At 40.6% G+C, this 144,179-nt stretch overlaps 1 long non-coding RNA gene across 1 annotated transcript; it reads left to right on the top strand.

Moving 5' to 3' along the window:
- Positions 1-76,669: 76,669 nt before the first annotated feature.
- Positions 76,670-135,540, top strand: LOC103659500. The gene is made up of 4 exons (XR_567494.2): positions 76,670-77,400; positions 95,565-95,627; positions 133,272-133,411; positions 134,752-135,540. It is a non-coding gene; the product is annotated as an uncharacterized LOC103659500 (long non-coding RNA).
- Positions 135,541-144,179: the final 8,639 nt, after the last annotated feature.

Raw genomic sequence — 144,179 nt, 5'->3', positions numbered from 1 at the left:
TTTAGTCCTCTTTCACTCTCTTTACCATTAAAAACTGGGCTCATTAATACCCTATTTTACTTCCTTCTCCCTTTTAAACATCCAACACGTGAATGAATCACCATTGAGTTAGAAATCGTGCTTGAAAGAAAAGTTAAAACCTACAAATACAGCTGTTGCAAGGTGCTGGCAGTAAAGTTTCAGACTGACTCTGTGCAACGGACAGAATTCACTTTCCTTTTCTTCTTCTCGCAGTATGTCTCTGTAGAGCCCGGCAGAGATGTTTAACAGAACAGAACAAAACTTTCTTTTCTCCTTGTACCGGCGCGATGCTGTCAGCCCGAGCATCTTTCGGAATGCCCTGGTGCACTCAGGCTGGGCTCTGTGAGCTCACAGGAGGCAGGAACAGCAGCCTGCAGACTGCTGAAGGGGCAGTGCTGCAAACCTGGAGCCGCAGCAGCCCTGCTGGGAAGGAAGCCTGTCCGTTTATCAAATTGACAGCAAGGCGGCAAAGGGAGCAGCCGAAGCATCCTTTGCCAAGGACAGGCATAATGCAGAAAAATACGTCATTGCTGCTAGTGACTAAATATATCTCTGGTTCAATTGTTGGACCGTATCCCTAGTCATCTAAAGTAATGGGCAGTAAAGAATGGCCAAGAGTTACATCTTCCAAACAAAGCTGAAAATAGGTTTATCTAAAGTGAGTTATTGAGTTGGAGTCAGACTCGCTGGCCTCATAAATAAATAAATAAATAAATAAATAAATAAATAAATAAATAAACCACTGACTAGTATGTCACCCCCATTCCAGAACCTATGAAAGGTCACACCCTAAAACGCACCCAAAATACCACGGCCTTTTGCGGATCATGAGTCCTGTCTGCCCAGCTTTAGATTCAAACCTCCTCTTTTCCATGTGGTTCAAGCTACATGCAAGAAGCTATCACTGTCTAGACAGATCTCAACCATTACAGCCTTTGGTACACAAGACATAACCGAAACATATTTGTTGAAAGAATATTTAACAGGATCGTTTTCAATGATTTCATATTAGTTTACTCATGCTCAGGCTGAGAAGTGAATAATCCATAAAGGAACTAAGAATTTAGGCGCTAGCCTCGAGAGGTTTACAGCCAGGCTCCTTCTAGGTAACCGGGAACCACTCAGCACCCACACACCCCGCCCCAGCATTCCCGCCTATTTCTTTCCCTGTTGCATTTATCCGTCCTGGCATACTATATTGTCACTTTCGGTGGGGTTTTGTTTCTGTTTGTTTTTACTGTCTCCCTCATTAGAATATCAACTCCAGGAGCAGGAATTTTTCATCTGTTTTGGTCATGGATGTTGCCCCCACGCCTGACAATTATACTAATTGATCATTTCTCTTCCTCTGAAATACTTCTGGATTTCTGATCTGGCCACCTTTTCTCTCCCACTTTTATCTCCTATCTCCCTCGCTCCATTCCAGTCCCATGGACCTTGTCGTTGTTCCTCAAATAGGTCAGGCAGCTCCCGCCTTGGAGTCTTTGTACTTGGCCGTCCCTTCTCATCAGGAAGCTTTCCCACTACTTACCCACCTCCCCACTCCCCCCACCCCTACCCTCTCCCTTGCCTCCTGCAGACCTTTGTTTCAAAGTTACCCTGGTGGCAGAATCTCTCCCCATACCCTTATTTAAATTTGAACCCCTCCCCTCTTCCCTACAACACACACACATACTCTTGGAATTTGCCATCTTCCTGCTCTGCTTTTTCCCCATACCACTCATTACAGTCTAATATACAATATTAGTATTTGCTGTCTGTTTCCCTTCCTCCTCACCCCCAGACACACGAGAATTCCAAGCTCCATGAAGGCAGACGTGATCCGCCCCTCTGCTCACTGATATAGCCCCAATATCTAGAAATCTGTGTTACACTTGGCACTCAATAAATATTTGTAGAATAGAAGAATTACTGTAAAAGCAATTTTTATACATGAAATACCAGATTTTAGAATGTTCCACTTTAGTTCAGAAAGCATGCACATGATTATAATAAGTTTCTTGAATTTCAAATAAGAAGTTGAATATGAAATAAAAAATATAATAAGAAGCAGGTGGCTTGGAAAGGTTAAGTAATACAAGTCATACATCTTTGCTTTTTGATGAATACACTGCTAGAGTTTAGGTTGTTGATAAATCTTGGCTTGAAAATCTCTAAGCCTTTGTTTGCTATCATATACTATTTTTGAAGGCAGCAATCAAAACACACAAACACACACATACACGCACACACCAGTCTTTATGTACAAGACTGCCTCTGGTGTCCAGGGAAAATGAGAGGAAATGACTTTTAAATGGCTAAGAAAAGTATTCATGATTTATTAGTTCAGTGAAACAGAGCAGAACAGAGCAGGCACCCACTTAACAAAGCAGGCAGAACCAACCTTAACCAGGTAGATGTTAACGTGGAGATTCACGGACCAAAAGCCACCAGTTACAGCTGCGTGATTCTGAATGAACCTGAGAATCAGAAACTTCATAATACCACTGCAAGACCTTCCTCTTCTCTTTTCCCCCTTAGTCTGGAGACAGGAAATTTGCAGAGAAGAATCGTCTCCATGTGAAATCCAATTCAAACTATACATTCTACCTTCCATCCAGGGACTCCCGAGTAGGATCTGGAAGGGAAGAAGTGGTTGTTTGCTCTTTTTGTAATAGCACCGAATCGCATCACTTCAGAGCACAGAGACTCTCATAATCACGCTCTCCTATCACAGCATTTTATAAAGGAAAAAACTGAACTAAGCCAAAAGTTCCCCAGCTAACTTGGAGGAAACACCGAAACAGCCTTAAGACTTCTGAAGCTGGTACCAGAGTCCTCACCCAACACGACAGTGTCATTGTTGGTGTCTTAGTTGCTTCTCCAACGCAAGCACTCATTTCAGCCCAAAATACTGCATGCATTCAAATCTCTATATGTATACACAGGTGGAGAGATAGAGGGGCGGATATAAATACAGACCTGCTATATATAGAAAGTCAATATCCTAGACTTCATTCGTCTTGCTTGTTTTTTAATAAAGAGAAGAATGAGGGAGAAAATAGAAAGTTTCCCATAATCTCATAGACCTGATAACACCTGTTGATATTTACACCCTTCTATTTTTCAATGCTTTTATGTCTTCCATCTTAATACTATAGAGTCACCATTTCCTGATCAGTTAACCATGTACCAGGTCCTGTTCTAGTTGATTTATTTCCTCAAATCTCACAACAACCCAATGGCATGGATATTATTAGCTCCATTTAATAGGGGAAGGGATGGAAGTTCAAAAAGTTTATACACAAGGTAACTTGGCCAAAGCCAAACAGCCCAGGTGCAGCTGAGTCCATCCTCAAAACCAAACCAGTTAATCTTCAAGGCCATTGCTGTTCATAATACCCTGTACTGCATCCTCATCCTCCCCCTGAGAAAAGAAATCCACCCCATTTCCTTCCTCATCCAAGATAGATACTTAAACCCTGTACTTATGAGGACAGCTAACAATATCCCAATTACAGTCACTCTATTTAGATAAAGATGAGGTAACATCGTTAACATTTAAATCACAAACTTGATTGCAGTTTTTAAGCCATTCAAGATGATTTTATTTTTCAACCACATATTTGATAATGAACCTGAGCAAAGCCCTTTGGGCAGAGAGCTGTGCTTCTCCTTCTGCCAGTTGAAGAGTTTAGTCTCATGCAGAGAAGCAAGCACCACAGTGATTTTTCTCATCCATTGCCTGCCTAGAATGCCTTCCTCCCAGCAGAACAGATTTGTAGATTTGTACAAGGGGAACGTTGGCTGAACCAGGCACTACACAGTGGCTCCTTCTGGAATAACAGGCAGAGCTGGGAGGAGTCTAGGTTGTGTTCTTCCACAGAGGTCGTGCAGGTGAATCACCAGGGCTTGACCCAAAAATGCAGCTGAGATTCCAAGCACAGCACCTCTCAAGAAAGGGACATGAGACAGGCAGAAATGTTCATGCTCCTTTACGTCATTCATCCCTTGCTCCTTTACCCTGTCCCCAGGTCAAGGAAAGATTTCCTGTCAAGATCTTTAACAGCCAAATCATATGACTTAAAGGGGTTCCCTGAGTCTTTCCAGAAATAGCCAGAGGGCCAGAGTGGGGCTGCCAGTCAACCTCCTGGGATTCAAACTCTGAAAGAGTGGGAGATAACTTTCCCGAGCTCCAGCCTCCCAGCTCTGAGCCATTTCTGCATTTTCCTCTCTGGGGAACCTCACAGGGTGGAGGTTCAGAAGAGGGAAGGAAATCTTTGGGTCTGCTCTTTATCCATTGTCCCATCATTCTGGCGACTGCTAGTCTTTATTTTTTTTTTTAAACATTAAACACATAAATAACATTGCTTTATTTTTCTTTACAGGAGATAACACTCTATTATGAAGAAAAAAATTTGTTGCTTCCGAAGGAAACATGATGTTTAGTTTTGACTTCAAACTGAGAGGTTTCGGAATGCACAAAATAAGTTCTCTTTTCTTAAGTGATCCTGTTTTTCATTTTCCCATTTTCCCACTGACAGAGAAAGCAATTATTGCCACCCTTTTTTGACTAGCTAGCTGGTTCTTTCTTATGAAAATGTGAACCATAAGTTGAAGAGACTACTTGGCACGTCTGTCTATGGAGAGCTGTTCCATGCCATGGGTCACGAAATGCTCTTGGTAAGATTTCCTTGTAATTTTTCTGTTGTATTGTTCTCAGAAGCCACAGTCTATTCAATTGCTTCTACGGGACTACACAGCATAATTCATTCCAGGAGACTTCCTTTTTTTTTAGTAGTTTTCACTTCAAACCATCTTATTTCTATAGTTACAGTCAAATGTGTGTGTATACCACTCACTGGTGGTTCCCAGCAGTCATGAACCTTCAGGGGTGCCCCCACATCTACATTTATACACACACGTGCACACATACACACAGATCTGCTGAAGTTAGTGCGCACCGTTATCTGGCATCAGTGATTTCTGCTTTGAAGAATTCAGAATGATATTTTTAGACTGTTTTAATAAGTGGAAACATAGATGACAGTTATTCTGTAGAACACAAATGTTATCCCTGTATTAACTGGAGAACAATATGGATGCTAATAGATACAGTTCACTGAAGTTCAGCATTATTGATATTCTTTTCCTTTTTCTTTCTTTTTCTTATTATTATTATTTTTTTTTTTTGGTCCAGTCTCTTCCCCAAATTAAAATGCTTGCTAAGTATGGTCTTGTTTATCAACTTCTTTCTCAGTCATTTAGAATGTGGGTGTATGTTCCTGTTTCCTACTTACTGAATTCCATCACAGGAATTTAAACATGTATAGAAGCTAAGGGAGAAAATAATACCTCTTAGTATTCTTTTTTTTTTTTTAAAGATTTTATTTATTTATTCGACAGAGATAGACACAGCCAGCGAGAGAGGGAACACAAGCAGGGGGAGTGGGAGAGGAAGAAGCAGGCTCATAGCGGAGGAGCCTGATGTGGGGCTCGATCCCATAACGCCGGGATCACGCCCTGAGCCGAAAGCAGACGCTTAACCGCTGTGCCACCCAGGCGCCCCAACCTCTTAGTATTCTTAAACACACAGTCCTTCTAGAATCTATTTCATCACCAAATACTACTTAGAGCTTTTTGGAACAGAAAGACCCTCCTTACACAGAAAATGAATCACAAAGAACTCAAGCATGTTGTTACACTGTCATTGATAAGATAAAGAGAACTCAAAAGTCCTATGACTGTTGTATGTTTTCTTCATTGCTATGAAGATGGAAAGCTGTAGCAAACTTGGGTCAAAAATGTGAACTTTCAGGGACAATAATTTTTAAGATGTAAAAGCCTACCTCTGATACTTTGTTCAGTAAACCACTGTGCTTAATGCTAAGAAGAAACAAAATGTTCCTTTATGTAGATATATCCTATTTCATTCTAAATAATTCATGCTCCTTAAGACACATGTGGACCAAGATCTAACTTTCCTTATAAAGTACACAGTGTTCCCAAAGCAAGTTGCTTGGCTTTGTGAGGCCAAGAAAGCTTCTGGAAGATTTCATCTGTGACACCTGCATGCTATACTTAGCCATATGGCAGCATACTATTGCCAATGAAGACATTTGGAAAAGTAATTGTTCCACAGGCTCCCAAGCTCTGCCCTGCATAACTCACTTCTGCTGGACCACTAGTGTGAAGAGAAGAGACGATGCCAGAATTCTAAAGGAAATCACAGAATCTCTAGATTGAGAAAGACGTTAAATTTCATCCAGTCCCACTACCGGTCCCAGGTTATGAACTAACCTGCAAGCATCCTTGAAAAGCATTTTCGAGTAAGATAATATCACAAAGGATAGGATAGGAAGGATAATGGCAGATACACCATCACGGCAACTATAGGTAAAATGTTTTACGTACACCAAAGGGAATGTGGAACTCAGAAAAAGCACACCAAAAAGTTTTTGTTCTTCTAAATTTGAGAAATAACAATTCCTTCAAAGCTTTCTGGTATTTCTATAATTCAAGAACAGGTGTTACATATTTTGCATTGCTTCTTTGTCCCTCATTTATACAATAATATTTATGTAATGCCTAGTATGTGAAAGATAATCTACCAAAGTTAAGATTAAAACTTTCAACCACTATTGAAGTAATTTCTGTTCCCAAAAGACTCCTCACTCAAACTTTTTTACCATGTTTAACATAGATGACCACAGATCAGAGACCACTTTTCAGAAGAGAAAAAATATTCCATAATAATGAAGACTAAAGGAAAATCTCCAAAAAAATGATAATACATTTTAGAAATCCTTAATGACTCACTAGTTACTGTTACTAGAGTAAATCTGTAAATATCTAAGTTCAGATATAAAATACCAAAGCGTTGGTTAGTATGAATAAAGAGAAGTGAGAATAAATAAATGAAATCATGAAAAAATGTTAAAGTTGGTACTGAAGAAAGATTCAATTATCGATCTATAGGAAGGGCATTATAACAGGGCAGAGAGTTGAGAGAGGGAATTTTGTGAAGAGGTTTCCTCCGGCACAAGCTGATCCTTGCATCCCTAGACCCCTTTCCTTCCCCAACAGAAGGGATCGCAGATACTTCTCTCCAGGACTGGAGGCAGGGAGAGGGGAGGCTTCAAGAGGACTTCTCAGAGATGTATGTTTCCTGAATTTGAAAGGCTTGGTAGACTAGAACCAGACTCACCTGATAAATGTCAAGCAACCCATGGCAGCACAGAGAGGGCTGCAGCTGGGATGTAAATGCACTTCTCTCCAATGTCTAGTCAAAGAGGCATATCGTAGGGACCAGCTGTAGAGCCCATAATAGAAATGCCAGGCGGAGAGCATGCGCAATGGAATTCTGCCTAGGAGAGCAGACTGCCAATGTGCAGGGACCACAGGAGTAGAAGCGAGAGTAGAACATGGAGGTGTCATGAGTGTTCTCAGCAAGTAAATGTATCCTGAGTCTTAAACCTTTATCATAAATTCTCCATGACTCTAACTTGCAAACATTAGAGTCAAGACCATCCTGTCAGATTGGCACTTCCAGAGACTGTGGGGTGTAGCAGTAATGAGACCATTGAGAATGTCAATAAATATGGCAGACTGAACTGACAGAGAATGACTCTCCCTCATGGAAAAATTAAACTCCAAAGAAACAAAATTTAGATACAGAGGCAAATTTCAAATGCAGAGTGTGAAATCCCTGAGTGTGAAAATGGAGCCAAGGTCAGAGAAGTGAATAGGAGCTTAAACCAAAGTAGCTCACAGTTTATACCTTTAATGGTTGTAAAACTTAATGGGGGCTTTGGAGCCATGACCAACAGAGGAGCTCAAAATGTCATTCCCTGTGTGAAGAGAGACAAAATGGACTGACAGAAAATGTCCCATCCATTGGTAACAAAAGACGCCAGAATGCAATGGAGTAAATTTTCAAAGTGGTAAAGCGAAGTTACTATCTACCAATTAAATTATGTCAAGAGAAGGTAAATAAATACAGAGACTGAAAGGGTTTACTCTCATAGCAGTTTACTGAAAAAATTACTAAATAACATTATTCAGCAAGACTAATGGTAAATCTGGAAGAAAAGAGTGGATGCCAGAAATAATGAGATAAAGAAGCTGGTAAGCATGTTGGTAGACCTAAATGAACTTTGGATGCAAAATAATGATAACATAAACTAATTTGGTGTCTTAGATGAAAGAAAAAACTAAAATAGTACATGATAATTTGGAATAGAGGAGGGAATAAATGTTCTCAGTTCTTATATTGTTCAGGAGGGAGATAGAGGATTTGGTTAATTTCACAATTTGTTAAGTCAGAAGGAAAACCAGTAAAAGGAATAAAAATCAAAGTATAATTACCAAATGACTTGAAAGGCTGTGAAGAGAATAAAGAACACTTGGTCAATTTAATTTAAAAAACCCAGAAAAAATTATAAAACACAAAAACATAAAACCAGATAGTACAAATAGGCATTAATGTGTCAGTAATCATATTAAATAAAAAAAAATTAAATCACCTCAAATTGAATTTTCTAAAAAAAGATTAACATTCAGTTATTTTATTTCTTTTAAGAGATATACACAAAACATAACGATATAGAAAGAGATGGACAAATATGAGCCAGGGAAATACTGATCAAGAGATGGTCGGTGTTACCATATTCCAATCAAACAACATAGAATTTTAAGCCAAGAGGCATTGTAGAACCATAAATACGTATAATAAAAAGACCAACTCAACAAGAAAATAAAATAGTCATGAAGTTTAATGTACCTAACAATATAACCTCAAAATACATAAACTAATGAGAGAATTATAAGGAGGAATTAGCAAATCTATAATCATAGTAGGAAATTTTCACATACCTCTCGCAGTAACCAATACATGAGACAGGCAGAAAAAGTATTAAGGATTTATACTTATAATTTTATAATCCTTGTAATTTAAGGATTTATAATTAGATTTGAACAACACAAAGAGCTAATCTAGAAGCTTTACTGTATGTGGAATCCTGCACATAATGAATAAAAAATATAAAAAACACATGCCTTTCAAGTACAAATGGAATGGTCAGAAAAACTGACTACATAGCAAGTCACAAAGGAAATTTCAAGAAATGCCAAAGAATCTATATCACATATCTGTATCATAAAATAACCCAGTAGTCAAAGAGGGAACCATATGAGGCTATTATAAAAAAAATTTTTAACTATACAGCAATGAAAGTGTTACATGCCAAAATTTAGGGATGTTTCTAAAGCAATACTTTAGCCTTAAATTAATTTACCGAGAAAAAAGAAAGACTAAAAATAAATGAGCTACAGATTCCATTGAAGTTTGAGGGGAAAAAAGAATACCCACAGAAAATAGAAGAAAGGTTGAAATAAAGAACAGAAATTAATGAACTTGGAAACAAACAAACGAAAAATTGGGAGATGATGAGGCCATCAAAACACTCCATTTGGCTCATAAACAGTCCCTCATTATCCATGATGAGGAACAAAGCTCTCTCATTCCTCGCTGCCTTTAGTGTGCGGTACCTACCAGAACTGCCTGAGAGACATACAATGTAAACCACATATGTAATTCAAATTTTATGGTAGCCACATTTTAAAAAGTAACAAGAAATAGGTGAAATTAATGCTAATAATAAATTTTATTTAAACCAACATAACAAAATATTACTGTAACATATAATCGATATTCAAAAATTATTGAGATGGTTTACATTCTGTTTCCAGACTAAATCTTTAAATCTAGTTCTTATTTTATACCCGCAGCTCATCTCAATTCACACTAGCTCCATTTCAGTCGCTCAGTAGCCACGCACTACTGTCCAGTGGATATTGAATTGGACAGAACAAACCTGTGCTGAAATGGCATACCACGTAACATCAGAATCCTTTGGCCCTTGCAGGCACTATTTTATCATATTTCTTTCTTAATTTGGTCTTTGGGACAGGATAAGGACTTGTACAAACGCTGTCATGTAGTCTACTATTTTGGTCCTGCAAGATGATGGTAGAGCTTCAGTGACCTTGCTGCTAATTTTTGAGTAAGTCTTTTCTAGTCAGAGGTAGTGACATCAGTTTAGCCACCTAAGTTCAGATGACCACATAGCTGATAGCATCTCAAAGAATTACCTACTTACTTTCCGTATGAGTATTTGCACAACAGAGATTCTCTACAGTCATCTCCATTCCCCAAGAGTTTCATGTTGAAATAACAAAATGGCCTAGATCCACCTGAAGATAAATTGCTTTAATTATTGGGCAGAGTGTGAAACTCACCGTTTCAAATAGCAGGTCAGTGCAATGCCCAACATCAGCAGTGGTTTCGCTGTGATATTTCTCCAGGTGGTACTATTGCGCATTCATAGCAATGAAATGCCTCCATTTAGGACTAGCTTTACCTGTGGGATTTGTTCACTTCTTCACCAGGAAAAAAAAAAATAAGTGATCTCAGTTACTGTGGAAGGAGCCCATTATTTTCCAGCATTGCAATATTTGCTATTTGACATTTTAGTCTAATTGTCAGCACTGTTGTTAATACGTATGGAAACCTCACAGGATAATTATTTTTTAGGTCTTAGAATTGATAAAATGAAGCTATATTGATACTTACCGACTCTTGTGTTTTTAACACTTTATGTGGGATTATGGAAGGAAAATTAGTGGTTACAACTAACAGCATCAAAACAAAACAAAACAAAACAAAAGACTAACAGCATATACACTAAAGCCAGACTACCTGGGTTTGAAGCCCAGCTTTATTACCTACCAGCTGTATATCTGAACCGCCTTGGCTGGGAAAGTATGGGAAAATATCAAAGTTGCAAAGAGGATTACACAGGGTAAGGTGCTTAACACAGTGCCCAAAACTCAGAAGTATTTCATAAATATTAGCTAGGTCAACATGGGTTCCTAATTCCTCCAAACAAACTTTGGAGCTTTGAAAAAAGTGACCGTCTTACAATGTTTGTAAAGCTCTGAAGACCATTCTTTCCGAAGGAAATTCCAGTTGACCTGCTTCTCTCTAAAACCTGCGTCAGAAAGATTTGCCTAAATGCAATGACATTGACTTCCATTCTAGATATTTACTATGCAACTGTGCTAACATTTTGGTCTGGAAACTCCCCACTCAGATCCTATTATCAAGAACCAAGTCAGATTAGAGCGCTCTAAACATAATTGGCATCAGCTGGTGGAGTGACCCAGTTCTGATATGCCACTTTCCCTAATCTTGTCATTCCGAATTGGAAGGAAGCATTGCGAGGCCAAAGATTTTTTAATTTCCTTTTTCCTAACTACATGGTTTTTTTAAAGATTTTATTTCTTTATTTCAGAGACAGAGAGAGAGAGAGAGCCAACAGGGGGAGGAGCAGAGGGACAAGCAGACTCCTCACTGAGTGTGGAGCCAAACACGGGCTCAATCTCAGGACTCTGAGATCACGACCTGAGCTGAAACCAAGAGGTAGACACTTAACCAAATGAGCCACGCAGGTGCCCCACTATATGATTTTTTATAACACTTCCGCTCAGGGTAAGGGAGGCCAAGTCTGCACTGAGCAAATGTAATAACAGGGTTTATGTAAGCAAGATACATAGATAGGAGTCCCAGCCCAAGGATTTCCTCCCCCTCCCTTCTCTGGGAGAGTATTGTTCACCTTTAGACATTCACCTGTCTGGGTGGACAATTCTCCTCTGTCTTCAGAGTCTGACCTATACCTGCTCTTTTTGAGGTTCACGTTCATTAAAACTATAAATTTCATGCCCACACTGTCCATCAGCTGAAGCTTTTGTATTCTGGAGCTAAAATTGCACTTTCAGAAACTTGTCAATTAATTAAGAGTGTGGTAGAAAACTAGACAAATTTTTACAATTTTTCCCGTAAATCTACTTTAATATTAAAATATTTTTAAATATTGATTAATAGTTAATACAATGATTAGTATGTGCCAGGCACCATTCTATTTTGTTTTACATTTAAAAAATACTATTAATCCACACAATAACCCTATAAGGCAGATACTAATTAGCATTATTGCCACTTCATGGATAAGCAAAGCAAGATATAAAGAGGTTAAGAACTTGCCTACAGTCTCAGAGTTGCCAAATGGTGAAATCAGGATTCAAATGCAGCTCTCATTCCAGAGCTGATGCCTGGAACCACAACGATATATTCTGCCCCTCGCAGAAAATCATTATAGCACACCAAAATGAAATCGAAGACTTTGTGCATTAAAAAGCAAATCTGTCACATTTTAACATATCTTTAGAAACAAAAACATTTAAATAACTTAGCCTTAATTTATACATGTCTCAGAAACCATATGCCTTATAAAACCACCAGGGACACAGGCAAGGATGTCAAATAATTATGAAAATTAACCAAAAGGTCAGTGTAGCTTCCACCATGGTTACTTTGTTACTTTGGTCATCTTATTTGTAAATGAGGGAGTATCTTTCTTCCTCTCCCCACATTCCCAAGTTGTAAAAAGGTAAAGAAAAGATGTTGTGCTTTGGATGATGTTTACTTTTTTTTTTTCCAGTTGAGCAGGAAATCATTATCCAAGCCCAGCCGCAAATATGTGCTACAAAACAATTTATCTACCAAGAGTTCATGGGCAGCTGGATTGGGAAAAAACACATTAATTATCATTCAAGTGGAAATGCCCCCATAGACATACCATTTAATTAACAGAGAGGCCAGCATTGGAAATGAATAATTTGAGGCGAGGCAGAGAGATGTGCGAGTAAACCCTTAGGTGATTTAAGGCTATTATCTGTGGATAAACATACAAAAATACATGAAATAGGTTTCTATCTTATAAACTCCTTTCAAAAATAAAAAAGACACCTTAGAAAAAAGACCCTTCTGGGCCTTTTCCTTGCCTGTATTAAAAGTCATCACCTGTGAGCGGGAAGCTAGTTGACTTCTGTAGAAACATCAATTCCTTTAAAGGCTGCAAGATCCCACTCCCTTGAATTCAAGCTCTGAAAAGATGAGAGCTAGAATCACTTCATGTAACAGAGTTCCTCTGTCTCCGAAAACCCTTGAAATTTGTAGCTCTGCCAAGATTATAAATAGAAGTGATATGGCAGCGGCGGATTGATCATTCAGCTAAATGCGCTCATCGCGTTTGGGATGGTTTTATGAAGCATGGCGGCAGCTGGGGCAGGGGTGGCGGCTGCCGCCGCTGCTCCTGCTCCGGCTGCAAAAATGTCTTTCTATTTTTTTTTTATTTCTTTACGGAGAAAAGCCAAAACAGATTTTCCTAAAACATAAAAAAAATAAAATAACATTATAGCCCAAAGTCTGTTTTCTAGAATAGTCTGGGAAACGAGTCTGAATTGAAATCACATACACCCATGGACTCCCTGAAAATAAGCCAAAAATCAGAACTCTGGGACCCAGTTTGGCGCATATGTGGGCTGCATTGGTATGTTGAGACACCTTCAGATTTGTGTTATGATTCCCGAAAATATCACTCTTAATAAGTCAAATGCCATGCATAACCAGCTGGGGGAGGGGAGGTTTTCATTTCTGACCTTGGTACCTTAAAACCATCTGGAAAGAAAGACAAGTTCATCTTCCATGATCTTTCTTTTTTTGTATTCTCCCCTCAACTTTCAGCATCTCTTTTCTTTAACAGCACCAAAGTCCTTAATTCACTTTAGAGAAGTGTTTATTAAGCACCCACCGAGCACCCAGTACTTTTACTAGAGATTTGAAGAAGAGAAGGCACTTCAAAGAAAAATAAAAAGCATCTTTATAAAAAACTCCCTTTAGCACTTGGATAAGAAATTGGGGAGAAGGAGTTTGGTGACCTGATTACTGCCCGCCCCCCTCAGGTTTTACCTTTGTCTTAGAGGCCTCTCCCTCTGGTTTTCTCCATCACTCCCATGGTCACCTCTGGGAGTGACGGCCATGTGAGCAAGAACTTCTCCCGTAGAGCAGCTGAGATATTTTCAACCAAGGTTTGTGAAATCCTAAGAATCAACAAAGGGAAAGGAACATTGAGAATGCAGTAATCAAAATAATCTAGACTGTAAGGAAGGTGGAGCTCTTTTCCCTAAAATTTTTGCAGCAGGAAATCCTATATTTTGAGCCGAATCTTACACAAAGCCCTAAGAGATAAAACAGAGACCCCTCGAGCTGCTCTAGTAAGTGTCAGAGGAGGGACGGTCCTCCCAGCTCTTACTATAGACCCGCAGTACTAGTGACTAGAGGCTCTTCTATGGAACCCTAGGGAGTCTCTGAGCATCATTCAAAAACAACCTGAAGTAGAGACTTCCATGTGACAGATCCCATTCTTAACACACCTGTGACCACAGCCTCCCCTTCAACACACACACACATTTCTGACATCCCCACCCCTCCTTCAATGTCAAGACCAAGATAGCAGCCCACTGTTCTCCTGCACTATCAGTGCTGGCTACTACATGCTCCTTCCACAAGTGACAGACACTGGCCATAATCCTACTTTTCAGCTGCATCTGGGTCCCTGGTGTGGGTGTGACTGGAACCAAGTATAGGTAAAATGCCATCTTCATAGAAAATAATAACCTCAGCATTCACGTCATAGTGAAATGATACAGAGGAAGTAGTTTCCTCACAAACAGAAGTGGTTCCCATCTCCTGCAAGATGATGTTTTAGAGGAGGCAAAAAAGTGTCTACAAGTAAAGTAATCCGACTTGAAACAGAAAATCAAACAAGGCGGTAGGAAAGAGGTTTCTAAACTGCAAGTGAACAAATTATTAAACATGTAAGTGATGAGGTGGGAAGAAAGAGGAGTGATCGGTATCGGCTGGACTGATGAGTGAATATTTGCAAAGGTAGTTTAGACTTTGGACGGGCCGTTTAGGAGGGACTTGGAGAGACAGGTGGAAAGAAAGGGAAAGGTATTCCTGGCAAGCTCCTGGCAAGCTAAGGCGCACTCAGGAGGTGTTTTCATTCTAAGGAAGCAATGCCCAAATGGATCTAAGCTTTACTCATAAAAATCAACTTCTAAGAAGAAATTAGGTTACACTAGATCTCTCATAGAGGAGATACTTTCCCACTGAAAGGATATAGTTGGAGCTTCTCAAACCACCTTCAGCAACCCGGAGCTACCTCTAATCCCTGTGTGGTCAGATTCCTGCCTAAGACATTTGGGAAGAAATATGGAAAACCTAGCAGTTTGCATTCCAGTTTTGTTGCCATGATAACTCTGGAACTCTAATACATTCCCCTTCCTACTTTGACCTCTCCTAACCTTCCATCCCAGCCGTCTCAAGCTCATTGCCTTAGAAAGAGAATATAGGGGCGCCTGGGTGGCACAGCGGTTAAGCGTCTGCCTTCGGCTCAGGGCGTGATCCCAGCGTTATGGGATCGAGCCCCACATCAGGCTCCTCTGCTATGAGCCTGCTTCTTCCTCTCCCACTCCCCCTGCTTGTGTTCCCTCTCTCGCTGGCTGTCTCTATCTCTATCAAATAAATAAATAAAATCTTTAAAAAAAAAAAAAAGAAAGAGAATATAATCACAGAAAGTAGGAAAAAGGAGCTTTTTCCTGGCTTTTGGCTGTCAAAAGCCTAAATGCAAGATTTGGAGGAAATAGGGATGACTCCTAGGAGGTTGTCCTCATCCATACCTCCATCTCCCATCCCACATCCTCTCAAAGCTAGAAAAGAATTCCCGGGGCTTGGGGGAGGAGTGGGAGAATAGAGGGAAATGATGTGAGAGAAAAGTCCTGGAAGGGAGCATTCAATCCAGTGAGACCTCAAGGGCAGCCAGCCCACCCTAGGGCTCTGCTGCCTTTCCTTCCCACAGCAGCTAACAAGGACTCCCCTTCCATAGCACTCAGCAGCGTGGCCAATGACTCATGGGGAGTTCCATCTCTCGCTTCCAAATCACATGTAGATAACAGCATAGTCTAGTGGTTTTCAAACAATGTGCATCAGAATCACCTGGAAGACTTGTCAAAACAATGGTTGGGCTCCACCCCCAGAGTTTCTGATTCAGTAGGTCTGGGGACCTGAGAATTTGTATTTCTAGCAAGTTGCCAATTGATGCTGATGCCACCGGTCTGGACACCACACTCTGAGAATCACTGCCCTAGGCAGTATGGTAAGACATTCATAAGCAAAGACAAGGGAAATGAGATTCTATATGTCTTTGTTTTAGTGACAAAGATGGAAGAGAAGTCCCCACATTCAAATATGAGGAATTAAACAGATTCAGTTTGAGATATTCTCTGAGTTTGGGCAGTGGTACAATACACTGGAAAAACAGTATGAACATTTGGGCGTGTTTCATCCCTAGGTATCCAAAACTACAGTCCCAAATGGGTATCCTTAGGGTCCATAGCTTCATTAGCAAATCTTAGCCCCAGAAAGGGGCTGTGATCTCCAAGGAGATCCCAGTGGAGAAAGACATCGACATCTTAGGTGACTTCTTTGTGCTGTTCCATGTGGAACTCCCCAGCCCATATGACATACGTGGTCACTGTGGGCTTGGCTTCTTTATAGCTCCATAGCACTTTGCAGAAGGAAAATACTGGGATCTAGTTCTCCCGGTCTCCGTTATTCTTACATGGGTACCAAATATATCTGATTCCAACTTGAGAGCTTGATATCTATGCTAGTTCATCTGTGAATCAAAACACAAAGAAGCAACTGATTGAGCAGGCTGCCAGGCTTGACTTAGAATCTCAACAATCGTACTTACGAGTTGCATGATCTTAGGCACATTTCCTAACTTCTCTGCCCCTCAGTTTCCTTATGTTAAAAAAGAGGGGGGTGGGTATAGTGCCTACCTCACCCAGATCTGGCGAAGATTAAATGAAATGTTGCTGACGCATTTGGCAAGGGGGTGGCTCATGGCACATAAATAGTGCTGGAGATTATTTATAACAGTGCTTGATAGAATGCCTTTCACATAATTAAGTCTTCAATAAATGTTTTCTGGCTAGTTGAATTGTCACCAAGTGTTGACAGTCTCAAAAATCAAGTGTGTGTATCGACACCCCCCATCTCCGCTCTGTTTCCCTGCCTACACCTTAGCAATGACAGGACCAAGAAATTGTCCTGGTGTTATACTGCACAGGGCTTGAGCCGGTGTCACTTTAAACCCACTGTTCCAGACCCTGCTAAAGAAATTGAAAGAATGTCAGGCAGCAGGCCTCTGTTGTTAAGGAAAGGAAACCAAGAGATGTGGTCCCAGTAGGCATTCAAAACCTCTAGTATTCTTAGCTCCACTTATCTTGGGTTGAGCCTTTGTGAGGAATTTTTTTTTTTTTTTTTTAAGCCAAGCAGTCTTGTGAAAACCAGCTTCTTGGTAAACTATATAGGCACTTCCTGGTTACCCATGATATGAGAATAACCTTTAAACTATTTCCATTTCTGACCCCAGCTGGAAACAGGAAACGCATGGGGTACAGCTTTAAACAAAAACAAAAGAACCAAAAGATAAACCAAATTGTTCCAGGGTTCAGAAGAGGTTTATGCTAAGTGTTAGAAGGTTCACATTTAGCGAATCCTCTCCCAGTTTCTGCCATTCCAGAAATTCCTTTCGCGGGGGTGGGGGGCCAAGTGGAGGAAGGGTTCTACTAACTTGCACAGCACTGCCATCTTCAGGACCAGTGGGGAAAATTTTCTCCGGGTCAGTCAGATAAATCATCATCCTAAACACTTCATTTAAATATAATCAGATGGTTAAAAATTTGACAGCAGACAGACTGGAACAGATTTTTCTACTGTTTCCAATGTTTGAAAAGTCAGTAGACACAGCTTTTTTGTAGTGTGTGCACATTTAAAAAAATATTTGCTGATTGAAAAGCCATTTACAATAAATAGGAAAGTTTAAATAGCTCATACTGCATTGCCAAATGATGGGAGTAACACAGACACAAACATATTGTTCTGAAAAAAAAAAATTCCTTAAAAAGAAAAGTATGAATCAAATGATTTAGAAGTGCTGTTTGAGCAGATGGTGTGATTAACAACTAGCATGTTAGCCATCTCAGGAGCTTACAGAGAAGTAAACAAGTGCAAGGGGAAAATCACTTTATTCCCCCGAAGAGTATTTAGTTCATTTCATTAGGAAAATTTGAAAGTCTGCATTTTGAAAGTTGGATATCCTTAGGGGATATCGGGAATAAAGAGTGAGGGGAGTCTTTTTGGAGAAAGACCACATCAGGACGAGTACTGATGCTCCATGCCTAGGCTAGGATGAGAAACGAGAAGTTGACATTGACGTTGTTATCCAAAATGCTGGAGGCAGGTGGCGGCAGTGAACACACCCGCCGCGGAGTCAGAGGGCGGGGTTCTCATCCGGGCTCCAGCACCAGCTGCCTTGGGCTTCGAGGCATCCTCGTTCTCTCTCAACCTCAGTTTCTTTGTTTAGAAAATAAGAGTGAGAGCCAGATGACTGTACAGCTGTGCTTCGAAAACTTTCATGTGCACCTGGGGATCTCATTAGAATGCAGATTCTAACTCACAGGCCTGGGGTAGGGTCGGAGAGTGAACTTCTTACAGACCCCCTAGTAATGCCAATGGTGCTGATCCACAGACCACAGGTTTACCACCAGGACTGTAATATCCCTTCGAGGGATGACACTCTATCACCTTCTCATATGCCAGGTACAGCTCAGAATAAGGTAAAAAAGGACAACTGTTTACCTCCCAGGGGTATATGACTCAAATATGTGTATGGAACATAGCATGCCAAATGTTCAATTGATTTTAAAAGCAAATTAAGTATTTATTTACGGGGCGCCTGGGTTGTTCAGTCAGTTAAGTGTACAGCTCTTGGTTTCAACTCAGGTTGTGACCTCAGGGTCATGAGGTTGAGTCCAGGGTTGGGCTCAGCCCGGAGTCGGCTTGAGGTTCTCTCTCCATCTCCCTCTGCCCCTGCCCACCCCGTGCTCTCCCTCTCTCTCTCTCTGAAGTAAATAAATAAATCTTTCTTAAGAAGTATTTACATGATATTACACAGGCATAACATATATAATTGAATTGGGTTTTGTCAGCAGGTGTGGTGAGGGGAAAGTCCTCAGAACTGGACACGGAGACCAAATATATGGGGATTAGATAAGAGGGACGTTCGGAGATTGACTAATCAATCAGCATTCAGATAGTCAAGACTGATCCTGAGACTTCATCAGGATAAAAATCTTTTTCTCTATGAAAGACACTGTGAAGAGAATGAAAAGACAAGTTAAAGACTGGGAGAAAATATTTGCTAACCGTATATATGACAAAGGACTTGTATCCAGAATATATAAAGAATTCTCAAAACTCAGTGGTAGAAAAAAACAGAAAAACAAAAAACAATTTTAAAGCACACAAAAGACTTGTAACAGATACTTATCCAGAGAGGAGATACGGATGGCAAATAAGCAAACAAAAAATGCTCAACATTAGCCTCTAGGGAAATGCAGATTTAATCCATGATACCACCACACACCTGTGACAATGGCTAAAATCAAAATATTGACAACTCCAAGTGCTGTCAAGGATGTGAAGAAACTGGATCACTCATATATTGCTGGTAAAAATGTAAAAATGATACAGACACTTCAGAAAACAGTTTTGAACAGTTTCTTATAAAGTTGAACATACATTTAGCACAGGCCCTGGCAATTCCGCCTCTATATATTTACCCTAGAGAAACAAAAATGTATATCCACACAATAATCTGTACGAGAGTGTTTATAGAGCAACTCTATTCGTGATTGCCAAAAATTAGAAACAGCCCAAATATCTTTCAACAAGTGAGTAAACAACAGATGTATGATACATCCATACTATGAGATTCACTCAGAAATAAAAAGGAGCGACCTACTGATACATACAACAATTGGGATGAATCTCAAGGACGTTATCCTGAGTGAAAGAAGCCAGTCTCCAAAATGTCATACTGTATGATTGCATTTATATGGCACTTTAAAAAGACAAAATTAAAGTGACAGAAAACAAATCAGTAGTGGCCAGGGGGTGAGTACAAGGGGTTAGTGTAAAGGAGTTTGGTGGGTAGATATGACTGTTCCACATTCTGATTGTGGTGGTAGTTATACAAATCTACCCATGTATTAAAATTCATAGAATTACACACCCAAAAAAGTCAATATTACTGTGTGCTAAATATTTTTCTTAAAACACTAATCCTTAAAACATTAAATGGTTAATTTATTTTTTTTTAAAGATTTTATTTATTTATTCGACAGAGATAGAGACAGCCAGCGAGAGAGGGAACACAAGCAGGGGGAGTGGGAGAGGAAGAAGCAGGCTCATAGCGGAAGAGCCTGATGTGGGGCTCGATCCCAGAACGCCAGGATCACGCCCTGAGCCGAAGGCAGACGCTTAACCGCTGTGCCACCCAGGCACCCCAATGGTTAATTTATTTTTAAACTGAGCATAGAAGTGAAAAGTTTTTGAAAGTCTGATTATAAAGTAAATGTTTCCCAGCCACACTATATTTTACCAGTGAACGATCATGGTTAGCTTCCACTTTCCTATCTCTGTGCACAGCAAGATATTCCTATACTTGAGTCCCAATAGTTTATCATTTTAAGTCTATAGTACCCTCTCCTCTTCAGATAATTTATAAGATGTCAAAAAAGTGTTTTCCAATTCTTCACACAAGTCAGTAGTAAATCCAAGAGGCCAACTCATTACTGACAAGGCCTTGCCCTCCAAAAACTTAGTACTTTTACAAAAATAAACCAAGTCAATTGATTCTCCCATTGTTTGTACTGCATAATACTCACCAAGAAATTTCACAGAAAGAATATATATAAACAATTTCTTTTAAGAAAGAAAAAGACTGACAGCAATATGCAAAAAAAAAAAAAAAAGGAAAGAAAAGAAACTAGGCCACTATCTTACACTATACACAAAAATTAACTCAAAATGGATTAAAGAATTGAATGTAAGATCTAAAACCATAAAACTCCAAGAAGAAAAGAGGCAGTAAAATTCTCAACATAGGCCTTGCAACGACTTTTTTAATAGAGCACTAAAAATAAAAGCAACAAAAGCAAAAATCAACAAATGGGACTACGTCAAACTAAAAGCCTCTGCACAGCAAAGGAAATCATTAACAAAATGAAAAGGCAGCCTATTGTATGGGAGAAAATACTTGCAAATATCTGATAAGGGGCTAATATCCAAAATATATAAAGAACTCATACAACTCAATAACAAAGAAGCAGACAATCCAACTAAGAAATGAGCAGAAGACCTGAACAGACATTTTTCCAGAGAAGACAGACAGATGGCCAACAGGCACATGAAAAGACGTGCAACATCATTCATCATCAGGGAACACAAATCAAAGCCAAAATGAGATATCACCTCACACCTGTTAAAATGGCTGTTATTAAAAAACTAGAAATAACAAGTGTTGGCCAGCATGTAGAGAAAAGGTAATGCACTTGTGGTGAGAATGCAGATTGGTGCAGCCACTACAGAAAACAGTATGGAGGTTCCTCAAAAAATTAAAAATACAACTACCATATGATCCACCAATTCCACTTCTGGGTATTTATCTGAAGAAAATGAAAACACTAATTTGAAAAGACATCTGCAACCCATGTTCCTTACAACATTATTTACAACAGTCAAGATATGGAAACAACCTCAGTGTCCATCAGTGGGTGAATGGACAAAGAAGACATCACACACACACACACACACACACACACACACACACACACTGGAATATTATTAAGCCATAAAAAAGAAGGATAACCTGCCATTTGCAAAAACATGAAATAACCTTGAGGGCATTCTGCTATCTGAAATAAATCAGACAAAGGAGACAAATTCCATATGATCTCTCTCATACATGCAATCTGAGTTCATAGATGCAGAGAACAGATTAGCAGAAAGTGGGCAGGAAGTGAGGGATAGGGGAAATGGGTGAATTGCATTTGTCTTAGTTTAAATAAATTGAATAAAAAAATTAATAAAAATGTAAAGAGGAAAAAGGGACAAAACATATAGCTGTAACTGCAAATTAGAGTGCAATACCATTTTTTTAAACTATCAGCTTTGTAAAGAATGATGATATTTCTCGTGGAGGAAGTATTCGGAAACGGGGCATGAGGGTAAATTGATTTACCTTTCAAGAGGTCAGTTTAATGGTATGTAGCAAAAGCCTTAAAAATGAGCATCACCTCTGGGACGGCAATTCAACTTCTTGGAATTTATCCTAAGAAATAATCGAGCAAGGATGTTCAGCTTAGCATTGTGTTAATAGTGAAATATTGAGTGCCAGAGTTCTAAAATCCCTTCCAGTGAATGGGTAGAGAGACTTTGTCGTTCTCTGTGCTAGATGCTGCACAGAGTATAATGTTACAGTCTGAGCGTACGGCACGATCAGAAATGCATATGGACTAATGTGCATAAAGAATATACTGAGAGCCAAATATTGAACTGATTTTTAAGATTTTATTTATTTATTTGAGAGAGGGCACAAGCTGGGTGAGGGCAGAGAGAGAAGCAGACTCCCGCCGAGCAGAAAGCCAGATGTGGAACTTGAGCCAAGGACTCTGAGATCATGACCAGAGCCAAACTGGTTCAACTGACTGAGCCACCTGGGGGCCCCTACTGAACTGATTTTAAAAGTAAATAAAATATGTACTTAAATTACATAACTTATAATCTATATATCAAAAAGGTAGAAAATTAAACTACATAATGTCCAGACATTAAAAATAATATGTATCTATATTTATTGACATAAAAAGATTTGCATTTCATACATTTCTAAGTAAAAAAATGCAGACTACAAAATAGTACTATCTCATTTTATACAAAATTTACAAAAAGACAGAAAACATACATATGGCAGAAAATCTGCAAAATGTATTTTAAGATGTTATCGTAGGTTTTTCTGAGTGTGGGATGGTAATTGATTTCTATTTTCTCCTTTATGGTTTTCTGTATTTTCTAGGCCCTTTTTTTCCTGTGAAAGTATACGACTTAAATGATTGAAAAAAATCCGATAAAACTAATTCTAGAAACAACCAGCAGATTAATCAGAGACAGTTTTCTTTATATTAATAGTTGTCTTTCTCCTCAAGAAGGCTATGCCCCTTAGCTGTTTAGAATCCAGCCTTTCTTCTCAGACTCCACTGGCTTGTGGGGGGAGGGGTGGGTTCCATCCATTGCCCCAGGGCATTTAGAGTCACAGGGGCAATCTCCCAGCTCAGTTAACAGCTGATAATATATCTTAAGCAACATCCATACTTGTAGTCCATTCAAAGACTTTGGGTGGGGATCAGCCACTATCAATGATCCTGTTGCACCCTGACTTTTTTCTTTGTAGCTCTCCATTATCTGCTTCCAAAGTTAATTTGGAAGTGAATTCAGCCTTAACATCTTTCCATAATATCTCCTTTGAAATAAAAAAAAAAAAAAGCTACAGAACTTTTTTCAAGCAGTTTTCCTTAAAACTGGGTTTCATTTAAAATTTAGAATTTCTAATTTTTCCAGGTAATAAAAAGTCAGACAGCAAAGGAAGAAATTTTTGTCTTTCCTAAATTAATTGGTTTTTTTTTCTTTTTTAGATGCTGTTCACATTTCTATTCAGGAAAAAAGAATAAATGAATTTGCTGGATTATATTATTTCCTTTTCATCCACGTGTATAACTTTTCCATATCTACACAGCTTGCTGATCTGATGCATTTAAAAGCAATCTTGTTATTACTAATTTCAAAAAATTTTGCAATGTGCTTCTGGATTTAGTCACTTAATTTCTAGTTCACCCCTAATACCTGGACATTTTGATTTATCTGTGGCAAACAGTTTTCATGTGTTTACAGTAATGTTTTTAGTTAGCCTTCAGGTTTTTTTAAAACATTATTTTAAAAATCTATTTTGGCCAAGTTTTTTAATTAGTGTTTGAACTTTATCTAAATGTGTGTTCTTGGCTTTACCCCACCTGATAAAATGTCGGGCTTGATCGCGCTATGATTATCCAAGAGATCACTCAGAAACACCTTACTAAACCAGTTTTTGCTCACTCCTACAAACACTCTATGCCACTTGGGGTTATTCTACTTTGCTAGAATTTGTCATTTGCCTCATCCTAAAATCTCATCTCTGCATTTCATCCTGAATTAGGCAGCTTGACAACTGACAGGTAGATAATTGAAATTTTTAATTTCTTACCTGACCTACCATTTCAACTTCCCCAGTTTCATTGGGAAAATGATTGTTAGCACCCTGATCAGGCACTTTCTTTCTATTTTTATTATTTTTAAAAAAAATTTTATAATTATAGAAGTTATGCTGGCAGAGATTTCAGAAAGAATACTTACATAAAAAAAATTTTGATGTCATTTCTAAGGGTATTTTCCCTCACAAAGAATGATAGAATTCCCTGAACTCCGGCCTAAATACACCATTTGTTACCCATCTTTCTCCAATTATCTCAAGACCACTTATTTCACACTGTCCCCTCCCCCACATATCACCAAGCGTTCCATTTCATCCAGTTAATGGTTTCTGCATTTTTATATTTTGACCTGACTTTTCTCCCATTTCCCACAAATGCCAAATAGCTTTCTACTGATAAATCGGATACCATTTTCCTCAAATAAATCATTGACTTCCCTTCAGTGACGTAGCATCAAATTCCTTTCAATGACTCTAGCTACTTTCCATGTGCTTTTCTTAACTTGCTGGTCTCTCTGTAATTTAGAAACAGCTCTATCTACTCAAAAAATTCTAAACCAGCTTCCTGATACTCTTCCTTCCTCATCTAGTCTCCACAGCCCCCAAAGTCTTCTAATTAACAATAATAGCAATTATTTATCAACCACAATGTACCAACTGCTTTTGAGATATCATATCTTATCCTCACAGTGGGGGGGGGGGGATTGTTATTCCAGTTTCACAGATGAGGAAACTGAAGCTTCGAGATTCAAGCAATGTGCCCAGGCAAGCTCAGCAAGTGACGGCTGGAGTTGGGATCCAGGTCTCTCTGATGCCAGTGCAACTTCTATCTTGATACCATGATGTCATTCCCGCCCGGGCACCCATGCCTGACCATTTTATCTGGGTCATGAACCACTGCTCCAGGAGAGCCCATGACTCAGCTTCCTGCCTGCAGTCCTAACTTACGCAAAATGGGACTGGTATGGGACTCACCAGACACAAGTTTCTCTCAAATTCCTCGTATGTGGCCTTCTCTCAGGTGCTTAAAGCTCCTCCCAAATGCATGACTTTTTTCTCTCAAAAACTTAATTCCTTTTCTAAAGTCTTCAGTGGTTCCTCCAGCGCACACTACTTTTTCCTGCTTTCGCAACAAAACTGGTTATTGATTTATTACTTTTTTAGTGTGGCAGCAAATCAATACACCAGGAAGCAGTTTGTCAGATGATCCCAAGATTGCAGAACAATTATTTTCTTGGGGGAAATGAACACCAGGGCTTCCTGTTTGAGAATTGTGGCTGATCCCATCTTCCCAGCCCTTCTTTTGTTCTAAAGCAGAAAAAACCTGGTCTGGTGATTACTCACATCACATTTCCAGCTTTGCCATTCCCTTGGGCACTAACTTATTTTCTGGCATTTGGAAAGATTACTCCCTCAGGGTTTAATTGCAATTAGAGGAACAGGTTGGAGAGAACATCAAATTGCATTCTGGGAAAAAAAATTTTTTTAATGTGAAGGAAAGGAGCTGGGTGGTAAGAAAAGTTATTCATTTCCAAAATACATTTTACAGAAACACAAAGCTAATAACTTATACTTAGTGTTCCTTCTATTTTTGTTATTTGGCTCTTGACAGGCAATTTTATTTACCACTTTCTAAATTAATTATGAAATCAAACTGCGGCTTGGCATGTCCGCTTCTTCCGCAAATCATCTCGGCTGCCTCCGGCTGACAGTTGTGACATGCGCACATAGCCCCCTGTGACCTGCTCACCTACACTGAGACGTTGACAGCCCCTCTCTGACCCTTTAGGGGTACTGTTAACCCTTCTGCAAAACAAATCACTGCTGTCTTAGCCACCTAAACTTTCTACGGGGTCTCTTCAGCCTTTTCGGTTTTCTGTGTTTTGAAGAAATAGCTTTTAAGAAATCAGTATTCTTTTTAAAGCATTTTTGACTAAGAATCTTCTTTTTTGTCTGGTAAAATAAAAAGGAACTCCTTTAAGCAAACCAAACTTGAGGTTAAATTCATTGATCAAGCACCTAAAAATTAGATTCAATCATCGATTGCATTTTTGCTTACTCTTCAGAACCCTAAATTATCAACTCCTACATGCTGGAGTCCTGGCTCCCTGGAGTGATGCCCCTCACTTTCTGTGCGTCTCATGTTACATCGTTATTCTTTAAGAATTTTATTCTGCTATATTGTTTTTTATATCAGGAAGCCACTTTAAATTTTCTTTGGAACAAAGTGGGATATATATAAATAAATTAAAAGTCTGGAAAGGATCCTAGACCCAGGAATTAAGATTTGCCATTATTAGCTATGGGATCCAGAACAGGTCACTTAAAATTTCTGTGTGTCCGTTTCCTCCTCGACAAAAGTATAGGGTTAGCATGTGATGATCTGTAAGGGTTTTTCTCTTATTCCGATCTTGGGGTGATAGAACTGCCAGTCAATGGAACAGATAAAAATCGAGGGAATATCTAAACTCCCCCTGGGCTGAATATACTCCGTTGGCACTTAACATTCATTCCCACTTCCTTCCAGTGTGCTTTTCTGTACTGCAGAGGCTGCAAAGCTAAAAATTACATTACCCAGTCTCCCAGCTAGGGTCCTGGGTACGAATGAGGATAACGAAATGCATTTGCATGAGATTTTGAAAGTGGAAATGAAATAGGAACTCTCTTGGTGCTTTTCGTTGCTGTTGGGAAACAATGTCACGGAGATGCTAGTGTCCAGTCTCCAGCTTCACGGGGGGCCGGGAGTAAGGGTGGCAGATGTCACACTCCATGTTCTAGACCCGATCACTGCATTCCACCAGGGGTTGTCAAGAAACATTTGTGATAGTAGTGTTTGTGGCTTCCCATGCCTGGCTTTCTTAGCATGCATCTTATATTTTGTGATGAGATTACAGCACCTTGAGAGGGTCATGTCTGCAGTGTTCCAGAATTCATTGCTTGTCTCCTGTTACAGCCTGATCCTCTCTTCTTCTTTTGATTTTGTGAGTATCTAGCTCCCTGTTTTAAATTTGTTTTTCCTTAAACTGCTAAAGGGGATCAGGATATTCCACCCCAAAATATTCTGTTTGCATAAGAATTATTTTGAACTAAAGGCAATTGAGAAAGAGCCGACACAGAAAAACTGTCTCCTTTCCCCCTTTATGCCTAAAGGCAGGGTATGAATTTCCCTTGGTGAAGGTGTCTCCTCTCTCCTCTCCAGTACCAGAAAGAGACAACTCTTATCCCCAGAGACAGCACCGACTTGAACCTACACAAATAAACCTTACTGAAGTAACCTTAACCTTCCATTAGTTTCCCCTCATATAATCACTTTCCCACAATTTACCACCTGTAGAAACGCAAGCACTTTCTTGATGTCACTTCTCCACAGATTAATCACTTTTTGTTAAAATGCTATGTAAACTCTTAGGCCTCACCACCTCTTTGGGTTTTCACTTCCTTTTCTGTGAGACCCCACATACACATAAAAATTAAAATATTCACATAAAATAACATGTATATGCCTTTTCTCCTGTCTTTTGTCAGTTTAATTTGCAGGACCTCAGTCCATGAACTTAAGAGATAAAGGAAAAAAGTGTTTTTGTTTTGTTTTTTATCCTATAATACCTGGAGTAGTTTTTGATCTCTTTCTTCTAGCCTAATTTATTTTCAAGTTCTAGTTTCTTCCTCCTTGGTTCTTGCTAATTTTTTTTTCCAAATATAATTTGTTTACATAATGCAAACCTGGTTGACAAGTGAAAAATGTAATCAAATTGGTCCTATGAGAGCTTTTTTAATATCCATTTCAGCTCAACCCTTTTTTTCCCTTTGATTCAAGCCAAATGTTCTTCCAAATTTATTCAGCACTCAGTGTGATTATGTCCTGAGTGCTCTTTTGTGCCGTGGCATGCATGAACTCAGGATTTTCTTTGGAAACTATTTATACTATTTCGTTCTGTATTTCTTCGCCACTGGTTTGATCTGCTATTTTGAGTTTAGGCTTTTCTCCTTCGAATATCAGAATTAACATATACATAAGATCCTGAAATACATTATCCCCTATAGTTTTCTAACTTTTTACCTTGAAATAATTGTAGGTTCACAAGAAGTAGCAAAGACAGTACTGAGAGGTGCAGGGTACCCTATAATTTAACAAACACTTTTTATCATCACTAAAATTTTAGCTACTAACTCTCTTACTTTCCTAACACTCTTCATGCCACATTATTTCCCTCCTCAAAAATCTGAAGTAAGAAGTGACATCACTGAAAACGGCAGAGAAGGAAATTCTATGGCTCCATCCCTTCATAAAAGCAATTAATAGGGGTGTCTGGGTGGCTCAGTCGGTCAAGTGTCTGACTCTTGATTTTGGCTAAGATCGTGATCTCAGGGTGGTGAGATTGAGCCCAGCGTCAGGCTCAATATGGAGTCTCCCTCTCCCTCTGCCTCCTCCCAACTTACGCTCTATCTCAAATAAATAAATAAAGTCTTTTTTAAAAAATCAATTAATAGTAGTGACGGTTGCACAAAAGATGGTGGTGATGATTGCACAATAATGTGGATGTAATTAATATCACCATACACTTAAAAATAGTTAAAATGGCTAATTTTATGTATGTATATATACATATACTATAATAAAAAATACTAAGAATACATGAGAAAAAAAGCAACTTAACAAGTTAGCAAAATATCAATCAACTTTTGCAGAACTCTGGAAACTAGTCAAAAATTAACAATCAGGGGGGCGCCTGGGTAGCGCAGTCATTAAGCGTCTGCCCTTGGCTCAGGGCGTGATCCCGGAGTTCCGGGATCGAGTCCCACAGTTCCGGGATCGAGTCCCACATCGGGCTCCTCCGCTGGGAGCCTGCTTCTTCCTCTCCCACTCCCCTGCTGTGTTCCTTCTCTCGCTGGCTGTCTCTCTGTCACATAAATTAAAAAAAAAAAATTAACAATCAGGGAAAACTTAATGATAACAAAAGCTGCCACACGGTAGTAAGAGCAGTGTGACAATTCAGACTGCCCATCCACCATTCCCCACCCCCAGAGCAGTGCCCATGACGACAGTGGTATGCATTACTGGTGTAGGTTGCCAGTGCCCAAGGGAGAAATGTGGATATTAGTCTCAAAACACTGTGGTTGTGTGTTTCAACTTCTTTGGTAGCTACATAAAGGACCAGCACAAGGGCCTGTCCTTGTTTTGCTTACTTAGAGCATTCTCAGGGCTGGGGTGACTTCCCAGGGAGCATTTGCCAAAAGCATTTAAAAGCAGAAATAGGCGCGCCTGGGTGGCACAGCGGTTAAGCGTCTGCCTTCGGCTCAGGGCGTGATCCCAGCGATCTGGGATCGAGCCCCACATCAGGCTCTTCTGCTATGGGCCTGCTTCTTCCTCTCCCACTCCCCCTGCTTGTGTTCCCTCTCTCGCTGGCTGTCTCTATCTCTGTCGAATAAATAAATAAAATCTTTAAAAAAAATAAAATAAAATAAAAGCAGAAATATTGGCCGTGGGAGCCTGGGGCAAGGGATAGCAGTCAGGACAAGCAACAGACAAAGTAGAAAACCTGGGGAAAAGAAGTAGGGAAAGGTGATACATGGAGGAGAGGGCTTTTAAAAGCTCCTACACATCATAAAGAATTGATAAGACCACACACATTCCCAGAGCTGGTTATACTCTCAAAAAAGTCCTAAAAAGACCTGAAGCTTTTACCTTTGACTGACCTTCAGGCTCTGAGCAAGCAGGAAAAGGCAGAGTTGTAAATAGCTCAGCTAACTGTTCAAAAAATATCCCCACTCAGAGCCAATTTTCAAACTTGGAAGAGTGTTTTTCGTTTTTCTTTTTTGCCTTTAGGCATTTAAGGAAATTCTGTAAAAATACTAGATGACCACTAAGTTAATAGAACACAGATTTCTGTAGCCACACGCAACACAGAATACAGGTTTTATTAAAATAGTTTAGAAAGGCCACTAAGGAAGCAAACAGCAACAGTCCAGAACCAGACTCATTAACAAAACCCAGGGAGTGGAGAGAATCTGATTTTCAAAGTTGTCACATTATAATATTAAAAATGTTCAGCTTTCAACAAAAATATTGTGAGTCATACTAAGAAACAAGAAAGTATGGCTCATTAACAGGAGGAAAAAGAGCAATTAATAGAAAATGTCCCTGAGGAAACACAGTCATTGGATTTACTAGACAAAGACTTTATATCAACCATCTTAAAGATGCTGAAAGAGATTAAGGACACCATAGACAGAACCAAAGGAAACCAAGAGAACAGTATCTCATAAAAATGACCTGCATATTCAATGCAATTCTTATAAAAATCCCAACACTATATTTTTGCAGACAGGGAAAAGCTGATCCTAAAATCCATAGATTTGCAATAGCCAAATCATCTTGAAAAAGGAAAACAAAGTTGGAGGACTGACCCTTCCCACTTTCAAAACTACAACAAAGCTACAGCAATCAAAACAGTGTAGTACTGGCATAAGGAGAGACATACAATCAATGGACTAGAATTCAGAGGGAAGAATAAACCCATACATATATGGTCAACTAATTTCCAACAGGGACGCAAAGATCATTCGGTGGAGAAAGAGTAGTCTCTTCAACATATGATGCTGGCAGAACTGGATGTCCCCTTGCAGAACAATGAAGTTAGACCCTTACTTCTCACCACAAAAATTAACTCAAAATGGATCTAAGACCAAAATGTAATAGCTAAACCTATAAAATTCTTAGAAGTATACATAGTGGAAAATCTCTGGATTTGTTCACGGATCTTAGATATGACACCAAAAACACAAAGAACTACAACAATAAAAAAGAGAAATTGGACCTTATCAAAATTAAAAATGTTTATGCGTCAGAGGACACTGTCAAAATAGTGAAAAGATAACCACAGTATGGGAGAAGATACTTGCAAATTATATCTCTGGTAAGAGTCTAGCATCCAGAATATAGAAAGAACTCCTACACCTCAACAACAGGAAGACAATAAAATAAAATGGGTAAAGGACTTAAACAGACATTCCTCCAAAGGAGATTTATGAAAGGCCAACAAGCACATGAAAATATGCTCAATATCACTAATCATCAGGGAAATGCAAATCAAAACCACAAGAGATTCCACTTCACACCCACTAGGATGGTTATAATTTTTTTAAATGAAAATAAGAAGTGTTGGTGTGACTGTAGAAAAATTGGAATTCACATACTTTGCTAGCGGGGAATATAAAATAGCACAGTCATTGTGGAGAACAGTTTGACAGTTTCTCAAAAAATTAAGTATAGAATTACCATATGGCCCAGCAATTCCAATCTTAATTATATATGCAAAGAATTGAAAACAGGTACTCAAACAAAATCCTCTACATAAATGTTCATCACAGCACTATTCACATGGGCCAAAAGGTAGAAATAAGCCAAATGTCCATGAAGTCATGAACGGATAAACATGTTGGTATATCCATACAATAGAATATTACTCAGCCATAAGCAGGAAGGGCTGATACATGCTACAACATGAACGAGCATCAAAATCATCAGACTAAGTGAAAAATGCCAGACACATAAGGTCACGGATTATATGATTCCATTTAAATGAGATATCCAGAATAGATGTAAATCCTTAGAGACCAACAGTAGATTAGTGGCTGCCAGGGACTAGCGGGGAACAGAGTAGAGAGTGGCTGCCTCATGAGCACAGGGGTTCTTTTTAGGTGATGAAATCCTTTGGAACCGGCTAGACGGATGGTTGCACAGTATTGTAAACATCACTGAAGTGTTCACTTTAAAATTGTTAATTTTATGCTGTATAAATTTTACCTCAATTAAAAAAAACCAAACCTTTTATGTTCTCACCCACCTCAACACCTTTCCACCTGAAATGTCCTTTCTTTCTCTTTCCTACTTTGCTTGAGTAACTCCTACTTCTTCAAGGTTCTGCTCAGGTTTACCCTCTCCGGAGAGAGCGTTTCCCTCCCCTAATCTTATTCCTTCGCTCCAGCTGGAGTATAGATTTAACCATAGGTTCCCACAACACCCTTTGCACACTGCATTTGTCACACTGTCTTCTAATTATCTCTCCCTCCAAACTGTGAGATTCTCAAGAGCAGAAATTGTGCCAGAAATATCTCCTGGCAGTGGTCCTGGCACACAACACATGCTCACAAAGTGTTGAATTGATAAACTTTCTCCGGCATGATTTTTGCACCAAACTCCTTCTGTTTCTTTACTTCAGCCTAATACACTCAAGTTTCCTCATCATTGTGGACCACTGGTCACCAGAAGCCCCAGGAGAGCATGGATCCTCATAGACACATCCCCGCTGGAGAAACAGCTCAGCATTCATGCCCTTTTTCTGGTGGGTCAGGAATGCCATCTTTCTTCAATGAATGTAAGGGGAAGAACAGGGGGGCCTTGGAGTCAAAGGAATAAAATTCAAGTTCCTGTTGCCCCATTCTCTTGTGCAACCTTGGCCAAGCCAACTATGCCCTATGAGATTCATTTTCCTCATCTGTAAAATGGGGATAAAAATAACTGCCCTCTCTTACTCCCAGAATCACTTGAGGATTAAAATGAAATCAATGTATTCACATAGACTGCATGTTTAAAATTTTATAGACCTCAAAGCTTTTCAAATCCATGCATAAGAGAAATTCAGAGTCAACCAAATCTGACCACCTTCCCAGTCATAGTCAGCCATCTTTTTACAGAACACATAGGATTAAGTAAAAATTCTAACACGGTAAAGAAATATGAATGATAATGAATTCATCTTCATCAACTCCCTAAAATAGAATGATTGAAACTTATTCTTAGAAATAGCAATGTTCTGGGGAGTTTCTGTCCCACATACATGAGTAACTGAGGCAACAGGAACAATCTGGAGGATCTGGCTAATCCTTCCATCCTGGTGTCTGATCTGTGACTGCATGTTAGGAAATGGGGTGCTGTGGGGTAATTATACCCATGCTCATGACACAATGAAAGCTGTTTAAACTCCTACCCAGATCTCATGGTATAACAAAAATCCACAATAAATCACTTCCTAGCTTGAGATTGGAGTAAACACTCTTTAGAGTATGGAGTTGATTTTGCTATATTGAGGAATATTGCTTCATACTTCTCCAATGAGCCATGTTTTTAAAAATGTCATTCTTGCACTGAAAAATACATGACCCCATTTCCTGACTCCCACTAGTGATGATCTAAGGATCACTTTAACCTCTCCATCCATCATAAAAACCTAGAGTCAATTAAGATTGACCACCTTTCGTAGCCATGGTTTACAATTTTTTTCTTCTCTGCTAATGGCTAGCCCATAAAAATAGTAAAATGGATAAATAAAGGTAATTATTAAGCAGGTATTTTAGGCTCCTTTCATATTTGCTTGCTATGAAATAAAAAACAAATCCAATGTAAATAAAGTTATTCTTGTCAGAACCTATCATAGGAGCATGAAATGGTCTAAGAAAAAGTTTCAGGCCATGTGGGTCACAAGAGCTTGATAAAGTGAAGGGATGGCCACTTCTTAAAATAGCAGAAATATTGTCTTTTACTTTCAGGTTTGAAATAGTCTGAAAGCTGTTCTCTTTTCCATCAAAATTAAGAGCTTCTTATATTGGTTCCTTCTTTCTTCAGCCTGTCCATACTGACAAAGCAAAGCATACTAGAGAGAGGAAAGTGAAAAACACACAGATACTAATTTTTCCTGGGCAACAGCAGCTTACAAGTTGCACAGAACATTCTGAAGTAAAGCCGAGTTTCTTAAATTCTAGATGCTTGAATCTGTGCAAGTAAATTAGTGACGGCGATAGCCTGAGCAAGGGACAGATGATGCATGAAGGCTAACCAAGTCTAAGTTTAGATCCAACTCTAAATATTGATCAATTACCAACTGTCTACAAAATTAATACTAAATTCTTATGCAACCTGGCACAGAGCAGGGAAGAACAGTGGAGTAGAAAGGCCAAAGAAGATGAAAGATGTTTATTTCCTGAATGAGGAGAGATTGGAAGTTAACATCAAAACTGCATCACGTATCATGTTTAAATGAAGTGTTTAAAAAAAAACTCCAAAATATGACAGTTAAGGAAGGCTTTTTCCAATGGGTGCAAAATATTTCATTTCTGACCTTGTCTTCTAGTCCCCTACCCCAACTAGTTACAGCCACACTGGCCCAAAACATTATCTTTACTCAGGTCATATCCTTAGCAAATACCGACTCTTTCTTCACGACCCAGTTCACTTATCATCTCTTCTGTGAATCCCTCTTTGATTCCCCCGATGTTCCACTGCATGGCATCATAGGGCTTTGTTCATCTCCCTATTAAAACACTTACCACACTAAATTGCAAAACCTTGAAGTACTTGCCTGTTCCCCATGTCTTATATCTTTGTTCTCCTTGGACTTAGCAAATTGTCCAGCAGAGGCTCATAAATGTTTGTCGAACAGTTAGTGAATCTCCCATTCCTCCTCTCATCAGCCAGCTATCTACCTCCACAACGGCCTTGACATCCCAGTTCCTACTTCCTACATGAAGTCCGAGATGATAATCCTCTTTGAGATACTAACACAAGGAACCAGTCAGTAAGTTTTGGCTGGGAGATCTTAACAGCATCATTAACTGTGGTCATGGGGAGCATGCTAGCTGCCTAGCAAAGGCCAGAGTGTGGGGCCTTACAGTCTTGGTTACCAAGTGAATTTATATCAAAGAAGAGCAGAAGGTAGACCGGAAAGTCTACAGATAAGTTCACGGATGCTCTGCTCTACTTGAGTGGTAGAAGAAAGGTAAACCAACTGGACGAAATAAAATACTACCCTGCATGCTGTAAGACTCTTCAGCAGACTTTCTAGTGAAGATGTATTGTGAGGATTAATAGAGAAGGGAGGGAATAAATATCTGATTTGTTATCAGTTTGGGTTTATAATAGCATATAGACACTGCACTCTTCTAGCGTGCTCTGTTGTGCTGGAAGCGTGGCTGTGTTGCTTAGTTTTTTCCTTGCTGCTCCTCATCCATCCCCTGCCCAACTCGGCCTTGCTCTGTGCCCTAGGAGGCTGCCTGGGATTGATGCACCATCAGCAGCCTTGCCTTCTGGGAGTCAACAGCCAAGGTCATAAGGTTGAGAGACTGCTGTCTATTTCCCCTGCCCCTACCCCACTAAGGCTTCCACAACAGCCCCTCTTCCCCACGCCTCCAGCTCTCCCTAGACTTGTAATCCTTTTCCTGGTGGGGGTGCCTTCTGTTTCCTGGAAAGAGCCTGACTGATCAAATAGTCACCTGCCCACAACTGGAAAGATATGTGTATAAGCCCACTGATTTTTACCCATTGCAGAAAGATCACAAGCTTTGGTGGAACAATAGATAGTTCCTCCTGGCGATTGTTTTGAACACTGATAATTTGACCCCTCAGAGACAAATGTCTGAGGCTGCACCTCTCCTTCCTGCCACAACTGACCTCTTCAGACCAGAGCTGTGCAGCCATGGCCCACTTCCTTTCAGTTCAATAAACCTGCTCTAAGCATCTTTACTGGTTCACTGGTGTCATTTTAACAAAAAGAGTGAATATCTAGGGAGGCTTGTACGGCTATGTGTTATCTGTGTCAGATTTTACTTGTGTTCTTTTGTTTAAAACACTGTGGATTCCCTTGGGATTATTACTGATGCAGAACCACATTTTCAAAAAGATTCTTTCATTCTTGGCAGAAAAGCAGCTCACCTGGTCTCTGCTCATTTTTCAAAATGGTTTGAGTTTCTTCATTATTTGCACCTTCCCATCCCTCCCTTTCCAGGTGCTGAATGCTCATAGCAGATCCCAGAGGCACAAGGATGGTGTTGTCTGTCACTTCTAAGTGATGCTTCTAAGTGCCTTTCTCTAGGAAGGCAGATTCTTCTGGGAGTTAAAGATGATGAAAGCCAAAAATTGTTTTTCAGGTATTTGGGGTTTAGCGAAACACGGGATGTGTGTGCTGCCAGGTAGCACCAATGTTCATCTTTAAGCTTTCCATATGTTACCATATATTTGCCCAAAATACTATCTTACGTTACTCTGCCTTTCTGTTTGCCTACATTTCTGGGCAATACTCCTAAGACTCCAGATATTTTAAAGCCGTCTTAAAAATAGCCATCACCAAAAATAAATAAATAAATAAATAAATAATTAAAGCCCTTAGGCAATTGCATTCAGGTAGGAACAAAGGATTTAATTTGAGGTTCAAAAGTAATGAGGCTTACAGGAATTCGAAACATGGCCTGGTACTAGATGTCTGAAAATTCCTTTGTACAAGTGTTCTTCTCATTATTTTAAAATCACAGTTTCATATATAAATAATACCTATAACATCAGTTGTATTCAGAGACACATACACTGGTGTGATTGAGGTGAATTGCTATTCTCAGCTCTGGATCCCTGAAAACTTGATCTTTTGGAGTCTGATGGCTTTGAGTTAGCAGGTAGCTACCCTGGATGCTATGGTCCCCCACCTGCCTCAGAGGGTCAGAAGACAATATTTGTTTATCCCTTGTTCTGTCTAGGGTTTGCCATTAACAACTCGTTAGTGTAACAAGAGGGAAGGAAGAAGTAGCACTACCCCTGCCCTTGGGGACGTCTAAGAAGCTAAGAGTACACCAGGCAAGTAAGCCCACTACAATGAAGTCCATATGAAGAGAACGCTCCGCAACACCATTAGAATGGCCAAACAGGAATGCGGCCTAAAGGGGTTTATTTTGATCCTTTTATTTTACGTCTAGAAGAAGAGCTGATCGAAGTGAATTTGAGTTCACTTTACCTCAAAGCCCTTTTACATCGCCATGGCTAGAAGCATGCCCATTACAGTCAGGAAGTCCACTGGAGTCCATGGTATTGCCTTTCGAACACATTATATTACAGGCCAAGTAAGCAGTTACTGAAACTATAAAACTGTATCTCTAGAGCGCTCTACTAGATATCAGGGTAGAGGAATCCAGGGAAATAATCGAATATGGTTTCTGACCTTAAGCTTACTACCTGGCTGGGAAAAGCAATCATAATCAGATAACATGGTTGGGGGGGATAAATAAGTTCATGTCCAAAATACAAAGTAACAGAGTACAGGTTGACGCCTTTGGAGCTAAGGTAGACGACCACTTAGAATGGGATTGAAATGGGGCGCCCGGGTGGCTCAGTCAGTGAGGTGTCTGCCTTTTGCTCAGGTCATGGTCCCACGGTCCTGGGGATCGAGCCCCACATGGGGGTCCCTGCTCAGTGGGGAGCCTGCGTCTCCCTCTCCCTCTGCTGCTGCTCGGCCTACTTGTGCTCTCTCTGTCTGTGTCAAATAATAGATAAACTCTTAAAAAAAAAAAAAAAGAAAATGGGATTGAAATGATCAAAATGCTTCCTGTCATCTAATTGTTTGATAGTATAATTTGCGTCTCTCAAGGAAAACCCAGCCCTCCTACCAGGTCCTTCCGGAGTTGCAATTTTACTCCTTTTCTTCAGGAAAAACTAAGGTGTCTGGGATGCTTAGTTTAGGTAAATGGTTTATGGAGCTGTAAGATGGACATGATTTCTGTTTTTTAAAAAAAAAAAATAATTCTACTTTACTTGGAACCCAATGCAAGTTTCTCCAGACCTAAGGAAATAGTTTTCAAAGTGTATTTTAAGGGCCTTCTACATCAAAATCAACTGAGTGACCAAGACCTACTAAACTAAACTGGTGGAAGAGCTCAAGAATCTTAATTTTAATAAGTATCCCAGGTTACTATGCTTCTACCACCAATAGCTTGAGAACAACTGGTTAAGGGCCTATGCTGATTTGGGGGGCATATTCTAACCTTATTCTTACCAATGAAATCTGTAATAAGAATCAACCCAGTTAAAAAAAAAAAAAAAGAATCATCCCTGCTTATTATGCTCTTCCATTTATTTATTTATTTATTTATTTATTTATTGAGAGAGAGCAAGCAGGGAGAGGGGTTGAGGGGGAAGGAGAGGGAATCTCAAACAGACACCCACTAAGCACGGAGCCCACCCAGGCTTCATCTCACGACCCTGGGATCATGCCCTAAGCTGAAACGAAGATTCGCATGCTTAACTTACTGAGCCACCCAGGCACCCTGAGTTATACTCTTTTCTATGCCGCAGGAATTATTAACCCCCCAGGCCCTTGGATTTCTACAAAATCCCTGGATGGGCTTCAAAACAAAAACCCCTGAATGTTTGTGCAAAATTGTGTGCAGGCATATGCTTTTTTCAGGGGTAAGCTTCCACAGATAACTTCAGATTATCGAAGGAGCTCAAAGACATAAAATAACCCACTGCTTTATGGAACTGATTATATGTAAACTCTAGTTCCCAATTGTTGAAATTTCCCTCTGGAGTCAGTACACGCATAGATACTAAGCGACCTAAGCAACAGAATTCTCAAGGCAGTAAAATGAATCGACGTTTACAGAGCATCATGGGCGACTATGGTGCAGTGAACACATATTCATTTCCCACAACCCCTCTTCAGCTCCTATGAGCAGAGAACAGCACCATTGCTATTTATGTCTCTAATAACAATAATTTATTGAGCACTTACTCTTTGCCAAGTTTAAACTAAGCACCCGGCATATAAGAGCTCATTTAAATCTTCTAACACCTCTCTATAAAAGGGGTTCTACTATTCCCTCCATTGTATAGATGAGGACACTGAGACTTTATTTGAAGTCCTCTTCCCTCATCTCTGCATCCTTAGTAATAATAGCAACAACAACAACAACAACAACAACAACAACAACAATAATAATAGCTAACTTTCATTGAATTCTTATGTGCCAGGTATTATTCAAAGCACTTGTTTTATAGAAGAGGAAGCCAAGGCACAAAGAAGGTAAATAGCCTTCCCAAAGTCATCCAGCCAGCAAGCAATCGGCCAAGCCAGGATTCAAACTCCAGTCTGGCCAGAGAGCCCACTCCCAGCCATGCTTTCTATTGTCACAAGTTCTGACCTCTGCCTTACCCAGGAATTACTGATTTGGAGGGCCTGAGTTTCCTTCCGTGGATGCCCACCTCTAGTCCAGTGGATTTCTTTTCTTTCCTCTTTTTAAAGCTCTGTTCACATTACAGGCAGCTGGGAGTAGCCCCAAGTCTCCCCAAGCATCCCTATGGCCACCTCGTGTTGCAGATGGGTCCCAGGTGACAGAGCGCCCAGCCGCCCTTGGCTCTACCCCGGTTCCCAGACCACACAGGTCACACCAGTTGCTCGGAGATGTCGGAGCTCTCAGTTACAATCACAGACACAATAGGACCCGACAGCCCTGCTGGCTCGCAGGAGAACGGGGCAATATCACATTTCAAATATTGCCTCTGACTCCTGCTTTGAGACCATTCAGAGCCCGGTTAAGAAAACACAGTCACGACTCTCCTCGGGGCCGGGGCTGTTGATTTTGTTAGGTGAGATCACTTGAGGAATATAAAACGCAAGAGAAAGAGTGGCAAAGAGGAAAAACAATAGGTGGGTAGATAGGGTCACACAGAAGTCACCGAGCCGCGGAGGAACAGCCCAGCCTCAGCGTTCGGGTCAGTTTAAACCTAGGGTTTAAGAGCCTAAGGAATTAATCAATTCCTACTTGTTTTAATCCCTTCCTGGCTGTACAATGTTTACTTGCACGGTGCTTTTAATTCATCGTGTGTGTGTGTGTGTGTGTGTGTGTGTGTGTGTGTGTGTGTGTATAAAAGAGGCTGAACTATGACTCAAAAAAATCTTGACAGTAGCCCACCTTCCGGGGACCCAGCACACGCGCTGCAAAGGTTTTGTGTTCAAAGAGCACATTTGTATGGCTGACCATCTAGTGATGCTGGGCTTTTAATGTTATGCAAGGCTTTTTCCTTCCTTTACTCACCACTTAGCGACCGTGCTGATTCAACATTTTATAGATGCATAAATTTTCCTTTAGAAGCTGTGCGGAGAACGTGTGCCTCCCTGGGCCAGTTTCTTATTGAAATCAGATGAGGCAGACAGGAACCGCTCACATTTCAGTGAGAGGCTGCCCCCTAGTGAAAATTTTCGGCTACACACGCCACCTACGAATTTATTATTGCAAACGCGGCAGAGGTTTCTTGCCACAAAGGAGAAATGTCCTTCGGTTGCCAGGGATGTGACAGCATTGTGTAATTTAACCATCAATCAGACGTTGCTCTCCTTTCAACTTCCCCAGCCTATTTTTGGTACGTTTCAGTGTTCTGTAAAGTTTTCTTTGATATTTCAATATGTCTCTGGTTTTTAAATATACATAAAAAATAAATATGAAAATATAATATAAATAAAATGTAGTAAAATATAAATAAAAATATTTTCATGAAACTAAGTGAAAGATGATGACCAATGCCCTTTCCTTGTTGTTTTGACAGTAAGCTGTATGTGTATTTCCATTTCTACTTATCTCATTTGGCTATTTCATGGTATTCTTTCCTATCTAGGGCAGCTATGTGAAGTAAATGATTTTTGCTTTTAGAAGGTGACTATATCCACATTCAAAATATTTTAGTTTTCAATGCCTCTATTTTTAATTGCAGCCTAGCATTTGTCCTCATGCCGGTCTTGAAACAATTCGGATGAGGCATTTTTGCATCGTGCCTTACAAGCCTTAACTCTTTACTACTATTATTGCAAAAGTCTCTATTTTAGACAAAAATTACTTTGAATGTTAAACAAAAATACAGTTAGTGTTTTGTTTACAGTTTATTTCTACATTGTTGTACAAAGATGAAATCATTTTCGTGACAAACTTAAACATAGTCTCTCCATTAAAAGCTAGTATCTGGAAACTTGAAAACAGTAGCAAATATGTCCTTCTTTGTTATTCTAGTCCTCCATCTCCCAGCCCTCCCATCTATCTACCATCAGTAGAAGGGATACTATGCTGTCCGAATTAACCTTTTTGAAACTTTAAAGACTTAAAGGTAAAAAAATCAATGACTGTGAACAATTGTTGTAATATCTGGGTGTTTGGAAGCTCACTCTTCACTCCTCTGCTGTCTAATTTCATATAGATGCCATCCAAGATTAGAATCCAAGGTGGTTCTTCATTTTATTTTGGTGATTCTTCCATGGATTTTTAGCTCTCTAGAATCAAAATTCTTTTAGTTTCTCCTACTCATGTACACTGATGAGTATCCTCCATTTTGTAGGTGCCTAAGGACTAATTTGTGTGAAACTCACAGCAACGCTGTGAGAGAGGTATTAGCATGCTGTCTTTAGAAATAATGAGACTTGGCTCAGAGAAGTTGGGTCACTTTCCCAAGGACACACAGCTCATTAATAGCCATCAGAATGCAAACACTGGCCAATGGAGGCTAAGCCTTGTGCTCTTTCTCATCAAGGTTGCTCCACACCCTGCCTTGGCTTGTTGTTCACTAAATCTTAAAGGCATAGGCCATATTGTCCTTATTTTAAGAGAGAAAATTACATCCAGAAAGAACAAAAAGCCGGGAAGTACACATAAACATCAGCATTTCTCCATTGAGATATTCTAAATTAAGGGAAGCAACTCTCAGTCTTTGGGAAGAGTGAATGAGAGCTGTCCCTACGCTGTCCCTAAGGCAGTGAGGAGCACTGGTAATGCCTCTCTGTGGTGATTCTCACCAAGGCTGCACCCTTTTCCCTAGCAATGAATAAGTTAGGACGGCGAAATTTCTCTGCTTACATAATGACGTTATCATAATGGAAAAGAAGGGGACTTCAGATAGACGTTGCTAAGAGCAGATGGTATTATCTGAAACAACAAACAAACAAACTGTCCCTTGTGGGATTATGGCATCATGGGAGATCAAAAAGCTACTCGAACAATAATATCCATAAACAGTGATTCAGAATTGGATTTGAAATTTCACGGCTGACGGAACATTGGCAACATTTTTTCCTTCAGTTATTAAACTGAGTGGGTTTTTTTTAATTTTTATTTTTTATTTTTTGTTTTGTTTTGTTTTGGTCCATCAGCTACACTCTCAGGATGAACAACAACAAAGAACCCTTGCTTCGAGAAGTTTCTGAAGCTTACTAGAAAGCTTAACCTGCCTTTTAAGAAATCATAGCAAGGTAATCTATAGTTTTTTTCTTTTTAAAAATATGAATTCGGTTTAAAAAAAACCAGACTGTGGTCAAGTAAGTAATCATTCAGCAAATATTCACTTGCTGTCTTTGGGAGGAATATACCTACTTCCCTTCCCAGTTGTTTTCCTTGCCCGTGTGATTTGCTGTGGCCAGAAGAAGGTGGTGGGAGTAAGAGTATGCCAAGTTCAGGTCCAAGCTATGGGAGGCATCACGTGTCTGTGCTCAATCCTCTTGTCCTCCTATCTGTGCACTGACACCTGCACACTTGTTCATAGGACAGAGTCTCACTAAAAGACTATTTACTATTATCCTAACAGGCTTTGTTCTCTCATTTCCCAGCCACTTTACAGTAGGCAGGGCGAAATTGCTAGAAGTAAACTTGCTGGTAACAAGGCAAAATGTAACTGCATCAGGGAAGGAAGAGACAGAAATGCCATAAAAAGGTAACACACAAGGTTTCAAAATCATAGGAATCTAAGACAAATTAATGGGAAGATAATATCCCTAAATGGGTCATTTTCCTAATTGGTAGCAAATAAAATAGGGAAGTTAGATCATTTCCAGAAAATTTACTTCAAAAATCGCTTAAAATGGTAGTGCTTAGGGTTTTGGGGGAGTGTAGTCCATTTTGAAAAACGTCTAAAAAATATGGATGCTCTCTTTGGAAGAATTGTTGTGAGGAAACCCCACAAAATCTTCCATAGACTTTCAGGTCGTTGGGCCCCTAGAACTGATTCATGAATCCTGGGTTTTAAACCACTATTTTAAATAAAAAAGAGCTTTACTTCCAAGAGAGGTATAATTGAATTATCAGAATTTTTTTTATTCCTGTGAAACATAATTCCAGATAAATGAGGCATCCTGGAATTCATAAAGCCATGAGAGGCCTTTGCCAGTCACCACCCTATTACTGGCTAGACTGGCCCTGGAAGAGATTAATGGTTTTACATCTCCCAGGACCTCATGTGATACATCGCCACATCTCTCAACTTCGTTTTTATGAACTTCAAGTTTACAAGAGCTTAATAATTAGATCATTGTTCTATACCCTTGTAATCCAAGCTTCCTTGTCACTGGTCCATTGCTTGTTAGAAAAATAGAAAGGCACTGGATCCATTTTATTCTTTTTTGGTAATACAATAAGGGATTTTGTTCCACATCTGCCCCTTAACTTTAATTCCTTCTGTGAAATATGAGGCATCCATCTTGCTTTCGCTTATGGAAACCCCTACGTTATGAGTCGATATTAAGTTTTCCATCTCAGATCCTTGAACATTTATTTCTACAACCCCCTATTCTCTCATCCAAAAAGAAAAGAAAAAAAAGAGCCCCAAACTGACAGTTATTGTTATAGATATCACAACAGTCCACCATTCTGCAGCTGCAACTGGTAGTTTTTCAGATCAAATTTACAGACTTTAAAAACCAAGGTGGATAGGTAGTAAGGAGGGCACGTATTGCATGGTGCACTGGGTGTTATACGCAAATAATGAATCATGGAACATTGCATCAAAAACTGGGGCTGTACTGTATGGTCACTAATATAACAAAATGAAAATGATTAAAAAACTAAAAATAAAAAATAAAAAAAATAAAAACCAAGGTGGGAGGACAGCAATGACTCTTAATAAGATTACTGGTCTCGTAGCGCCATTATGACTAATAAAACCTTAATATTATTACATATTCAAAACACATTTATATTTTATTTCAATTATGACATTTTCCAAAAAGGGAAGAGAAGTAACATTTGTTGCATGCCTACTATGCACGAGCACTGAATTGATTCCTTCAACACTTATCTCATTAAATCCCCGTAGCACCTTCTAAAATTTGAATTATCACTGCCATTTTACAGATGATGAACCTGAAATCAAAGAAATGAAGTAACTTGTCCAAGGTCACATTTCATAAGTGACAGTGCAAACGCTTACACCCAGGTCTGTTTCGGTCCCATTATATCATTGTTGGAGAAGAGAAATGACAGGGAGGTTTTGATACCCTTTTTGAAAGAAATCAAAAGGATTCTCATGTAGAAAAGAGAATGGGGTTGTTCTTTGTAAATTCAAAAGATGGGATTTAGACCAATGTGTGACTACAAGAAGAGGCAGACTTGGGTTCAATATTAGAATGTTGATGAGTGTCCCTGAGAGTATATTGTGCCCACCAAGTTCTGAAATTGATAAAAAAGAAAAAAACTGAAATTGATTTTTAAAAAAAACCACTCAAATACAAAGCTGGGGGTCTGAGAGCAGGTAGAACTGGCTTTTGCCCACTTACCTTCACAGAGTCCCTGTACTGCAATAGCACCAAAGAAACAGAGATGACACTGCGAGGGGCCTGAGGCAGCCTTACAGACTTCTCGTGACCCCTCAAAACATGGGGAACAAACCAACACCTTCCCTTCAGGCCAAGTGTTTGAACACAGCTCAGTGAGGGCCTGAAAGAAAACTAGCGGAGCCTCACAGTTAGAGTGAAGAAACTCCCTGCTCAGAGTTTGTGTGTCAAAGTGGCCCACAGATTCCTGGAAGTCACTGAGACCGTCTCTGGGCATCCATGAGGTTAAAACTATTTTCATAATACTAGGAAGATATCGTTTGCCTTTTTTACTGTGTTGACATTTGCGCTAATGATGAAAAAACAATTGTGAGTTGAGCTGCTGGTGCCTTAGCACAAATCGAGGTAGGGCCACCGAACTGTCCTAGTTGTCTTTGTATTCTTCACCACCATACACGCAAAGTTTTGTTTAAAGACCAATTTCACTGAAGAACGTCCTCAATGGGGGCACCTGGGTGGGTCAGTCAGTTAAGCGTCCAACTTCGGCTCAGGTCGTGATCTCAGGGTCCTGGGCTGGAGCCCCAGGTGGGGTTCCCCACTCAGCGGAGAGTCTGCTTGTCCCTCTCCCTCCCCACTCCCCCCACTTGTTCTCTAGCTCTAAAATAAATAAACAAAATCTTTTTTTTAAATGTCCTTGATGATACAGTGTTGTTAAATTTATTAAATCTGGTCCCTTGAGTCTAAGTATTTTTAATATTCTATGTAGTGTAATGGAAAGTGGCCATAAAGCACTTCTGCGTTCAAAGCACGATGATGGCGTTGAGTATCAGCACAGGTGCTACTGAGTTGCAAGCTGAACTCGCTGCCTTTTTCATGGAATATCGTTTTTATCCCAATAGACTGAAAGATAGATTATGATTATTCAGACTTAAATATTTGACAGATGAGTATTTTCTAGAAAATGAGCCAACCGAGCCTGCTACATCCAAAAAAAAACACAAACATTGAAAAAATGTGTTGCCCACACAATTCAAGCTTTCAAGCAAAAATTAGAATTTTGGAAAACTTGTATCCAATACGGTGATCTTGGTATCTTCCCAATATTAAAGATTTTTCTCAACATTTGGAATATCTGCAGAACTCGGTGAGTCAATTTTCCAAATGACTACTGCACATGGTGAAATCAGGCACAGGTAGAAGACCCAGTCAGAGTGCAAAACAGACCAACAGATTTTAATGTAACTGAATATAGAAGGTTTATTCCTATAGTTTCAGATTCCACGTTGCAACTAACATTTAAGAAACTACCTCTTATTGAGTTCTGATATAGAATTAAAGAAAAATACGGGCAGTTATCTGAAAAAGCTATTAAATATTCCTTTCTTTTCCAACTCCATATCTGCACGAGGCCAGATTATCTTTATATGTCTTATTCAAACAGCATATCAAAACAGATTGAATGCAGAAACAGATGAGAATCCAGTTATCTTCCATTAAGTCAGACATTAAAGAGATTTACAGACATGTTTTTTAAAGCTATTCTCACCGATTTTTTTTATTTTGCCCAATACAGTTATTTTCACAAACAGTATGTCATTTAATTAACATGTGATCATTTTTTAGTTTTTAAGTGAATACATACTTCAAAATCCCCTCTTTTTTTTTTTTTTAGGATTTATTTATTTATTTATCTGACAGAGATAGAGACAGCCAGCGAGAGAGGGAACACAAGCAGGGGGAGTGGGAGAGGAAGAAGAAGGCTCATAGCGGAGGAGCCTGATGTGGGGCTCGATCCCATAACGCCGGGATCACGCCCTGAGCTGAAGGCAGACGCTTAACCACTGTGCCACCCAGGCGCCCCTCAAAATCCCCTCTTGTAATAACCAATATAGCAAATATTGGTAGGCATAATTCACAAAAACAAAATTACCGGGCTTTCAATAATTTTTAAGTATGTAAATGGCACCTGTTTGAAAACTACTGGTTCAGGTCAATAATTTGAGATAAATGGGGACTTGGGCATTGTACTGGGTACTGACGTGAAAAGAGGCTATTCCCAGGAGCCAGGAAGGACTGGATATCGCAGGGAGTGTCGAAGTATGACATTCTCCAAGACCAGATGCCTCTCGGATACCCTGATACTATGTAAACATGCATGGTATTAAAACCTGCCACCAGAGAGATGGATTTGACTGAACTGCTGAGTTTACAACCTGAAATAATTAAAAACCCTGGAACCAACTAGATTAATTTTTCTGTCATTAGGTACAATGGCAACTTAAGAGAGACACTCCTGTTCAATCATTGAGAAACAAAGAAAGCTATATTGTTTATAGACATACTTATATGGCTTTGAAACATCCCGGCTCCTGGAATCAATAATAGTCTCCAGATAGAAGCCAAATGATCACTGGGTAGGGATGATGTTGGGGCTTCTGCTCAAGGGGAAATTAAGACTATGGCTGCTCAAAGGCCTTTCCCAAATCTTCAGTATTCTACATGTTTTCATATGCGATGTTACAAAAAACCCTGTTAAATAGATAAGATGTTGTAACTCCCTTACAGAAAGAGACCAAGCCCCAGGAGGCACAAGTGTCCCAGGGGTGGTCAGGGTAGTAGATCGACCAAAGGCTCCATTAATTAAACAGAAAATGTGTGATCAGCTGGGGGGCTGCGAAGTCTGTGAAATAACTTAATTCCCTCTGACTTTGACTGAACAGATGTTCACTCCATACTTATCAAGAACAGAGAGAACATTAAGATGGACCAGGCCGGTCTCCACTCTCGAGGGACTCTCAGTTCAGGTTGGACGGAAGGTATGCTCCACTAAAAGTAGAATAATTTGTTCTAGAAAGAAGAGCAAAGAGGAATTTATTCTGATACTAAGAATTAATGGTAACATTTCCAACCCTCAGTTCTAGGTCAAATAGAAACATTCAATCACTTCTCCATAATCCTCTTTCCCGTGGAGAGTCTGGCCACTGGGTTGATTTGAAGACACACACCAGATCTGATGAAATTTAGCAGAACACAGATCTTTCTACTCCACATCCCTGGGGGGCCCTCCACGGGACTTCACTACAACCCATCATTCACAGCCCATAATGACATTCGTGCCCAAAGTAATTGTGCAAGTGGTTATTTTTCTTTACATGCTCATGAGAATTGGCAGGAAGGCAATGTATTTTGCATGAGGAAATAGCAGTCTGTTAAACCAATTGCCCCAGCAGTAGTCTCTTTTTCCTCTTTTCCAGGATTCCTGACTTTGTGACTTTGGCTGGTGAGTGGGGTGCATTCTTTTCCTAGGATGACTTACTATTTCTCAACTCCATGCCCCTACATGCATCAAGGGTAGCCAGCAGCTTTGTATTCTGAAAATACACTTCCTGGATGCTCTATCTCATCCAAAGTTTGCTATTCTGCTGCTTTTCCAAGTGCAATTAATATTAAAGCCATGGGTGCTGTAGATGACTGATTGTAGTAAGCTTTATGTTTGGGTCCTAGACACAGTAAATAAATCACAAATTTTTCTTTTGTTCACTAAGGCATAATTTGTGTTAGGAACTTCAGTCAATCATCTAAAAATACATATATATTTTGCAATAGCTGTTATATTTGATTATCCCCACCAACCCAACCCTCCCCTCCCTTGGAAGAAAAATAAGACACTGTGTGTCAGTAACAGAGTAAAATGAAAAACAGATGTCCATGGTTAATGGTATACCAAAAGAGAACTATGTACATCTGAACAGAAAGGAAGAAAAAAGATAACACAAGCCTTAGTATTTGGCTTCACATGAATATTTGATTCCCCAAAGGTGTGAACTATGGTTTAACAAATGGAAAGAAAGAACTTCTGGGAATGGTGCCCTCTTTCTCCTTCAGATGTGTGAGAATCTAAATGGTTTATTTATACAGAGTGCTATGTATTGATTACATTATGTTGAGTAATATGTGATACAGTAAACCTTTAAATGCATTCTGATTTCTTCTGGTTCTCTTCGGTTCTAAAATAACCTCTCAATTTTCAGACTGTGATGAAGCAATGTTATCAAAATTGAATTATGTAGTTGAGCTATAATTGAATATTTAGTTCCAACCCAGAAAGAAGTAGTCTAGAAAGACTATGCTAAGTGACAATTGTGTGTGAGTGAAGAGAAATTCGGGATCTTCCTCTAGGCTGAGGTATACCACACTAACACCCTCTCAGGGCATCACTGAGCCAAATGTCAGAGGTAGAGAACTCCCTTGAGAGGACCCGAAAGTATTATTTCTATAGGGGAATGGGCGCTCCAGGACTGTGGAGACCATGTTTGTGTTGTTCATCATTTTATCCCCGGAGCCCACCATAATAGTCTATAGGAGTTGCTCAATAGTTGTCTGTTAAATTAATGAATGAAAGGAAGAATTTATTTTTTTAATGTTTTTTTATTATATTATGTTAGTCACCATACAGTACATCCCCGGTTTGAAAGGAAGAATTTAAATGGCAGGGCAACAAACCACAGTAGATCATGGACTCTGGTGGTTCCAGAATGGCTGGAGGTAAAGCAGGCAAGACGCTGCCGAGCCCTGAGTGACAGGGACAGACCAGTGGCAGACTAGAGTTGGCTCCCACGAGCTCTCATGAGCCACATGTGTGCGCCTTTTCCCAACTCTGCATTCAGTGACTTGAAGGTGGCAGTTTGAAATTGGCCATGGTGGAAGGGAAACCAGCACAAATCGGCCTTTTTTCCTTTTTCTTAAGAGAGCCAGTTTACCGTCAGTGGTAACTGCCATAGCTACTAAACTCTGTTACCTCAGAATTCAAATACTAGAAACGCCTCCAAACCCTGACCAAAACAAGGAGTAAAAAAGAAGGGAACTGGGCCAGAGAAGATAATGAAGGGGTTTTCAACCCTCCTTGCAAGTGATGAAAAGTCTTCGGATTTATAATTGGAAAAGTTAAAATCCCATGAGAAGGTCTTTAATACCTCAGGAATCCTATTTTTCTTTTCCTTTGAGTCCATGAGTGCTCATCATTTCAAATGTTGAATTGGGAACCCAGCTTCCCTTCTGGCCTAAATTTAGTGACTTACTTTTTAATTGAACAAATATTTGTTGAGTTCTCACCACATGTGAGGCAAGAGGTTAAAAATGATGGTATATCAATTGCAAAAGAACCCAAATTCTCCACTCCTCCTATATCCAAACCCTTTGTAATTTGACTTTCCAGCCTCCCTATAAAGGGGTACATTTTATTTCCCACCCCTTGAATCTGACCTAGTCTTGAAATTTGCTTTGACCAACTGAGTACAGAGGAAATGAGTGTGTTAAATCTGAACTCAGCTCTCAAGAGGTCTTGCTCCCCTCACCCCTACCTTTGCCTTGAGATACAGGGAGCACAGTCAAGGCATCCGAGCCAAACTTACTCTAGATCACCCAACCCCCAATCAACCCCACAGTTAACTGAAGACATGTGAATGAGCCCATCTGAGATCAATTACTTCACCTAGACCAACAGATCTGAGTCTAGCCAACCATGTAGATTCTTGTAAAATAACAAATGATTAATGTTTCTTTCAATAATTTATTGAGGTGAAATTTACATAACATAAAGTAACTGTTTTAAAATGAACACTTCAGTAGTATTTAGAACATTCACAATGTGCACAGCCACCACCTCCATCTAGCTCCAAAGCATTTTTGTCACCCAAAAGGAAGATCGGCATCTATTGAGCAATTTCTCCCCCAACTTCCCCCTCCCTGCAGCCCCTGGGAACCAGTACTCTGCACTTCATCTCTGTGGATTTACCTGTTCTGGGTATTTCACATAGACGGGATCATACAGTCTGTGCCAAGTTGTATCTGGCTTCTTTCACTTAGCATGTTTTTGAGGCTCGTCCACGTTGTAGCATGTATTAGTACTTCACTCTTGTTTGTGGCTCAATATTATTCTAGTCTACACATATAACACAATTTTTTTATCCATTCATCTGTTGGACATTTGGGCTGTTTCCACCTTTTGGCCATGGTGAATAGTGCTGCTGTGACCATGCATATACATGTAATTGTTTGTGCCTGTTTCAGTTACTTGGGGCATATTCCTAGGATTGGAATTGTAGGGTCATATATATTCTATGCTTAACTTCTTGAGGAGATATCAATCTGTTTCCCACAGCAGCTGAACTGTTTTACATTCCCACAAATGTACAAATGTTCTAGTTTTTCACATGCTTACAGATACCTGTTATCCTTTTTTTAAATTATGATTATAGCCATGCTAATGGGTGTGAAGTGATATTTCATTGTGATCTTGACTTTTATCTCACTAATGGCTAATGATGTTGAACATCTTTTCATGTGATGGTGAAATTTTAGGGTGGTGTATTGTGTAGCATTACCCAACTAATGGAGGGGAAAAAGGTACGCCAAACCAGAATGCCCTGCCCTCATGAAGCAAACAGTTTAGTAGTAGTGACAAACTATGATCTAATAATTGTACAAATAAAGGTACAGTTAGAACTGTGGTTAGTACTACAAAGGGGAGGTCCTCAGCACTGTGAGAGCACGGAGGAGCCCTAGAGTGGCGTGTCATAGAAGGCTCTTCTGAAGAAATGACCACTGGACTAAAAGCTAAAGAATGAGTAGGACTTAAGCAGATCAAGAAAGAAGTGAAAGGAACATGTAAAAATGCCTATAATGGGAGGGAGCATAGGCAAAAAGGAATGGTTGAATGAGGGCCAGTGTGACCCAAAGAAGAGAAAGCTAATGAAACCAAAGATACGGGTACAATATGAGGCAGAAAATATAGGTAAAGGTGAGACCATGTACAGCCTTGAAGGTCCAGTGAAGAGCAATGGGATGCCATAAAGATCTTTAAACAGTGTGGTGACACAAAACAAATGTATGCTTTACAAAGATGATTATCATTACGGGGTTGAAAATAGAGTGAAGGAGGGAAAGAGTGTAAGTTGGAGAATCATTCAGGAGATTACTTTAATGGAGCAAAAGCTTTGATTTGGATAGATGAAAAGATTCAAAAAATATTACCATAAATTCAACTGGCCGTAGAGATGGATTGAATAACTGGGAAAATAAGGTACCACAGATAACACCTGGGTTTCTAACTTGAATAAGTGGATGTAAGATGGTGCTTCTCAGGGGCACCTGGGTGGCTCAGTTGGTTAAGTGTTCACCTTTGGCTCAGGTCATGATCCCAGGATCTGGGATTGAGCCCCACATCCGGCTCTCTGCTCAGTGAGGAGCCTGCTTCTCCCTCTGCCTGCTGCTCCCCCTGCTTGTGTGCTCTCTCTCTCTCTCTCTCTGCCAAACAAAATAAATAAAATCTTTTTAAAGAAATTTTTAAAAATTTAAAAGATGGTGCTTCTCCATCGAGATTGGAAACACGGATTGAGGACAATGTTTGGGACCAAAGATCTAGAGTCTGGTTTTAGACATGTTGAGTTTGAAGTGTCATCTAAGTAGAGCTGTTAGGGAACAATTATACAAAAAAGTCTGATGCTTAAGTGAAAAGTTAGGCTGGGGATACAAACAAATAGTCATGTACATGGTGGGGATAATTGAAGCCTTTGATGAGATTTTGTAGGAAGAGAATGGAGAATGCCAACAGAGGAAGGCCAGGACTTGAGGGTCCAGTTGTCTGTGTGGAGGAAGATGAACTTGCAAAAGAGACTGAAACAAGAGGCATGGCAAGGCGGATGTAAAGCTGGAGTCACAGAAGGCTGGAGAAGGAAGTGTTTGAGATAGGCAGCCGCGGTCTGCATTGAAATGCTAATGAGAATTCAAGTCAAACAAGGACAAAAATGCATCAGTGGATTTGTGACAATCATGTATGGATGACTTGAGCAAGAGCTGTGTCTGTGGAAGGGGTAGGAGCTAGTTAGGGTGGGTCGAGAAACGAGTGGAAGGTGACTAACTCTCTAGAAGTACTGTGACAGTTACAGCATCATCTCCCTGAGCTTATCACATCCAACCACTCCCAAGCCAACCAGTCAGGGTCCATTCTGAGACTTCCTGCCAGCAGCTCATTCTGGGATCAGCCTAGTTTAGACCTGCTTGGAGGCTAATGGAGACTCCCATCCAAATCTCACTGAGCAAGACTGTCGTTCTCTTGGAGAGGGAGTAATTTTAATGTATTAGAGGATGAAGTGACATTTGCTCCAAACAATAATTTAGTCTAAATAGAATCTGGCTAGAGGGGCGCCTGGGTGGCACAGTTACTCAAGTTCAAGAGGTAAATTACTTTTTCAGCATAGCTGGTCACAGGACTTAGTTGATGTTATCAGGAATCTCTTTTCAACTCCCAACCTAACTCCCGTTGGCTTGGATCTTATGCCATTCCCTGAACTAATCCCTAATACTACGATTAGCCGGTCCTGGGTCACATGGCCACTTTTGGTTCCACTGAATTTAGTGAAATCCACCCAAACCATGTGTAGTAAGATTGGGACAGGAAAAAATGGTACGTGTTTACTCCACCATGCAAAGGGCTTTAAACTTTATCCTAAGGACAAGGGCAGTCACCAAAGGATTGCAAGCAGGACAGTGGAAATGATGGTTTTCGTTTGAGAAAACTCTATGTAGCACTATAAAGCAAATGGGTCAGAGGAATTCAGACTCAAGGCAATTAGAACTCCTGTAGTTGTCCAAGGGGTAGTGGTTAGACCTGAGCAATGGCCAGGAGGACAGGAAATCATCTTTCTCCCATCATGGGGTCATTAAAAAACCCATCGGCCAGCCACAGTGAAATGGGTCTTTTTTCCAGTTTCCACCTAGGCTTAAGGCAGCAGGAGTCTAAGAAATCAGAAACACTAAGTCAGAAATTGTTCTTTGCTGGCAGACAGCTCTAAAGGAATAGACCATATTTTAAATCTGTCAGGTCCCATGACTCTATGACTCTATGTGCCCTCAGGACAATTCACCACACGTGCTTGTGCTTCCTGTTACCAGTATGAGGGTCCTTGATACTTAAGAGCACAGTGTGCTTCTCTACATGCATTCGAAGAGTTTTCTTCCAATCTAGTCAAGTGGAAATAGAAATTGGAGCAACAAAGAGTCATTGCCTGTCCCTGATTTCAGTGTGGGGCATCAGCCCACATAATGCTGCCTTCGATTCATGGAAAAGTTCTGCAATGACGATGTTAAATATGTACAGCGTCTTCAGCTTACAAAGGCACTTTTATATGTTAACTCATTGACTCCTTCTAGCAACTCTATGAGATAGGCAGTAGCACCCCTATTTATAAAGAATCAGAAGCTCAGAGAGGGGAAGTGAATTGGCCTACATTATATGCTAAATAGTGGCCAGGCGGGGGAGGAGGGCAGGTCTTTGGGCTAGAGTCCTATATTTTCTGTGAAATCTTACTTTGCATAATGGTTGTGAGCAAAGACTCTAGAACTAAATTGCCAAGTTTGAAATCTTAGCTTGCTACTGACTAGCTAAATGCTTTAAGCAACATATTATGGTATATCACTGGCCCTTGGACTCGTTAACTGTAAATAGAAACTCAAAAAGAAAAATCTGTTTGAGAGGGATGTTGTGAGGATGAAATGAGTAAATAAAAATCAATAAGGTGATTCATTGTCAAAAATAAAATTCTTCTGCGTGATCTCAGGGTCGTGAGATCAAGCACCCCGTAGGGCTCCGTGCTCAGTGTAGAGTCAGCTTGGGATTCTCTCTCCTTCTCCCCCGGCTCTACCTGCTTGCTCTCTCTCTCTTTCTCAAATAAATAAATCCTTAAAAAATAAATAAGTACAAAATAAAATACTTCTGAAAGTGAGAAGCAGCACTAAAAATAAGTAAAATACATATTATTTTTGAAATATTTATTTACTGATCAATATTTTTTATTTATTGGTGGACCTATAAAATAGTTCTATTGAAAAACTATTTCAGAAATAAATTTTTTCAAAGAAAATAAAATACTACATATCCATATTCATTAAAGTCAAAAAAATTTTTTGAACTTTATATTGACTTTCTGAACATTGGGAATAACAGTATAAGCAGAATAATCATTCTTGGTCATATTCACATAATTTAACCAGTTTCTCAACCATATTGTCCCCAATACCTGTCCTATAGGCTCTGTCTCACAGGCCTTGGTATGTCTGCCCACTCACCAAAGGCCAGCAGGAACGACAAATGCAATCCTCTTCCCTAACTCCACCCAACCTGGAAGGAGTTAGCTGTCCTAGTGGCTCCTGCCTGGGAGCACTTCACTGTAACCGTGAGCATTCTAAATGCAGACCATGAAAAGTGTCACTTATGTTGTGTCCAGAAGGGGTTGGAAAAAAGAGAAGGGTTATCATTGGTTGATTCTATCGCAGGTTAGGCAAAGCAATGATAGAAAGTTATTTTGACTTATTGTAATGCACCTATTGATAAAAAGACTGTTAAAGAAAGGAAAAACCCAAGGTCAATGCTAAACTGAACAGGATACCCCCAGGGCTCACCGCAGGCAAACTGGCCATACAGTCACCTAAGAAGAGAGCACTAGAACTGGGTCTGGCTCACGGGAAGCACTGAGTAAGTACCGGCTATTTTTTATTGTTTTAGCCTTTGTTGTTGTTATCACTATGGTACCGCTTTTATCCATTTACCATAAATAATGCACTGTGCTTTATCAACATCATCTTGTCTCATTTTTCCCAAACCTCCACCTTTTGCATCTGTTTACTTTATCTGCATGGCCCTAAAAGTCATTTCAGTTGGAGATTCCTGAATCTAGTCTGGAGCCTGAACCATTACACTAGACTTTCTCTTCCCATTCTCTATTCCTGTAGTATTTTTTAGTAGGAAGCACAATGTATTGGACGAAACTATGCACTCAATTATGCATTCCAGATGTTTCGTGTATGTTAGTCACCTCCAATCCAAGACTATAAATTCCAGAGGGCGTGGCCAATGGATCAATCACAGTTCTCAGATGCAACAGGAACCAACACTGACGAATTAAGCAGAAAAAGGAATTTATTGGGTAGGGGAATGGGATAGGCCGGTGATGGGTAGTAAGGAGGGCACGTATTGCATGGAGCACTGGGTGTTATACGCAAGTAATGAATCATGGAACTTTACATCAAAAACTAGGGATGTACTGTATGGTGACTAACATAATATAATAAAAAATTATTATTAAAAAAAAAAGAATAAAATCCCAATGGTGATCTTCTAAGTCAGGAAAAAAAAGAAAAAGGAATTTATTAAAATGTATTACGTAGGTCACAGAATCTCCAGGAGGTCTGACAAATCAGGCTTAGAGGCTATACAGCCAAAAGTGAGGCTCCGGATCCCACCACGGACCTGGGTGGCCCTGCGAAGACAACTTGCCAGCATCACTGGACACAGCCCTCCCAGGGTACACCACCAACAGCTCCACCACAGGACAGCAGACACCACAAAGAGAACTGTTGCCAGAAACCTCTGCGTGGCTGCTGCTGTGACCACCACTCTTCCTAGGAGAGAATTCAAGTGTTCTAAGTTTCTTTGTTTCATCGGCTTCCAAAAAAGGGGTGGCCGCACCCAGATGGTAGAATCTAGATATCTTTGTCTCCTCTGGCTGCTCTTGGAAACTACCATAGGTTGGGTGGCTTGTATAAACATCAGGCATTTATTTCTCACAGTTCTGGAAGGAGGGAAGTCTAAGATTGGGGTTTAGGGCTTCAATATACGAATATATGAATTTTGGAGAGACATAGTTGTTCGGTCCATAGCACCAAGTCATATGTCCATGTTGGGGCTGCAAAAAATGCCAGGAAAGCAAGCATTTGGCATTTTCAGATTCTTTGATGATAGGAAGACATTGTCTCATAAGATGAAAACTCCCCAAACGTAGGTAGGGTGTTCGAGCACTGGAGAGTCAAAAATCATGACAAATGTCTATCTACTATAGCCATGGCTTACATTTCTTTAATATCCTTCTCGGAACCGAGCACCATCAAACCCTGAGGAGTTGCTGACATCATAAATTATCACTGACATTATAAATTATGACTGTGATGCCATGAGAACTTATTCAATTAATTAATTAATTGCCTCTGGTAATGCAGAGGTTCAAAGTAGTCTACAAATTTCCTGATAAACTTAGAAAAAAGGAGATAACTATACCTACTGTAAATTGCTTTCATCTCTACTTTAAAGCAAAGTAGGAAAAAAGTAATAGAAGGGAAAATGTGTGTCTGTATCCATTAATCAAATGACCGCTTCCCAGAGAACACTTGACACCTTAATAGTCATTGTTCAATTAAAGCTCACACATTTCCTACCAGATCCTCCTGTCTTCAAGACCCTGAGGTTACAGGAGTCAGGGTATGGCATCTTTGGCATCATAATGCTGGGCAAAAAATCCAAGAGAAATGATAATAAAAAATCCCAAGGACCATAATCCAAAGAAGAGCTAGGAACACAAAACATACAAGTTGACCTTGAACAACTTGAACTGAAAGATTTCAACTCTCACTCACCATACCAGCTAAGTCTGTAATATGAACTGAGACAGGTGACTTTCTATGGGGCTGGGAATCATTCCCAGACACCAGGCACCTGCCTTGAGGGAGACACTGTTGGCCTTTCATGGTTCCCATGCTAGACTCTAAGAACTCACCAAACATTTACATGCCAGGCACTTTGCTTGGTACTTTGATGAAAAATCAAGGTGAATAAAATGCCACCCCAAATACTCCCAAATGTAAAATCTATAGGAAACAAGACATCAAGAATTCAAACTGCTTGGGAAGCCTGGATGGCTCAGTCGGTTGAGCATCTGCCTTCGGCTCAGGTCATGATCCCAGGGTCTTGGAATTGAGCCCCACATCGGACTCTCTGCTCAGCAGGGAGCCTGCTTCTCCCTCTCCCTCTGCCTGCCTCTCTGCCTACTTGTGCCCTCTCTCTCTCTCTGACAAATAAATAAATAAAATCTTTTAAAAAAAGAATTCAAACAGCTGTAAGATAGAACATAATAAATGCCCTAAGGGCTGCACCAAGTGCAGGACTGGATGGAAGGAAAGGGTAAGAACTCAAGAAAGGCAAATGGCAGGAAAGAACACAATTCTGAAAGCTCCTTCATGACTGCAAGTCATTTTCACAGGTTAGTGAAGAGAGTTAAGAACGGATCTCACCACTTGTCCAGGACTCTTTTTGGCACTTAAATGAAGAGGAAGTGAGGCTTTCCACTAAGAGAGTGGCAGTGCCAGAAACTAGAAGGCAGACTTCCTGACTCCAAAATCTGTGTGAATCCTCTATAATCATGAGACATTTAGGGAGAAGAAAATTTTCCTGTCCTTTCCTGTCCCCTAAACACCACTTATGTCCTTAAACCCTAAATATGGAGAAAAGCCATTTGATCTTGTCACTTGGTGGTGTGGCACTGAGGTGCACGTGTTGGAGGAGGAGGGTGGCCACAGGGACTCTGAGGGACTGACCTGGTATCCCGCAGAGACAACTGCTTAGCTTAGCTGAGACCCAGACAGACCCACCGTTCTATAAAAGCCCCTCAGCACCCAGGTGTCTGGGACAGTTGGGAAGGGCGCCGGGATTGCCAACATCTCATCCAGGGGACTGAGGCTCTGAACTGAGAATTGAAAATTCAATCTGAGGGGCGCCTGGGTGGTTCAGTCGGTTGAGCGTTGGCCTTCGGCTCAGGTCATGATCCCAGGGTTCTGGGATCGAGCCCTGCATCGGTCTCCTTGCTCAGTGGGGAGCCTGCTTCTCTGCCTGCTGCTCCTCTTGCTTGTGCCCTCTCTTGCTCACTCTCTCTCTCTCACATAAATAAATAAAATCGAAAGAAAGAAAGAAAGAAAGAAAGAAAGAAAGAAAGAAAGAAAGAAAGAAAGAAAGAAAGAAAGAAAGAAAGAAAGAAAATTAATTCTGAAATTGAGCTGGTTTGGCTATAGCCCCGCCTGAGCAGGTATGAGCTCTGTCTCAGGTTCAGGAAGTTGTCCAGTGACGCCCAAGGACACAGTGTGGGGTAAGCTTGGCAGCAGCATGGAAAAACATGAGAACACCACACACCTTGTCCACAGCCAAGAAATCAGAGTCACAGAGGCTTAATTGGACTTTGAAATGAGTACTTCACGAAGGGGGGAGGTTGACTCCCCCTTGGTTCTGTTCTCCCCAATTCTGGCAGAAGATTCTACCTAGTAATTAGTTGGTAATATTCCACATCATTTCCTTCCTAGGAAGCTTCCGAGTTTCATATACCCTTGATACACTCATGCTAATTTTTCTTTTTTTCCTACTTTCTGGGCACGGCATTTTTCTTGGGTTTTTTTTGTTCGTTTGTTTTTTGTGTGTTTTTTGTCCCTAAAGGAATTAATTGGCCTCATTCACTAATCTAATAGATTCCTCTCTTGATTTTCAGCTGTTTTCTTTCCTTTGATGTCAAGACCATGAACCAGCGATTAGCAAGCACACTGACCCCGGGCTGGAGTTCCTAGGTCTTCACGGTGTCACTAAGCTACTTGTTGGAATGTAGTAGACATAGAAATGCCCATGTTGTCACCCTGTTGGCATCAGGGCTTTCGTGTGGGAAGCTATTTCCTACAAATAATGGGCCCACTGAAGGTAGCTGTGACTGGTTTGGTCTTGGTCCTACTAGCATTTTGCTGCCACCAAACACAAAAGGATTCTCAAGACTTAATAACTTGCTCCAATCGTCCCATCTGTGAGTTCCCACATCCTTAACGGTTATAAACTTTCTGAATATGACTATAATAATCTCCATCACGTTCTGAAGTCTGCATAGCGTGTCTTTTCTATGGAAGAGTTCCTTAAGTAGGCTCACTCAGGCTTCCTTTCATATCGACGACACTAAGTGCAAGAGAGAAGGGAAAAGCAGACTCTATCGGAAGCCCAAACATTCCTGAGTTGTGATGGCTGGTGGTGGAGAGACAGTAATCTCTAAGCTAAGAATCAGTCATCATGGCACTTTCTAGATGTCAGTACTATGCTGGGTGCCTTGGGAGCACCACGCAGACTTGGTTTTGCCCCTCAATCCTTTGTCCTGGCACCTCAGCAGCAACTGGGAAGTAAACTGGTTGGTGTGACTTGGGAAGAGGAAGCCACGGAGACTCCTGGGTCCGTGTCTGACAAGCGGACTGTGACTCAGTTTCTTCCGTCGCCTCCTCACAGATCAAATAGACTGGAGAAGATCTTACCTCAGAAAGTTTACAACGTCTACAGATGCAAGAATACTTTACACAGGACATTTCTCTTTTAGTCATGGCAACGAGGGCACTTCCTCATCACTGGGATTTGCCCTTCTGGTGAGGAGTGTCAGCAGGGTGCAGAATCAAGACAGAATCCTCCCTACTCCAGCCCGGCTGGCAAGAGAAAGTGCACCAACGAGGCGCCACTCTCTGCTCGCACTTTATGGCTCTCGGGCTCTCAGTCCCCACATCTAGGCCTTTGTTGGGGGGGGGGGTTGCTGATCAGCATGAGAATCAGCTTTTTTCACATGTTACAGAATAAATTAAAACAGGAGAGATTGGGGTAAGATAACAAGTTAGGGTAAGGAGGAATTCCCTAACTGGGAGTTCGAACACGAAAACATTGGCAGACTATCCCTCTGGACTCCTTTAAAATTAAAATTAATAGTATCGCGTCATGTGCCATGAAACCAGATAATAGAAGAAAAAGAAACTCACATTTTTTGTTGAGTTGTTCCAATGTGTCACACATTTATACACTCAGCATCGTGAGGGAGGTATTAATATACCCATTTTACAGATGAGGGAACAATGAATGACTTTCTCAAACTCACAGATTTTAAAATAGAAAGTCAAAATTCTACCTAGATATCAAAGTCCATGATTTCTTCACTATAACAATTTGCCCGAACAGAGCCATGTTACCATCTCATTATGTACCAGATTTTACAGTTCCTTAAGTCCCTGGTCTATCACCATCAGACCTTCTAATTCTTTGCCGATAACCAATATTTGCCTTGCTGGAAAACAGTAGAGGTCTTTAAATATCTTGGGAAATAAAAGCACCATAAAAAAACAAAAGGCAAAAAATAAAATAAAATAAAAGAATTGACCAAGTAAAATCTTTGATGGGACAATATGCGATGGCCTAACAAGAGTGACAGGCCATGGGGAGAGTCTCCTGAAAGCTGTCTCAGCCCCAGATGCTAGGGCTGTCTGAGGAGAGTGGGGAAGAAATGAAGAATCGAACAGGGATGTGGAGCCCTGACAGATGTAACAGTCCTCTACTCTACACACTAGAAGGAATGGTGGCAAATTCTCAGAAACCCTGTCTTGCCAACAGAGATCTTGGGAGCTCAGACATCAAGTTCACATAAACTAGTGCGGGTTCTTCTGATCAGCTTGTCCCACGATGGCTCCCTTGATGGCTAGGATTTGGAATAAACAGGCGTGGTTCAGTTTAAGAAGCTTCCAAGTCCATGTTGGTATGAGCATGATTTTCTCATGTCATCTCAAAACAAGGTACTCTTCTGAAAGTTGGGTAACCTGGCATTTAAGAGCTCTGTGAAAGGACTGGCCCTCACTGATTGCCCATGTCGCCCTAACCCATCCTTGACTGGTTTTCAGAGGTGGCTGGCCGATGGGGCTCTCTCCAGGGCAAATATGTGGCCACTCACTGCTCCCTCCCACTCCCTCACCCTGGCACACATCATTAATGGAAGGGAGTGCTCTTTCCTGTGGGGGCCAGATGCAGCCTCAGAATCCTCAGCACAGCTTCGGGCATCCAAAAGGACATCCATTTTGCCAAATTGTCCTCAGGACTGCTGAATAGTGTTTCCAACTTCCCGTCAGATGTTTGGGTGTGCTCATCCTCCCAGAATCTGAGTCATATTCAAAGAAATACTCGATAGAGGGTGAAAGAAGAGCTTTGTTCATTACTACCTCAAGAAAAAAGACTTGAAAATAATTTAATTGAGCATTCAACAACAACAGCAAAATACGTTGTGTGTTTCTATATGCCAGGCACTGTACTATTCTTCAGAAAGAGTGAGACATACTTCTTATTCTCAATATGCTCACAGTCTAAGAAGAGATGGAGACAAGTACACCATGCTGCATTTTGATAGCCACGCCTCCATCAGCACAGCCTTATCTACGGACAGATACGCACGTGCAGACACACTCACATGTCCACCCATTCTCATCTGACCGCCTGAGGCACCGCATCCCTCCTCCTTGTGTCCCAACAAGGGAAGCTACCAGCTAACTCAACAACAGGTCTCCAGGGTCTCTGGCTGCCTACAATATATAGAAACTAGGGGAAGTGTGCTCCTCCGATTAACACATGAGTTGGCAAAGAGTTCCACTTGGCTCTTCAGTTTCCAGATTTTTCTCCTGGACGTCTTAAAACTTCACTAAGGAAAATTGTTTTCTCAGTCCAAGTATGTTAATTTCAGCATCGTTCCTTGGGACTAATTACAAGAGGACTCATCTCAACCTTTACGGAGCGTTAAGAATCACCTGGGGGTTTGTCCAAATGCAGATTTGTATTCATAAGGTCTGGGATTTATTCCATCTCTATCTCTTTATGGTACATTTTGAGAAATGTTGTGAGTTAATATTATAGTGCAGTGGTCAAATACAAGGGTTCTTCCTGAATTCAAAATCGCTTGTGTGACTTTTGCCAAATCACTCATCCTTTCTTTGCCTTAGTTTCTGAATCAGTAAAATGGGGATATATATGGTTCTTGTAAGGATGAAATGAGATACTGTGTTAACTGCTTGAATAATGCTTGGCACACAGCGCTCATTAAATATTAGATAATTTTTAGTATTTCTTCAAGTCAATTTTATGCCTCACTAATTCACTCTTCCATTATGTCCAGTCCATTATGTTTAGTTTTGTTATTTCAACAACCTTATTTTTCATTCACTGGTTCTCTTCTATGATATCCTTGATTTATAACATCTTATTTCATAAGCTCTGTTCTTGTTTTATAGATATTTTCATTCTTTTATCTTTTTGATGCTGTTAAATTATATTCACATTTTTTATCATGTAAAACTGCTACATTTTCTTTACTTGCTCAAATGTAAGCTATGAACTCATTATGGTTAGGAGATTTTTCAAGGCTCTGTGCTGAATTATGATTTCCTTACACCAAGTTTGAGCAGCACATAGTGGTGGTGATGACTTGATAATTGGAAGACAGGCAGGCAGGTACAAGCCCCCTCCCCCCAAGAGGAAACCTACCTTAAAAGGATTTTACCAGCCCTGCGAGGAGCACTCCACCCTTTCCCATAGGACAGACAGGTGACAAAAACCTGATTGGATGACAGGCACAGGGAGGGTTAATCAGATTAAAACAGCCCTCCAATAAGCCCATAAAAACCCTTAGACTTAGAAACTCTGGTGGCAAGCCTCCCTGGTCCCCTTCCTCCTTGGGAGCTTTGTACTATCCCTTTGCTATTGCTCAGTAAACCTTGCTTTGCTGCCCACCACTCTATCTTCATTCTTTGAAGCAGGGTGACCAAGAACCATGGACACCAACGGAGAAAAAAATCCTGTAACACTGGTACGTAGCTCAGATAGCTGTGTAGAGAAGATCCTGCCAGGAAGGATTGTTCTAGAACTTGTCCCTGCAGGAACAACACAGTTCTAGGTCTTAGGCTTAATACAGGTGTCACTGCTCTGACGCTGGGTTTGTGCTGGGCTGCTCAGCTCCAACTTTGGGAGGTTTCCATTTGTAGGCTAGCAGGACAGCTCCACACCCGGCCAGCCTCTGGCCTCATGCAGGCCCGTCTTCTTGGAGCCTCTTACAGCTTCCAGGCTCAGCCATTTATTCAACTGCTCTGAGCCCTTTCTGGGACTTTTCTCTTCCCTTTCATTCTCAGGCTCTTATGCTTTTTATCTTTTCCCATCCTCATTTGTTCCACATGTTCCCCTTTAACTCTCTCCTCAACATTACTATTACATTTAATGACAAAAGATACTTGTTGACAGAAATACTTAGGGAGAAGTTTGTTTTCCCTTCCCTTCCTCCAGAGCCCCAAGTTGCAGAGGCTTTCAAACTTGCCACACCATACTCTCAAAAATCTTCAATCCCTCCACGCCTCTCATTTCCCCTCTTCAGTAATCCTTGCAAGAGACACCCCTACCGGAAGCTATCTAGGCTTGGGCAACACCAATCACCTGGCATGACAGTGGGTCTTGAATTCCAGAAGTGGGGGTGGGGGTCAATATAAGCCCCAGGAAGTAAAAGAGATTGCCACATTCAAAGAGATCTCAGCCCTCTGCAAGCCCTCCCCTTGCTCTATGGTTTTCTGTTTATAATTACTAAAAAATTCCTCTACAGGACAGAGTTTAGATATATCACTGCAGAACTCATTGAACATCATGACACATTATGGTAGACACCCTTCTCCTCTCTCATATCATAGGCTGGACTTAGTGACTTTTTCTTCCTCCAATCATGTATAAATGAAAAAAGTTAACTTGTGCGTGTGCACATATGTGTGTGTACACACACACACACACACACACGCACATGCACACACACTTCTCAAGATGAAATAAATAAATCGTATGGTAATACTGGCTACCTTCTTCCATGATTCATTTCCCTCTTTTCCATATGCTCTCTGCCTACATAAATACCTTTAGCCTGTTCATTAATTCCCTAGTAAATGTATTCCATTCTTCCCTCTGTTCCTTTTTTCCAACACTCCAGTTGCTTTTTAGAAGTTTTAGCTCTAACCTTATGCTCTCTGTCTCTCTAGCCCTGCAGTGATTGTCACTATCTTTCTGTGTTTCTCTTTCCTCAAAGTCTTGTAAAATATAACATACTGCAAAACAGTGGTGTTCCTGGGATTTAGCATTTGGGGTGGCAGATGGGGTGGTAATGAATCTGCTTGTGGGGGCTGGGTACATCCCCCAGCACTCCCAACCCGTTGCAGACATTTTGAATTAAAAATATTAAAGATAATGGAATTAGAAGCACATTGATGTGCCATTTAATCTATTCAGGAGTAGATAAGAAAACTTTTTACGGACACGACTAACATATAGCTAAACAAAATCCCCTTGATAGTAAAGACCCCTGAGAGCTTTAGTTTTGTGCGCTCACTACAACTTAACCATTGGTGAAGAAGGCATTGCCGAAGGCGGAGCTCCAGTTCCAGAAGCTGAGCGTGGCTGCCAACCATGTTTCATTAGATTCTCCTGTTGAACCCTCGTTACCACATGGTCTTCATCCCAACTATCCTCAGGCCATTTTGTCATAAGCCAGGACAGCTGTTGCTTAAACTTAGTATTATAATTATTCCCTTGTACTTCTCCCCCATCTAGAGTATAAACTCTCTTGAGGATAAGGACTATGGTAACTCCCCGCAATGGGATGCATGGTGTGCACAGTTGGTGGAAAGCGAGTGGTATTTGTAGAGAAAGACACTGTACAGGCATTTCTCCTACATATTCTCATGTATTCATCATAGCAACCTATGTCCATAGGTGTCAACTGGAAATCATAAAGGTGGATAATCTTACCGAGATCGCAACGCTGGTGAGAGGGTCTGTATGAAAATCCCAATATTCTTGACTTGAAGACATAGTCTTTATACCACGTGATGCCACTTAATGCTGAACAAATGCGTGATGAGTGATGAATGAATGAATCAATCAGTCCTGGACCCAAGGCACTTCCATTCTGCCAGCTCAACTCTGTTTGCAAAATAAAGGGTGATCACTACCACAGATGTGAAAAATGGGAGAGTTCTGGAAAAAGAACATTGGTTCTAAGTGAAAATTTCCAGCACTTAGATATGAAAACCACTGCACAGCAACAATTCTCCTTACAAGGCTAGAAGGCCTAGCAGTTTATTAGCCCATCTGACAACAGACTGGGTAGAAACAGAGAGACTGACGAGGCCAATGTCATATGCGCTGTTGTTGTCGATCTAGAATTAGAACCAAGAGCCTTTGAAAGCTGCATCCTCTGCTCAGCGATCCAGTATTTTTTCAAATACTAACGTACAGTTCTTCACCCCAAGCACTGATGAAAATTGTGCACCAGGAGGAAACCTTGATTATAAATTACTCAATATCAAATACCTCTCTAGGATAGACACCGAACAGGTGCTTTTGGGTTTTCTAGAGTAGAAAAACAGACTCCAGTTCTATCCTCCTTTGTGATGTAACCATAGTGAAGTTAGAGGGTTGCATCAAGCACTGCAGTTGGTGTAGAATATCCTAATTATAATTCTAAATTGAGCTAAATGCTTTTCTAAAGAGCAAAAGCCCCAGATAAATTAATTTGAAGGGACATATAAAATTGCAGTCATAGGGAGATAAATATTTCATTAGCAAATCTTTCCATTTTGACTGACCACTTCTAAGTAACTTTTAGATTACTGAGGAGACACACACACACACACACACACACACACACACACACACTTCTGTGGCTTATGAAAGAAGAAAAAACATTTCCATTATGTTCTGTTTCTTTTGAAGAATTCCCTGAGGAATTCTTCTAAAGTTGAGGCAAATCAGCATACACAAATACGTGCACTTACAATCTCCTTGGAAACTAGAACTGCTGGCCAACTCAGGCAGCAAGCAACAAAATGTTTTCCCCAGGTTTACTTGAAGGGAGAAAAATATTGTGAATATGCAAAGGAAGGTATATGTTGAGTTTCAGGATTTGATGTGCTATCCTCCAGGGGCCTATATTTCCATGCACCAGAAAGACTGCTGCCTTATGCCAAGTCTGCTTGCTGTGCCATCAAAATGAAATAAGCCAAAGAAAAAGGATCATCATAAAAATGACAACCATCTATAGAGCACTTAGCAGGTGCGGAGCCCACCCTCGGCGCTTCACCTATCTGATCTCGTGTAATTCTCACAAGCACGCTAGGAAGTAGGCATCCGCTCCCTCGTTTTACAGAACAGGAAATGGGCGCTCAGTGATGTCAAGGAGCTCACCTAGGGTCACACAGCCCACGAGTCACGAGGCTGGGTGGACATGACCGCGGTTCTGTCCGTCCTCTGACTCCAAAGCCATGCAGCGGTGCCCGCGCTCCGAGCCCAGCGCTCCGTTCCCGCGGGCACGGTTCTGCGGTCAGTAAGACCGCCTTGGCTGTCCCGCGGCGGTTCAGGGATGTAGTTAATTCCGAGTTCAGGTGGGATTTTCCACCGAAAATGCTTAAAAGCCACCGCCGGTTTTCGGCGGAAACACAGACCCACTAAAATAAAGATGAAGGAGCCGCAAGCACGGATCACACGGCCACCTACTCACCTGTTCTTCATGACTCACTCCTGCCCCAATCTATACTGTAAGGAAAAATCCACAACGAGGAGAATAAGTGATTTGTGCTCTACCCCTAGATGGACAAAAAGATTAAGAGGCGTACTGACACACTCACGCACACACAAATGGAAAACACAGATTTGTTTTGACAACCTATTATACTACAAAAATATTTATGAATGTAAGCTGCAGCAAAGTGCGTCCATCTTCCAAGAGCACACACACCCCGCCAGCGACTGCTTCCATGTGGGGAAGGTGAGAATACCCCTCCAAATTACCTGCCCTCGGGCTAAGGGGGGAAGGGGGGGCACAAGCGGGAAGCCTCCGGTTTTCCATTATCAGGACTCCTCATAATGTCGTTCTTTTCACAGAACACTCTTATTTTTCACATCCCCTGTTAAGTGACCACCCTTTATTTTGCAATCGGAGAGTCGAGCTGGCAGACCCGAAGTGGCTTGGCGGCTGCAGAAATGAAACTCAACTGAACAAACAGATTCTTAAGTGATGCTTAGATGGAAGAACTTGGACAGGGTTCAGATTTTTTTTAAATTCATTTAAATGTGTGATTGAATCCTGCTCATTACCCTCTCAGCAGAATATTATATATTCAGCTCTTTATTGTATAATAATGTCGAGGATGGAAAATAAGAAAGGTACAATATTACCAACTCTTCTTATTATAGAAGAAGAGCAGCTTTGTTTATGTCATAAACAATAGTCAATAAATGCATATAACAAGTTAATTTTTCGCAGCAATCCATACCCAGAACTTGAAATATGTTATTTTGTTCCTTGGTCCAAATTTCTTGAGACAAATAAATCCTTCTGTACAGGAATCACACTAAAATCTTGGAGCAAGCAGTGTATTAAGAGCTCACACGCCCAATTTCAGAACGTTGCTTAGGGCAGGTCGGTGACTTTATGTCAGCACTGTTGACAGGTCTCTGACCCCTCTCTCACTCCCACTGCTCCAGCCGGGCAGACCCTCTTACTTCCCATGAATGTTCCAAGTACGTGCCCTCATGCGTGGCCTCGGGGTCATTGCACTTGCTCTGCCCTCTGCCTGCAACACTCTTATCCCAGATCGCCACCTGACTTAACTCTTGACCTCTTCTGAGCATCTGCCCAAATGCTACCTTATATCTTCACACATCATCCTCTAGCCTCCTAACCCACTTAATGATTTTCGACATATTGGAGTCTTCGGATATATATTTATTTGAACCTTGATCTCCTCTCCTACTCAAAGGTAAGCTACATGGACAGAAGGGCTCTGTTCACTGCAGCAACCCCCGCACAGAAAATGGTAGTCACATAAAGCAGGCACTCATGAGTGAATAAATGAATGACTATCCCCAGAACCAGGTTAGGGCTGGGAGCCCTGATGCGGTGGCTGTCCAAGGTATCAGTCTAGAAAAGGGGGCGCAAGCATCATTGGAAAGGTAATGAGATGGAGGGAGTTTATTTTAGAACTCTCAAGAGAAATCTTTTAAACGTTTAGAAGGAATACTTTGATGAAGCTCATGGGGTTGGGGAGGGATGCGCCTCCCCACGTGGAGGTGTCAGATGAGCTACCTTCTAAGGGGGTAAGTACAATTAGCTTTTCTTTTCTTCTACTGAGCAGAGTTCACAAGTTTGGGTCAAAGCAGAATTGCCTGAGTCTAACTAGGGCCCATAACAGCCACCAGTGGTCCTCCCTTCCTTCCCTTCCCTATGTCCTGCAGCCTCTCTTCTGAATCAACGTTGCATGAATAGTTAAATAATACTGGTTTGAAGTAGTGCGGTCACCTCAGGGTCCTAAGTTCAAGCCCCACATGGGATGTAGAGATTACTTACAAAAATAAAATCTTTGTGCGCCTGGGTGGCTCAGTCAGTTAAGTGTCTGCCTTCAGCTCAGGTCATGATCACAGGGTCCTGGGGTCAAACCCTGCCTTGGGCTCCCTGCTCAGCAGGGGGTCTGCTTCTCCTTCTGCCCATCCCACCCCACCCCTACTCCATGCTCATGCGTGCACATGCACACTTGCACTCTCTCCCTCAAACAAAATCTCCTAAAAAATAATAAAAGAAAAGAAAAGAAAATCTTTAGGAGCCCCTGCCTGGCTCAGTCAGTAGAGCGTGCAACTCTTGATCTCAGGGAGAAGTAGTGCTGTCATCAGTCTTCCCTGTGTAACCACATACGTCTCCCCTGTTCAAGGACCTACAGAGTTTCTCAGTTACCTTTTGGATCCCATTCAAACTCCTCAGCTTTGGCACTTAATCCCTAGAACCCAAATATATTACTTGACATGGCACAAGGGACTTTGCATATAGAATTAAGATTACAGAGAGTTTAGGAGATTCTTCATTTGGGCCCAATGTAGTCACATGGATCCTTGAAAGTAGCAGAGAAAAGCAGAAGAATGAGAGAGATACGGCAGAAGAGGGAAACACAGGAGTGATTCAAGGTGTAAGAAAGAGTCAAACTGTCATGGTTAGCTTTGAAGATGGAGGAAGGGACCAGAAGCAAAGAACGTAGGCCACCTCTAGAAGCTGAGAACTACCACCCCCCAACAGCCAGCGAGGAGACAGGGACCTCAGTCCTATAACCACGTGGAAGTCAACTCTTCCAACAACCCGAACGAGCCCAGAAGAGGGTTCTACCCCAGAGGCCAGCTGTACCAGCAACCTAACCCTGACCCTATGAACTTGCAGCAGAAAAACCAGTCGAGCCCACTGGATTTCTGACCTACAGAACTGTAAGATAATAACTTTGTGTGGTTTAAACTGCTGACGTTGTGGTAATTTGTCATGGCAACAATAGGAAGCTAATTCAAGACCTTTAGCAAACTGGATCCCATTTATATGCCCGAAACATCTCATTGCTCTGAACCGTGAATCTACCCACTGCTCCAGTCAACCTGGTCTCCTTTCAGCCCATAAACATGCTCGCTTGTTATTAATTCCACACTGTGTCTCCATTCAAGCTGTTCTCTTACCACACCAACTCATCCCGTCCTTCAAGGCTGAGTCAGACCCACACCCCACCTCTTTAGCCTTCTAATCTGGTTGCCCAACAGGACTTTCCACTTAAGGACTTCCAAGTGTCACACTGTGCTTCATATAATTATGTGTTTTTGTCAAGTGTCTTACCATTTTCTTTCCCAACAAAACTCTGAGGCTTTCATCAGCTGAAGTCACGTATCTCCTTTGTGCCTGGCACAAAAGCACAAAACAATGGATGCACAGTAAACATTTCCTAGAAACTCGCTCCCTTCACTTTAACGGGCCCACTTGGAGATCTTTACATGTAGGGCATTCTCTAACCCGTTCACAGGACAGAATTAGAAAGTATGTTTTGCCGCATAGTTGGTTTCACCTTGTATCACACATCAAATATGCAGCATCCGAACAGAATCAATCCAGCGACAGGAAGCACTTAATTCCATTTATTTCTCTCAGCTGGATATTCCTTGCCAGGACAGAGTTCTCGCCTGATGCCGACTTTTCCACTCCATCCTGCTTCCAAGGAATTTAGCGCTAACAGCATGAGAGCCATAATCAGACCATGTGGGGACAGTTCCTCTACTTCAGTGAGAGCAACGGTGTTGTGTCTCCTTGCCCAAGCAACCTTTCCCACCCTCACTGCAGTACAGAGGCCACAGAAGCAATGACACCGCCTTTCCTCTCAAGAATAAATCCTCACTTTTCATAATAAAATGAACTGGAAGGCTTTGTCTTGATACAAAGAGGTTTTTAATTAGTATACATACAGTGAACAGACTTGCGCTATAGACTTCATAAAAGCAATCCTGAAAGGTAGCAAGTTGTAAAATATTTATTATACTGTCCTGGGTTTAAAAACATGTGTCTGTAGGGGCTCCTGGGTGGCACAGCGGGTAAGCGTCTGCCTTTGGCTCAGGGCGTGATCCCGGCGTTCTGGGATCGAGCCCCACATCAGGCTCCTCCGCTATGAGCCTGCTTCTTCCTCTCCCACTCCCCCTGCTTGTGTTCCCTCTCTCGCTGGCTGTCTCTGTCTCTGTCAAATAAATAAATAAAATCTTTATTAAAAAAAAACAAAAAAAAACATGTGTCTGTAAATTTTATCTACCTCACATATAGTGTTGTCCCGTCTCACAGATGATAACCAACAGGTTCAGACATTCATTCAGTCAGAAAACATTATCTTTTTTCACAGCAACACTAACAGCTCTTCTTCTTTTTTTTTTTTGCTTTGCTTTTTTTTTTTTTAATGCTAATAGTTTTTATTATAAGTTGTGTCCATTTTAACACAAAGTCATTCAGGGAACACCTACTGATACCTACTATGTGGCTAAAACCTCCCACCCACTATGTGTGGTTAGCTGAGGGATTAAAACGATTTGCTTTTCCCTACATTTTAGCATATGAAGTGTTCTTTGATCTGCTTCCTCCCTAACTTTCCAGCTTGGGTTCCCACTATTCCCTGATCCCAGTGTCTCCAACAGCTCTGGTGATCCTCACGCATGAATATCTGTCGTGAAGTCTGGCCTTTGTGACCTTGTTCGTGCTGTCCCCTTTGCCTAAATTTGTTTTCTCTCTTAAACCCCCAGTCAAGTTAACCCCAATTTAAACTTTAGAATTCAGTTTACATGTCACCATCTCCAGGAAGTCTTTCTTACCCCTCTTTTCACTTTGATTTTCTTACCTCCCAAAAGACTATGCCTTTCTTGAGACAGGAATGGGATCCTAATCATTTTTGTAGCCTTGAAACCGAAAACAATACCTGACACATAGTAGAATTTCAATAACTATTAAATGAAAAAGTTTCAAGCCAGTGGTTGTTAACAACTCCTCCGGCAGCTCATAAGAAGGCCAAACATGGATGCAAATATTAAATGTCAGAATAAGAATAGGATGGGATAGGTATATTAGCTTTCGAGAGCTGCCATAAAAATGACCACAAATGTGGTGGCTTAAAACAGAAATTTATTCTCTCACAGTTCTGGAAACCAGAAGTCCAAAATCCAGGCACTAGGCCACACTCCCTCTCGGGGCTCTGGATTAGAATTCTTTCCATGCGTCTCTCCTGGCTTCTGACGGCTCCTGGAAATCCTTAGTGCTCCTTGGCTTATAGCCACAGCACTCCAATCTCTGCCTGCATATTCACATTGTCTCCCCTCTGACTATGTCTTCTCTGTGTGTTTGTCTTATGAGGATATATGTGATTGAATTTAGGACCTACCAGGATAATCCAGGACAAGCTCCTGTCTCAAAATCCTTAACTTAATCATATTTTTGCCATATAAGGTAATATGTACTTTATCATATAGTGTAATATTCACAGGCTTCAGGTTTTAGGATGTGGAGATGTGTTTTTGGAACCACCATTCAAATACAACAGGTGTACGTTAGTGGGGTATCATCCAAGGAGAGTCATAAAATTTCAGAGGAAAGAGTGCACAATGGGTTAGAGTGATGGCCACACAGCCTTAACCCTTTAAAATGTCAAGGAAATTTGCTATTGTCACCATGGTTCCTCTGAGGTAACACAGTGATGCTGATCCATTAAAGAAGAAACTAAGGGATGGAAAAGATATGTGGGTATTACAGAAAGGTCAAGATCAATATTTAACTATCCTCAAGTCTTCATTTATTGTCTATACTCTGTTACCATTCAAAATGAATTTCAGAGGGATTCGGTGACAGACGCACCACGGAGCTTCTGCCATTATTTAAGAGATAGGTTTTCATTTCGCCTTGTTTTATTCCAGCGGAAGTCCTCCCAGCGCAGATGCTAACGCTATACATTGGACAACAGGAGTGCAGCAAGGGAAGCTGGGTACTGCCATCGTCAACAAATACCAACTCAGCATCTGCCCGGAGTGAAATACTTTGAGGAATACTGAAGATGAATGAAGCGTGCGTTCAACTCAGGGAGCTACCATGTCATAGAAGACACTTGATCAGGTGACAAGCACGGGCAACGCGTAGGCCAGATAGAACGCTGTGGAAGTGTAAAGCAAGAGAGATCATTCCTGGCTGAAGCCAGCGGGGGAGACTCCAGGGAGCAAATGCCCTGGAACAGGGCATTGAAAAGAAATACCTCACTCAGTAAAACGGGAGCTGGAGAAGGAGTTAGAGTGCGCGAGGGCAAGGGAGAATATATACAAGCATGGAAGTAAAAGATTCTGAAATGTATTGGAAAACAACAAGAAATTAAGGGTATATGCAGGAGGCAAAACAAGAGGAGAGAAAAATGAAAGGAAAACTTGTTATAGATGACCCTTGACTGTCAAGCGAATGATATGGACTTTATTAAATAGGCATGGAGCTGTCATTAGAGATATTTTGAATAAGGAAAAGACATAATCAGACACAATCGGAGTTGTTTGGGGAGATTACTCTGGCTGTGGTGTGAAGGACATGGTAGAAGGCGAGGGAGGCGAGATGCTCAAAGATATTTGCAATAGTACAGCCAAGAGCTAAATAAGGGTCTTAATTAAGAAAGCAGCCATGTGAAAGGAACAGAAGAAGTGAGAGCAATTTCAAAGGAAAACTCAGTAGGATATAATGACTTACTAGGAACACGGGTTTGGAGATATAGCAGGCATCGAGTTTGAGACTGAACTATGGTCATGCAAAATGGTGATGCCATTAGAAGAATTTGAAAAGTCAGGAGGAGGAACAAATTTCACAGCAAAAATGATTAACTGAGCTTACAAGTGTTAAATTTCAAGAACTGGCAGGTCCTAAGGTAAAGATGCCAAGATATGACGTGATTGGAATATAAATGCAAGAATCATTTGAAAACAATGGAAGTCATAGAAATTTATAACACTACAATGGGAGAAAGAAGATATCCTAAAGCTTAAAGAACATCCATAATTAAAGAATGGTAGATGGGCAGAAGCTAGGCAAGAAGGAGAAGACCAAAAAGAAATGATTCCACCAAAAAAAGTAATGAGAGTCCAAATGCTGAGGAGAAAAGAATTCAAGGTAGGAGAGAATTTCATGGATGGGTCATCAATCTCAAACACCGCAAATTTAAAAAATGTATCATCAAGGCACAGACATTGCATCTGTGTTTAGGATGTCTTTTCTTCAGTGGACAGAGAGGCCAAATCACAAGAGAATAAGGCTAATTGGTAGCAAATAAAAGATTATAGATAAATTTTTCAAGAAGTTTAAAGATAAAAAACCAGAAGCCAATATCAGAGGAAAAAGTAAAGTCAAAAGAAAGTTGACACATTTAGATGTTTGGGGGTTTTTTTTAGAATAAATGCTTATATTCCAATCGATGTTTATCTAGTGCCTACCTTGTGCCATTGAGCTAGTGGTGAGCTCTAGAGATGATTAGAACGTGATCCTTACTCTCAAACAGTAAACTCTTGGATAAAATAGAAATTTAAATGCCTTGCTCAACATGGTGTGGTGAGGACTGCAAGTAAGGTAGGCAGGAGGCAGTGGGGACACCAAAAAGGGGCATCAGGCTGGCCTGGGGCAAGGAAAGCTGAGGACAAGGGTGCGGGGCTGATGCTGCCCTTGAATCTTACAGGACAAGACGCTAGTTGGATTGGCGTATTTAATAAAGTGCAGGGGAGAGAAGGACTGCGTATGTTTTCTTCAAAGACAAAGAGTTTTACAGGCGGGAAAAACAGAAGTTGATGAGAAAGAGAGAAGGTAAATAATGACAGCTTGGTTCTGCATGAGGCAGGAAAGGATGCGAGTGGGCACGCCAGTGAAGGCATTTGCCTTTTTCCAGGAGGAGACAAAAGGAAGGAGACAGAAACTGATGAAGAAATGGGGCCAAGGAAGGCGGTAAGGAAAGGGACTGAGGGAGCCAGGGGTTCTGCCTTGTTCCTTTCTGTGCAATGAAGGTCAACCACCTGCCAAGAGCAGGTGGGACTGGGAAGGACAGAGGAGCGATGATTACTAGATCAATAGTCTTTCGTTCTTTTTAAATTAAAACATTTATTTGCATTGAAGATGGCTTGGGGCTGTCTCTTCCTAATGCATCTCGTGTGAGAAGCAATTCAGCGTGAAGGTGCAGGGCTTACACTCTGGAGCCAGACTGTCCGTGTGTGTCTTGTCCGGTCCTCATATCAGCAGCGTGATGCACGTGGCTTGATAATATAAATAATCTCTCTGTGCCTAGTTTTGCTCCTGTATAAATGGGACAACTAATAGTACCTAGCTCACAGGTTTGTGGTGAGGAATAAAACAATGAACACCTGTAAAGTGCTGAGACCAGTGCCGGGCACACAACACGTACTCAGAAATCTTAGCTCTTATTATTACTAAACCAGTGCTATCTCCTGGAACCTTCTGAGGTGATGGAAACGTCTACCGTGCTGCCCAACACGGTAGTCCCGAGCCGCATTTGGCTACGGAGCACTGCAACTATGGCTTTAAATCTGTGCTCATTTAACGTAAGAAGCCACATATGGCTCGCAGAGGACCGAGCAACCATTCGAAACAGGGTTGCGCTGGCACAAAAAAGGGATGCTGAGTTCTATCCCCCAAGGACTCTGGTCCAGAAATACTGTAGAATAAGCCCCGCCGATTAAAGATACGGTGGCCGCTCCTAAGAGTCAGCTTTATTCTGCTGCTGATGATCGAAGGGCGTATGGAGAACGGATGTGCTCACAGCCCCTGTAATTTGGAAGGAGGCTGTAGTATCTGCCAGGGTATTTGTAAGATGTAAACAAGAGGCAAGCGGCGTATCTCCAAGTGGACAGCACAGAGGTTCTCCAGCTCTCCGCGTAAGTGGGTCAGTTGAAAGCCATTAAGAATGACAGCCGGAGTTCTGACAGAAACCAAGAGCTTCTACCCGGATGTAGTCTTGAGCCCTGTTCATATCTGATGACAATGGAGTAATTTCACATCAGAGCCACCAAAAGAGCCACTATCGCAGTCTGGGCGACAACACGGAACTCGGTCTACACGATTGATAACACACAAAAGGAGGAGAAAGGTTATCAATGAATAATGCATTTCCTTTTGTGGAAGCAGGAGGAAAAGAAACAAATGGATCATTAATGGGCTTAATGCGATTAGGGTCCACGGTAGGCAGTAGATGGGGGGAGGTGGGGCAGCCCCGGCTCCTGCCAGCAAGGCCACCAGCAGGAAAGACTGCTGTGGAGTGGAAGGGGAGGGGCTCGTGGGGGTGTTAGTTTGGACTGTTGCTTCCACTTCCCAGGGTTTCAAAGTCTCTTCTTGAATCCCAAATCGGTTGTGTTATCTCTTTCTAGAACAAAATGGCATAGTGGTAAAAACAGTGTATTCCTGAGAACTCATGAAAAGGTATTATCACATTTGAAAAGCTTAATTAAGATGGTAGTGTGAGAGAACACACTGTTACTATTACGGCTTTAAAAAGACTTTTTAGAGGAGGTAATGTTTTTTAAAAGATTATATTTTCCTGGGGCGCCTGGCTGGCTCAGTCCATGGAGCGTGCAACTCTGGATCTCAGGGTTGTGAGTTCAAGCCCCATGTTGGGTGTAGAGATTACTTAAAAATTTTTTTTAAAAAATTTTTTTAAAGATTATATTTTATTTGTTCTATTTTTTACATTCCCCGTTTCTTTGCGGAAATCCAAGTTCTTAGCCTATATAAGATTCCATGGACCTGAGGAATCTTATTTAACTTTTTGGTGAAGTAGGTCCTCTGGCAATAAATTCTCTTTTTTCGTTTGCCTAAAAAAATTTTTTTAATTGTTTTAAAATGGTAATGTGAGGAAATGAAGAATAAAGCAATTCAAATAAAAGGACAGGAAATAATTAAGTGAAGAAAAAATATTCTTGAGCATTGCTAAGAAATCAGACACAAAAGTTGCCGGCTGTAGCTGCTGACTTTATGCAATAGGGCACTTTGCCTGTAGGGCAGCATACCTTGCTCTTTTCAAAGGGGGATGTTTGATTTCACTGTTTTGGAAAATTCTGTGTCTAATATACATGTACATGGGGGAAAAAAACCTTTTTGGTGTAAATGATACTACCTAATGAAGATCTCGTTGCAGGCATTTCTCCTCCTGTGTATAGAGAAGTTACTGGTTTGGGGAAGCCAACAGACCCGGGTTCAGACCAAGGTCCCCTTTTTCTTGTCTATGTGATCTTGGGTGAGTTGTTCCACCTCATGGAGCTTCCATTTCCTTAGCGGGAAAATGGTGACGATAAAACATCTTCATGGAATGTTGTAGAATTGAAGATAATGAGGCAGCCTATGTAAAACACCTAGGAATGCCTGGATCCTAGTCACGGCTTAACAAGCTCTCGCTGCTCTTTCAGGAAGGGGTCAGGGTGTGCATTCTCCCGAGAGGCACCCGACTCCACACGAGCTTGACACAGCTAAGAGCTGACTTGACCCCTATTTAGACACAGAAATCAAGAACTGTTGGCTTTAGGGGATTCCTTCTCCCAGGAAAACACACTTGTCCTGATGACTCTATTAGGCCTTCAGGATCAGTCAGAGAAGACTGGGTAAGGATGGGGGAAGGGGGCAGGAAGAAAGGACAGCTGCTCCTGCAGGCTCCAGATAAAGCCCTAACTCCTAGCAATTCCGCCTGAGACTGTTAGGACTCTTGTTCTCTCTGACCAGTGTCAACATGGAACTGTGCCCCATACGGACTCCATCTACCATCCCATCCTCCAGCACCAGGCGACTGGGGTGTGCCTGGAATTCTCAACCGGTCAGGTAAGCTTATGGCTCCCATCTAGAACACGGAGCACTATCTAGCCCATCAGATTTTAGGTTTCTATTTTAGAGTATTATACTTCCTAATATTGAATAATGTGCGTTTTTACTATAGCAAAAGAACTAGAAACATGTTTTAGGGAAGCAAATCGCTAGCCTTGCCCGAGGCAGGCAATGGAGGTGGACAATAACCAAGGCTGGCTATGAGTGCAATAGGGGGTTAGTGTAGGTCAGAAAAAGTGGGACACGGTTTGGGACAAGCAGTTGCCCTGGAGTTCATCAGTCCAAGCAGGACATGGATTAACGTGGTCTGACTGCAGAGCAGACAGAGACCAGAACTTAGCTGCTGGCTATCAGGCAGGGAGGGCTCCAGGCAGACACAGTCCTGTCCGTATTCTAGGTTTTTGTTGGAGAAAGTAACCTGGAAGCTTCATGAGCTCAGATTCCTCCTGGAACTCTCTAGAGTGTTCTAGAGTCTTTGTATTCAAGGTCTAGTCCCTATGACAATGGAAAACATCTTCATGCCCCCACCAGTCTCCGGTTCCCCTAGGTAGAGAAAACAATCTAGCCTTACTAAATCCTCCAAAAAAGAACTGTATCTTCATGGAAATAGACTCTTCCCATCCTTAGAAACTTTATGAGTAATCACATTTTCCACAGTCTCTCCTCTCCCTGGGGGAGGAACTTAATGTCAGGCTAGAATAGCAAAGTCCTTAGAAAATACATGGTGGAAGTACTCTAAAAAACTGGCTTATTGAAGCAAAGCAATTGGCAGGATAAATATGGGGAATGTTTGGAAAAGATACAGAAAGTAGAGCCCTCTTGAATATACAAGAGGCCTTCAACACATGCGTGTGCCCAGGAGCTGTAACACGATGGCCTGTCCTCATCTGTGGGGCAGATCCATGGGGGGACGTCCATTGGCCTGACCCTCGAGGATGAAGTCTAGTGTTTATCGGAGTTCCATTAAGGATAGCTCTTTGTAGAATGACTCACTTTTAGGCCTTGGAATTCACTTAGAGATTTAAAAAAAAATGCATTTAAAATCATCTAGGGCCTGTATGCCATTTCTATCCGGTGCCTCTGTATTCGTCATAAGCATCCAAGAGAACCGTCACCTCCCCCACGAAATACACAAACAAGATGCTAAACAGTCTAAGCTCCCTCCCACTCCCCACCTCCCATCTAGAAACCTAACAAGATTTTGAGTTTTAGGGTGATCCAACAATGTGGTTATATGATCTGGAAAAACACGCCCATTTCCCTTTTTCTCCCAGGCCTCTTGGAAAATGCATATCATGTCCCAGATGGCTTATCCTCGTCAAGAAGGTCTAGAATTTCTAAAACTCTTGAGTTCCTTGTTAGAAAGCCCATATAGAAAACCCACATTCCTGTGAAATACAAGTGACTACAGAGAAATGCCCTGAACTCAAATTTGTTTCCATTTCAAGGGAACTGGAACAAAGGGTCCCTTTGAAATGTAAGAGCAAGATAAGAAAAACAAATAGCAGCCCAGATGTTCCCTTTCCTTCTGAATGCTCACGGTGGCGGTGGCAGGTCCCCCCCTCCCCCCCCCCACCCCCGTGCTGACTGCAGGTGAGGGCTGCGTCCTGCTAACGGAAAGCACCTGTTGAGGCGAACCACCTGTGCTCTACCTCGCAGGCACTCCAGCCCCAAGTGGGCCTTTATCACCGAAGCCCTGGTTCTTCCCCGTCGCTAACAGAACAGCATCATGAACAGATGTGGTCAGAATGACCTCCAAAAACGGCTTTAAAATCAAAGCCTCTGGACCATTCCAAGGGTGTCTTTGTCTCCTCACCGCCTCTGTGCCCTACTAATCTCTCCTTTCCACTTCTTCCAATCCGTGTATCCTTTCCCCCCTACTTTGCTCTAGGAATTAAAGTGGGACATGTGGTGAGAGGGGGACACGGCTTGTATTTCAAGGGCTCTGAGCCGGCAGAACACACCAGCTGCTTTCCACCCAACTTTTCCCCAACAAAGCCCATCTCTTTCTATCTATATCTCAATCCCTGTTTATTATATGTATTATCAGTGATGTACTTCATATGCTATCTGCAGTAGAATCCCCTACGAACTATTCCTTCTCATTCTTTATTTTACAAAACATGTCTAGAGCTTTTATTATGCCAAATCAATACATTACAATGTTTCCTTCCACATACGGTTTTGTAGAATGCAGTCGCAAATATGCAAGACGCACTCTCTGAATATGACTCACCTCTGGGCTATAAGAACTCAGAACAGCCCCAGGGGCAACCACCGATTCCTTGTGCACAAGCTTACCTGCAAAGCCTTTTTGTTCTAGAAATGAAACAGGGCAATCGAGCCAGCCATTATCTCTGCAATGAATTATGTGCCTCTTACCGAAGCTTGGCCCAATATCCCCCTTCTTACGCTGCTTGGCTTTGTGTTGGGGTTTTGTTTTTTTTTTTCCTGTTTTCTTTTCTTCTTGAAAATTATAGACATGGTAATTCACTTGCAACGCACTGAGAATCTTCATCTGGCACCAGCTTTGCTGGTAAATTGCTTCCTTTTAGCAGGAGCTGGGGCAGCCGCACTTGCTGCCGCGGATCAAACAGCCATCTTCATGCCTATCCACGATCACAAGCACAAGCGCACATTCTTAAATGTAACAACCATGTTGCTTTCTCAGAATAACAAATGAAAAGCACAATGGCTTATTTTCGAGCTGGAGGAGAGTGAATCCCCACCCCCAAACCACCAAAGAAAAGCACCGGAGCGGGCGTGGGTATTCGTGCAGATCTGGGGAGAGGGGAGCACAGACAAGAAATCATTTCCTGTTTATTATCTCCCTATCAAATTATACGGGTTCACTAGCTGCAGGCAAGAACCCTGAATTCTAATTGACCTCAGACGCGAGGCAGCGAAGGCTGGCCAGCGCTGCCGTCCGTCCACGTGTCAGGAGAATTTGCCATAATTTGTTGTACAGATTTGCTCTCCTTTTCCCGTTTTTTAGTTTTCTAATAAGAATACCTCTGGTTGAGCAACTTCGTCAGGTCACTTCATGTTCTCCCGGAGGGGGCTGGGCTACTGCCGTGTTTCCTCCACGACTGAAAATTTGATGATAGAAGCCGGCCCTAGAAGGGAGGACTCCCCTTGTTCTGCACCCACTTGCTGTGTGGCCTCGCAAAAGGAACTGAGCAGCACGGTGTCTCTCTCGTTTTAGAGCAAACTTCCTGAGACAAGTGAAGGACAAGCCTGCTGTTAATCAGGCCCCCCTAAAGAGACTAACAGCTGTGCAAATACAAAAGAAAATGGGTTTTGCATCACAGGCCTAATGTGAGGGCCTCTGTAACATTTATGCAAAGGAACCCACTGCCAGTAGATACTGCATTTTTCGCAAGGCACTGGGGAGTTCAGATAGGAATGTGCCATGCAGCGGGCAAACGCAGGGCGTCTCTTACGACATCCCGAGCTGTGTTCCAAGCGGCTGATGCTTTCTATTGTGTGAAAGATAGACCTTCAACCCTTTCTGCTTGTCATTTTTGATGTTTTGGCTCTGGCTATCAAATCAGCAATTAGGCCACCGGAGACGGACCTGCTATTGCGGTGGTCCCTCTTCCTTCTGGCTCACCTGTTCTCAACGTTACAAACTCCAGGTTGCCAGAGAAAAAACTGCTGGGGTCTCCTCTAAGCTAGACAATGACCTAACGTGCAATCACCGCCCCCCTCCTCACATACTGTGTTTATTGCTCGCATACAATGTTGATTGCTGCCCCGCCGGCACACCCCAGCCTGCTTCTACCATTACTTACTCTGAAAACCATTCGGAATCTTCCCATTTCCAAGAGAAATGCCCCCTCTTGTGGTCACTGCTGAATACAGCAGGCCTCGCTTCCAGAGGGAGCGCTGTAAAAATACCCTAGAACTCCAGTCGCTCAGCGTGGCAAGCTTTAAGCTTTTGCTGTGAGAGCTGAATCCTCTCTAACTGCAGCAGGCTTTCAGAAAAAGATTGAACCATATGAACTGTGGATAGTCAACGGTTTTTGACCTGTAAAACGACAATTTCATACAGTCCAAAGTAATACATCAAGATAAGCCAGGCAGGCAAACTGCTACCAGCCCCTGTGGTATAAGCTGAGCCCTATGAATACCAGCCAAGAATGGAAATCTTTTCTATTCTAGTATGGAAATCTTTCTTATTCTAGTAACCACAGTGAGGAGTTTTAAACACAATGACTAAATAGTTTTCATTCCCCTAAATGCTAGGTACTACGCAAAGCCCAGAACATAACCTTCTCGTTTCTTGTCAACTGGAAGCGGTTATAAAGAGCAGGCTTAGAAAGTTGGACTTTCCTAGATCTGTCATTTATTTGTTCCAGAGCATTTGCCAAATAAGTGACAGAGCTACCTCTACCCCCAGCACAAGTAGCTGGTACTCTGAACAGGCAAAGCAAATAGCGTAGTGATAAATAGGGTGTTGGAGTTATCTCATAGGTGTGATTATTTTTGTAAGTGCTACCATTTTTGTTTCTTAGTATGAGAAAGTAAATAGTGTGTGATAAATTATGCTACACAGTCTTTTCCAATAATGTTAACTCACCATGCTAACAAAATTTTAAAATTTTAGGTTTAATTATTCAATATAAAAATCATTGATGTCAAATGGGAATAAGCATCTGTGTCTTCACATGAGAGAGTTTCTGTACTAAATAACTCCTAGAAATCAATAAGAAAAAATCGGCAATTCAGTGTAACAAAGAATGTGATCAGACAACTTACACATTTTTAAAAAATGGTTAAACACGTGTAAAGAAGCTCAACCTCACTCAAACTTAGAGCAATGAAAATTAAACCTACATTGAGATATCACTGTCACCTCTCTGATGGGCAAAAATAAAAACTTGATTAATGCATTCGTGACAAGGATATGAAGAAACAGGCAGTCTTCAACATTTCTGGTATAAATATAAATTGGGGCACTGTTTCTAGACACGGGAATTTAGCAAAAACCATCAGCATCACAAATATATATACTCTAGGCCCTGGAAAATTTCATGCCTGGTAGCATAGACTATAGATATGCTTGCATACATATAACATGATGTATATAAAAGGTTATTTTATTTTATTTTATTTTATTTTATTTTTAAAGATTTTATTTATTTATTTGACAGAGATAGAGACAGCCAGCGAGAGAGGAACACAAGCAGGGGGAGTGGGAGAGGAAGAAGCAGGCTCATAGCGGAGGAGCCTGATGTGGGGCTCGATCCCAGAACGCCGGGATCACGCCCTGAGCCGAAGGCAGACGCTTAAACTCTGTGCCACCCAGGCACCCCTATAAAAGGTTATTTTAAAAAAAAGATTGTATTTATTCATTTATTTGAGAGAGAGAGCATGAGCAGAGGGAGGAGCAGAGGGAGAGGGAAGAGCAGATTCCACACTGAGCACGCAGCCCCCTGCGGGGCTTGATCCCACAACGCTGAGATCATGACCCGAGCCAAACTTAAGAGGTGGACGCTTAACTGACTGAGCCATCAGGCGCCCCCATAAGAGATTATCAATAGCAGAATTACTTGCAATAGCACGAAACTACAAACAACCTAAAAGTCAACTAAGAAGAACACAGTTACATCGCTAGTCATCAGGGAAATGCAAATCAAAACCACAGATACCACCTCACACTTGTTACGACGGCTATTATCAAAAAGACAAGAAATAAATGTTGACGAAGATGTGGAGAAAAGGGAGCCCTTGCACACTGTTGGTGGGAATGTAAACTGGTGCAGCCAGTATGGAAACGCCTCAAAAAAATAAAAATACAACTACCACATGATCTAGCAATTCCACTTCTGGGTATTTATTTGAAGAAAACAAAAACAGTAGCTTGAAAATATATCTGTACCCCATGTTCCCTGCACTGTTACTTTACAATAGCCAAGATATGGAAACAACTAAGGTGGTGAATGGATAAAGGTGTGATGATATGGGGCGCCCGACTGGCTCAGTTGGTGGAGCATGCGACTCTTGATCTCGGGGTTGTGAGTTTGAGCCCCATGTTGGGTGTAAAGATTACTTAAAAATAAAATCTTTAAAAGAAAAATGTGTCCCAGTCAGTTAAGTGTTGGACTCTTGGTTTCTGCTCAGGTCATGGTCTCAGGGTCATGAGATCAAGCCCCTGTCAGGCTCCACGCTCAGCATGGAGTCTACTTGTCCCTCTCCCTCTGCTCCTCCCTCTGCTCTCTCTTTCTCAAAAAAATAAATATATCTTTTAAAAAATAAAAAAGTAAAAAGTAAAAAAAAATGCAATTGTGTGTGTGTGTGTATACACACACACACATATATATAAACTAAAAAAAAAGAATACAGCTAAATAAACAAAATACATCCATATAAGGGACTGGAGTATTATGCGGCTACTAAGAAAAAAGGTAGGAAGCTCTCTACATAGCAATATAAAGCAATCTCTGAAATGAATTATTTGGGGGGGGGAAGGTGCAGAAGTGTGCTTAATATGCCATTTTATAGTTACAGAAAAGTATTTTTTTGTTTTTGTTTTATAAATATAAGGAAACTCTAAAGAATACACAAAAAAGTAATAGCATTGAATAATGGATAAGGCAGATTGTGGGAAGAAAACATCTCATTGTATCCATATGGGCAGGTGTGGTATATATGAAAGTATCACATATACAAAAATTAAGTGCGATAGAATCATTCATGTCAAGAAGTTAGAAAAACGATCCCTCCTTTATCTTCAACAACATTAATGAGCTGTGTGTTGATGTGTGGGAAGAGTGTACATAAAACTGTTTAAGGGCCACATAACCCTTATTCCTGCCTCATACATCAACCCTCCTGGTTCTCAGAACTTCAACATCAGACTGAATTACATTACTAACTTTCCTATTTCTCCAGCTTATAGACAATAGATTGTAGCACTTGACCTTCATAACTGTATGAGCCAATTCTTGTAAAAAATCTTTTTATAATATCTATTTATCCATCCATCCATCCAAACATCCGTCCTATTGGTTCTGCTTCTGTAGAGAACGCTGACTAACACAACCCCCAAGAGCCAATTTTTGCCACCACTGAGAATAAATGAACTATATTCCCAAGGATGATTGACAGGTTTCCTTCTAGTTTTAAAACTGATGGAGTGGTGCCTGCTTGGGGCAAATGCAAACGCCTGGGCATAGATGGGTTTGAGTCAAATCCTGACACTTCTGCCACTTGCTTATCACATGGCTTTGAATAAGTTATTTAACTCAGACTCACGTGTAAAACAGGTGTAATGACACCTCTCATGAGCTTGTCAGCTACGGCCACCAACATCCACAAAGTGGGTAAAGTGGGTAAAGCCTCTGGCAATGCGGCTGGCACGTCATTAGCGAGCAATAATTGGCTCCTTTTCATTTGCGTAATTTAAAGCAAATCTAAACCTTACCTCTGTGTATCTAAAAAAACGAAACATTGATCACAGTAAAATTCGCAATTATCATATGATGACTCAGTGACCTCTCATTTGTGCCTGGAATGCCGTCGTCTACCTCAAATGCTAGTTCTTATCGTGACTTCAAAATTCTACCCGACTGCGACACCAAGATCAAACGTCACCACCTGCTTCAAAGAAACCTTCCCCCAGTTTCACCAAATGTCAGTCTTCCCATTCTTTCAACTCCCATAGTATGCTTGTTTACAACACCATTGGGGTGTCGACCACCCTCTCCTCTATGATATATATGAAGTTCCTTAACGAGAGGAATTCTGTTTTATTCCTCTATGCCACGCACACTCACACACACTCAACATAATAGATTTTCAGGAAATATTTGTTTGATAAATGAACTAATGCTGCAAACTTGGATCCTGAAGATTAAATGTAACATTAGCGCTGAAAAAGCAAAAAGAAATGGGTAGTCTCAAATTAATATCTATATTAACAACATGCCCTAGAAAACTAACTAAATTATAGATAGAATTGAGTTTGTTTTTGTCATTAATTATTCCTAAAATCCTAAACATGAATCCCAAGTAAAAAACTCATCTTTTCCTGTTGTAGAGATCGGTGAAAAGTCCTTCTGGAAATTGTCCGTTTGTGAGGCACATGAATTTTTTAAAAGAGGCTCTTCCAGGGAGGGTTAGGCTGCTTTCTAATATGTGTCAAACTTGAGTTCTATTAAAAGTGTACCGAGTATCTGTGTAACAGTCAGAACAGCTTTCTGGATCTCTTATTCTATCGCTGTTATCAATGATAGTTCGTGGTGGCCTCCTGCTTCGACTAGGGGAATTTCTGTGATAAAAGAAACACATACGTCAAATGTAATAGCAGAAAGCTAAGAGGAGCCAGAAAGAGAGAGTGACTATGTGAAGCATTTGTTTTTTAGACCCTATGATGTTTTAAGCATATACCTAATGGTTTTTACACATGCTGAATAACCAGGCTAATTAAAAAGCCCATACAGCTCTTGTTAAAATCTGTTCAAATTTTTTGGAGCACCTGTTATAACAGAATGCCCACAGACTTGATCGTTTAGAGCCAAGACACCTGCTACCTTATGTCTCACAGTATGTTCAGTTTTATACTGTTAGCAAAAAAATAAACACTTTTTGACATTTAGCAATCTTATACAAGTGATATGAAATAATCAGGAAAGAATGATAGTTTAACCCTTCTTGTGCTGCTCTGGGAAACCACACCCTTCTTCTCTAGGAAATGGATTTTGACTGTCTTCCTGGGAAGTTTCTTAATCATTCCTAATCAAGGTTTTCTAAAGAGTCCAGGTACCTTCTTGGAATAAGGTATGAAGCAGGGAATTTTCTAGTTAAAATTTCTCAGTGAGACCCTTAAAGAAGCACATCACGGTTTGATTTTATTAACTGTTTATGACAATTTTAACAGCTTTGATATTATTCTTCCTGGTGAAATTTTTATAAGAACATTTATTTGAAAATGCATTTACTTTTAAAGGAAAAATTTTATAAAAATTTTCCACAGTTAAGGAATTTTCATAGTCCAGACATGTATTTAAATATTTCTTAGATTCAATTTTATGGTTGGTAAACACAATTTTATAAGGATACTGTGAGAATGGTTTTCAAGATACATAATTTCTACACAGTTGCTACTTTATCTACAGTATTTAAGTCCCTTGTGATCTGGAACCATGTCTTATTTGACTGTTAGCCTAAGGTTGATTAAAAAACAAAAACAAAAACAAAAACCCACTTTTTCAGTTTAATGCTGTCACACGGTTTAAAATTTAATTCATGTTAATGATGTTTCTAGTAAGAAAATCTGCCTTTGATCTAGCATTTCCACTCCTAGAATTATGTCCTACAATAAAGTCACACATATAAAGGCGTAAGTAGAAGAATGTTTTTCCAGGATTGTCCATATAGCAAAAGATTTGAGACAACATAAACATGCATTCATAGAGAACCAAGTAAATAAATTATGATACATCGATACGATAGAATACGATGCAGTTGTTAAGTGAATAAGGCAGCTGTGTATACAGTGGTACGAAACGATCTCTAAAATACCTGTTAAGTAAAAAAGTGTAAAAGTAAATTAAGAACCCCACACACACCCATTGAAAATTCATAGCAATATAGAATATCTGGAAGGAAACACAATAAACTGACAATAGTCGTTATTGCTGAGGGAGGGAGGAACTCAAGGATTAGAAGGCAGGGGTGGGAGGAGCACTCACTTTTCACTAAAAAATACTTCTGTAACTTTAGCTATTTGTGTTACATATATATCTTACCTATTCAAAATATTTTAAGATGTGAATTAAAATAATCCATTAAATTTGGAAGAAAAAAAGTAAATGTGATCCACTATGGGCATACTTTCATATAGCATAATAGCCTAAAGTACTTGTAAATTTCCAGACTGTTACTTAGTTAACTCCAAATCAGTATTTAACAATATAAATCACAATTTAATGTCTAATTATCATGATGAAAACAGCTTTTGAATGTTGTATGTGTATAGCTGTATTCAAATACAAGCTGTTTTGACTTTTAACCAACATACCAGAACTAGGAGTGATTTTGTTGCATAATTAGAAAGCAACCTAGAATATATTTTTCTAAGATGTTTTTAAAGATAATGAGAAGCATTTTTAAATGTTTAAGAGAAAAGATATTGTAGTTCCTGGACATCTATCAGAAGAGAAAATTCGAATTCTATTTGTATTAGGCATCATAGTTCAGCATGCTCCTTGTCATTTTGGGCTGGAAGCACCCCAAAACTGGGATTCCCGAGACCTGTTTCCTCAAAGGGACAAGCATAAGTCCCATGAGTTTCCTGCACTTGCAACAGCAAAGCCATCCATGGTGCTCAGCCCTATCAATCAGTCCCAGCACAGGTGGTCAGGATCCACTCTGGGCTCTATACTGAAGCAGATGACTTACCTTCAGACGTCCTTTTTTAATCACAGAAAGAAGTTTCAGTCTTTCAAAAACAACTTCTCCCCTCTCAAGAGCGCTGTAGCAAACCAGTTCTCCAAAACCACCAGATGAACACACTTAAGTTTAGTATACTTACTGTTCATTTGCATTTAAAAGAGTACAAAATTATTTGGAGTTGGCTCAAGTAGTAGTAAGTTCTGATGAAGGAATAGGAGGCTTTAGTAGGACAGACTGAGGAGAATGAATGAAGATGGAGAGCTTGAGACCAAAAATCACACCCAGTCAGCCACCTAGCCTTCTTGTTCAATGCTTGATTGACTTTAAGGGTTCACATTACCACCTCACATAAGCCGCAATGTCACACTAGTCATCAGTAATGCTCACCGAATACAGCTGATTCACCCCTTTCTGGTCCAAGATGGGGTTGTATTTGCTGGCTCCGTTGGTGCATGGGGCTGTGTAACCTTTGTTAGCTATTATGATATGAGAAGAGGTGATGTGTGACACTCTAGGCTGGAACGCTTACTTGCTCTAGGCCAATATGGAACCCTGCAGAACTCTCCTTCCCTCCGCCATGGAGGTCAGCAACCTTCCAAATAACAGAAGCTCTGTCACCTGGGTCCTGGAGAAGAAAATACACCTAGGTGAGCAAGAAATTTTTGTTAATTTGAGCCACTCTTTGGGGTTATTTGTTCTCACGGTATATTCCAGTCTCTCCTTACTGATGCCTATGGGAGATACAGTAACCACGCCTAAGTGACTCAGAAGTAGCAGCCTTTGGGTTTGCAAGATAGTAATTAGGTTGAGTTATCAAATGGTAAATCTGATTTTTTTCTTCCCTTTAGTTTGATAAAACATTTTTTACTTGGTCATTAAGGCCCTTTTCCAAACACAAATATTGACTACACCTCTGGAATGTGTTAGAATTACCCCATTCAGAAACTGAGGAAATGTTTCTTTTTCTCTCTCTTTCCCCTTTCCTCCCATAGTTTGATGAGGAATTCTCCTTGATAGAAAAAAAGAAAAGTGGGTGTCTAGACAATTAGCCCACAAATATATTTTATTAAAGTGCTATGTAAAAAATTTCCTATTCATGGGAAAAGTTGGTATAATTTCATGGCATTCTAAATTCTGTAGTTTGCCACATTGTCCCAATGGAGGAGACGAGGTCGCAGAGCCCTGGAGTAAATTGTTATAGGCAGAGGAAGGCTTGGAAAAAATAGAACTCGACTCTAAGAGGATCACCATCCCACATTTGTATAGCACTTTACGATCTGAAGAGTGTTTTCTTCTCTATGACCTTTCTCAGGCTTTCTTTATCTAGCACATGTCGTCTCTTTGTATGTATATGTCCATGCAACAACACTGCATTTCCCAGGACAAGTCCTCTTCATTCCACATTATTGGCATGGAAATTGAAGCTCGGGGAGTCTAAGGGATTAACTTGTCCAAGATCTCATAGGCAACAAGTGACAGAGTCAAAATTCAAAACCAGATTTTCTGACTAAGTCCAAAGAATTCTCTCACTGTCCTACTCTGCTTGTGGAAACAGGGACAATGGAAAGAAAAAGCCCAGAGAAATCTCAGCCTATGATCAGGGGAAGCTTCCTGGAAGAAGTGGTACCTGTGCACATCCCCAGCCCTGCACTACCAGGTGTCGGTTTTCCCACAAATTAGTGATTGCCTTTATCTTCAGCATGGAACTTAATGTTTGTTAAATGAATAAGCAAACATATTGAATAAGTAAAGATGTTATTTTTAGATGTACAAAAAGCCTTCATTCTTACAAAAATGCACATTTAATTCCTGACCTCATAATCCCAAACCATGACCCCAGGTTTATCCCACAGCATTGCAGGACCCATGGCAACAGTACAAATGGGCGCCCACATACCATACATCAAATTATTTTAGAAGTAGAAAGCAAGCTAACAAGTGGTTAGCTAAAATACAGTCTATTCTCCTACCTTAACAAATACATCTTCATATTGATCAAAAATATTTAAAGTATATGTCAAGCTATGACTTCTAATAACTTAGATTTGCCAAAATACCAAAAACAACAGAATTTAATTTTTTTAAAGATTTATTTATTTTAGAGAGAGAGAGTGCGTGGGGTAGAGGGGCACAAGGAGAGGGAGAGAGAAACTTAAGCAGACTCCTTGCTGAGTGCAAAATCCTATGTGGGGCTCAATCCCACGACCCTGAGATCACCACCTGAGCCAAAACCAGGAGTCCGATGCTTAAATGACTGTATCACCCAGGTGCCCCAGAATTAAATTTTTATCATGCATGCTGTTGGTAGGTCAGTGATGTTTGAGTGAGAAATAAAATAAAAACATATATAATTCACAAATTACCATTTTGTGTTTTATAAAATTTTTCTTGCTTTAATTTCAGCAGAATCACTAAATACTATTGTTATAATCAAGATTTTCACATTATTTATGCTTTATTGACAGTAATGTCAAATTAGATCATCTGTCCCGAGTCACTTGTTTTTAAGTAGATTTCTGTTGGTTCCAGTTTGAAGAACCTTTACTCTGCTGAGATAATCACAACAGAAATTTTCAAATTACTAGTGCAATAGATTTAGAAATGAACAAGATGCACATATCTTGCTCAAACATTGTAATAGAGTCATATAAGATAAATTATTATTATAAAGATAAAATAAAAAAGGTTTTTATTTTCACTATGTGCATAGCTATCATGTATATTACAAATTTTATCTTCTCCCAAAGCAATATGTAGGTCCATTCAGTAATGTAAAGAATCAGTATTCTTTACATGCTTCATGCATTTTAACTTTATACCTACATACATACAAATTTGAGTGTTATAAATTATTTAATTTAATTGAGTTATATAATTGAGTTATATATTAATTATTACTTAACTATTTTTGTTATTATGTTTTATTTTATTACTTTATTTTATTATTATATACCTATAATTATATACTATTATATAATTAAATTATATTAATTGAGTAATATAAATTATTTAATATTGCAGAATTTCTGCAGCCTTAGTGCAACTCTTTCAGATATTGTGCTAATTTAGGAGTACTTCTGGAACCATACGCTGGAAGAAGTGGTGAAGCAAGAAAATAGACACTTGGTACCACTGGGATAGTTCATCATCTAAGAATCTATTTCGTTCAGGCTAATTAAAAGGAAGAATTTGACAAGTCAATCCAGTTATATTTTTCTCTTATCTAATCGTTTTCACTCCTTAAATTACTTCCTGGGCTCTCACTAGTGCAGTGTCTGCAGTATCAATAGTGATTCGATCTACACACCTTCACGTCAGTTGAACAGTTGACTTGTTTGGAGGATATCAAGCAGATTTTAGAGAAACACGTCTCTGAAATTGAATGGTGTCGGTCATAAGAATGAATCACCAAGTGGTAGAGGCACCCATGTGTTCTTCGATGACTTTATGTGTAAGACAAAGGGCCCTCTAGGTGTGGGACCCGTCAGAGGCCCCTTCTGCCTGGGCTAAGAGGTATGCTGCTGGGGGCGCCTGGGTGGCACAACGGTTGGGCGTCTGCCTTCGGCTCAGGGCGTGATCCTGACGTTATGGAATCGAGCCCCACATCAGGCTTCTTCGCTGTGAGCCTGCTTCTTCCTCTCCCACTCCCCCTGCTTGTGTTCCCTCTCTCGCTGGCTGTCTCTATCGCTGTCGAATAAATAAATAAAATCTTAAAAAAAAAAAAAAAGAAAAGAGGTATGCTGCTGAAGACCCATTGCAGTGGTGCTGGGGGCCGTCCTAAGGGGTTTAAGCCACTGCTGTAAAGTCTGAGGGAGCTTTTTGCCAGACCCCCTTCCACTTTACCTGTTCATCATCAATTATTCGTGGCTGAGGATACGTAAGAAAAATAAAATAGTACTAGTATGATTTAGCACATATATTCCCAAGCACCACTATAAGCGTTTTACGTACATTATCATATTTAATCCTGACAACAACCCATGAGGTAAATACTCTCACTCTTCCCCGTCTTATAAATGAGAAAATTGAGACATATAACGGTTAAGTAATCAGCCTCCGATCGCAATGTTGTAAGGCGGAGCTGGTACTTAGAATAAGGAAGCCTGCCTCCAGAGCCTTCTCTCATAGAACAGAAGTTAGTCATAACCCTTTTATTCCATGACTTCCTCTCTCTTCAGGTCTTAATCTTTATTTGCTTTTTGATCACTTAAAATAATTTTTCAGAAAAGTCCGTGTAGAGGAGCATGTGGAGAGTGTTGAAAGCGCTTGGCTTCAAATCCCAGCTCTACCACTTTCCAATCACCTGGCCTTGGAAGCCACACTAGCAACGTGGAGATGGTCACAGGACAGCTCTCACAGAGTTTGTATAAGGAATAAATGAAGGGCGCCTGGGTGGCTCAGTTGGTTAATCGTCTGCCTTTGGCTCAGATCATGATCCCAGAGTCCTGGGATCCAGCCCCATGGGGGGGTGGGGGAAGCTCCCTTGCGTGGGCACAGGAGTCTACTTCTCCCCCTCTCCCTCTGCCCCTCCCTCCTGCTCAGGCTTGCGCACTCTCTCACGCTCGCTCTCTCTCCAGTGTGCTCTCTCTCAAATAAATAAAATCTTAAAAAAAAAAAAAAAAAAAGAATAAGTGAGTTACCAGTGTAAAGAACTCATAATAGTAAGTGCTGTACAAATATTTGCTTCCGTTGGTGGTGGTGTTATATATGGTTTATTTTCTGAGCGCTCCAATAGGGATAAAAATAGTACCTTCCTCGAAGTTTGTTGAGTATTAGATGAGTTAAAATATGGGCACTAAAACAATGCACCCCACAGAGGAAATGCTGTTCGCTAGTTATATCATCATCATCATTTGTTATTATTATTCTTACGTGTGATGTATTTTCTGAGGCTCCCAACACAGGAGAAAAATCTTTTCATTTCTTTCACTCATGAGTGAAACTTCAGCTCAATATAAGTAGTTGGGTCACTGGAAATGTGTGCCTTTCAGTGGCACTCGTCTCAACCTTTTTTTCCCCAGCACCCTGAGGCGAGGGGCACCCCCCCCCCCAGCGGTGCCTGGGGCTACCGAGATATTCTGAGACTGCTTAAGTGGTGAGCAGAAGGAACACAGAAGGGGAGTGAGGGGAGCGAGAGAGGGAAGACGAAAACAGAAATAAAGAAGGATGAAAAGAGCCAGGCCTTGGAGGAGCCGCACTGCAAGCAGCCGTCAAAGGCTTAACCGGAGGAAAGCAGACGAGCGCGTCCGCCTGTGCAAGGTGACGGGTGGTCTGGGAAGAGCAGCGAGAATGCCGGGAAGTTCGCAAGTTTGTTGCTGGACTGCGGGGAAATTTCTCTCTGGTGAGCTCAATTTTCCCTACAAAATAGGAAGTAGAGTCATCTGCCAGTAGCGAGGCTGGGGAAGTCGTAAGGTCCGGGTTTCGAAAAAGAGAATAGAGGAAGTTTGAGACGGTGGTTGTGGACAAGGGGAGAGGCGATGGGCCGCGCGGCGGGCCTAGATGACTCCGCCGGGGCTCCACAGACGGGCGGTTGCGCGGTTTCCTTCAGCGGCGCTCGGAACGGCTGCACGGGCGCCGGGAAGACAGACAGCCGGGGAACCTCTGCAGAGCTGTCGCCGCGGAAAGCAAGCGAAGTTTAAAGATTCTGACAAGACAGAGGATGAACTGATCAATCAGAACAACTAGGCTAAGTCGAGAAGGAAGACGGCGAAGGAGCTGGAAGGGAGGAAGTGGGGTTTATCTCGGGATAAATGAGATTAGAAAGCAAAGGAGGTGGGAGCAGACTAGTGTGAAGGTTGTCAGGCAGCGTAACTACGGGCAGAGATTAGTAAACAGTCCAGATTTGAATACATGTCAGTATAAGCAGTTCTGCATTATGACAACATCGGGGTGCCCCCCAGGGGAGTGAGAGGGAGGGTTGAAGAGAAATGAAAGTGAAGGTCCCTGGGGATGAGAAATAAAGAAACTGAGCGTCCAGGCTCTTGGATGGTGCCGAAGTTTACTGAGGCTGCAAAGCCCTACAAACTGGGTAGCTGGAACAACAGTAATTCATTTCCTCGCAGTTCTGGAGGCTAGCAATCTGAGATCAAGGTGTCATCAGGGTTGATTTCTTCTGAAGGCTCTCTCCTCGACATGTACATGGCTGGCTTCTTCCCGTGCCTTCGCATGGTCTTTCTTCTGTGCGTCTAGGTCCTATCCTCTTCTTGGAAGGATACCAGTCATATGGGATTAGGGCCCATCTCAATGATTTCATTTTACTTTAATTACTCTTTAAAGACCGTATCTCTGCATATAGTCATATTTTGAGATTCCAGGGGTTTGGACTTCAACATAAGAATTTGGGGAGGACAAAATTCAGCCCATGACTGGTGGGTCACCCACAGAGAGACTGAGAAGGATGGTAGAAAGCAAAGTAGCGATGAAGAGCATAAATGAAGTACTAAGTTCTTTAGTGACCGAGGGCCTGATTAATTAGCTTTCTGCTGTTTCACAGAGGCCATGTCTTCTTGCATATTACTTAGGATTCCAAACTCTTTTCTTCTTGCAATACTTTTTTTCATAGACCCATAACCTCTCCACTCCAGCAACCCTCAGTTTGTTTCCTCAGATTAAGAGTCTCTCATGGTTTGTCTCCCTCTCTGGTTTCATCATTTCATTTTTTCCTCTCTTCCCCTATGATCCTCTGCCTTGTTTCTCAAATTCCACATATGAGTGAGATCATATGCTAATTGTCTTTCTCTGCAATTATCATATGGTTTCACTCATTTATGGAACATAAGAAATAACAGCAAGATCGGTAGGAGAAGGAAGGGAAGAATGAAGGGGGGGTAAACAGAAGGGGGAATGGACCACAAGAGACTATGGACTCTGGGAAACAAACTGAGGGCTTCAGAGGGGAGGGGAGTGGGGGATTGGGATAGGCCGGTGATGGGTATTAAGGAGGGCACGTATTGCATGGAGCACTGGGTGTTATCCGCAAACAATGAATCATGGAACACTACATCAAGAACTAATGATGTACTGTATGGTGACTAACATAAAGTAATAAAAAATTATTATTAAAAAAAAGATAATTGTCATTCTCTGATTGGCTTATTTCGCTTAGCATGAAGTTCCATCCACATAGTTGCAAATGGCAAGCTTTCATCTTTTGAAGGCTGCATAATATTTGTGTGTGTGTGTGTGTGTGTGTGTGTGTGTGTATCACATCTTCTTTATCCGTTCATCTGTCAATGGACATCTAGGCTCTTTCCATGGTTTGGCTATTGTGGACATTGCTGCTATCAACACTGGGGTGCACATGCCCCTTCAGATCACTACATTTGTACCTTTGGGGTAAATACCCAGTAGTGCAATCCATGTTAACTTTTGTTGTAGTCTTGGTCTTTTGTCTTTTACCAAAAGATGGGGTGTGTGGCTTGCAAAATCCTATCCTTTTAGGCATTGGTGTGATCCCTCATTGCCTGTGCAGCTGGGCATCTGGCTGGTGTGCAGAGTTCCTGGCCATGGCCCGTATCTGACAGATACCCATCCTATGTAACAGGGCAAGGCTGAAGTCGAACACACTCCCATCCTTGGCTAGATTCTCTAATACACTGAAGGACATAAAGCTACATCTACAACATACGCACTACTAGGACTGTTGGAACTTTCTCATTTTCTGCTCTTCTTTGTCAAAATAATATCTACCTTTTATTGAACAAAGCATTGTACGAGGCCCTGTGAATTGAGCTCTCTATTTTTTATCTCATTTAATACAGCAATCCCAGATGAGGACATTGAGAAAAGAGACTTTAAATAAACTACCCAGAGTCACCCAGCTGGTAAGTGGCAAGTCTGTCTGGCTCTTAAGTACTACACTCAACGACAATGCTTTATTTGTGGGGAGCAAATGTTCCCAGGTGCAATGACATACCACCAATCTCATTTCCTGTGAGATGTTTATGAAAAATGAGAATAAAGGAAAACGGTGTATCTCAAAAGGTACTTCCTATGCCGTCCTCCCCCACCAGGGGTCAATTTTTCCAGGGTCAATGGAGAAATACATGGCTTTTTACCTCCTTTCAGCTTAACTGGCTTATTCTATTTCAGGAGGCAAAAATTGGTTAGGTCACAAATTGTCTTGCTCAATCTACTTTTATTTGGCTTGTGGTAATGGGTAAATTGTTCACAGGTTTTAGCAATAGATTATCTGTCAGTTTTCATTTTTAACATGAGGTAATGTGAGATTTTGTCTTTTGTCAATGTTTCACAGACATTGTAGTGTGAGATTGGGAGAAACTGAATCAGAGACTAGTATTTGAATGCTATTTTATCACAGAATTTTTACTGTGTCTCTGTGTGTGGGGAGGGTCGGGGGGTGTCTAACCTCTTTCTTAAATTTTACCACCTTGGAAAATCACTGGCGCCATTGATAATTTGGCGTTTGAGATGCTGAGCTAATGTTGGGAAGGACACATATGTTAAATCATAATGAGAGCTTGCCTACTCATTAATTAAGTAGGTTTTTCCTCTTTGTAGATACTTTGGGCTTTAGAGATTGGGGGTAGAAGGGTCTAAGCAGAATACAGAGAGTAATTTCTTGTATGGAAATTTGCCTTTGCAACACTCACGCTGCTGGACTTGGGTTCAGACTAATAATCAAACCCGTGAGACACAAAAGACTTCACCCGTCTCCAAATTTACTTTGTTTAAAGAAAAAATCAGAACAAGTTAGAGCACAGTATATAAGTACCAAGTAAACAATACAAATGACATTTCGTAGAGTAGAGGTCTCATAATTCGCAGGCACAGCTCTCAATGTCCCAGTGCATGGTCATGACAACAAATGATGTTGAGTGGACACAGACCCTCTCAACTCGAGAAAGCCATCAGTTCTGGGGTACCTTCAGTTTTTACACCTAACCATGCAGTCCCCTCAGGGCTTCGGGATTCATGCCCATTCTCTCAACCATGAATTGCAGGTACTCAGTTTGGGTACATTATAGGATTCTCATTTATTTTGAATCTGGCATAGGGAAACTTCTAACAGTTCCTCGAGTTGTGTTACAGGAAAGATTAAGACCAAGGGTCAAATGCTTAGGCACCCTGAAGCTAATGAGCCAGAACGTGCTCTGAACCTTTCCTTGAGCCTGCGAAGCCAGCTACAAAAATAAGCTTTTGTTACTTAAAAGTTCCCTGACTTTATAGGAAGCATTTTTCATTTTTCAAGAGACAAATGCACCTTTTAAAAAATAGGGAAAGAGAAGAAATTCAATTCCTGAAATTCCTTTTTGTTTTCTTAAAAAGAAATAAATACTGGCTCTCTAACCCAAAACAAGTTTCACTTTAGTGTTCAAACAAGTGAACATCCAGAAACATAGTAATTGGCGTAAAGTTTGGGGAAATCTACTTGCTCAGAAAACCCTCTCAAGAGGGTTCTCAAAAAATTAAAAAGACAGCTACCATATGATCTGACAATTCCACTTCTGGGTGTTTATCTGAAGATAACAAAAACACCAATTCAAAAGGATATGTGCACCCCTCTGTCCATTGCAGCATTATTCACAATAGCCCAGATATGGAAGCAACCTACGTGTCCATCGATAGATGAATGGATAAAGATGCAGTGTGTGAAGATATATATACAATGGAATATTATTCAGCCATTAAAAAATGAAATCTTGCCATTTGTGGCAACAAGGATGGACCTAGAGGATATTATGCTGGATGAAATAAGTCAGACAGAGAAGGACAAATATCATATGATATCGGGGCGCCTGGGTGGCTCAGTCGTTGGGCGTCTGCCTTCGACTCAGGGCGTGGTCCTGGAGTTCTGGGATCGAGCCCCACGTCAGGCTCTTCCACTGGGAGCCTGCTTCTTCCTCTCCCACTCCCCCTGCTTGTGTTCCCTCTCTCACTGGCTCTCTCTCTGCCAAATGAATAAATAAAATCTTAAAAAAAATATATCATATGATATCACTTACACGTGAAATGTAAAAAACAAAACAAATTAACAAACAAAACAAAACAAAACAGACTCCTAGATAAAGGAAACAAACTGTTGGTTACCAAAGGGGGACCAGACATTGGGGGGCAGGACAAAATAGGTGAAGGAGATTAAGAGGTACAAACTTCCAGTTATAAAACAAATAAATCATGGGGTTGTAACATACAGCATAGGAAATGTAATTAATAATATTGCAATAACTTTGGACGTGACAGATGGTAACTAGATGTATTGTGGGGATAATGTCGTCATGTATAAAAATATCAAATCACTAAGATGTACACCTGAAACTAACAGGATATTATATGTCAATTGTACTTCAATTAAAGATTTTATTGATTGATTGATTTGAGAGGTAGGAAGGGCAGAGGGGGAGGGAGACAGAATCTCCAGCAGACTCTGCACTGAGCACACAGCCCAAAGTAGGGCTTGATCCCATGACACTGACTTCATGACCTGAGCAGAACCAAGAGTTGGACGCTCAACTGACTAAGCCACTCAGGTGCCCCAATTATACAATTAAAATAAAAAAGAATCCTATCAAAAATCGGACACATACATTTATTGATAACTCATTTTTGCTGATCTTATACAAAGGAAGATATTGCCCATGATGCCCATGATAGTTACTTTTATTTCCATATGCATATACTATATGAGGCCATGTGCAAAGAACATTATATTGTTTAATCTATAGCATAAAATAGCATTCTTTTATATCCTTCAGTCCTCAACCATCTGTTACGTTTATCCTAAAAAATATAATAATTAAAATTTTACATATATATAAATAAAATAAATAAACATATATATCTGTGTTTGTGTGTGTGTGTGTGTGTGTGTGTTTACTAAATTTTTCAAAAATTCCTGGGGAGAACTTTATTATGCCTTTAAAATCCTTATTATTTTGACACGTTTCATGGCTAAATAAAACTGTTTTAATTTAAGCTAAGAAAACTAATTGGTATCAGATACTAAAAGTTCTTGTAAATTGTTGGAAGTGTTAGTTCTGGGAATAGCATTTTTATATTTTTCGTATTGGTTTGCCTTTGAGACAAACTGCAACAAGAAAGCAGGTGATAAGCCTTTGTTAATGCCTCTGGGAGAAAATGCTGTAGCTACAGACTACTGTTGATAAACAGATTTTGAATTAATTAGTTCTACATAATTATGTGAGCCATCAAGTCTCTAAACTCAAATGCAACTTGTCTTATATTGCTTTATATACAAAGAAGAAAAAAATTTTGTTTCGTACCTTACCTCTTTTAGAGTATAGTTTCAATTTTTTAAAAGCAATGATCGAAATTTTTAAATGGCTTATGTTCAAGGCATATTAAATATTTATTCTCAGATTTATAAAATGAGATAAGAAGGGATTCACTTTGTATAAATTGTTACATTAGTGACAGAATTGGGTCTCAGAACATTCAACTATTCCTTCCTCATACCTAGTGGAAATTATATTTTGTTAACAGAAAATGCCAAAGTGAACATCCTAAGAGAAGTAGCCTGGCAATAAAAGAGTCAAGCTTTCCCCAACATATTTTTAAGAATTTTCCTGCACAGCTACAATAGCAAAAACAACAACAAAAAAAAGTTTTTAAAGAAAAGCAGAGGAAAATGCTTAAAAAAGTAATAAGCAGGAAAAAACCTCAAACATTTCTGACAGACATAAAAGAAGCCTCAATAAATGGAAAAAAATGACATAAGAAGATTTAATATTGTACAAATGTTAATTATTATTACCAAGTATCAATACATAAGTTTAAAATAATGTAATCAAAAGTTTAATTAGATTTTTGGAATTCTGGCCAATTTTTAAAGGAATGATCTAGAAGAAAACCATGAGGATGAGATATATTTAAAAGAAGATTTGTGTTGAGTAACTTGCTCTACTAGAAACTGACATATATTATAAAACCACAATAATTTTTAAAAAGTGTTATGGACTAGTGTAAGAATAGGCAGAGAAGGGGCACTTGGGTGGCTCAGATGGTTGAACGTCTTCCTTTGGCTTATGCTGTGATCCCAAGGTCCTGGAATCGAGCCCCACATTGGGCTTCCTGCTCAGCGGAGGGTCTGCTTCTCCCTCTCCCTCTGCTCCTCCCCCCACTCACTCTCTCTCTCAAGAAAATAAATAAAATCTTAAAAAAAAAAAGAATAGGCAGAGAAATCAAAGAAACAGCATAGATGGCCCAAAGACAGACCAACATAAGTTAAAATTTACCCTAAGCACATAATCCAAGCTTTGTTGCCAATCATTTGTTTTAATGCTTTGCTAAATAGCAAAAATCATGAGAAACTCCTGAAGTAGTCAACGACAGGAGATGAGTAAAACAATGACGGCATATCTATCTCGGTGGTGGAGTATTATATAACCATGTAAAAGCATAGGTTTGACAAATAACTGATGGAAAAACGTTCATGAAAAAATATTAAGCGAAAAACACCTGATTCAAGACTATGTATATATTTACATATATTTTATATGTAAGTGTATATAAATAAAAATACATAGATTCATTTGTATTAGGCATATTTGATTTTTTAAAGACTTAAAAGACATACAACAAAGTTTTAAAATCAGCTAGCTGTATATAATAAAATTATATGTGACTTTTTACTTTCTTTTTTACATTTGTTTGTACTTCCCAATTTTCCCATAATTGTTGACATCTAAGAGACTTTATGTATACCTCTACCTCAGTAAAAGAATGGGATACATGAAATATCTTAAAAGCTGGTTTACTTTATTTTATTTCAATAGTTAGTTTATGGCTTATCCAAATCTGTTGATACTGACTTCAGCCACTTAAAATGCAAAGTCTGATTTCTCTGTGGCTTCCAATTTCAAAAAATCAAATGTCATGTTTTCCTTCCCAATAAGAACATATAAGTAATACATATGTCAATGCAAGGCGATATTAGTTTGCTGTTCCAGATCTGTTATACAATTATATTAAGTCCAGTTTTACACTTCTCAGTAGAAAAAAAGCTTATATTTTTAATACCAGGATAATAATTCTCAGTAAAACAAGACCTATTTATAATTTGTCTTTGAATCATCTTTATATGTATTTGTCTATAAATAACAGAGATCTCTAACTCAAAATTAATTGAGCAATGAGAAAATTTACTTCCACGGAAGTCTGGAGCTCGGGTGGGCTCGAAGTGGTCTGATCAGGGGCTCAGTTATGTCAAAAGAGTCCACGCCCATTTCACTTCTCCACTCAGGCATTTTTACTGCCTCAGTTTCCAGGCTGGTTCCCTTCATGGGAACAAGAGGGATGCAGTGGCTTTAGTCACAAAACGTCAAGAGGAATAACATGGGCCACCTCTTCCTATGTCTCTTCCTTTCACAGAAGCCCTCGTCAGACCTTGTCAGACTGCTCAAATCTCCTTGGCCAGGACAGAGTCATGTGGCCAGCCTTAACCCAATGCAAGGGGAAGGGGATTAACATAATTATAATAGACAATATGGCTTGGGGTCAGCTTTCCCTGAGACCCTTGGAAAACGGATATGTAAACACAATCTGGGTTCTGCTGTGGAAAAGGAAGACTGGGTGTGGAGGCAAGGGCGGGGTGGGGATGACGGTGGGGTAGTGTGGCATGAATGTTGGATAGGCAATCTATTCTCCAATCCTCCATTGCTGATAATGGCAATAAGAAGAGGGAGGATACTTTCTTAACTAAAGATAGTAAGAGACACTGTGATAGATGCTGAAGTTCTAACAGTGGACGGGACCTAACCTTTCTCCTCCAGGAGCTTACAGTTTTAACAGAGAAGATACACAAGTGAGCAGACAGCTCCAACATAGGGTGCTACGTCATGGAGCCTGGGAAGCTACCGGGATGGGGCACTTAACCAGCCTGGAGTACCAAAGAAGCAACATCTAAGCTAGGTCCTGAAATTTGAGGAGTTAGTCCTGTGTCTATCAAGAGGTTGGCATGTCTGGGGAGCCAGGAAGCGTAGAGGCTAAAGATGTAAACAGGATAGAGATCGTGCTGAGAAACTTACTTTGGGTCCTGAAGAAATTGGGAATCCAGTGTTAAAATCAAGAAATAATATAACCTGATTTCCTTTTTAGAGCATTTAGTCCATCTGTGGAGTGGAGACAAGCCTAGATTTAGGGATCATTTAGATGTTTTTAAAGTAATCCAGCCCAGAAATCTGGAAATTAGAGGATGATTTGAGTTTACAGTCCAGGCAACAAAATGGATGCTGGTACTATTGACAGAAATAGGTAACCCACGAGGGTCAAACAAGTGTGGGGAGAGATTATGAGTTTAGTTTCAGACATTATGTGTTTGAAGTGCTTATGGGACATCTAGATGGAAATGTGCAGTAGACAGTACTGTTTGGTTAGGCTTCCTATGACTATACCAACATTATGGAATTGCTATTAAATACCCCCCATGAAAATCTCAGCAAATAATACTAGCAATTGCCAGATTATCCAGGCATTTTCTTTATTTCTCGCTCTGACATGATTTGAGTGATATGATGAGAAAAGTCATAGCAAATGTTTTGCATGCTGACAATTTAAACTAATAGATATTTTTAGATGTTGTGTAAGAAAAGAGCTCTGGGCTAAAAATGATGCTGACATTTAAAGGCTCTCTGTAAACTTCAGAAATGTGTAGCCTTAGACACCAGGGCTAGGAGTTTAGAAATAATGCTTAACATCTAAACTTAATGCTTTTTCAACTTTGTTTTCTGTCTTAGGTTCAGACATTCTTACCCCTGTGCACTTTAAAAATGTGCACTCTTCTATGTTGGGCCCAAAGAGCCTGACTTATTTTGGGTTCAGATTATTTCTGGCAGGTCTGTTCTTTCTAGGCCTTTCGTTCCTCTTCCCAAGTGTCTCTGGAGGGCAGAAGTCTAGGTCTTATTCTCCATGAACAAAATGGTCTTCAGTCTAAAAAACATTGATATAAATCCTTTTTAAGATTCATCCAAACTATATTTTTAATAATATTTTTGTTTTGTATAATTTTACATAATTTATGTTATACAGATTCCTGGTAGAAATTTGGAAAATACAGAAATGCATAAAAAAAAGTAAAACTGAATCATAATGGTACCACCCAGAGATAGCAATTGTTAACATTTTGTTATATTTATAATCTTCTTTGTGTCTGTATATGATATAAATATATTGTTTTCTTAAAAATCAGGATTATATCCCACAAAATATTGTGTAAGCCTGATTTTTATTTGCCATTTATCATGACCATCTTGCCATATCTTTGAGTATGCTTTAAGAGCATGATTTTTTTAATAACAATTTTATTACATCATATTATATAATGAAAATCATTATTTAACCAAGCAATCCTGCTTCTGTGGACATTTAGGCAATTTTCATTTTTTTATAATATAAATAAATGTTGGGTGAATATCCATGACCGTAAGTCTTTGTGACTTTGATTATTAAGGAAATCCTCAAAAGTCGAATTACTGGGTCAAAGGATGTGACCATCTTAAAAGCTTTTGGTGCATATTTTGCCAAATGCTCATTCCCAAGAAGTCTGTACAAATCTATACTCTCACCACTAATGTATATGCCATCTAGTCCAGAGTAAGTGACTTGTGGTTTACTTCTCTAATAAGTACCATTAGAACAAGACTTCTTTAATGTTTTCATAGTTCCTAAACCACTTTCTTATACTCTAAAGTTGACGAATGAGGTTCTTCATTTCATTCTGAGGCTACAACCCCCTAGAAGGAGGAAAGAGCCACGGATTTGGGGGTGGAGAACTAGGCTCTAGTTTTAGCTCTTTTACCAACTAAACTCAGTGTTGAGGCTGGCAATCTAACTTCCTCCAGCCTTGGTTTTCTCTGTCCCAATGCCAAGACTGTACTAGAGACTGAAGATCTCCATAGTCCCTTTCCTAAGGAGAATAATAATAACAATTTTTTTATAGGTAAAACAAGAATTTTGCAAACAGTCTCAGTAAGTGTTGTTACAGCATCTGATCTAAGAACATGGCATGATGGTCTTCTCTAAGTAAATTGTTCTTTCTTTGACAAGCTAGTATCCTTCCTCTGTAAGCAGATTCTGAAGCTTAGACAGTCAAAATTAGAAGTAGTGGACTGTTCAGCCACCTTCAGGATATGGATAGACCCCAAAATCTCCCCCCACCTCATTCATTCCACCATTACAGCTTTATGCCTTACATCTACAAATAAAATAAATAATCTTAGGAGGAAATTCATAATCACAGCCTTGAGGAGGCTGGGCCTCTAGTGGGAGTAGGAATCCTAGGGCCATTTAAATAAGCCTGTAGTGAGGGCTAATGATATAAAACCACACCAAAATCCCTTAGAAATCATTGCCCAAAAAATGTCTATAAACATTCAAGAAGATTTGATAGTACAACCAAAGTCCCTTGATTTTACTTCTTCCCCTTTGTTTCACCATTACCCTTGGGCAACCAAAAGTGTTTTCCAGCCATTTCTCGTCTTTCCAGATTTTCCAAGCTTTTAATTCATTCATATCTAAATCCTAAGAGACGTTGTATCTGTTGAACAAAATATCTCAGCTACGTTTGGTTGACAGATTTTTAACAATATATATTTATCTAGAAAAGGAAAAGCAAAGTATTAACAACCCCCAAAACCCCAAATAATTCAAAGAAGTATCAAATTATCTTACAGATAATAAAGTACTACAGCTATCTTTGGCTCCTAAGAACCTCTGATTTGCCCACAATTTATTCATAATAAGCAAGCAGATATGCAATCACCAAGTGTCTTATGACTCCTAAGAGAGAACACAGGATTGCAACAAGGATTTGGGGTAAAGGGCAGCAAAGGTCATCAGGCTGAGGCTGCCCAGATGGACCTCAAAGGGAACCTCACCCTGGTTGTTACATATGTCTCAGACGCACACTGCTCAACTCTTACACCTTGGTAGCCATCGAACCCTGAAATACTACTGCAACATTAACTTCGATTTTTTTTTACCTTCCTACAGAAGGCAAATTTCAATGCTTTCACCTAAATAGACTCACTGAAGGTTATAGGCAGTAGTTCTCACCAAAATATTAAATACATGCATTATACATATACTCGTGCATGTATTTAAGTAATACAAACTTGCTCTAACACTTCACGAAGGGGACAATCCCCTTTCAGAGAAGTGAAAGATGGGGTGGAAGGCAGGAAGCATTTTTTGGGATAAAGAATAAAAAATAAGGAAGAGAAAAATGGAAAAATCTCAGATCAGCTGGGGGACACAGTCGACCTTGTTTGGAATGAGAAGGCCCAGGATTGGCCTGGCATTTGGGAATTAGCTTACTGGATATTCTGTGTGTCTGGCCAAGCAGGGCATTTACAGGGACATGAAAGTTATCTAAATTTTATTTTGCTCATATGGCACCATGGGCAAGAGCAGCTCCATCTTGGGCCCAGAAAATTATTTCCAAAACCCCTAACCAATTAAATCAATCTTTTCAAAAGTACGTCTCCAGGATCAGTATTTTTGTTGGGCTCCCCAGGTAATTCCAGTATGTACCCAAGGCTAAGACCTCCGATGCAAGATTTATCTCAGGTAACTATTATATACACTTGGGCTTTTTGTGTTTATTTGAGTAATACAGAGCCAGAAATTATAGTAACAATTAATGAAGTGAATCTCCCACAGCCTGCCCATACCCGGAGTCCCAACTATATTGACCCTTCTTTGTGAGGCACCGGCTGTGGTGTTTGTCTTACCCCAACCTGAATCTTCAATTCCCTGCTTGGGAGTCCTGAGGTCACCCCAGGAATTCTAACACACCTCATAACATTTTTGTTTTTTTCTCAGCCAACTCTGAAACCACTTCGCTCAGAATTCCTGAAAGGGCCTAGAATTATCTCTCTCCCTGAGATGCTAAATCAGCTCAGGTGGACGGCTGTTAATGTGAATCCTCTGGAATCTGTTACTTCTATGAAGGGTTTAGAAAAGCCTAGAACATGGCAGCTTCAAGGGATGATTGGCGGAGAGAGGAGGGCAAGGGAGGATCTCTGGACCCTCCTGAACATCACCTCCTTTCCTCCCTCTATTCTTTGACATGGACAATTCCCATTTTCTCTCTCTCTTATATATCTTATATAGGGTACCATAAGAACTCAGCTTCAAAGTGCTAGAACGATTCCCTTGGCAAAAAGACAAGCACCCACTCAACCTCTTCACTCCGTCTAAGGGGTCTGCTTTCTCCTTGGGTGTCACATTACCAAAAAAAAGGATATATTTGAATTATCCTATTAGGATTTTTCTCATGACCAGTTTAGAAATGTCACTTATTTATATTTATCAAAATATTGTATATATTCATTATGATTTCTGAACAACTGGCCTTCCCAACTCAAGGCCGGAATTTTTAAGTATTATAGTTGTTGTTTTTTTAACTTAGAATGACGACATTTACACCTACACGTTTAGGAAGTAGGTAAATGTCGGGGTTTGTGTGTTGCCATTGTGATGAGCATATGGAAGACAATGGTTGTCAAGCAAAATTTCCGTGTGAAATTCCAGACACCAGACTACAAAATGTAACCATATATAGCCACTCCTTTCCTACTGACTTAGGACAAAGCAGGTAGTTACAAATCGTGTGTAGTCTTGTCTCTTTATCTCAGACAATAGGAATCTTCCTAGCAAAAAATCTGTTTTGCTTGAAGAACAACTTCAGTTTCCTTGGAGAGTCACTGAACCCAGATTCGTAGTTCAAACGCAGCAGCTCTTCACTGTATCATTTTCCTGTCTCCTGGCTTTGTCTGCAGGCTGGGGTGGCTGTCATTAGGTCTCCTCACTGCATTTTTTCATCATGCACATTGTACGTATTCTGAATCATCTGGCAACACCGGTTATTCCAGTTCCTTACAACTTACCTGTTATGCCAATTTTGTGATCTCCGGGACTGCATTGTGCTTCCATGATTATGACTCAATAAAATTACAGCTCAGTTCAGACCTCCACAACACGGAAAGAGGTTTGCGGGGTTTGTTTACAAGTAAGGATGCCATATGCTCCTCTAAGAAAAAAAAACATATATATGCTAATTACCAAGGAAGAAATGAGATGAGAAAGCATGGAATTGTTGCAGACCTACTAAGTAAAACAAGGAAGGGGCTTTCTGTGCAATGAGAATAAACATGGTGAATCCATCCCCTTGTGTTTTCTTGGTCAGCTGACTCTATACGGAAAAGGTTAAACAGCAAGAAAAAGGCACTTTCTAGCAGTGGCTACATATGCAGATTAACATATTTCATATTTTAACTTCAAACTGCCTCATATCCTTGTTTGGGTAAATGGAAAATAAGATATTGAATTAAAAAGTCTGCACAAGAACCACCTGCCCCAAGCAACTACAACTGACCAAATCAAAATACGTTTTTTCCTTTACTTTGTGCTGCTTGAACTGGCTGCTCTTCTCTGAGATTTTATCTTCACACTAGAACTTGTTGCTGGGGAAAAATGTGAAGTTCAGTCAATCATTTGTCTTCGAAACAACTGCTGGTGTTTGAATGCAGTTCTACAGGGTTTTTTCTCTCCTCCAGCTGGTTTGTGATTACAGATAAAGCTTTGTTTAAGGGGGAAAAAAAGAAAGAAACCACACAGCTTTCTCCCCCCAACAACACATTGGCAGGAAATTCTGGCACAGTGAGCTAGGCCTCAGAGCAGAGTTGTCAAACCGAGGCACCTTCCTCCACGCACTCTCCAAGTACACGCTACCCAAGGCTCTCTTCAAGCAGAGGTCCATACGGAGCTTCCTCCAGAAGAAACTCCAGCCCACATACTAACCATTCATAACCATTGATGACTAATTTGTAACTAACAACCGCTTATAACTTGGTATCCCCACCAGTTAGGATCTGTACTGACAGTCTAACAAGGGACAGCCCTCAGCAACTTTGTAAACTAAGTAAATAGGCAAGTAGGCTTTGTCTGTTTTGCTGGCAGAACTAAAATAAGAAAAACACAGACAAGCCTTTAGCAAATGGTCCTTTAATGAAGCAAAAACTTCTGGGGGCTAACTCCACTTCTGGTCACTTTAGCCTAATATTACATGAATTCCAAAGGGGCAAACACTTAACATTTAGCCATCGGGTTTCCTTGAAGACACAAATCTCCCTATCTCCTTAGCTCTCAATATGTTACCCAGCAAGGAGTCAGGAATGTATCCAACCTTGCAGCCACATAGACCCAAGTTCAAGTTGTACAGCACAGATGAGTCTCAGCCTCGGTATCTTCATCTTCATAATGGCGTTGGTAATTTTGCAGCAGCATCCTGAATATTTGGAGGATATTTTCTCACCATTTGTTTGCCTCTGCCCAGAGGGAGGATATAACACCCACCATACTCTCTCTCCAATCAGAGGCTGAGTGTTGGAAGGAATAAATATTGTCTTTGTTTTGGCAAATTCAACAATGGCATATGGGGTCTTCTGCAAGGAAACTTTCAGTAGGCTCAGTGACAAAATAAGAAATAAAATGCAGAAGTAAGTAACTATGGCAGAGCAAGACTTGTTTTTGTATGGGGAAAAAGTGGAGCCATAACTGCTCTCTTGAGGTCCTCCTTCAATGCCATCCTGAATTAGGGCAAAGAACCCACAGCTGTGGGCTACTTTGACTGGGGTCTTCACTCTGCCAAGACAGCTGAGACCACCAAACTTCAGGCACACATCTGTTTGCTGGTTGTATAATAATACAAAGTAAAAGTAACCTTAGGCAAGTCCAAGTCAACATTCTTGGCAGTTCTCAAACCTGGTTGGATTTTGTGGTCACGAGTCACTCTACCTGAAATTCTCTGTCCCATGAACCAATAGAGTGGCTTTATAATTGTCCCTTTTACAGATGAAAAATGTGGCAGAAATCAAGTAGCCCAAGGAGACTTGATACTCCCTAGACCGTAAGTTCTTTACGGGCAGGGACATGAGCTATTTACCATTGTATTCCCTATGCATACGGCAGTGCCTGGCACATATTAGGTGTTCGATAATATTTTTTAGTGAGCTAACGAATAATTGAATGAACAAACTGTCATGGCTTTCTCTCTTCTAAACTCAGGTAGGGTGTGTAACAGTAGCATTGAAAGTAGTCTAAAGAGAGGACACTGGACATCCTTGGTTTCACATTTGTTTTTCTCAGTTTGGGTACCTAATGCCTCAAAAATGATGTCAACTTTTTTGTTAAGTGAAATGCACGTATACCTATGGCCCAGCAATTCCACTCTAAGTATTTACCCAAGATAAATGAAAATATATGTCCATTAAAAAACTTGTACAAGAATGTTCATTACAGTTTTTGTGCAAGACTGTTCATAGTAACTTTATTTAAAATAGCCAAAAACTGAAAACAAGACAAATGTTCATCAGCAGGTGAATGGATAAACGTATGGTATTATGTTCATACAAAGAAATACTATTCAGCAATCAAAAGGAACCCACCTGTTATATGCTACATGATATCTTGAATTTCATCCAGATGGAATAATACAGTGTAAGCTCTGGCTTCTTTTGCTCAACATGATGATTTTGAGATCCCTCCAGAGATTGCTAAAGTTAGTTTGCAACAGTTCATAACACAACCACTGGTTATGTACATCTCTTCCCAACCCTACGTTCAGTAATGTCACATTGGTAGCTTGAAATTGCCTGTGGTTGGAGTATACGATGGAAATTGACAAATGCCACAGAAACCTGGGATTTTTTTTTTGGAGAACCAACAAAATTAATATTTTATTTCAATTTTTCAAGTTGAAAAAGATTCAGAAGTCCTTAAATTCTTCTACTAGCTCATCCTTGGATGTTTGCACATTCAAGTCATCATTAAAAATACAATGCCTCATTTAGATCCAATGAGTACTCCTTTTTTCTTTTCTTTTTTAAGATTTTATTTACTAGAGAGAGAGAGGAAGTACAAGTGAGGGAGAGCAGAGCAGTACTCCTTAGGTACCTTTTACCTACTGGACTTGTAATCCACACAAACTCTCGGCTCAGCCAAGCTGCCCAACTAAGACAAGTGGCTGGTTTGACACCACTAAGCTCCTAAAGACACAAATGCTTCAGACACTAGTTCCTAGTTGTGTGAGCCAGTCCCTTCAGAAGCAGCTTTTGTTTTATGCCATTGGGACTAGCAGTGGAAACTTCTTGGTGATGAAAGAAAACACCCCCCATACCCCTCCCCCACTGCTTTGCCTTCTCTGCTTTCACTTTGATAGTTTATCTTGGTCCTCAAATCCTTTATTCCATAACCTCAACCTGGACCTAATGGGATCTCTCTAGAGAGCTATAACTTGGCGCATACCAGGCATCCGCCTGTAAAGAGAACTTTTCCCCCTCAAATAATTCATACAATAAATCATATAATGAGCCAGAGCACAACTTCCTATACTAATACTCTGAATAATAACAAAAACTTCCATTTGTATGATTCCTAAGGCACTGTCATTATTAACGATTGGTAGTTAAATACACTTTGCAGCTTATAAAATGCTTTTACGTATTATCTCTTTTAGCCCTCACAGTAACCCAGAGAAATAAGTATTAATATTATAATTCTCCCTTAACAGATAAGAAAGCTGAGGCTGCAAAGAGGTTAGGTCTCAAAATCATTTAACTAGTCGGAGGAAGACCTACAAGTGAGGCACTCAAACTAGATCCTTCTATTTGTCATGTAGCTGGTCGTGAAGAATGCATGGTGGCTTCAACTTTTTAAAGAACACATAGTGGCTTAAGTCTTACAAATATGTATCGTGGCTTCAACCTTGTGACCCTAAAGTATCTCCAAACCTTCAGGACATAGGAGGAATTAAGTCTATCTAATGACAAGTAATATTCATTTCTATGATAGCTCCTAAACTTTATTTTTTTTTAAAGATTTTACTTATGTATTTGTTTAAGAGAGAAGGAGAGCACGAGCGGTGGGGAGAGGGGGAGAGGGAGAGGGAGAAACAGACACCCCCCTGAGCAGGGAGCCCCATGCGGGGCTCGATCCCAGGATCCCGAGATCATGACCTGAACTGAAGGCAGGTATTTAACCAACTGAGCCACCCAGGCGCCCCCAACAGTTCCTAAGCTTTATTAAAATGGAATTGGAAGGGGGTCCTTGTTAACTGGACAATTTTTATTATAAGATAATGTATATTTATCGTTATAAATCCCATGTTACAGAACACCCCTTCTTTCAGTTCCTTTCATGTGTATCACTCCAGAAAGAGTATATTTGTATAAACAAGCATATATGTAAAAAGGCTATGCTGTATCATTGGCCAAGCCTGCCTAAATCCTCATGCCGGCCTTTCCCTTCCTGACTCCCAGTGTCCTCTGGATCTCAAAGAACTTGTACTACATTCCTAGGAGGGAGGAAACCACATGGGACAATAAGATGGAGCAGGACAAAGTATCAAGTCACAGCTGAGGGTCACATCTGTTGAACAATCCACAAGCCATGTGCAGGCAACTTTCTGTGCAAGACACTCACCAGAGTGATAATACAGAAACAGCCGAACAGTCTCTCAGCACAGGCTATGGGTGGTGTTCTCTGGAGGGTGACAGATGGTCTGCACTGGCTGAGCTCCCATGGGAGTCCCTGCTGCCTTCGACTGGCAGTATTCAGCTGTCTGAAGATGTGACTCTGCTACTTTCCATATGATTCCCACAGGTCCAGTAGCCTCACCTTGGGTCCCCCCCCCAATCTATTTCAAAGACACTCCACCCCACTCTAATCCCATTTCAACCAACCCAGGTGACTTTCAGCTGCTCATATCCATTGCCTACTTTTCTATTGGGTTATTCATCTCTTTCTTATTGATTTGTAAGTGTTCTTTGTATATTAAAGGAATCAGTTCTTTATTTGCCACATTTACTGGTTATTTTTTCCCAGTATTTGTCTCTTAACTTTATTAATAGTGTGCTTTTTATCTATTCAGCAGTCTTAAATTTTTACTAGTCAAGTGTGTAAATATTTTCCTTTATGATTTCTAGATTTTGTGTCATGCTGAGAAAAGTCTTCTGTGCTCCAAGATTCTTTTAATTGCCCATTTTTTGTCAGTGTTCTTACAATTTTATTTTTTACATTGACTATTTTGTCTGCAGTTTATTTCAGCAATGGAATAAGGGATACAACTTTATATCTTTCTGATGGCTAGACAGAGCCCCACATTTTTGCTGAAAATAGGTATTTGCTCCTCTAACTTGAAATGCCAACGTACTAAATTCTCGACACGTCTGGGTCCATTTCTGGACTCCCCTTTCTATTCCATTTGTCTGTCTAATTTCAAAGTCCTTAAATTGCTACAACCTTATATTTTTTGGTTCCCCATTCCTGGCTCTACTCCCCATTATTACTCTTTTGTTTTACAATTTTCCTTTTTCCTTCCATACCCCTACTCCAAGACAAACTTTAGTATCATTTTGCATAATATCTGACCTCAGGAATGCAGCAGGAAGTGTAAAATGAGAGGCTAGTGCCTGCTAGTGAGGTCATACAGACTGTAGACCTTGACCATGGACTCTAATTAGTTTTCTTTATGTTTATAGTTTCTGTAGAACAGCAGGGCTGGCAGCCAAAACTGAACCTGGCCAATTATTCACTGGCCTGTCCAAGCATGTGATATAATTGCTCCTCCCATTGCTAACAAGCCAGGAGGCTATATTGGGGTCAGCTCCTAGCTGGACTACAAGCAGCAGGGAAACCCGGGTATATTGCTTCTGCCACTGCAATGCTGGTGGGTAGCACAATTGGATGAGAGAGGGAACAGGTAATGATGATTATATTCTCCATTCAAAAACATAGGGTCAACTACATTCCAGAAACCACACTCCTGCGTTTACATACAAAGCAGGAAACCAAGATCATTGCCTTGCTTTCTACAGCAAAGTGCAAATAGATGGACTGGCCTGTGGATGCAGAAGGGCATAAACCAAGCTGGAGTGGAGGATGAGGAAAATTTGACTTTCATGCTATTACCTAGGTCTGGTGTACATTTCATAGGACTGGCAACGCTGTTAGAAAGTTGTCTCCTTTTTTGCTATGGATAGCACTTACAGCAATTGGAATAATACAGTCTTACTAAGCAAAATTTTTGTTAGGAAAAAAAAATGTAAAATTGGTTTTCTTGTGAAGTGTGGTTAAAAAAAAAACCTCACCATGAAATCTGCATTGAAGGTCATTCTGCAAACTGTAGTCTAAATAGGGGGAAACTTCAGAGTTGAAGCAAATAGCACATCTGTGTAATGGAAGCAGTTATGCCTTCCCCAGGCTTTAGGTTTCGTCTGTAAAATTGAAGCCTCCAAACAGTCACTCATGTTGTATGAGCTCCCAGAACTAGGGTTGCTTCCCCCACTGACCTAAGTGTTATTTAGACTTTCTCATCAGTGAAACAGTTTTAAGCCAAACGCTTCTATTCTCCCTTTATTCCCTAATACAAACAATACTAAAGAGCATTCAAATTATATCACACAACTTCCAAGCCTCTATTGAAAGTGGGATACTTTGAGTCTAAGACCCCTTATGCACCACTATTCTTGGTCTTGGAAATGGCTACCAGGAAATCATTTGATATCAGACTACAGCCAAACTGCAAGATGGTAAGTGGACAATGGCTTCAAATTGGGGAACGATTCTTTCCAAGAGCCATGTTGATATCAATCTCAAATTTCTTCATTTATCTATTCAGTGCACTGAAAGGCAAGTGCCACTCTATTCTCTAATAGAAACATTAGAGAGTAAACAAGCATAATTGCTTGATAATGAGGGACTTTTTATGATCCTCGTACAAACAAGACATGATCCCTTCCCTTGCTGCCATATGTATAATTTATCTTTTAGGAAGACACTCACAGATCCATCCCAGTACCTCACAGTTGTGGTCACAGTTTATTAACCCCAAGAGTCCTTAAAATGCACATGCCCTTTGACCTAGTAATTCTACTTCTAGCATTTTATCCAAAGTACAAAATTAATAAATGAAAGTAAAAAAAAATTACATTTCAAAAATTACCTCTAATGATAAAAATTGAAAACAACTAAAATGTCCAATAAACGTTTACCCTTATGATACATTATTATATAAATGTTGAGCATATTTTCAAAGAATAGCAATATAGACATATATGCCAACACCAATGTGAAGTATTTATTAAAATATTTAGAGTATTTATAAATGTATAGAATACTCATAAAAATATTTATAAATCCACATTTTCCCCTAGGTCCCATCAACTTGTTTCTAAGGAAGGCCAGTAACTCCAAGCTAATGAGCTCTAGACTTCAAAGTTACAAACTCTCAGTCTTCCTTCTGCTGAGTACCCCTTGAAAAGTCCCCAGAGGGCTCAGGGGTTCTCTAAGATGAAGAGCACAGGCAGAACTCAAGCTGGGGTGATTGCATGTGTCATTTCCTGCTCAGCCAGGAACTCCTGCTCTCTCTTATCAGACCCCGTGAGTGGGAAGGAAACAGAGAAGCAGATCCCCTGCAACCACCTTACAAAAAATTACCAGAAATTGCACATATGACTTCTGTTCATGTGTTATTGTTGAGAAGTTTGTCACATGGCCACACCCAGCCTCAAGGGAACTTGGAAAAATGTGAATTTTAGCTGAATGGCCATGTATCCAGGGAGAAGAGCAGAATAAATGTTGAGGTCAAACAACAGCATACCATATCACATTATACAACCTTTTAAAAAAATTTTTTTAATGCAAGGAGGAAATACACCCAAAAGTTCACAGTGGCCATTTCTAACTAGTAGGGCTCATGGCGATTTTTCTCTTTACACCTTTCCAATTGTCTAAACTTTCTGCAATGGGCTATTTCCTTCCTAAGATAATAACAAGCATTATTAAAAGAAAAAAAGACTAGAAATAGATATTCTAAAATATTATCTTAATTGTATTTGGAAGATGAAACTACACGGAATTTTTTTTCTTTATATTTACTGAATTTTTTATAATTTATTTTACGTTTTAGAAAGTGGTTCACCAAATGTCTTAGCTCCTGCAGGGCAGGTAGAAATGTTGTTTTGGCCTATATTTGGCTTTCACACATGGTCACAATTACAGTGTGCTTCTGTCACAACCCTCTGTTGTCTTTGTTTTAAAATAGAAAGTAAGCCTGTTTGTATATGACTCTCAGCAAGACGATGAACAACATGAAATTTTTCAACCTGCCCCCCCCAAAGGGGTCCTCTTAAGCAGCTTGTCTGCTCAATTCTAGAATGGAAGCTATATTGAACTGCTAACTAGTTCTTTACATAGCAAGTTACAACTCTCCCTGTCTACATAACAACTTCTCACCTCCCCTGATCAACGATCCTCTGGGAACACTGTTGTCCCTTCTACCCGCACACTTAGGCTTTATGACATTTAAAGTGATTTCATCCCACTGAAGCAAACCCACCCCACCCACCCACCCTGCTTTCCACTGTTGAAGCTCAAGATGTTATCTTTCCCAGTATATTTACATTTCAATGGGACATTTCTTCTTTTTTCTTTTTGTTTTTTTTTTTAATTTTTTTAAATAATTTTTATTTTGTTATATTAGTCACCATACAGTACCTCCCCAGTTTTTGATGCAATGTTCCATGATTCATTATTTGCGTATAACACCCAGTGCACCATGCAATACGTGCCCTCCTTAATACCCATCACCGGGCTATCCCAGTCCCCCAACCCCCTCCCCTCTGAAGCCCTCAGTTTGTTTCCCAGAGTCCACAGTCTCTCATGGTTCATTCAATGGGACATTTCTGAAGACTGAAGAAATCAATTCTGAATAGTTAAACCATAGAGACTGATAGAGTAAGAAACTAAAATATTTTAGAAGAGATAGGACTCGCCCAGTAATAATTACGTCCCACCATAAGGTAACGCCTCATTCATAGGGATTAACTCTGTTTAGGAGCATGTACAAAAGAGAGAAACCAATTAGAGCAAACTTAAAATAAAAACAACACTGTAGGTCAGTTGCCTTTCTATACACTAATAACAAGCTCTCAGAGAAATTAAGAAAACAATCCCATTTACAATTGACTCAAAAAAGAATACCTAGGAATACATTTAACCAAGGAGGTAAAAGACTTGTACTCTGAAAATTATAAGACATTGATGAAAGAAATTGAAGATGACAGAAATAAATGGAAAAATATATCATGCTCAAGGATCAAAAGAATTCATATTGTTAAAATGTCCATACCACCCAGGGGCGCCTGGGTAGCGCAGTCGTTAAAGCGTCTGCCTTCGGCTCAGGGCGTGATCCCAGCGTACCGGGATCGAGTCCCACATCAGGCTCCTCCGCTGTGAGCCTGCTTCTTCCTCTCCCACTCCCCTGCTGTGTTCCCTCTCTCGCTGGCTGTCTATCTCTGTCAAGTGAATAAATAAAATCTTTAAAAAAAAAAAAAAATGTCCATACCACCCAAAGTAATCTACAGATTCAAGGCAATCCCTATCAAAATACAATGACAGTTTTTCATAGAACTAGAACAAATAATCCTAAAGTATATAGGGAGCCACAAAAGATCCCAAATAGCCAAAGCGATCTTGCGAAAGAACAAAAAAGCTGGAGGTATCACCCTCCCTGATTTCAAACTATACTACAAAGCTAAAGTAGTCAAAACAGTATGGTACCAGCACAAAAACAGATGCATAGATCAATGGAGTAGAATAGAGAGCCCAGAAATAAACTCACATATTTATGGCCAACTAATCTATAGCAAAAGAGGCAAGAATATACACTAGGGAAAGGCAGTCTTTTCCATATATGGTGTTGGGAAAACTGGACAGCTACATGCAAAAGAATGAAACTCCTTAAAGAAAACACCTTGGAGAAAACATAGGCAGTATCCTCTTTGACATTGGTTTTAGCAATATTTTTTTGGCCCAGTCTCCATAGGCAAGGGCAGCAAAAGCTGAAATAAACAAATGGGATTATATCAAACTAAAAAGCTTTTGCACAGGAAAGGGAACCATCAATTAAATGAAACACCAACCTACGGACTGGGAAAAGATATTTGCAAGTCATGTATCAAATATGGGGTGAATATCCAAAATACATGAAGAATTTACAGAACTTAATGTTAAAAAAGCAAACATCCTGATTTTTTAAATGGGTACTTTTCAAAGAAGAAATACAGATAAGCGCATGAGAAGGTGCTCGAGTTCAGCGAAATGTAAATCAAACTCACAACGAGTTATCACCTCACAGCTGTCGGATGGACTATTAACAGAAAGAAAAAAATAAGTACTGTTGATAAGTAATGTTGCCAAGGATGTGAAGAAAGGGGAACCTTTATGCACTGTTCGCAGTAATGGAAATTGGTGTAGCCACTGTGGAAAACGGTATGGTAGTTCCACAAAAAAATAAAAAATAACAACTACCATATAATCCAGCAATTCCACTCCTGGGAACTTATCCAAAGCGGGGGGGGGACAATATGAAGAGGTAAATGCACTCCTATGTTCAAATGCAGCATTATTTGCAACAGCCAAGATACGGAAGCAACCTGAATATCCATTGACAGATGAATGGATGAAGAAGATTCCATATATACAACGGAATATTGCTCAGCCGTTAAAAAATGAAAGCTTGCCATTTGTAAGAATATGGATGGAACTAGAGGGTGTTATGCTAAGCGAAGTGAGTCAGAGAGAAAAAGACCCATACTCTATGATTTCACTTATATGTGGACTCTTAACAAAACAAACGAACAAAATGAAACCAAAGCAGATTCACAGATACAGGAAACAAACTATCAGTTACCAGAGAGGGGAGAGGTTGTGGGGAGGCAAAATAAGTGAAGGAAATTAAGAAGTATAAACTTCCAGTTATAAAATACGTAAGTCACAGAATGACTTATATGCAGTGTATTGTGTGGCATAGGGAATATAGTTAATAGTATTGTAATAGCTTTGTATGGCCACAGGTAGTAACTAGACTTACAGGCTTTATGGGGGGGGGGGGTTTGTTTGTTTGTTTTTCGAGAGGGAGAGAGAAAGAGTGTGAGAGGGGAGAGGCGCGTTGGGAGAGGAACAGAGAATCTCAAGCAGGCTCCATGCTCAGTGGAGCCCAACACGGGGCTTGATCTCTTGACCCTGAGATCATGACCTGAGTCGAAATCAAGAGTCAACTGCTTAACAGGCTGAGCCACTCAGGGGCCCCAGTGGGGATTATTTTATAACATATAATCCTATCAAATCACTGTGATGTATAACTGAAAATAATAGTTTATTATGTGTTCATTATACTTCAGTAAAAAATAAATAGAAGGCACAATGAATATAAACATATTCGGGGTCATCTAGGCGACCAATCTCTATGTGATGTCTATGCCAAGTTTGTGTTTTCCATCACGGGGGTGTCATAGCACACTCTTCTAGTCATCCAAGACTAAATGGGTAGGGGTGGGAGCAGAGTGAATGTGCACTGGGGCTGAGAGCAGGTGAAATAGACGTAAAGAAGTCTGTTCATGGAAGTGTAAGCCTTGAGTTACCCCAGCCTCAGAGTGGGGAGAGGGGGCATGTGCCCTAAAAGACTGATTTGGGACCCATTAGAAGAATGCAGAGAATAGCATGTAGCATGTCTGTGCTTCTCTCCATTGAGTCACTTGCAGTCCACACAAAGTCCACCCACACAGACACGTGGGATCTGGGCCCTCTGGTCTTCTCTCTTTTGGTCTTTTTCCATCCCTATGCCTTCTGTCTGGATCTGTGCCCCTCACCAGAGGAGTAAGGTTGGATCTTTCAGATCCTGTATTACTCTGAGATTTTTAGATAGCTGAGATGCTTCAGACTGTATCAATGACCTCCTCTTGCTAATCTTGACAGCTCTCAGAACATAACTTTCATGTGTTGTTAGGCTAGTAAATTATCTTCTCTCTGTTGGTTCTTCAGCAAGGAGTGAGAGCAATAAAGAAGGGGTCAAGGAAAGACAATATCTTTGTTTTGTTACCAGTGATGATTCAAACAGAAGGAAAGTGGTGGAAAATTTAAGTCAGCAATGCCCCCAGACCACCTTATCCCAAGATATGTAATCTTACCAGTCTGGAAAGAACCTGGGTCATAACTGTCAGTTCCAGATTCATGTTGTAAACTGTGATTGAGTGTCAGCAAAACAATATCCTTCCCATTAAACGAATGTTACTATTTAAATTTTATTTTTATTTTTATTTTTTTTTAAAGATTTTATTTATTTATTTGACAGAGATAGAGACAGCCAGCGAGAGAGGGAACACAAGCAGGGGGAGCGGGAGAGGAAGAAGCAGGCTCATAGCGGAGGAGCCTGATGTGGGGCTCGATCCCAGAACGCCGGGATCACGCCCTGAGCTGAAGGCAGACGCTTAACCGCTGTGCCACCCAGGCGCCCCACTATTTAAATTTTATTAAAAAAAGAAGTTGGCATGAGTTCTCTGGAAAAGTTACAAAATTATAAAATTCTTCTCTTACGTTTCCTCCTTCTTGCCTATCTTTTCATATGTCTTTCTACCCCTGGAATACTTGTACCTAACCATCGCACAGAATGCAAATATCATTGTAAAAAACAAAACAAAGCAAAACCAGGTAACAGAAACACCATTTATCAGTATTTATAAGTACAAAAATTCTACTGTCACTTCTTCAGGGGACAAGAGATATGGTAGATAAATGAGGCATTTTACCGTGTGGCTCCCACCAAAATGATTTACTTGAAATGGGAATATTTATTTCTTTAAGCACATTATCAAAATCACTCTGAATAACAGATACTGACAATCTGGATGACTGGTTTCACTGGGCTTGGACAGGATTTGGTGGGAAGGAAAGAAGCAAAGAGTGAGAATGACAGAAAAGAATATTTCTATTTCACTCTGCATCTTACATTAACGTTCTAAAATGTCTTCTTTCTTTTTCACCTCCCTGCTTCCAAAGCCTACTGAGTACTTTACTCTCGATAATTTATTTTCTCATTCAATTGTCCTCCTGACACTACAGTTCTTCTAAACACAATGTTGTAATTTCTTCATCATGTGTCCTGGCATCGTCCTTAATTTCTTTTAGTTTTTTTTCTTTCTCCCCTGAGAACCATAGGTCACATTGATTCCTGGCAGCTGTTCGGCATCTTTTTTTGTAACGATTAGACAAAGAATTAGCTAGGTCTAATACAGTTGCCGGTCAAATCATCCTAGGGTTGTGTACATGTAACTACTATTTTATTTATAATATAATAAGAACGAGCCGTTATTTCTTTACTTCCAGCTTCCATTTTCCTGACCTAGACTCTTGTTTAGGAAATACAATAGACAACTAAGACATAGGTAGATAATCTGCTTATTTTTTTTAAAAAGGGGGAGAAAAAGAGGAGGAGGAGGAGTAATTCACTTGAAACTTCAATAACTCAGGACTTCATAGAATAATCTTAAGATTATGGATGTCTTTGTAGACATAGCTCTTTATAAGCCCCAGCACTTTAGGTCTTAGACCTTTCTGACTTTCTGAATTAGGAATTACTACAAGGTTCGCATCCATACCAATAAATTCCCTTTAAAACATTGGTCTAGGGATGCCTGGGTGGCTCAGCTGGTCAAGCATCTGCCCTCGGCTCAGGTCATGATCCCAGGGTCCTGGGATCGAGCCCTGCATCAGGCTCCCTGCTCATCGAGGAGCCGGCTTCTCCCTCTCCCACTGTTGCTTTCCCTGCTTGTGCTCTCTCTCTCTCTTTCTGTCAAAGAAATAAATAAAATCTTTTAAGTTAAAAAAAAATAGGGGCACCTGAGTGGCACAGTGGTTAAGCGTCTGCCTTCGGCTCAGGGCATGATCCCAGCGTTACGGGATCGAGCCCCACATCAGGCTCCTCCACTGGGAGCCTGCTTCTTCCTCTCCCACTCCCCCTGCTTGTGTTCCCTCTCTCGCTGGCTGTCTCTATCTCTGTCAAATAAATAAATAAAATCTTTAAAAAAAAAAATAAATAAATAAAATAAAACATTGGTCTCGGTAGCTGTCGTAAAAGAGAAAAGTATTGCCTAGAAAATATTTTAAAAAGAGCCTTTGTTACAGTCTGTTTTTATTAGAGGCTAACATAGTAGGTCACTGTCAATTTTTGACTGAACTAAGAACCCTTTCTAGCAGATGGGTCCTCCAGAAGAGGATGGCACATCCAGACTAAAGTGTTTGCTGCTAATGAAACATATTTCTTTGCTTTGATAGAGCCCATATTATTGTCTCCCCAAAAGGAGAACAGTGCCCACAGGTTCCAGAAGAGCACAATGACAGAGAACTAAGATGTAGAATAAGGTTGTTATTTAAGTGGAAGCCGCCTTTCTAAAATAGAAAGCATCATTGTTTTTTGTTTTGTAATAAGGATGGAGAGCATAATTAATGTAAAGTTTGCAAATCTGTGAACTGGTAATAAATTGTTAATCAGGGCTAAAGGATTTTTTCTCTTTCTGGTTTGTTTTTAAAAGATAAGCTCTGCGAAATCGTGAATACAGAACATGTAGAGGAAATTTAGTGGCTGTTGCCATCTGGAAGGCAAACCGCGGAGGTCAAAGACATCTAAGGCCTGGAGAAATGTAGATAAGCTGATGGGACGAATGGTTGCTCCTTTTGCAAAAGCTGTTGATTTTCTTAACAACTAGCAATTCTAGACTTGTTATTGGATGCTTTATTGATTACTGTTTATAGCAGCGAACGATGAAAGAATATAAATATGCAGACGGGTCCTAAAATGTGAATGGCAGGAGGAAAATGTCGAATTTTTTAAAAAAAATCTGAACAAGGAACGTAAATGGGATAATTCACTTTGACATCCAAAACTAATTCCACATTGTAAAATAAAATAGAATTCCCATTTGCCTCCATGTAATAAATGTTGCCCAGATTTTCATGGCCCTAATAATAAGATTAAGAATATTCTATCATTGTTTATCCTTTGTGATCAGTTGTTTATCCCGTGTTAAACAAATATTGTGGGAAGAATAGATGGGAACAGGCTCCAAAACTATTCCTTGGATTCTCATCAACAGAAACACAGAGAGACAGCAGAGCTCAGAACTTGGACAGATAAAATCCAACAGGAAAACCAAAAGAAAACTGACTAGAATTTTAAATCTTTAACAATGAATAGAGTCATGGGTATAAATGCAAACCTGATGCTGCAGAAAATAACTTTGGATTTTTTATTCCAAAAAATAAATATATCAACTTGCCTTTCCAAGGAGATCCTTAATGATACATGTGCCAGGGTAATGTATGCATGTATATATATAATGTGTGTATTTTATATATAGTCTTTTTTGAAAAAAGCAAGAGGAAAAAAAAGCATGAAGAACATATAACATATGGCATTCCCTATCGCCTCAGCTGGTGTTTGCCATTTCCTGCTTGTAACTTTCTTAATTTTACATCTTCTCCTCAATTTCAGTATACTAGACATTTTAATCAGATTTAAAGTTGGTCTTCCCGGTTTTTTTCGTTTGCTGCCCATGCTCATATTAATCTTTTCAGTTCTATGACTAGGCCGATTTGATTTGAAGAAAAACTAATAATTACAATGCCTAGGGTGTCTTCTTAGATAATCAATAATGTGCTTACTGTGACGAGGCTGTCTGAGTAAGCTCTGATCAAATGCAAGAGACAGTAAAATAAATACATATTCTAATATTTTCATCAAATTTTATGGACTTCATATACGTGATGTTAGTGACAGTACAAATCAGTGAGTGTAGGGGAGACAGCCTATGAGACCAAAAAAAAATGAAACTTACTTCAAGCAGCTCAAGGTCAGTTTCCTTCACTGGCCCTGGCCAAAGCCAGGCTACCTAATAAAGAAGTTCTCTGCAAGAAAGACCAGAAAACAAAACTGATCTTTTACCCTGAGGCTCTGCCTGCCTTCAAGCAGCTAATGGCACTTCTGGGCCATTGGGATCCTCTCCGGGGCTCTATCACCTTCCACACCAATTCCCAAGTCAAAAATGAAAGCAGACCAAACCAAACAGACGGTGAAAGCCATTTTGCGGGTTCTAAAACAAATGCCTAGTTGTTCTCAACCGGAAATGGGACTTACTGGGAAAAGCTAGCAACTCAGGGTGATCCCCCATTCCAAGCCTCTCCCAGCAGCCTGAAGAACATGGTAGTTCTCAAGAGTTCTTGCAGTTTGCTTCAGCAATTAACTCTCCTCCATACACCCCCAGGGGTATTGCTGGCAAATGCCAGGAGTAAGTCACCCAAAACCTAGTCTTTCCCTCTCTGGCAGCAATGCCTCAGATCAGGCAATAACCGTTAAGGAATTAATATGACCAACTAGGGCTCAATGTTAACATATCAGATGTTAAGGTTTTCCAGAGGGATCCTGAGCTCATTTCCTAAAAGTATACATACATATGCAGAGATTCCATCACATATTCTCAGCTTCACTCATCAAGGTGGTTCTTAGAGAGCTGGGACTTCACATTATCCTAAATTTCTCAGTACATGTCATTGCAAACTCGTGCTTCCCTGTGTACCTCCCCACAAGGTTATCTAATGGAGAGGATTATTGGTTACATCTTCACAGTTCCCCCTGCACCATACAGCATAGACCTACTTCCTCAGCTATAGAAATCAAAACTCTTTTTTTTATCATAAATATCCAGTTTAGAATTTTTTAAATTTATTCATAAAAAGATCCTTCATTATCTTATGTCAATGTAAAATTAATTTCTCTACAAAACAAAATCACCAGACAAATTCAAAATTAAAACATCTCAGAGTCTCACATGGATTGGAGTTCCAAAACTGGTAGCTATAATTATGACTAGGTGTCAGAATGAAATTTTAAGGCAAGAGAATCTTCAAATCTGTAAGACTCATGACTGAATAATGCTAGATATAAAAATTTACATTATATTATATAGGCACAAGGATAAAAATTACACAGCTAGAGAAGGCCAAAACTTAGCCAGCCCTCACATAAATTTTGACATTTCTATTCCTTGCCCTCATGCCTGATCCTAGCCCAGAATTCAAGAGCTAAGGCAATTAGGTACAACCATCTGTAAATCACCCAGAAAATGACTGAAAGTATAGTATCAAAAGACTGACAAGAAGGAAATTCTTATGATGAGAATTTACAGCATTCAAGAAAAAAAAGCAGTGAAGCCAGATGTCAAAATATGTATTTAGTGACTCATAAAATTTCATTGCCCCAAAGTGAAAAAACGGATACCACAGTTAGGCAGCACTTCAGCAGATGCCCCTAAAATACTCCTAACTTCAAAATCGTTTTTTAAATCTTCTCAAAGTACTTCCTATTCATTTGTATTTCTCTTACTTTATTGACATTTTCTTACCACTGTTCTACAGGGTTAGGGATGGACCCAGGAGCAGAAGAAATCAAGAGAAACTGGAGGTCAAGTTCCCATACTCTGCTCCTCCACACCTAACTCAAACTTGCTCCGCCATGTACTCAGGTGGGGTAGACTGGGCCATGAAATGAGAGAAGAAAACAGATCCCTTTTGATCATATCCCTCTCCTCCATCTTTGTAAAAGGCGATCTGAGATATGCCTCTTACATTTAACGTTTTAACATCGTTGCTAAAACCTCTACGAGAAAATAATAATGAGTACTGCACACTGGAGAAGCTAAAGAAAAACTCCAGGCATGAGATGAATCTCCCCAATTCCCTCAACCCCTAGAAGATTTATACGCAGTTACAATGGCAGACTCGAGGTCCACATCTGTCCACAGCTGTGTTTAGTTAACCAGAGTACCTTCCAGTCGAATTTCACTCTCCAATTAGCCTCAGTCCCCACCACTGACTATTAGATTTCACAGAGCCACTTCACACAGTCCCCTTACCTATTAGTCCCCGTATAAAATTCCGATTTTGACCCCTGCAAATGAAGATTTATGCTCATACACTCATATAAACTCAGCGTTGGCAGGGGACTTAGGCTGTAATGATCACCCATTAGATAATTGGGTTCTCTAATACATTCCTGCCTAGCTTTTGGCAAGTCAGAGACACCGGAGCATCTTTCAAATGTAGATGCCAGAGGCCCCTCCCTGATCTACTGCATTAAAATATCCAAGAGTGGCAATGGGGGCTGGGGTGGGGGGGGAAGGTTCCTGATCCACAGTGTAGGCGATGAGCAGCTATGTTACAAACCATTTCTTTATCACATCCTGTAATAAAGAACTCACTGCCTCCCAACAGCTTTCTGGGTAAGAACACAAGAAAGTTCTTTCCTCAGGCAAATCTTAGTGTACAGACCAGAGACAGAGAAGGTACCTGCCTCTCAGCCCTGGGTTGGTTTGACAGAATATCAGAGAGCCTTGTCAAAACTTGCAGGGGTTTGTTACAGAAGCTAGTCTTTGCTTCTTCCACTTCCTGCCATCTGTTTCGTTCCCTGCTGGCTCCACTCTGAGAAAATTTTCCATCTCTGTGTCCACGTGAGAGCTGAAGCTACCTGTTCAGGTGTTGGAGCTGTCACCGACGATATCCTGGTGATGGGATGAAATAGATTTTGCTTCAGAAACTATGAAAAGAAAGTCAGTGCACAGAAATGACACGTTATGAAATGATGAAGTACAACATCTGGCTCAGAAGTGAGTCATACAGGTGCCATGAACGAGACAAACAGGAAGCTTCTTTATTAAATCGCAAAGTTAAATTTCCAGGCTATTTTGGACTTTCTCTGCACAGGCCTGTTCATCAATTCAGTCCAAACCCCATTACAATGGAGTTGACCAGATGTTCGGATAAATTAGCTGAAACAGCTGATTATTACAATATAACAAAGATTCGTCCACATAATTGTTAACAGAAATTTGATAATTAAAGGTCCAAAAATACATCATTATAATACCAAGCAAAAATATACTGGACAACACTCCCTACCTCTCAAGGCACTTGCTCACAAAGAATCTCTTTGAAGCTTTAAAAAAAACCTCCTTTTGCCAGGTGATAATAAACCCACGTGATAGATAAAGAAACAGAGACTTGAGTCAAATGACTTACTCAAATTTACTCAATGAGGGTCAGAAACAGCACAGTTCACAGATTTCCCAAATCTAAGGCCATGCTCAAGTTCTGAGGACCTTCAGATTTTACCTCATAAAAGGAAGCTTTTAAAAAACATTATTAAACCTAACCATGATCCTGGAAGACATGTGACCGAACAGGGAGAAAGGCAGTAAAAAAAGGAATTGTAAGAAACATCTCTCCCTGCCTGCCAAGGAGACCTGTCAGTTTTCCAACTGAGCCCTAAGGAACCGTGGGTGACATAAACATCTGCAACTAATTCCCAGGCTCATCCAGAGCCAGCTGTCAAAGGCAGAGACGGAGGGCGGGGAAGAGAAGAATGACACCATCTTATGGCTGGGCGGCACCTTATACAGTTACACAGAAGACATGAGACATCTTTCCCTGCCAGGTAAATACTGGCTGAGGAGTATTGAGGCCCAAGAGCATTTCGGGAAAGAAGATGTGAAGTGCAGCTCAGCCATGACAGTGCTTTCTGATGGTCAGCCATGACAGGGGTGCGATGAGGTCCAGGACAGATCGTTTGAGAACACAAGACGTAATGCGTTATTTGACTCTGTCATGTCTGGTTCAGCAAGCAAAGTTAAATCATGGTAAAATGAGGAAGCATGTCTCTTAAATATCAAGATCTTAATGCCCTAAATGATTAAGCCTCTGGATCATTAATCGGAGACAAGAGGAAATTGACAGTGGAAACAGGAGCACCCTCTATTAAAATGTATGAGGAATAAAATTAGATGTGGAATCAGTCCCTCTTCCTACATAATTCCTTGCTATTTAGGATATTTTATTAGAACTCTGCTACGAAATTGTTAGCAGATTGAAAATTTCTTATGGGTATGGTGTCATTTCTTTTTAATCTTCAAATTTTATTAATTTTCAGTGTTGATTTTTAAGATGGGGAAACTAACTCAAAATATTATGTATCCCTATACTAATATTTCTTAAAGGGATATATGTTCTGGAAAAATCAATTTAAATATATATATATTCATATAAATTCTAGCTTCTGCTTAACGAAAAGTCAGTGTAATAAAATTCAAAATAATAAAATGGATAATTATGAATGACTATTTGCCTTCGTTAACTAAATATATGTTTATTAAGTAGCTATCCTGTGTCAGACACTATATAAAACGTAAGGGTGCAAAGATGAGTAATACCAGACCCTGCCCTTGAGAGACTTACTATAAGAGGAGAAACAATTCAATGCCAAGAGAAAAAAGGTATTCTGGGTATGGTAGAGACACAAATTCCAATAATCAAAATTCAGACGATAAATAACCTGATATTCCCAACTAAGGAATCTAGACATTTCATTGTAGGTAAGGAGAGCCATTGAAAAGTTTTAAACAGTGAGTAATTGTCAAAATAATGTTTTGTAAATAGTACTACTCCAGTAATGGGGAACAGGTTAGCTTGAAAGGATCAAGACCAAATAAGGAAACCAAATAGAAGATTATTGCAGAGCTCACATCAAATAGGATCAGGACTTGAACCAGAATCGTATCAGGGAAGATGGAAGTCAATTGGGGATAGAGTGGAGAGCAGGAAATGTGTGCCATTAAGGTACCCTATTAAACATTCTTTTACCACAACCATACTTTAGAGGAGATAAGAGTAAATTAGCCATGGGAATTTCCTTACCCAAGAAGGAGACTTACAAAGTGGAAGGGGAGGTCAGGAAAAACAAGAGAAGAAAAATGGGCAAAGGACTTGAATAGATATTTCTCCAAAGAAGATATACAAATGGCCAACATGCACATGAAAAGAGTGCAACACCAAGAATCATCAGAAAAATGCAAACCAAGATGACGATAAAGTATTACCTCACACTCATTAGGATGGCCACTATCAAAAACAAAAACAAAAGCAGAAAATAACAAGTGTCGACAAGAATGTGGAGAAATTGGAACCCTTGCACACTTTTGGGGTTATAAAATGGTGCAAACTGCTATGGAAGACAGTATGGAGGTTTCTTGAAAAATTAAAAATAGAACTACCATATAATCCAGCAATCTCACTTCTGGGTGTATCCAAAAGAACTGAAAGCAAGGTCTCAAAGACATTTGTACTCCCATGTCCATAGCAGCACTAGTCACAAAAGCCAAAAAGTGAAAGCAACCCAAATGTCCAACAATGGATGAACAGATAAACAAAATATGATCTATACATATAATGGGGTATTATTCAACTTTACACTGGAAGGAAATCCTGTCACATGCTACAACATAGATGAACCTCGAGAACATTACACTAAGTAAAATAAGTCAGTGTACTTCCACTTATTTAAGGTACCTAGAGTAGTGTTGAGACAGAAAATAGAATGGTGGCTGCAAGGGATCTGGGGTGGGGGAGAAGGAAAGTTGTTTGTGGGTAAAGAGTTTCAGATTTGTGAAAAAAGTTCTGGAGATCTGTTAACACTACTAAACAATACACTTAAAAATGATTAAGATGGTAAAAAAAAAAAAAAGAGGAAGAGGAAGAGGGAGGGGGGTTGAGGGAGAGGTGAAGAAGAGAACAAGAGATCAGAGCAAATGCGCTCACTTCCCCCTCACCTTCTCAGGGTCAGACTGTGGGTGGGCTGGGTGAGAGATACACTCAGATTGATTGAGGAGAGCAGGCTCCCAGAGGAGGAGCGTTTCTCCCGCACAGGCTAATAGCCTCTCGGAGAAGCCCCACAGTCACGTGGAGCCTTGACCAACACGATACCTGAGCAAGAGAGAAGTTACTAGGCGTGGTGCCTGACCAGATGGGCCTAGGAGAGCACCTTGCTCCCCAGGGCCAGCACGTGGCTGGGGCAGTCCGGGTGTTGGTTGTCATGCCTGTATGAAGTTCACAAAGATCATGGGTAAGGAGGCTAGAGCAGAGCCACTGCTAAGCCAGGGATCGCTGCCAGACACCAAAAGTTTGGTGCCACTGTAAGGAAGGTGAGGGCCAAGTCAGCAAATAGCGGTGTGACGCCACAGTTACTGGGGTCAGGGGCACTTCAGCCTCTCATCAGCAAGAATGCAGAGTGCAGCCCAAGGGGAGACATCCCTCTCCCTCCCATTGCTGAAAGTATAGTTAGCATCCCCCTCACCTAGATGCCTTCTTGAGAAGATGAAAAAAGAAGGAAAGAACCTTGAGAAAGGGAAAGGAAGAGCAAATCTAGGTTTTGCAGTGCCTACGGCTTATACAATTTATTTTTTTAAGATTTTACTTATTTATTTATTTATTTGACAGAGAGAGAGGGAGAGAGCACAAGCTGGGGGAGCTGCAGGCAGAGGGAGAAGGAGAAGCACCCTACCCCCTGAGCAGGGAGCCCAACGTGGGGCTCGATCCTAGGACTCTGGGATCATGACCTGAGCTGAAGGCAGACACTTAACAGACTGAGCCACCCAGGTGTCCCTGAGACTTATACAATGTAAGGACTCATCTTTAGGAAAAAGAATACAAAATTATAAATGGAGAATTGCTAGGGCCACTCCTAGGGACTTGAAGGGGTCCCAGACAAGTGAGGGGCCCCGAAGCATAAGCTTCCTTTAAATTCACTTCTGGGAAGAAACCCTAAAACACGGAGTAATTGCCAAAAAGAGACTATTTTGGACCTGCGAAGATGAAGGTATATTCTTTGGCACAGCCAATGCGCTCTGCCGTCTGTGGGAATGAGGTCTCCAGAGTACAATAAAAATCAGTTGTAGAAAATAAAGTGAAAATACAAGTCCTAGTGTATAAATTTCTACCACCTGCTACATTTTCTATGTTCAGAGATTTAAAAGTCACTTTGTAAATTGCTCAAAAAGGAATAAGCTGCTGGAAGTCGGATTTGAGTTTTATGGCTTTCCGAGTTTAACCCAATGCATGCCCATAACAACGAGGGATGTAAATCATTTGAAAATAATAAATAAAGATTAAGGTCACCAGACACCTACGTCCCATGAATATTTTCCGCTTACCCTGGGTTGTAGTGTAGCTATACTGAGCGGTACGGAGACATACTCCGTGACAGCAGGTTCTCGGAGGGTACATGAGGTCCTCCCTTTTCCCACTCCAAAGCTGTCTAAGACTGGATTTTTTTTAAATATACGCTTCAACCAAAACAACATTTCACAACAGATTGAATGCAGGAGCAGACATGCGAATCCAGCTGTCTTCTATTAAGCCAAAAAAAGATGGAGATTTGCAAAACTGTAAAACAAAGCCACTCTCCTCACTAATCTTTTCTGTTTTTAAAAATAATTATATTTACATATGAATGTATCATATGTGATGCAAATTGTATTACTTATGTTAACAGCAATAAACCTGTCACATTACTTTAAAATAAGTTAATAAAATATGTTTCAATTTCTCTGATTACCGATATGGAAAATATTGATATAACCTACATTAATCACAGTTCTTTGGGATCCTCAACAATTGTTAAGAATGTAAAGGGATCCTGACAACCACTGGTCTATGAGAACCAAGGTGTATGGTTTTGCTGTTGTTGTTGTTGTTTTAAAGATTTTATTTATTTATTTGACAGAGAGAAAGAGCAAGAGCAGGGGGAGCGGGAAAAGAAGAAGCAGGCTTCCCACTGAACAGGGAGCAGGGATGTGGGGCTGGACCCCAGGCCCCTGGGATCATGACCTGAGCTGAAGGCAGACGCTTAACCGACGGACCGACCCGGGCGCCCAAGCTTTATTCCAAAGGAATCAGTCATGAGATGTTGTTCTACTTCTATGGGACTGAGGATCCAGTAGAGATTAAGGAACACATAAATAGCACAGATTACACATTAACAGTGGCTCCAGGCCTCAACTTCAATGTCACCCTGTCAGGAAAGTCTTCCCTGGGGCGCCTGGGTGGCTCACTCGTTAAGCGTCTGCCTGTGGCTCAGGGCGTGATCCCGGTGTTCTGGGATCGAGCCCCACATCAGGCTCCTCCGCTGGGAGCCTGCTTCTTCCTCTCCCACTCCCCCTGCTTGTGTTCCCTCTCTCACTGGCTGTCTCTATCTCTGTCAAATAAATAAATAAAATAAAATAAAATAAAATAAAATAAAATAAAATAAAATAAAATAAGAACTTTAAAAAAAAAAAAAAAAGAGGAAAGTCTTCCCTGACCACCTTGTCCAGAGGCCTGTCCCAATTTCTCTCTTCTCTCTCTCTCTCTCTGTGTGTCCTTACCCAACTTCCTTCAGAGCACTTTTTCAAAATCTCTAATCACCTTATTTCTTTGTTTGGTTTTCCATATGTTTATTTTCTGTAGTTCCCACTTTTTTCTTGCTTATTTATCTATCTCTCCCTTCGAATATCAGCCCCACGCAGACCCTGGGTGTCTTGTTCAAGTCTCTGTCCCAACACCTACCTAAAGATCTGACACATAGTAGGAGCTTCAGTAATATTTGTTGATTGAATGAACCAACTAAATCTATTAAGTACTTGCTTCCAGAGCTATAAAACGAGAAAAACAGAAATCTAGAGAACATTTTTAAATGTAATATTTGCCCTTCTTTTCTGACATTGTAAACGTTTCTTAAATAGTAAAGGAACCCCTGTTCTTCCTCTATTTTTCTTGTGAAGCTCGTGGTCTTGCCTACAGCCAAGTCACTTGGACCTCCAACTAGGAATATTTTCTGATAGTGGAAGATGGCACCCAACTGCATATCCCTAGGGAACCTGCCAGAGTGCCTCTGAGACTGACAGAACTTCCGTTATGTATTTATCTCTGACCAGATTTACTGCTGCTTTTGCCTCATTTGTTCTAAGAACAGGAGCTCAGACTTGACCTGCATATTAAAAAGCTCCAGAGCTAAACACACACACACACACACACACACACACACACACACACACACACGGGGGGGGGAGAGGACTGAACTCAGGCTATGATACACATATATTTCTATCAAAAGATTGGTGCTAAAGGACTTCAAGTGTTTTCACCCAGGCTAAGGACATTTGTTATGTATTAGAAAGAACATATAGCACCATGTAGGCAACCAGCATTCCCTTAGGCAGAGAATCTGACCTTTGCCCACAATTAGTTTCCAAACAGTGCTGTTCATGTCATCATATTCCATCTGGGTCAGGGTCGATGTCCATCTGGAGAGTGTAGCTGCTGCCGAGACGTACCATAGTTTCAGCACTTGGCGCTTGTCCTCTATCTGCCGCCACCAGTAGTGTGACCTTGCTTCAGCCACTAACCCCTGTGCTGTGGTGTTTCCTGTTCGTAAAACATAAAGAATAATACCTGTCCCAGGCACTCGCCTGCTAAGAATGTTGTCAAGATGGGTGAGATTAGTGAAGGCAAAGCTCTTTGTTGGAAAGGTGCTATTTCAATCACACGTACTAATATTAGGGCTCCCTGCAATTTCTCAGCTAATGGACTACGCAACAGATGGGGCTTAGAAGACGTTTGATATTATTGATATTTCCCTTGGATTTTTTTTTTCCTTTTCCCACCTCTCTCATTTATTATTTATTAAAATTCTAACTCTGATCTACATAACCAGGAAAAAAAAAAAAAACAGAAAGCTTCCGAGTTTGGACTGAATTTGTGAAAATCGCCCTATCCAGACGGTCTCAAATCCATCAAACCTGGTATTTGTACATGCCCCGGGGTCTTCCCGGCAGCACTGCCCCAGCTGGATGAAGCAGTTACAGAGGGGCTGGGATTTAATGCCGTCGGGTGGGTGGTGTGTGAGTTCCTTTTCTTTCTTTTAAAACGTTCTGTTTTCGTGTTTGATGTTTGTGAATTAAAAACGGAATGCAAAATGTTTTAAGCCCTGCCTATACTAAAAATGCTTCTCTGGGAGGTCTCACACAAGCCCTTCCAACTGAACTAATAAAGTAACATGAACTATTAAGCAGAAACATACTGGTCATTTACAGTTCTGCAAAGGAGGGCATCAGGAAGGCTCGCTCACTGATGGAGACACTGGCCACGGGGAGACAGGAGAAGACATGGCAGGTGGGGGTGTCACAGCAGGGATACAAAAGACGGAAGCAGCCTGATTCACAGACCTAACAGACACAATCTCAGGTCCCGCAGCCTCCCCAACCACCTTGCTTTCCCCCAAAGTCGCCTCTGGCCAAACCAATTCCATGTTGAACGTGATTGAGCCTTCCTTTCAATGCAAGGTATTTCAACAGTTAACTCACTGCCATGATGCAACTTTAAACCGGAAAACACACCTAAGATTGGGGGGATGGGGGGACGACCAACGAGACACTATTTGGCCCCAGTTTGGTTGAAGCCAGTCCCATAAAGGCTGCTGGGGCTGGTGAAGCAAGTCTCCAGAGAACAGGCTGCTGCTGGGCAGAGTTGAGAGAAAGGAACAGGTTGTGCCTGTTTATTACTGCTTGGTGTTGTTCCCAAATAAATGGATGCTAATTGAGAGGGAGTGTGGCTTCATAGCGCATGACACCCTGGGTAGATGCTAGGTAGTCTCAGGGGGGCTGCTTTAAATTAAAGCTAATGTTAAACTCTGCCTAATTAGCATCTCTGTAACGGATTTCACTTTTCCCTGTTAGGAGAAGAATGTGCTATGTTACAGTTTTCCTGCCACAAAATACTAAACTATATGATGGAGGTGAAGAAGTGATTCGAGCACTGAATGACTTGCTGGCACGGCAGACCAGACAGGATGGCACTTCACTGATTGAGATGAGTGGTATACTCACCAGTTGGGAGGGTTACGGAATGGAACAATGGAAAGAAATCCTCAGAATGACACCATTATTTTGGAAATGATTATAAATCAGATGGGGTTGGGGACCTATAAGCAATTCCCGATGAAAAATGAGTCAGTCATTCTTGAACAGTCTGTAGCAAAAAGTGGTAAGGATGCTGAGGACTGAAACTCCTGAATCCCGTAGACTTCGTCTGTACCGGATGGGAGTATAATAGGAATAGCAGAGGCGGCCCTAGCCCCTTCTTTTGCCAGATATCACTGCCAATCAGCACACCAATTGCTCTACCTTTGACGCCCTTCATTTCATCTCTGACACTGGCTTTTGCTTTGCTCCCATTCACGCACAGCCTGTGCAAGCTTTATGCATCCAAGTTCCTCCCTTGAACTCCAGGGTAAGAGGTGCCACCCTGGCTGCCCATTCCGCAACCTGTTGGTTGACTTTGATGGCAGCAGACGTGGGAGTTCAAGATTGGTTCTTTCTGGACTGGCCACTGGACACTAAGCTCCAGCCATAGCATAAGTCCAACCGAGCCGGAGCGGCTTTCACAGACTGATAGAGCAACAAGTTGCCCAGAGAAAGAAGTTCAAGCTTATGTCTATACCTAAACTGGTTTACTGAGTGCACTGCCCCGCTCACAGTCTCAGGAGAGAATTTCTGAGGATGACCATTCCTCAGCTGCCTACCTCTGCCAAAGAGGCCTGTTGTTATCCCAGAATAAAGAGATGATTATTCAGTTCTCTGATGCAAGTCAAAACACTCACATCTCCTGCTCACTAGGAGCCAGCGTAAAATGGGTACTGAGCTGGGAGAACAGGTGTGTTTGCGCTTGGAGGAAGCAGCTAGGGATATGAAAATGACTTAGCAGCTGGTGAAAAAGAAGATTGAAATTGTGCCAAGCAAAGGGTGTTTTTTTCCCTAATTATGCAAAAGCCTTAATTCCATTGATCATGTTGTTCTCTTCTTTCTCCATTTAAAGAATATAAAAGCTATGTAACAACTCTTTGGTGAAGTCAAAAACATTGCCAGGGACGCCTATTAAGGGAACGGGGGTCAAGAAACACTCTTTAGTGGATAACCTCGCTATTTTCTCAGGGTTTGTGAACCATGGTAAGCTTAATTAGAAAAAAAATAAAAGATGTAATAAAATGAGATGTAGTCATTAGAGCTTAAAAAAAATGGCATAGAAAGAGTAACCTCGGGAAACAAGAACCAGGAAACCTCAAAGGCTCTTTTTTTCATCTGCGCTGTTAGTTCATTGCCGGCATTCATTCCTCCACTCGTTTGACAAAAAATTTCTCACATATGTATTTTGTGCCAGGCACTGAGCTACACTTCTAGAACACGAGGACGGAGACCGTGCTTTCTGCCATCTGCAATGGCTCACGAGCTAAGGGTGAAAGGCACTGCACCCCTTCTTCAGCGGCGGTGGTAGCTGGGGCAGCTGTGGCCAGAACTGCGTTCTAATTGTTCAAGTTAGTCTGAATTTTCACTTCAGGTGCAAATTCCATTTTTAAAAGTTGAATCTTCATTGAATTCTTCTGATGATTCGTGAGAAACTCAGCAAATGCTTTGAATTGAAGGCAAGACCTCGTTCACGTATGACCGTGCGCCCAGAAGGCCCACATCTCCCCTCGGCCTCCTTTGTGAGTCTGGAAGTGATCCCATGTGAGCATGTAACCCAGACATGCTCCTCACTTCCACACCCAAATAAAGTAAAAGACCAAAACACAACAGAATAAGAAACCGCCCCCCCAACTTTCACACAAAAAAAGAACAACTGCTTGAAAGCGTGTTAGTGGCGTCACGGCCCCTTGTCTCGGTTCTGTCCCACTCAAGAAGGCAGCATGTGCCAAGCCACCAAGGAGCTGAGGCTACCTCCCGACTCTACAGCTTGTGGTTGCGAACCAGCATTGCACATCTCTGCACACTGTCAAAAACTGTATCAGCAGACCTCGGAGCTGGAAACAGCAGTCGCAGTACGAGGTTCCATGTCTCTCTGTTTGACTTATAAAGTGTCAATCATTGTGTGGTCTCAGATACATTGACTCGCTCACTGTTTGGTAACATTGCAATGACAATGTGTTTTAAATATATGCTGGAAGGACAATTTAAACACTTGACAGCAGTGAGAGTCAAGACAGACCATATTTTCCTTTCTGAATCTAGTATGCAAGAGAGTCTGCACATCCTGCCAGTGTTTTATTGTCATTTACATAGTCTTCAAATGTAAAAGTGTTGCTTAAGCAGGCATGTCGTTGGTTGGTTCCACCTTGGGAGGCTGATAGTGGGAGGAAAAGTTACTAGATGAAGAGAACCGAGAGAGCGGGAGCCAAAGGCACCCATCTGCAGGTTTCCCATTTATTTTGCTTCCTCTCTGTATGTGCCATCTCTTTCTAAAATCCCACTTCTACCCCCAAGCTACAGTCCTGGAGCTCACACCCTCAAATGGCCCACGCCATCTTGTTAAAAAAAAAAAAAAAAAAAAAAAAAAAAAGGTCATCCAATTTTATTAGGGGAAAGGATCCAAGGAGAATGTAAAGAAAGAAAAGATACAAAGCACATGGTGGCAGGAGAATTCATTCAAATATTAAAACATGCTTTATTCGAAAATTACTTTTCCCTCCTCAGCCCCTTTGAGAAAAAGAGCCATGCCCTTCGGACTCCTTTGCTCCAGAAATCCAAATCTTTCCTTCCTGACTTCGTTTTGCAAAAATCGTGAATTCTTTAAAGGTATTATGTTATGAGGATGATGAGAAAAAAGTTGGCCTGACAGAAAAGCTTTCCTCACATCCAGGAAGAGTGAGGGGCCTAAAACCTGAACCTTCCTCCCTAGACAGAGCTTCAGCACAGATGTCCCTGCCAGATGCCTCAGAAGCAACAGGGTAGACTGCTGCAAGGGGACCTCACTGACTTAAACAGAGAGCAGATCCGTGGTGACCATAGTGGACCATACTGGCTTTGCCCCATTTTCTGGGCAAAAAAAAAAAAAAATTAAGATTTTGTTTATTTATTTGAGAGAGAGAGAGCACATGCAAGCAAAGGGAAGGATAGAGGGGGAAGGAGAGAGATAATCTCAAGCAGACACCCCGCTGAGCGTGGAGCCCAATTCGGGGCTCAATCCCAAAACCCTGAGATCGTGACCTGAGCTGAAATCAAGAGCAGGCCGCTTAACTGACTGAGCCACCCAGGCGCCCCTTTTCTGGGCAAAATATAAAACCTCTGGGAGGAAGAAAAAGGAGTACAATAATGACAGAGATTTGGTTTCCTATCTGCTCAGTAATTTACAGGGAATAAACTAATATGCCATGCGTTGGTCACACGAGTTGTGACTCCAAATTCAACAGTTTCAAATACAAACAATAAACTCACCACATTTTTTAGCACTTAATTCTACTTAGGTGTCTTTTTCTCCCAGGGAACATGTGGTTGCTATTATTTCTTTCTCAGCTATCGTGTGTAGGGCAATGTTGACTTCTCCAAGTGCCATGAATTTGTGGTTAGAAGACCTAGGGTCTATTATCTGGGTCTTGATTCCATTCTACAAACTTTAATTGAACACTGTTTTGTGGTTATCAAGAACTATGAAGGTTGTGAGATTTTACTCTACTGATTAAATAACAAGTTAGCTTGTCACAGTTTCATGATTGTTGGCTGATGACATGAGACTCTTGAATCAGGGACAAAGGACTTCATTACTCATGACACAGCAAGCAGCATGAGTAGCATATTTTTATCATTCTTCCTTGTCTTCAAGCCCCACAGAGGCTACACTGATGGGCCTAGATTGGTGCCTGCACATGGAATGGGTTGCATTTCAGTAAAGGAAACTTGAACTTAGGGAACTTGATGTTTCATACTGGACACCAACCATGCCTGCCTTTTGCTCTGGGGGAAACACTATCTCTGCCTTCGAAGGCTGTCTGCTCTACAAACCTCCTTGAAAAGACGTTCCAGAGCAAAGGGCAGTCCGTGTCTCTGGTTCCGAGACATGCAGAAATATGACAGACACATGGAAAATTGTCACCCAGCAGTGCAAAGCCTGCTCTAGTACATACAAAGGCTATAGGAACATGACCTCAACCCTCAAGGAAGCTGGTAAAAGAGATCCATTAGCTGCTATGGGACTAAAAGCAAAGAACTTCACTTTTCAGTGCTTCTTTTCCTGTGATTATAAAATAGGAGTGATATCTGCCCACTCATTGCTTATTTTGAGAAATAAAGGAAAAAGAACAGTCTGACAAATGCTTTGAGTTTCATGATGGACACTCTAAAATAGAAAAACATCATATAAAAAATATACTGGTTTCTAATTGCACTTTATACTCTGATGCCTTTGGGGGAAGTGTAATAAGGTATATAAATATTTCATTCTGATAAGGTAGAGATATTGATTTTTTTTTATGCTGGACATGTCTATAAGCCATTAGTATCATCAAATTACAAAGCTGACCAGATATGTTTAGATGCTCTGTTCCATTTGAAATCACTGTGCAGATTTCTGGAAAAAATCAAATATGTTTGCTGTCCCTTTATCGCATCACCTTAAAGCGGGAAGAGACTACTGATCTGTGATCCCTGAGTCCTCCTTCCCCACACCCGTTATCATCCACACACACAGTTGGCAGGACGGCTGGCCTGTCTGTCTTCTCGTTGGAATAGCTCATCTCCTCTTCATTCTCCCAGTCTTCACTTCCTCTCTGCTTCCTACCTAGTTTTCACAGAAAGTCCAAACTAGATTTTATGCTTATAGACACAAGAATCATTAGACTGCACAGACTATTTTTAGAAGTTTACCTAAATTCAGACATAGAATCTCCAGCATTCTATGGTCAATTCTAATACCACATGTGTTAATAGACGTCCTACATTTCTGTAAAGTCAGTGTTCACCCACATGCTCTATAGCCCCCGCATGAGAGTGCCCACACCCCAGTTCTACTTAATCATAACATCTGAAGATGAGCCAGAAATATGCATTTTAATGAGCACCACAGATGAGTCTGACAGCCACTAAGTTTGAGAACCGCTCCTTTAAAATCATCACCAGTAACTTCAATATTTATGTTTAGTTTAAATTATAGAATACAAGACAGAAACATAGGCCATTCACTGAAAGGTTAAAAAAAAAAGCAAGAGGTAAAAATATTTTTAATTAAATAGAATGATTTCTAAAGACCAAATATATCTTAATAATATATGTACACAAATAGCCTGATTACCTTTATTAAAAGGCAGAGTCTACAAAGATTAAATATCCAACGATAGGAAAACAGTTAACTAAAATACATCCACTCCATGGAATATTTTGCTGTTGTTATAAATGGTCATTATGAAAACTATTAAGTAATATGAAAATATTTATGAGAAAATTAAAAAAAATGTAGAGCACAAATTGCATGCACATTACACTACAACTAAACATACGTATGTACTAGGAAAAAACTAAGAAAAGGTCAGAGTTATAAAAATTATAAGTGATTGTCCCTTCCATTTGTTTTCAAAAATATATGTAATGCTGTCATTTTCCTAGAACTTAAGCTAAAGAAATAGATTGTGATAGAACTTGGGAATCCAAATTGCAATTTAAATCTTCTGACAATTCTACCAAGTAGATTAACAGCACTATTTTGCAGGTATCATGAAACAAGAGAATCAGTGAAAGTGACGAATTCTGCTTACCTTGATTTCTGATGGAGCCAGATTTCACTGTAACATATTAAAATCTTTTCATTTCCTGTCATCTTCTCACTAATATCCAACCACATATCATCAAGACTTCTTCTCAAAGTAGAAATCAAAATTCTCTCCCTCTTCTCCTCCCTCCCCTAATGACCTCAAGAACCTGCATCTGTTCACTGTTGCTCAAGGAATAGCGTAAAGATTCACCCTCTGGAAAGTACCCGCATTTCTCTCTAGAAACCCACAGGTCACCTGTTCAAACTTAGAGTTCATAATAAATTTTGCTCTGCCGTGCAAAAGCCACTGATTGACCTATCAAAATTGGACATATTTGGGTTTTTCGTTGTAGTTGTTCTTAGAGTTTCAACTTAGGAAGAGAGAATTTTTTCCTCTACTTTTAAGTTGAAAACACACAATATTGAAAATCTCAGGATGAAATACTCTTCTTAAACCGTCCCCATATTTTATAAGCAGTAAAATAATACAAATAAAATTATATCCTGTATCAGGATGCCATGAAAGTTTGTTCCGAAGTGGCAATATGCAAGGGCTCAGGCAAGAGGTTGAATGGCAGCCAACATCCAGCCAGAAGTCTGTTCACCAGATCTGTTCTTTTGTTGAGGTAACACCTGGAAGGGAGTGTACTTTCTCTGCTGGGAGAAGAAATCTGCTATATGTTTGTCTATTTTTAAAGCTCTTTGATTGCGTGATTTTCACTCCATCAAAAATGCCTGCCCAGAAAGAGCTTTAATATAACAGACAACCTGTGAATACAGAATTGTTCCCTTTCTTAGCGCTTTTTTCCCCCTCCCTGCTCTTCTAACTGTACTGGGAAACAAAAGTGCTAGATCAGACCTTGCCAAAACTACTCCTAGCACTCAACTTCTTCAGGGCACACAGACTCTGGAATAGAGTAAGACTTGGATTCCCCTGATTTAAGGGAAATAATCCACAATTCTAGTATCTGTCCCACTCAAGCATGATTCCAGGGAAACTCAGTAATAAAGATGCAGGTGTCCCTGAAAATGGCATAGCTCCTTAGGGTATAGAGTATAAGATGCAAGCTAGCACTATGTACCACGGTAAGTCTCTTCATGAACTTTTTTTTTTTTCAAGATTTTTATTTATTCATTTGACAGAGAGAGACAGCCAGCGAGAGAGGGAACACAAGCAGGGGGAGTGGGAGAGGAAGAAGCAGGCTCCCAGCGGAGGAGCCTGATGTGGGGCTGGATCCCAGAACGCCGGGATCACGCCCTGAGCCGAAGGCAGACGCTTAACCGCTGTGCCACCCAGGCGGCCACTCTTCATGAACTTTTAATTTCATAAGCTACAGTATATATGTATAAGGACAGTCATCTACCCAAAGATTCACAAATATTATTATCATCATTATTGCATCTCTCATCTAAACTCTGAATAAAGAGGAAATCAGCCAAACGTTAAATTGGAGGTGGGGATAGCCCAAAGTAACGCACTGGGTGAGCTTCACACTAGTTACAAAACTGTGTTTTCCACTTAGCTAACCCTTACCCAGATGAATGAATGTTCACACGCATGCCTGGTACTGAAACCATAACTTGTGACAATCATGTGCCCATACAGCTGTCCCAAACCACCACGAGACTGCTTCTAGAGCCAAGCTCATCCTACAGGTATTATCAGTTCTTTAATCACTGGTATTTCTCATAGAATTGCTTCCTCCAGTTCAAATCCAACAAAAAGTATAGTTTTCATTTAGTTACTCGAGATTTAATATCCATTTTGTGAAGTCTATCAAAAAATTTTCTCATGAGCTCAGCCTTACTGATTCAAACAAGTAGTCTTGAATATATTAAATTATAGTGAAGAGGCAGCCCCAGAATTAACCTTTGAAAAGAGTCAGCACCAGCAACTTCCAGAAATATGCAGGGTCTCAGAAATTCATAACATTTATATTGAGTGCTAAATCTGAACTAATTTCTGAATTAGTGTTTGAGGCTACCACTCTATTCCAGTTCCTCCTGGGTCTAACGCAAATCAAGGCTCAAACCCCATGTAGCTCACTGAATTCTCTTGGGTGTCTCCAGGCTTGGGAAATCTGACCTTCCACCTAAATCTGCAAAGACTGCCAGTCCAGAATCAGTGGCTGTAGGATTTAGAGAGAGTCTGGGAGTGAAGCCAACATTTGACTCTTTGGCTCCGCAAGGAGAGAAGGATCATATCATAGGATGGGAATTGCCAGATTGACCAGGAAGAGAATGATGAGAAGCTACATGAAGTGAGGGGAATCCAATCACGGCCATACGTCTACCTGTGTTTCCCATGCAATTCAGTTGTGGATTCGTAAAGAAACAATTGTCAGCGATAGAGCATGTGTAGGAAACATGGTGATGGACGTAAAGAAATACTATCTCGCAGTGGGGAACACAACATGTGTGCCATAGAGAGACTGTAGGTTCTAGAGACAGACACACCTGACTTCAAATCCCGATCTGCCCTTTACTACCCGTGTCCAAGTTACGTAGTCTCTCTGAGGCTTCTTTATCCAGGGAAAAATTTCTAATTCACAAGGTAATTATGAAAAAACAAAATGAGAAAGTCTAGCCCAGCACAGAATGGGTCCCCAGTAGAAGTTAGTTTTTTGCTCCTTTCCTTCCTAGGAATTTGCAAACTAGGTGTTAATGAAAAGAATTTCAGCATTTCCAAGATTAGCCTTTTGTGGAGCTGCTCGACTTCGGGGCCGTCTAATTAACACCCATTCTCCACCTTCCCTCCTGCGTTCATCAAGTTAATCACCAGCACGAGGTCACAAAGCACATCCGGGCCTCCCAATTCTTAATCCCAATTATACTTTGCGTATCCGCTTGGGACAGTGAATTTAAATGAAATGAAAACACAATACTTTATTTGTAGTTTAAAAAAAAATAAGTGCATCTTCAAACTTATGCCCCCTACCCACATAATCCTTCTAGGTTCTAACACAGTAAGAAGATATTTCTAATCAAATGTTTACTCTAGTTTTCATATTAATTTATATAGTATACATTTATGCTTTGGTACAACTGCTTTTTTTATGGAGTGTAAATACTTATTGTTTCTTCCCCTGCAGGTCTTTATTTTAAAAGTCTTTAAAGAAATAAAATGTTAGAGACTTTGCATTGCTATTTCCACATAACAATAAGCCAGGGAAATTTTTAGAACACTGACTTGTGGGACAGATCTCAAACCAATTAAATCAGAATCTCTGGAGATGGTGTCCAGGCACAGCAGGGTTTCTGAGGCTCCCAGATGATTTTACTGAGCAGCCTGAGGGAAGTGGGATGGAGGGATATGACTACTTCTCTTCCCTTTTGTTTATTATACCTCAGAGCTCTGCTCCCTGCTGATTAATCTTTGGGTCCCAACTCCAGGCAAAACACTGGTTGGGAGCTTAGACACATCATCTCTTCCCAGGAAGGATCCCTTTCAGTTTGCAATGACTTTCCAGGCACAGCCTGGCAGCATTTCCTATGACGCAGCTGTTCCTTTCAAGTCTCCTGATGACTTGGCCTGCCACCCCCCAGAGTCCCCCCCTTCCCCCCTGTGTCCCAGCTGAACCAGTCTCCTCTCCTAACCTTGTGCTAAGAATGCCCCCATCTTGTTGTCATAACAGACTTGTTCTGTCTCCTAGTCCTCTGGGTCCTGGTTTCCTCGGCAGAGCAAGAACCACCGGGAATGTCATCAAAATGCAGATTCTCGTTGAGAAATGTAGAGGCAGGGCCTTGAAATTCTGCATTTTCAATAGTCTAATGGTGCTGCTTCTGCTGGTCAGCCAACCACACCAAGGTAGCAAAGACATAGATGGTCTTTTTCATCTCTAAATTCTAAGGCAGAGCACAGCTTTATTGTTCCAAGACCACTTTTCTTTTGTGAGACATTCTTTGTTTGCCATTCTGGCATATTTGATGTTGAGTCTTTGAATGGAATGCGTGCCGCAAAGCATTGTTCCTATGGAAAAGTACAAGCCATATTATGAAAACCCGCTTTTATATTTGGTTCACAGGAAGCACCACAATGAAAAACAGTTTTCTGTATTAGTAAACTGGTAAGTACAATCTGGGCAGTATATGCTAGTATCAAACGAGAGTATGGACCTGAAATGGCAAGTACCCCACCACCACAAATATGCCCCACGACTTGTCTTCCGGAACCCTTGGCAGATATCAATGACCATCCATAACATTCCTTGTCTTTGAGCCCATATTTCACCTTAGAATCCTTCCCAGCGCGGGGACCTACCCAATATCCAATATTGGCATCCCTGGTAGGGATATAATAGGGGTTCAGAGGAGGAAACAATCAGCTCCAAGTAGGGGCACTTCCCAAGGGGAGTGGGCTCTGTTCAGCCTGGACAGACGATTCAGTGGCGCCCCTTTCCTTGTGACACCAACCTGCCAATGATAATAACCTAGTGTATTTAAGTGTTCACACACTTACGGTAACATTAAATACTCATTTTCTCTGTAACTATACAATCATAATTTGTACTTTATTGATGCTTCTTATAAAATCTTTGTCGTCTTCCATATTTAATAATAAGAAAACAATAATTTCAGGGGCGCCTGGGTGGCACAGCGGTTAAGCGTCTGCCTTCGGCTCAGGGCGTGATCCCGGCGATCTGGGATCGAGCCCCACATCAGGCTCTTCTGCTATGAGCCTGCTTCTTCCTCTCCCACTCCCCCTGCTTGTGTTCCCTCTCTCGCTGCCTGTCTCTATCTCTGTCAAATAAATAAATAAAATCTTTAAAAAAAAAAAAAAAGAAAAAAAAGAAAATAATTTCAAAGGGCACTCGGAAGTAGCATTGATAAAAAACCCCTGGGTGACATTTATGATGGGCTCAGCTCCTGCTGCTGACCCGGAATTGGGTCTGGGATTTGATGCTGTTTTTGGTCCACACTCTGCCACCACCCAAAGAACACGGTCTCTTCCTGATTCGGTTTCTTGTTTCTTTGTCAATAGTATTTCCCTGGATAGTGTTGTGGCTTAACTCAACACTTCCAGAATGTTTGGATTTTATGAACTAGTAATATTTTCAAAAACACTTTGGGGA

The sequence above is a fragment of the Ursus maritimus genome, unplaced genomic scaffold (assembly GCF_017311325.1).
Source record: "Ursus maritimus isolate PB19 unplaced genomic scaffold, ASM1731132v1 scaffold_1, whole genome shotgun sequence".
NCBI classification, from domain to species: Eukaryota; Metazoa; Chordata; class Mammalia; order Carnivora; family Ursidae; genus Ursus; species Ursus maritimus.
The sequence above is the reverse complement of the archived record's forward strand: the minus strand, read 5'-3'. Positions and strand labels throughout refer to the sequence as shown.